General features: G+C 46.9%; 1 protein-coding gene and 1 long non-coding RNA gene across 2 annotated transcripts; one reads left to right on the top strand and one right to left on the bottom strand.

Moving 5' to 3' along the window:
* The first annotated feature begins 13,224 nt into the window (after positions 1-13,224).
* HLF (HLF transcription factor, PAR bZIP family member) lies at positions 13,225-70,112 on the top strand. The gene is made up of 5 exons (XM_069602523.1): positions 13,225-13,360; positions 13,630-13,768; positions 15,939-16,274; positions 60,276-60,496; positions 65,749-70,112. The coding sequence occupies exons 1-5, from the start codon at positions 13,340-13,342 to the stop codon at positions 65,962-65,964; spliced, it is 933 nt and encodes a 310-aa protein (XP_069458624.1). The 5' UTR covers positions 13,225-13,339; the 3' UTR covers positions 65,965-70,112.
* Positions 70,113-119,770: 49,658 nt separating this feature from the next.
* LOC138447128 (uncharacterized) lies at positions 119,771-120,815 on the bottom strand. The gene is made up of 3 exons (XR_011259684.1): positions 120,729-120,815; positions 120,164-120,368; positions 119,771-120,005 (listed from the first exon to the last, which is right to left on the bottom strand). It is a non-coding gene; the product is annotated as an uncharacterized lncRNA (long non-coding RNA).
* Between the last annotated feature and the right edge of the window lie 4,581 nt (positions 120,816-125,396).

Below are 125,396 nucleotides of genomic sequence, written 5' to 3' on the forward strand. Positions count from 1 at the left end.
ATCCAGTCCAGAACCCCCTACTCTTGGAACTTCCTCTTCCTTCCACTCCACCATTTGGTCCCAGTTGGGGTGGTCACATTCCTATCAACTACAGGACACCACTGCCCACTCCCAGAATGGGCAGCTGCTCTAAGCTGGGCCCATTTGTCTACAAAACCAAGAAAGAGAGTTAGTCCATCTCTGGTGGAGGAAAGCCAAAGATATGAAACTCCTAAATGACTGGAAGCCTCACAGTGCATGGAAGAGGCCAATTTGCGGAGAGAGAATGCAGAGACAATGAGAAGGCAAAGTGAGGCCAACCCAAACTCCCCATATTCGCCTCAGCCAGTGTGGCTTTGGCTTATGTCACCCCAAGAATTTTCATCAATAAAAAGCTATCAGTATCTATCTCCTAGTGTTGTCTTGAAGATGGTCTGTGATGATGCAAAGTACTTAGCACAGAGCCTGGCCTGGTCTGTGCTCTACATAGAGTCATTGCCATGGTTAAGATCATTGGTATCATTCTTCTTCTTGTGAGCTTGTCATTCCAGAAACTGAACAGCCTGTAGTTTCAACTGTGCTATTCTATGCCTGTGTACCTTACACCCGCCACACCTCTCCCACTCCCCTCCTCCCTCATATACTCCTATTCTGCCTACAAAACCTTCCTGAGGCCGCTCTCTAAAGCCCTTCAGTAAGAGACAGTCACCTCCCTCTTCACACTCCGTTTGTCTCTCTCAATTGTACACTGATGTATGTATCTAGCTAAGTGACTGTCTTCCCAGCTGACTGCAGGGACCCCCATGTTTCTATTTCTCTTCTTAGCTTGAATCCTCAGCATCCAGGACAGCGCTGGGTCCCAGAGTGCTCTCCTTCACCCATCAGCATTCTGTGCCTTGAGAAGAGGACCTGCGGAAACAGACAGGCGGGCCTGCTGAAAGCTCTTCAGTCCTCATGTTCCCTGCCTGATGAAGAAGGCACTAGCAGATGGGAACCAGTGTGCTTGGAGCCTAGCAAAATTAGTGTCCAAAAAGCCTGGAAGGTTGCCTCCAGCTCTGAGCAAAGACCAGCAGATTCGAAGCCTGTGAGACATAATGAGCTGGAATAAAGCGAGCCTAGAATGTGTCTGTCTGTGTGTGAGAAGACAGACCTAACGCCACCTCCAGCCAAGCAAGGCCCCTTCTCCTGCCTTTTGCTCCCAGGCTCTGAGCCCCTGTGATGGATGTGTCCACATCCTCACAGTCATGCAATGGGAGGGAAGTCTCAGCAAGATCGTGTGCACCCAGCTGGCACTGCCTGGTGTCACTAAGGCCATGCAACTCACTTGCCTAGCTCTAACTCCATGGTCAGCAAGGACGCTCCCATGGAGTGTCCCTGCAGAGCAGGAAACACACTATCCAGCTGATACAAATTTTTAAGTATTGTTAGAAGTTCAACACACCTGGCATGCCCAGTGCTTCTTTACAGAAGAAAGCTGTGCCAAGTTGATCTGTCCACACATGGCTTGGGCCACATGTTTGAGTAAAACCAGCTACCTCTAGTAATTGAATCGATTACCAATGTCCCAACAAAGACCCCCGCTTAAAGGCATCAGTTTGGCCACTTGTTATGAGATGGCCCATGTGAAACTCCACCCAGTGCAAAATCTGGATATAGAAAATGGTGGTGAGGTCTGTGGATCACATTTTGTCTTGGAGTGAAGATGTAATGAACAGAGGGAACCTGCATTCCTGTGTGATGAGATGCCCTTGTTCCTAACACATGCCCTTGAGCCTAACATGCAGCTTGGAAATTATATTTTAGAGTGTGGTTAATGGTCAATTTTGCTGAGGCTGACCGAGCCTGGATTCTAGAAAACTGAAGGCTAGATTCTGAGTCATGGCAAGTCCTTGCCTCTGTAGCTCAAACACCTCTAACTTCAGTTATACTGACTAGATTTGAAATAATTTTCACGTGCTAATTAACACCCTATATAGGGATTTCCCTACAGCTCAGATGGTAAGGAATCTGCCTGCAATGCAGGAGACCCGGGTTCAGTCCATGGGTAAGGAAGATCCCCTAGAGAAGGAAATGACGATCCCCTCCAGTATTCTTGCTTGGAGAATTCCATAGACAAGGAGCCTGGTGGACTACAGTCTATGGGGTCCCAAAGAGTAGGATATGACTTAAGTGACTAATACACAATTAACACCCAGATTTCTATTCCTCACCCTTTAGTAAGATACAGGAAATGGACATCTTTTCCCTACTCTGGTTGAAAGGCTATTAGGGATCTGCTTTATTGGATTCTTTCATTGAACTTCAAACTCATACGTCTTTTGGAGTCTGGAAGCAATAGAAGGTGGCTACCCTGGGTTTCTCACTTTCGTGAGAAAAGTGTGAAAAAAGAAAAGGACACATGTGTTTCGATTAAAAGGAGCATCTAACATTACAGGCCAAATAAACAGATATGTAGATCCACAAATGGAACACCCCTACAAAGAAACAGAAAAACAGAAAATGCAAAAATGCCCCAGTTAACAAGTTCTCAGATTTGTTTCAGTCAGTCAGTCAGTTCAGTTGCTCAGTCATGTCTGATTCTTTGTGACCTCATGGACTACAGCCTGTCCATCATCAACTTCCAGAGTTTACTCAGACTCATGTCCATTGAGTCGGTGATACCATCCAACCATCTCATCCTCTGTTGTCCCCTTCTCCTCCTGTCCTCAATCTTTCCCAGCATCAGGGTCTTTTCAAATGAGTCAGCTCTTCGCATCAGGTGGCCAAAGTATTGGAGTTTCAGCTTCAGCATCAGTTCTTCCAAAGAATATTCAGGACTGATTTCCTTTAGGATGGACTGATTGGATCTCCTAGCAGTCCAAGGGACTCTCAAGAATCTTCTTCAACACCACAGTTCAAAAGCATCAATTCTTCCCTGTTCAGCTTTATTATAGTCCAACTCTCACATCCATGCATGACTACTGGAAAAACCATAGCTTTGACTAGACGGACATTGGTTGGCAAAGTAATGTCTCTGCTTTTTAATATGCTGTCTAGGTTGGTCATAGCTTTTCTTCCAAGGAGAAGCATCTTTTAATTTCATGGCTGCAGTCAACATCTGCAGTGATTTTGGAGTCCCAAAAAATAAAGTCTCTCACTGTTTCCATTGTTTCCCCATCTATTTGCCATGAAGTGATGGGACCGGATGCCTTGATCTTAGTTTTCTGAATGTTGAGTTTTAAGCCAACTTTTTCACTCTCCTCTTTCACTTTCATCAAGAGACTCTTTAGTTCTTTCCTTTCTGTGATAAGGGTGGTGTCATCTGCGTATCTGAGGTTATTGATATTTCTCCCAGGAATCTTGTGCTTCATCCAGCCTGGCATTTCTCATGATGTACTCTGCATATAAGTTAAATAAGCAGGGTGACAATATACAGCCCTTCCAAGCACCTTCACATGCATTCTCATTTAATCCTCCTAGTGATTCTGTGAGCTTTAGTTTTTATTTCACACAGAGAAAATGGAGCTCAGAGAGGTTATCCAAGGTCACAGGACAGAAGAAGAATTTGAACCAGAGGGAAGCCCAGGGAGTTTACTGGATGGATGCCTGTCATTCTTTTACTGCATGGAGGTTAAGAGCACATGTTTTGGAGTCAAGCAGAGCTGTTTTCAACTCACAGGTTTTCCATGTCCCAACTAGGCATAGGACCAAGGCAAGTCACTACCTTCTCTAAGCTTCACTGTTCTCATCTGTAAAATGGGGGTGACAGTGCTCCACACCCTACGCTGATGTTACAAGCAAAAAATGAGATAATATATGAAAAGTGTCTAATGCCATGCCAGAACACAGTTAAGCACACAATAAATGTGACTTTTCCTCCTTCATGTTGTTCTAATTACTACTTTAGTAGGAGATACCGAGGTATGTCTCACCCCAAACTCTGTACTTATTCTACTGTAACACACTATATTTTTTTCTCTCCTTTTCAACATACTGTAGATCTGTTCTTTCCTTCTTGTCAACACAATTTTTCTTCGCTTTCCTCTGGATTGTAGTAAACCACACCTACCTGGCTTACCACATTTACTGCTTTTTGTTTGTTTGTTTTAGAAATTAATATTAAGGAATTAAAGATAGTTTAAACAAAATCCCATGTATTTGGAAATTAAACATCCACTTATCAATGATGGGTGTATCTAAGATGGCTTACCACCTCTTACAGGTATCTGTCTGTCCTAGTCCCTATCATTTCATTCAGTAAACACCCCCAGAACCCAGATCTAGGGTAGGAAGCCCAGCCCTGGTCCTTCACATGAGTCATCCTTTGGACAAGAACTTAGCCTGCTAAACATGTGTTTACTTTTGGTTTGTATCTTCCTGCACCAAGTGAATGGATTTGAGGGTCTCTAATAAGCTTCTGTTAGGTCCATACCATTTCTGTCCTTTATAGAGCCCATCTTTGCATGAAATGTTCCCTTGGTATCTCTAATTTTCTTGAAGAGATCTCTAGTCTTTCCCATTCTGTTAATTCCTCTATTTCTTTGCATTGATCGCTGAAGACAGCTTTCTTATCTCTCCGTGCTATTCTTTGGAACTCTGCATTCAGATGCTTATCTTTCCTTTTCTCCTTTGTTTTTTGCCTCTCTTCTTTTCACAGCTATTTGTACAGCCTCCCCAGACAGCCATTTTGCTTTTTTGTATTTCTTTTCCATGGGGATGGTCTTCATCCCTGTCTCCTGTACAGTGTCATGAACCTCATTCCATAGTTCATCAGGTGCTCTACCTATCAGATCTAGGCCCTTAAATCTATTTCTCATTTCCACTGTATAATCATAAGGGATTTGATTTAGGTCATACCTGAATGGTCTAGCAGTTTTCCCTACTTTCTTCAATTTAAGTCTGAATTTGGTAATAAGGAGTTCATGATCTGAGCCACAGTCAGCTCCTGGTCTTGTTTTTGTTGATTGTATAGAGCTTCTCCATCTTTGGCTGCAAAGAATATAATCAATCTGATTTCGGTGTTGACCACTGGTGATGCCCATGTGTAGAATCTTCTCTTGTGTTGTTGGAAGAGGGTGTTTGATATGACCAGTGCATTTTCTTGGCAAAACTCTATTAGTCTTTGCCCTGCTTCATTCTGCATTCCAACGCCAAATTTGCCTGTTACTCCAGGTGTTTCTTGACTTCCTACTTTTGCATTCCAGTCCCCTATAATGAAAAGGACATCTTTTTTGGGTGTTAGTTCTAAAAGGTCTTGTAGGTCTTCATAGAACCATTCAACTTCAGCTTCTTCAACATTACTGGCTGAGGCATAGACTTGGATTACTGTGATATTGAATGGTTTGCCTTGGAAACGAACACAGATCATTCTGTCGTTTTTGAGATTGCATCCAAGTACTGCATTTCGGACTCTTCTGTTGACCATGATGGCGACTCCATTTCTTCTGAGGGATTCCTGCCTGCAGTAGTAGATATAATGGTCATCTGAGTTAAATTCACCCATTCCAGTCCATTTTAGTTCTCTGATTCATAGAATGTTGACGTTCACTCTTGCCATCTCCTGTTTGACCACTTCCAATTTGCCTTGATTCATGGACCTGACATTCCAGGTTCCTATGCAATATTGCTCTTTACAGCATCGGACCTTGCTTCTATCACGTCACATCCACAGCTGGGTATTGTTTTTGCTTTGGCTCCATCCCTTCATTCTTTCTGGAGTTATTTCTCCACTGATCTCCAGTAGCATGTTGGGCACCTACTGACCTGGGGAGTTCCTCTTTCAGTATCCTATCATTTTGCCTTTTCATACTGTTCATGGGGTTCTCAAGGCAAGAATACTGAAGTGGTTTGCCAGTCCCTTCTCCAGTGGACCACATTCTGTCAGACCTCTCCACCATGACCCGCCCGTCTTGGGTGGCCCCACAGGCATGGCTTAGTTTCATTGAGTTAGACAAGGCTGTGGTCCTAGTGTGATTAGATTGACTAGTTTTCTGTGAGTATGGTTTCAGTGTGTCTGCCCTCTGATGCCCTCTTGCAACACCTACCATCTTACTTGGTTTTGGGGTATCTCTTCACGGCTGCTCCAGCAAAGCACAGCCGCTGCTCCTTACCTTGGACAAGGGGTATCTCCTCACCGCCGCCCTTCCTGACCTTCAACGTGGGATGGCTCCTGTAGGCCCTCCTGCACCCGTGAGCCACCGCTCCCTCAATCTTTCCCAGCATCAGGGTCTCCTCCAATGTCATCTCTCTGTATTGGGTGGCCAAAGTATTGGAGGGTCAGCGTCAGTCTTTCCAATGAATATTCAGGGTTGATTTCCTCTAGGATTGACTGGTTTCATGTCTATTTTTGGCAAGAGTCAAAATGTGAGGAAATGAGAGAATTTCAGTGGCTCCTCACCCTCCAGGCCATCCCAGCTCCTGGCCTCCAAATCCATGCAAAGATGGGCATGATAAAGGACAGAAATTGTCTGGACCTAACGGAAGCAGAAGATATTAAGAAGAGGTGGCAAGAATACACAGAAGAACTGTACAAAAAGGATCTTCACGACCCAGATAATCACAATGGTGTGATCACTCATCTAGAGCCAGACATCCTGGAATGTGAAGTCAAGTGGGCCTTAGAAAGCATCACAACAAACAAAGCTAGTGGAGGTGATGGCATTCCAGTTGAGCTCTTTCAAATCCTGAAAGATGATGCTGTGAAAGTGCTGCACTCAATATGCCAGCAAATTTGGAAAACTCAGCAGTGGCCACAGGACTGGAAAAGGTCAGTTTTCATTCCAGTCCCAAAGAAAGGCAATGCCAAAGAATGCTCAAACTACCACATAATTGCACCCATCTCACATGCTAGTAAAGTAATGCTCAAAATTCTCCAAGCCAGGCTTCAGCAATACGTGAACCGTGAACTCCCTGATGTTCAAGCTGGTTTTAGAAAAGGCAGAGGAACCAGAGATCAAATTGCCAACATTCACTAGATCATGGAAAAAGCAAGAGTTCCAGAAAAACATCTATTTCTGCTTTATTGACTATGCCAAAGCCTTTGACTGTGTGGATCACAATAAACTGTGGAAAACTCTGAAAGAGATGGGAATACCAGATCACCTGACCTAACTCTTGAGAAATCTGTACGCAGGTCAGGAAGCAACAGTTAGAACTGGACATGGAACAACAGACTGGTTCCAAATAGGAAAAGGAGTACGTCAAGGCTGTATATTGTCACCCTGCTTATTTAACTTATATGCAGAGTACATCATGAGAAACGCTGGGCTGGAAGAAGCACAAGCTGGAATCAAGACTGCCAGGAGAAATATCAATAACCTCAGATATGCAGATGACACCACCCTTATGGCAGAAAGTGAAGAGGAGCTAAAAAGCCTCTTGATGAAAGTGAAAGAGGAGAGTGAAAAAGTTGGCTTAAAGTGCAACATTCAGAAAACAAAGATCATGGCATCTGGTCCCATCACTTTACGGGAAATAGATGGGGAAACAGTGGAAACAGTGTCAGACTTTATTTTCTGGGGCTCCAAAATCACTGCAGATGCTGACTGCAGCCATGAAAATTAAAAGACGCTTACTCCTTGGAAGAAAAGTTATGACCAACCTAGATAGCATATTCGAAAGCAGAGACATTACTTTGCTAACTAAAGTCCATCTAGTCAAGGCTATCGTTTTTCCACTGGTCACGTATGGATGTGAGAGTTGGACTGTGAAGAAGGGTAAGCAGCGAAGAATTGATGCGTTTGAACTGTGGTGTTGAAGAAGATTCTTGAGAGTCCCTTGGACTGTAAGGAGATCCAACCAACCCATTCTAAAGGAGATCAGTCCTGGGATTTCTTTGGAAGGAATGATGCTGAAGCTGAAACTCCAGTACTTTGGCCACCTCATGCGAAGAGTTGACTCATTGGAAAAGACTCTGATGCTGGGAGGAACTGGGGGCAGGAGGAGAAGGGGATGACCGAGGATGAGATGGCTGGATGGCATCACTGACTTGATGGATGTGAATCTGAGTGAACTCCAGGAGTTGGTGATGGACAGGGAGGCCTGGTGTGCTGCAATTCATGAGGTCGCAAAGAGTCGGACACGACTGAGTGACTGAACTGAACTGAACTGAGTAGTTAAGCTAATTAAATATAATTTTCCCATCTTTGGTGTTTTAGCCAGGATAGAGGTTTCAGGAAGGAGAGAGGGAAAGCTGGGTAAGGCGTATCCAGCTCAACTCCCCTGTGATGTCATTTACTTCTGAATTAATTTCCTGGATAAAGTGCCCTTTCTGGCAACAAGATAAACAGGTTCATCTAGAGGTTTGGCTCGCTGGCACATAAAGCCTTTTATAACCTCAGTGGCTGCTTCTCAGCACCCTAGGCTTCCAGCCACTGGTAGGGTACAGTGGCAGGCATTGTGTGCTCAAAAGCTTTCACACCCACTGGGAACCTGAAACACAGATGATGCTTACTCTGCAAAGACCTTTCTGCAGACCTGCAGGGCAGTGCCACGGCGGCAGTATCAAATCTGCCCCCCACCCCCCCACCCCCCCACCTAGGCTGCAAGAAAGACTTCCTCACTCAGTCTCACCCAAGTTCTGAAATGACAGGCCAGGTGCAAACCACTGGCTGGACAGAACGCTGATTCCCACACCATCAGGGCAGAGCAGGGCTGTGCTGACAGCTTTTAAGAGGTTGTCTGAGAAACCTTTCTTCCAAGGTCATTTCTATTTTTAGGACAGTTCCATACTCCAGGAGCCTCTGCTAGCCTTCCCTACTTGAAGAGACAACTAAAGAGTTTCCACTGACCTGTTAAATGTTCTCCTTACAGAATTTATTTGATTGGATGTATGCAACAGAGGTTTAGCTTTGACCTTTTTATCCCCCAAGCACATGCGGGTTAGGACAGGAGGGCTGAAAATATTCACATTTGTAACAAAAAGCATTCAATAGACTTGATTATTTACTCTTAGACATAAAAAGCAAATTAGCCATGCCTCTGCCTCTAGGCTCTTATTTACCTTAACATGGATAGCTTTGTAGAAGGTCTTGTAACAAACCAAATGAGCCATCCAAAGTGAGCCATCCATTTTAGCCTTGAACTTGGATGAACTTTGTTCTGCTGCTTGATACGAATCAGAACCCAGGAAACTTAGAAATAGCATTATTCTGTTCTTGGAAATAAAGCATCCATTTTCCCTTGATGATCAAAGGTTTTGATCACTCACAAATATACAGTCAAATAATTTTCAATAAATCTACCAAAGCCACTCAAAGGGGAAGTAAAAGTCTTTCCAATAGTCACTGCTAGAACAATCAAATATTCCCATGAGAGAAAAAAAAAAAAAACAGAGCCTCAACCTCTATCTCAGTGCTATCCACAAAATTTAATTTGAGATGGGTCACTGACTTACAAGGAAAAGCTTAAACTATAAAAGGTTTAGAAGAAAATATCTCCAAAACTCAGGATTCTTAGTTCACCAAAAGTAATAGCCATGAAAAAATTTTTAATAAGTTGAACTTCATTAAAGTTCCGTGAGTCCATGAATTTTTGCTCATGGAAAGGCAATGTTAAGAAAATTAATAGGAAAGCCACAGAGTGGACAGAAACACATGTATCTGCCAAAGGACCTGTTATCCAAAGTATATAAAGAACTCCTAAAATTCAATCATAAAAAAGACAAACAACCCAATTTTAAATTGGGCAAGGGATTTGGGCAGTTTGCACAGAAAAATATACAAATGATTGATATGCACATAAAAAAGTGCTTAACATTGTCATCATGAAAATTCAAATTAAAAGCACAATGAGACATTCATTCTCTTTAATGGCTAAATATTTTAAAATTGACAGAGGTAAATGTCAGTAAGAATTCAAAGCAGTCAGGAGTCTCAACTGCTGCTGGAAATGCAGAATAAGACACCTACTTCAGGAAGTTGTTTGGCAGTTTCTCATGAGGTAAAACATGTACCCTTCCAATGAAACAAATTGCACTCCTATTTGTATATCCAAAAGAAATTAAAACACATTCACAAGTTGTCAATTTCCTTTCTCCATATCTTGACCAATGTCATCCCTTTCTAGAATTCCCTTTTTCCTACCCGTATCCCTGATTTCCACATGTACAAATACTATGCATTCTTTTTATTTATTTATTTATTTATTTATTTTTGATGTGGACCATTTTTAAAGTTGGGCTTTCCGGTGGCTCAGATGGTAAAGATCTCTAAGTTGGAAAGGTCCTCTGGAGGAGGGCATGGCAGCCCACTCCAGTATTCTTGCCTGGAGAATCCCATGGACAGAGGAGCCTGGTGGGCTACAGTCCATGGGGTCGCAGAGAGTTGGACACAACTGAGCAACAAAGCACAGCACAGCGCGTTTTTTTGAATTTGTTACAATATTGCTTCTGTTTCACAGTTTTGGTTTTTTTCTGCCACAAGGCATGTAGAATCTTAGCTCCCTGATTAGGGACTGAACCCACACCTCCTTGATCACCAGGGAAGTCCCCAAATACTATGCATTCTTAATGTCTTGTTTTGAGAAAGCTTGCTGCAAGTTCCCTTATCTTTATTCTCCAGACCTCTCTTGTACTGCTTCTGTGTTTCTCACATGCGTGTGTGCTAAGTTGCTTCAGTTCTGTCCGACTTTTTCTGACCCTATGGACCATAAGCCATCAGGCTCCTCTATCCATGGGATTCTCCAGGCAAGAATACTAGAGTGGGTTATTATGTCCTCCGCAAGGAGATTTTCCCAACCCAGGAGTCAAAGCCGCATCCCTTATGTCTCCTGCATTGGTAGTTGGATTCTTTACCAGTAGCGTCACCTGGGAAGCCCGTGTCTCTCACACACCATCGCTTTTCACATTGGTTACATATGGCATATCACCAGCCAGTCTCTAAACTTCCACCTGACCTGATCCCTCTGGCCTGACACCTTTGCCTAGCAACCAGAGCTTTACAAAAGTTGTTTTGAACTAGTACTGAATGAATGACTGAGTGGACATATAATCATCCAATGGACTTATGGTCAAAAGATCTTGATATAATGATGTTTGATAAGTTCTCTAATCTTAGCCTTTATTTAAGATAAAATAACTGTGGTAGACTCTTACTTTGGGGACCTCCTAATAAACTATGCCACCCAACTTCCACCCCCTTGTATAGTCCCTCCTCACTTCCTTGAGATTTGACTACAAGTCTGACTTTGACCACTGGAACATTAGCAAGCAAAATCTTAATAAGTGCTGCAGACTGAGGCTTATCTTAGATGGCTGGCTCTTGGCAGCCCTGAGCTGTCACGTAAGAAGGCAGACTACACGGCTGGAGAGACCACACAAAGGCCACGTGCCAGCAGAAAAGCCTTAACACCTCATGTAGAGGAAGAGAAGGCTGGCCATTGCAGTGCCCCAGCCGAGTCTAGGCCAGATTGCAGGATGAGGAGAAGAAACAAAAGAGCTGTTCTTTGAAGCCAGTAGATTTTTGAGGGATTGTTTGGAGATGTCATCTCTATCTACCTAGTTTTGCTCCTTTAAAACTATATTATAATGTGCATATATGCCAGGCTCTAAACTTTTTTGAGGGTTAGAACTATGTCTTATCCATCTTTTCCTCCTCAGTTCCAGTATAGGTCCCTGGCATACAGCTGGTGCTCGATACATATATGTGACATTAGCTTAAAGCCTGATGTTTTCAGAATTTGGTTGAAGTCTGAAACACTCTAGCACTGTCTCACCTACCTTTCCTCATAATTTTCAAATGAGGAAAAATGTAGAGGTCACTTGATCATATGCCCAATGAGGAGGAATCTGTGGCTCAGAGAGGGAAAGGCACTCACCAGAAGCCACCCTGCCAAGGGCCCCCTCCACCTGGTCTCCTGTCTTCCAAATGCCATCGGGGGCTCCAGGGAAGAGCCACCAAGAATTTCCACCCCCCTGAGGTAGTCTTTAAAAAAACAAAAACTTTTTATTTGGTGTTGGGGAATAGCTGATTAACAATGCTGTGATAGTTTCAGGTGACTAGTGAAGGGACTCAGCCATACACTTAGGTATGTATATCCATTCTCCAGCAAACTCCCCTCCGGTCCAGGCTGCCACATAACATTGAGGAGAGTTCCCTGTGCTGTTCAGGAGGTCCTTGTTGGTTATCCATTTTAAATATAGCAATCACTGCCCACTCTTAGCCAGAGGTAGTGTTTACAAAGGCCTTTCTGTCTTATTGTAAGATTGTATTAATTTGTGCCCATTCACTCTTGCAGACCTTTCCGGAGATGACAGTACCCTAATCTTAGTGAGGAGATATGGGAAGGGAGGGTGAGGAAGACCCAGATGTCTGTGTGTTGGAGGGGAGGGGCTCCCCAGGCCTGGATGCCAGCGATCCCAGCCAAGCCATACCCGGCTTCACCCAGTGCTCAGCTATCACCACTGGCAGCAAACTGGCCAAGCACGAACCTGCAGCTGCTGTGGTGGCCTTGAACAGTTATATTACTTTGGGGAAAATTTTACATCATTTTAAATACCATGCAGACTTTGTAACCCAGGCACAGTTATCTGCGTTCTTTTAGAGCAAATATTCCCGAAATACTATTCAGTATGTGTATCTCTCCTGCCCTCACTCAACTTTAGGCCAGAGTGTATCCCTATTAACATTGCCTTGAAAGCTCTGGAAACAGTTCGCAGCGCTCCTCTGTGGTCTCCTCTGGTTTTTATTACGTCTCATTTGAACTTCCAGCAAGTCCTTATTTTTCTGAGGTTGTGGGAGCGGGGCAAGAGGAAGGGCGCTAAACTTGGCTTGGGCCGGGGGTAATATTTATAAGAGTATCCTCGATTGGAAGCAGTCATTGCCCAACTTGGTTGCTCCCTAATCACTCTGGGAGTGATTTTTCAAATGCCCTAAATTATCCCCAGGTGGAAAACTAAAGAGATAAATTTGTCATTCATCTTCTTACTGTGAAGAAGTTCGGTCCTCAGCGCAGGCCCACGGCCCCGCGGGGACCTGGCGTCCCGACGCCCTTCGCCTCCCGCCGACACCACAAGGCTGCAGAAAGTCGGCGCGCGCGGCAACGCTACACTCGCGGCGGGGGCGGAGCCTCGGCGGGGGCGGAGCCCGGTGGGGCGGGGCCTCAGTGGGAGGAGCCGCGGCCCCGCCCCCGAACGCCGCTGGGCGCGCGGGGCGGGCACTGACGTCACTCCCGGCCGGCCGCGGCACATGGGCGGCCGGCTGCGCTGGGCCGGGCGCTGCGGGGCCGCCGGCGCGGGGGGCAGCGGCCGCGGCGCGGGAGGGGCGGGGCGGGGCGCGCGGCCTCGCGCTCGCGCTCGCGCTCGCGCCGGGGCGGTGCGGGCTCTCCGCCTTCTGCAGCGCTCTGCATGTTTTTCCTTCCTTTTTCGCAATTTTGAGCGTTGTGCATGACGAGAGGTTCGAGGCAGGTGAGAGCATCCCGCCCGCCGCGGAGGAGCCCGCGGGCACTCGGCGCGCTCCCCGGGGGTCGTCTGCGCTGGGAGCCCGAAAGTTCTTTCGGTTTTGTGTTTTTATGCAGATGTATTTATAAAGACATAAGTAATTTTTTTTTTCTTTTTCTCCTCTTGTCTCCACCGCCTTAAAAGCTAGTACTTTTGGCAAAGGACGGAGGAAAAAGCTCCGCAACATTTTGGGGGGAGGTTGGAGTTTTTTTATTTTTTTGTTTTTTTTTTTTAAGAAAAAAAAAATTGAGTGCATCGCGATGGAGAAAATGTCCCGACCGCTTCCCCTGAACCCCACCTTTATCCCGCCTCCCTACGGCGTGCTCAGGTCCTTGCTGGAGAACCCGCTGAAGCTCCCCCTTCATCACGAAGACGGTGAGCGCTGCCCTGCTGGCTGCCCCGCTGGGGGCCCCACTCCCGGGCCGGGCACCCCCGGAGCATCCCCCGCTCCCCCACTCCCGGCACCCCGGCCCCGCTTGAATGAAATTGAGGCGCTCACCTATCGCCCCACCCTTCCTCCCCCCCAAAAGGGAGGGGACGTTTCTGTCGAGGAGATATTCCGTTTTGCTAGTTGAGCGCTGGGGCCCCGGCCGGGCCTTGCGGGTCCTCTCGGGCGGCTCAGGTGGGAGACAGAAGTTGACAGGTCGGCGTCCCCGAGGTCGAGGTGCACCCACACGCGGAACGAAAGCCCCAGCGCCGGGGCGAGGGGCGCCCCGCGCGCCCGGGAGTGAACCCCAGGGCCGGGCTCCAAGCGGGCGGGGGCTTGAGTCAGGGGTCGCACCGCGGAGCCGGGGTATTTGCGATAGTGCTGATCACAGCTCTTAGTTTTAGCGTTTGGAGCTCCCGAGGCGCCGGCGGAGACGCGCGTTGTCCCGGGCTGGGTGCTTCAGACCGGGAGATGGGGGCTGGGGTGGGCTGGAGGAGTGGTCCCTGGGCGGGGTGCCGCGCACAACCCCCGCGCGGCCCCCTTCGCCGCGCACTTTCTTGGTAGGAAGGGAGAGCGGGGCAGGCTCACGTGTAACCGCACCGGAGCCTCCTCTGGCCTGAGCCCTTTCTGGGTAAGTCCCAAACCTTCCCGAGCAACCCTGGCTGGGGCAGGCCCGGAGGGGTCCTGCGTGGAGGCGCCGGATCCAGTTGGTGCCGCCAGGGATTTGTCGTTTGGGCTGGCGGGTTTCCTGCCATAGGTATCCCAGGAGCAAGTGTGAACTGTGAGGTGAGCCCTGCGGCTCAAGAGGGTAAAGTCTTAAAAGATCCTTTGGCCGCTAGCAGCCGGGGCATATTCTCATTTTTCTTTCCTAGGGCAACCTGTTGCATTGCAAGAGCTGAGGGGTTTGGTTCCCAGTCTGCAGAACAGAGCTTCCCTCTTAAATCCCCTTTAAGGAGGGGCACTGGGGAGGAAGGTGCTGCCTGCAGTCTTTTGCATCTGTGGGAGTTTTGAAGTCAGATTCTTGGGAGATGAGACTGTACAGGATTAGAAGGGATGGCATGGAGGCTGTGTTTCTGTGAGGAAGAAAGTCAGAAACCAGATTCCTTAATCACAGATTTCACCTGCACTTAAGCACTAGTAGACTTGTCCAAATCCAGAGTGCTGGTTAAAGACCTAATGGGGTGAGGGATACTTGCAGGTAGAAAATAGCTGTACATCTCCATCATAGGTGCTCAGAGGAACCACCTTTTCTGGTAACTGTGCTTTTGACAGGTCCCATACATGTATAATTTTTGAGTTCCATCATACCTAAGTGTTTGGGGAAGAGGGGGAAGAAAACACTTTTGTATTTTAAACCACAGCAAAACAAGAAACTCCTTTTGTAAAATACAGTGTACCCCAGTGGCTTTAGAAGCAAACACACGTGGGCTAGGAAGTTCTCAGCTTTCCTCTCTGCAATGTGATACGTTGGTTAAGCTCCCATAGGCCTCAGAGCCTCTATTTCTTCATTGTGAATACAAGTTGTCACTATTTGCAAGTTTATTATGAGATTTTTTGGGGGGAGAAACATATAAAAGAACCAGGTATGTTAGTAGGTGCTCAGTACATGGTATTGAAGAAGGGCAGAGAGTCCCTGCTTTACCAAAATTAGCATTACTAATGCACTGGCTTTCTAAATCTGAATGACCTCATATTGTCACTGTAATGAATTTCCTGGAAGATAAATCATGTCTAGTTATTGGCTGTTTTCTTAAAAATCACAGCAGTTGTATGTAATTGCAGGTGTTATTTTCCCACTGTAGATTTAAATTATTATTTGTCTCCTTAAATAATGCATGGAGGGCTGTGCTGTCTTGTTTATATCCTAGACCAGTCTGTAGCCCTGTCCCGAGGACTAGGGCTTTCTTTCCAAAGTAAATAGGAAGATGTCGAAAAACAGGCAGAGATCCATGTCCTGCCTGAACTTTTAACTCTAGATCCACAAGAAACAGTCGCCAGAGAACAGCCCCGGTATGTGTGGAAAGTAGTTTTGTAGCAGAAGCCAAGGAGGAGTGATAAAAAAAAGTGAGACTTTTTCACCGTCTTTTTTAAACTCCAATATTTCCCCTTGTTTTGCAGCATATAGTAAGGATAAAGACAAGGAAAAGAAGCTGGATGATGAGAGTAATAGCCCGACGGTCCCCCAATCAGCGTTCTTGGGGCCCACCTTATGGGACAAAACCCTTCCCTATGACGGAGATACCTTCCAGTTGGAATACATGGACCTGGAGGAGTTTTTGTCGGAAAATGGCATTCCCCCCAGCCCGTCTCAGCATGACCACAGCCCCCACCCTCCGGGGCTGCAGCCGACCTCCTCAGCGGCCCCTTCCGTCATGGACCTCAGCAGTCGGGCCTCCGCACCCATTCACCCTGGCATCCCACCCCCAAATTGTGTGCAGAGCCCCATGCGACCAGGTAAACTCCCAGATGGTTCTTCCTTCCCCTGGGGAGGAGGGGAGCAAAGAGGGAGGACAGCTGATGTGAACGTCTTGATCCTCAGGGGTGCATCTGAAAAGAGGAGCCTTGGATTTCAGCCACAGTAGTGGTTGTCCCATTTCAGCCGGCGCATCACCCAGAGAGTCTGCTAAAGGCCGACTCTATGGAACCTACCCCCAGAAATTCTGATGTTTCAGGTCTGGCTGAGGCCTGGAATATGCATTTTTATCCAGCCCCAGTGGGGATTCTAATGCAGCTGATCCAAGGACTGCAGTTTGAGGAATGCCAACCTGTGGTTAATGGTTCAGATAATTTAGGCCTCGACTCACCTCCGTCTCTTTTCCTCCTTCCCCAAGTACACAGATAACAGGACCTTGCTGAATGATTTGGGTGGACTGTCTGTATAATCCTGTGGTTTACCTGTATTCATTGTTTTTTTCAGCCTGAAGGGGAACAAGATGTGAGTGAGGGGTGGGGGGCAGGTATCTTTTTCATCCACTTCATCTTGTGTTGTCAGTTGAGAAACTGAGTCTTAAAGTAGCTCTCACCTTAAGCATGACTTAGCCTTCTTCAGCATCCGATCCTGTCTTTCTCTTCACTATTCCTACCAAATTGTTCCTTTTTTTTTTTTTTCATTTTCATCTGTTCACCGCACGCCACTTTTATCAAAACCTACAAGGCTGGCTTTAAATGGTGTTGAAATATTGCACAAAAATGTTACCTGAAATGACCGGTACTTCAAAACCCACCCGCAAACGCTCAGATGTAAACACAAGTGAGGGCGCTCTGTCTCTGTGTCTTTAGCCCTGTTGTACAAAACACACAGAAAGAAAAGCCGTTTCATGTGCACAGGTAACCGGGAACAAAGATGCAGCGGATAAGTCATCGGGAAGGTCACCGAGCCAGGGGCCTTAGCTGCGGGGAGGCCAGAAAGCAGGACAGTGGGAGACTTGGGCCGGAGATCATTCCCGAACTCTGTGTCCTCGGCTCATGTAGAATTTCTGTGGCACACAGAGCAAGATGAAAATGAAAGGAAGCGGTGCAGAGGAGGAAGAGAATGCCTCTGCCTCAAAATGTTAGTACTGGAGTTAAAGCTCTCCCATCCGGTCTCTCTGTGCGGCCCCTTCTTCAAAACCCACTTTGAGTTATAGCTTCTAGGGTGCTGCCTGGAACAGCATGAAATCTTAGCCCCTGCCCCCCGCCAGGGGCCACAGAAGCTTACAGAGACACTCCTTTCATGTGAGCCTGACCCCCTGTTACTTAGGACACAGGGGCGTTCTCCCAGGAACAGACTACAAAATAAATAATCGTCAGAGCGAGAAGAGAGGCAGGAGGAAGGGCACAAAGGCCCGGTGAGAGGGCTTAGCTGTGCCCCTGCCATCTGCTCACAGCAGTGGGACTTTACAAAGTACTGCAGGCTTTCTGGGCCTCGGTTTCCCTTTTGTGCAGGAGGGTGTCACTTCTGTTCGATTGGATCATTGTGAAAGTTAGAGAGAATGTGTCGAAGGGGTCAGATGACTAGCACTAGATATTTCTTAATGAGAGCAGTTATGACCATTATTCTGTTCATGTCAGCTTCCATCATTTCTTCCAATGCTTATCTTCTGAAATACCTTCATAGAGTAACTAGGTACAGTGTATACCCCTTTGTTTTATAGAGAAATGTCAGGAGATTTTGACCAATAGTTTTTGGCTTGCAGTGTTCTAAGCCTAACACTTGCACTCAGTTGGCAAGTTATTTCTCAGTCTTCTGTTCATGTATAGGATGTGTGCCATGTTAGAAATATTGCATTTTTTTTTTTCCCAAAAAAGGCATGCTGATTGTCGGGTCCCCACCCTTAGGTTCCTATTGAAAAATTAAGAATTGGGATTTTGGAGCTTGAAAGTCATTTGAATCAATATTGATCAATGACTTTCAGAAACTTGTGATGCCCTCCTCAGGCTTGCAGTCCATAGCAAAGGACTCCTGCTTTTGGTCGACTGTCATTTTGTTAGGTTGTGGAGTTCAAGATGCTTGGACCAAAGGGCGCACTGGGACCTAGAAATGAGTTCTTCACTTGTATATCTTTTTTCATAATGGAAGCACACTTCATAAATAACACTCTTCAGTTCATTTAAACTCAATGATATTCCTGACAAAAAAAGGAAAAGAAGTTAGAGCTCTTCTTGAAATACCCAGTGCAGATAAAATAACACTGCTATTCTTACAGAGGTGATAACGCAAAGTAAATTCTAGGGAATGTGGAATTGATGGATGGTATATCACAGGCAAACCTGAAAAGGGAGAGTGTCCTTCATTATTCTGTGTAATCACAGCGGTGACCCGAATAGAAATACCAAGTAAACCTTGAGGAAAACAAATCCTGAGAAGGGAAGAGCACAGAGTTAGCTGTGAACATTCTGGGAACTATAGAATCTCAGTCTGGAGCAAGATTTCTCAGCTTTGGCACTGTTACGCTTCAGGTCGGTCTTTGCTGTAGGGGCTACCCTGTGCTTTGTGGGATGTTTAAGGGCCTCCCTGCCCTCTGTTCTGTAGAAGCCAGTAAACCCTCCCCACCCCAACCTGTGTGACCAGTAAAAACGTCTGGGGTTACTGCCAAATGTCCCCAGAGGGCAAAATCACCCCCTCCCTCTCCCTACCCCCAGCCCGCCCCAGAACTACTAATCTCAACTTGCGATTTGAACGGCCACATCTGGGCTTAATTCAGGATCCTGTCACACACATGGATACCTCCTGTAATGCATTATGGCAGAACTTCTGAAGCAGTCAGGAGACCTTAAGTTGAAATATAACAAGAAGACATAACATTAATAAGAGCATAGTTATCCACTTTTAGTTAATAAAACTAAGACATCAGGCTGATCAGGAGATAATTGCAAAGCAATTTCGTTAAATATTTGTTTTCTACTCTCTGCTCAGCATGCATCTTTTGAGTTATGCTTGGTAGCATTGTACCATTAGTGTTACCTGTGTGGCTGAAGGGAAGTGAAAGAGATGATACATTACGCATTTCTGGGTTTACCCCAAGTGTGTCTTGGAATGACAAGGTGAGTGTTCCTGTGAATTCTCTTACTGTTTACTCTGACTGCCCTGCAAGCCCTCTCCTGTTTTATACACCCATCATTATTCCTCTGTTTATGTCTCTGTTCAAAGAAAGAGTTAAATATCTGAATACAGTTTTCCTTGAAGAAGTAACCCAGGGATCTGCTGAAGCCTCCTCTGGCAGTGGGGGTTATTGCTATGCTTTCTGGGCTGACATCTTAATCAGCAGCAGTGGTGGTTCCCGGATGCTGTAGGCATCGGCAGGGGCTTCTCAGGCATTTGAGGTGCAGCTTCCTGGACATTCCTGAGCCCGCAGGGATGGCAGGAGTTGTCCTGACCACTTCAATGTATGTTTGTCAGATGCTATCAGAGGCGGTGCCCGGGAGTGCTTTCCTGGAGGTATGTGCTGCATACTGGAAAAAAAAGAATCAGTTTGCCCTGAGAATTGAGTGATTGCTTTAAGGACAGCAGTCCCTTTAGGGAAAGTCATCTATAGCAGACAAAGGCAGAGTTATTTTTAAATCATATGCTTGTAAAGCCAGAATTGAGATGTTTCCTCTGGTGGTTTTTCTTTGAATAGCTTGGAGGTGTCCTACCACCGTTAGACCCATATTCAGCTGAGAATTACGAAGCCTCTCTTTCCAGTTCTGAGCACGAACTGGGTTGTGGTGAAGGCTGGTTATGGAGTAAAGTGAGAACCCTTCTGTGGGGGGGGGGGGTGTGGGAAGAGGAGGGTGGGGGGTTGGGGAGACCCCACTGGAGCTTGGCAGGGTGGAATCAGCATTGCGTGTGCTCCATTCTCCTCTTGTAGTGAGGTTCTGATGTGGAAGGGAGGTATTGCCATGGGATCCGAATCGTGATGTCAGGGAGTTCTGTTCTGGGGGCTCTGAGATTACGAGGGGTCCTGCTGAAGCAACAGAGTTCTTTGGGCTTTTCTGACACCGTGAGACGAAGCTTCGATTTCTCCCTGCAGGGAGAGAAGGGCGTGCAGTTCATGTACCTTCCCGTCCCGTGTGCTGGTCACGTCTGCAGGTTGGGAGTGCTCTAAGTTGAGGTGCACTGCGCCCCGCGTGTCTCGGGAGTGCTTTCCGTTCGTTGGGATCAAGGAGGCCTTGAGGGGAGAGTGTCAGCTTTGTCCTCGAAGCAGGCAGACGTTTTTTGGTTTCAGTTTCTTGTACGAGTTCATCTTCTCCACCACACCCTGCAGAGGACAGGCACACCTTCTGGCAGGAGGTGTTTCTGGACAGGGGTGCACGATGAGGGTGACTAGGTGCTTAAGAGCATCAGCTCTGGGCCCAGGGACTTGGGTTCACAACCTGGATGTATGCTGGCGTGCTGTGTAACTTTGGGTCCATTTCTGGACCTCTTTAAGCCTTGGTTTTCCCAGCGGGAGATGGACACTGGACATAGTCCCCCTCCCACCGGGTGTTAGCGGGCTGTGTGACACACGCCTCCGCAAGCTGGGAGCTGGAGGGATGTCGTGGCTTGCCAGCAGGGAAAGGAACGGCCTGTTCCCAACCCCGTTCTCCATTGAGGGATTTGTTTCATCTAGCACCCTTCCCTTTGCAAAACTAGGGCGTGGGGTGCTTTGTGGTCCACCCCCTAGCGGGCCCTGTACCCTGGAGGCTGCCTGACTTTTTGGCCTCCTTCTGGATTAGAACGAGCCACTTCCCTGATGTTACTCCAGCAGTTTCTGGGTTCTCACCTCATGTCCTCCAGTGTAGACATAGCCGCTTGCTGGGTGCCCAGCCCCCAGCTCCCTTCCGCGTGAGCCTGGGCGACCCTGGCTGCCTGCCCGCGCGCTCTGTGTGCCCCGGGCACGTGGCTGTGCCCTGCGGAGCTCGCCCGGCCCTGGGTGGCGAGCTGGCCGCCTGCCACCCCCCAGCCCCCACTCTCACTTCCCTTCCCAGGCACGCCGCTATAAGTGCAGCCAGCGATCGTAATCCTGACCCTGGCACGAGAAGGCCGAGCTCTGGAGGGCCGTTCCCATGCCAGGGAAGCCTGCTCTGCCCCACGTCCTAGCCAGACCCCAAGTGCCCAGCTGCCCAGAGGCGCTGTCTTCTTTGTGCCACTGCGGTGGGCAGGCTTCCTGCAGGCCGACTCCTGCCAAGGAGCTTGGCAGAGGCTTTGCAGTTCAGCCGGTGTCTACCAGACGAGAAAAATAGCAGTGTAAAGACAGAACTAGGTAGAGCAGAACAGGGTGGGGAGGTGGGAAGGAGGGGGCCGCGATAACATCCTGGTGCAGAGAGCCAGAGGGTGAGAGACAACAGTGATTTATTGGGTTTCGCAGAAGCCTCCCCGCCAACCAGCGCTAATCACTTGTACCCAGGAATCATTTTTTATGTCTCAGCAGTGAAGATGGAGGGAAGCGAGAGGGTGGCAGGGGAAGCATTAAGATGGAAAAAGCGTTGGAAAAGAATAAACGAGAGAGGGACGGGGAGGTGCAGGGCCTGCATCTGGTCCTGTAGTGGGAAGGGCCAAGAATATCGGTGCCAGGTCATATCCCACTTTATTATACTGCTTGGTGTTCCCCTAGCACGTGTCTTAACCTGAAACCACTCAACCACTGTTTTGGAATAAACTGAAATGTGTTTCCGACCTAGGTGCTTGCTAGCTCACCATTCAGATGTCCATCAGGGGGACCTGTGTTTGGTACGCGGGTCATCCAAGCAGCGTGTCACTCTTGTAGGGCACAGGATCCCACAAACAGACACACCTGGTGTAAATCCCATCCCTGCCACGTTCGCCCATGCTCTTGGAGACGTCCTTTAAATGGTGTGAGCTTTGCATTTCCCATCTGGAACTTCGGAGAAATCCCTGGACCTGCCTTCTAGGCTATTGAAGGATTGCTGAGGAATGCTTGGCACGGTGATGAGCCCGCAGCAAGTGCCCAGTCCCAGCTGCTCTGAGGGCTTCCTCCTTCCCGTCTGGTCTCATCTCTCATAGGAGGACCTCATCTCTCGCTGGGTTCCTGGGGAGTCTCCACACTTCTCCCGTCCTGGCCAGTTAAGGCCTCTGGAGTTGGCGTTTCTCCTTTGCTTCTCTGCCGAGTCTTGCTCACCCCCTTCTTCACCTCTGAGTTTTAATTAACCTTGGATCGCTAACTGTAACCTTTATTCAGTCCTCCTTGCTCATGAGATTTAAAAAAAAAAAAAATCAGACAAGCAAAATGTAGCCCAAAGAAGTTCTTGAGTAGAAGATTTCTCCGTGACATATATGGCTAGAAAATCAATCAGTCAATCAGTTGATGTTACTATTGTGAATTTTTACTAATAGGCAAGAATCCCACTTGAAGGAAATACAGTGAACTCAGGGGTAAATAAACCATACAGGCATGTTAGGGCGCTGGGAAAGGAGGAAAGTCTAGTCCATCCTCCTGCTTACCGGCAGGACTTTGCAAAAGCATTCCAGAGTAATTCCTCCTCCCCCCACAGAGGTCCTTTAATGGAGAAATCTTGACTCTTTCCACACATTTATCTTCTTATCTGCAGAGTAACATCTTTGTTGGGTTGATGTGAGGTTTCTGATGTCCATGAAGGCCAGCATGGCACCTCCCATAGTAAGCCAGCCCTGACCCCATCTGTCCCATCACTTTCCTCTTGTTAACAGTGGGAAGATGCGGAGGCAACAGAGGAAGCCGTCAGAGCTGGGGGCACGTGGGTGATCCCCAGCAATAGCATCAGCTGTGGGTTTGTGCTTTCCCCTGGGGAAGACAGATAAGGGTATGATCGGGCTGCTGGTCTCAAGGGGATGGGAGTTCAGTAGGGGAGATGGAGCATTTAGGTAAAATGATGAATGACAGGACAAGCTAGCATGTTCCAGGCTAAAGGATGAGTCCACGGAGGCCTCCAGTATCTACTGAAAGACAAGGGTGAAAGAGTCAGCCCGAAAATGAGTAAAACCCCTGAAAATTAATGCGGGGGCAGCGCTGTCAGTCAGGGCTGCCAGGTCTCGGGGAAGCAGCCGCTGCCTGGGGCGGGATGGCGTGGGGGTGATGCTTCTTGCGGGGGTCAGGCCTTCCCGGGTCTCGTGCGTGACGGAGGAGCCGGGGTGGACAGCAGCAGTGGTGTGGTGGAGCATGGAGGTGGGAACGCCCGTGGGTGTCCGGGGAGCAGGGTGTCGATCCAGTTCAGCTGGTGCAGAAAACTCACATGAAGGAGGCAGGAGCGTGAGTCTGCAGAGGCAGGTGCCAGCCAGGCTGGCAGCTTCATGAACGCCAGGCTCCTGAGCTTGAACTTGGTCCAGGCGGCAGTGGGGAGCCATTGAAGGTTTCTGAGCAGGGAAGCGGCATGTGGATGTTTCCGCTTGGGTTCAAGGTTGGATTTGAAACATTTTTAGATCCTTCACAACAGTTTCCTCTGGCAAACCGGGACTTCCTTATTTTTGTTGTTTGGAAAATAAACACTCTTCCTTGAACATCAAACAGCTTTTCAAAACACGATGTTCTAATGATCTAGAGAAAGTAATTCAAAAACACAGGGTTTAAGTTTCACTTATAAAGCCTATAATTTTGGTGATTGGGGGAAACCCTCTTTGGCAAGAAAAGAGTTTGAGGGATGTGAACGGTTCAGAATTTAAAAGTCCAAAAGCGGGCCTGATCTCACAGAAGCAGAAAGATAGAGTTTACCCAATCTATTAACATTCGTGACTTTAAAATGCCTCTATATTATAAAGCTGACTGGGTTTGCAAACAAATATGTTAAACGTCTTTCTTTGAGTGTAGGTTTTTGTTTGTGCCTTTTTGTGTGTGTATATATGATTGTGAGAGAGAGAGGGAGGGAAGGCTCCAGTGATAGAAATTTTAATCCTTGATTATAAGGATTACCTGCAGCAGTAATATCAGGCTAAAACACTTAGGCGAGTGTTTGGCCAGCTTAGTAATTTTACTCCTGAGAGACAAAGGAATCCTTATTAGAGTTGTGTATTCTTGAGTCCTGACCTTGTGTTTGTGGCTCCCTTCTTCCCTGAAAACCGGAATTAATTGCATGTCATGTAGAGATCGGGTGGCTGGGGGTGGGGTGGGGGTTGTGCTGAATTGCTGCTGGAGGAAAAGGACTTTGTGGGAGCAGACAGGCTCTGGGGGAGGGAAGGGGGCTGCTGAGCGGCACCTGCTTGAAGTAGCTCGCTCAGGTACCCCTGAAGTGTTCTCAGATTAAGCCAAGATTACAGAAAGCAGGAGCAGTTGCCATAACCCAAATCAGTTCACTTAAGGGAAAAAAAAACCAACAGTCAATGTGTGCAATTTCACCTCCAGCTATGTACAGTAGACAATTGCAGGAGTGTTGGCAGAATCAAGCATCTGTTGGGGAAAAACTATACAGTACTTGTTTCTGTTAAATTGGCTTCTGGTGGATACACACTCCATGACTTACTATGAAAAGTCCAAAAATGTTTTCCTTCCTTTCTGACTTTAACAAGTATTGTCACTGTCTCAAGTTCCTAACCATCCAGCTCATGATGGGAATCCAGTCTGTCCTGAAAAATGGCAGTTCCGTTGTCAGACAGATCTCCTAAAAGTTTCGTTTTTAGAAGTTTAATCTAGGATTTTTTTTTTCATTAATGATTTTTGGAAGACTGCTTTGGAATTTGGGGTCTTGTAATAAGAGATAGCTTGTGGCTAATTTAGCCTCTTTCTGTCTCAGATCTTGCCCGGGAGATCCTAGATTCCTAAAAACAATGAGCGCACGCTGCTGCAGAAAGATGCTCCAGGGAGCTGCAACATTAAATCATCTGTGACAAAATGTTCTCTTAGACAGTGGGATTGCATAAATGGATCAGCAGAAATAAGCGCCTTGGCAGAAGCTTCTTGAGTGGGAAACAGCAGTGCTTTCTTCTGTAACTGGCTCTGGGTAACAGTCTGCTGGGAGGTCCTTGCTGGGGAACCCACGCATGGGCCGTGGAGTAGAGAGGGAAAGCTTCACTGCCGCTCTGTAAGTGTTTTCACACTTAATGGAAAGAGTTAAGTGAGACTGGCCATTCAGGCCAGTAATGCCTCCTGAATTGAATGAGCAGAGCGAAGGTTTGTTTGGGGAGGGATGCCACCAGGCCCTGGCCAATGGGAATCGAGGCTGTAAACCAGATGAACAAGACCATCTAGACAGGCAGTAATTAGATTACCCAGAACAGATACTTCAATACCCCAAGACAGGAAGAGGTCTTCTAAGGAGAGTGGCAGAGAGTCAAACTCTGTCTGCCCAAAGGATCGATCAGAAGACTTGGTTCACTTTAGAATGGATTTATTGTGCTATGGGCTTAGTTAGAATCACGGAAGGAGATTATGGAGGCTTTTACTAGAGAGAACTTTTAAAATAGGATGGAGATCTCATATCCAGTTTGAATAACATTGCTTTTAGAGGCCAAATGCCACTGAAAGATTTATGGAAGAAAGAATAAATAATATAAAATGTAAAGATAGAAATAAAGCCTTGATAGAGTTTCTGAGGATAGGAAAAGGAAAATTTGTAGAACTGACTTCATAGGAATTTGGTAGAATTCATTTCATCACGATTGATTTCTTTTTATTAATATGCTTTCCGGGGGAGTTGTGGGTTTTTTTCTGTCATAGAATCCAAAGTATGTTTATTTCAAATGACCAGTTAACACCTGAATGATTTTTAAAATGATATTTATATTCAGGTCAAAAATATGTTTAGCATTGTAAATGAAATTAACCCAGACATATCAGGTCTCTTAGTGATATTTAGTTATTGGATTCCTTAGACGCTTAAAGGTAAAAGACAGGAAGTTTCAGTATTACAAAAATTAAGTGTAAAGAAGCAATTTGCGTTTACTTACATTCAACTTATTTCTCTTTTTACCCTCAAGCTCACTTGGCAGTGACATGGCATTGATTCACATTTTGTGATCATTTGATCTTGCATTGATCAAACTGAAACCTGTATCTTTGTATTTTTTGTAAAGATACTACCAAACACATTAATTATGCAAATAGAATTTTAGAAGGCACATTGAACTTATTTGAGTATTAAACAGGCTTTAAAGGCCTTCTCTGTGTCTATACACTGACGCTCTTAACCACAGCGTGTATCAGCCAGGAGTAAAGGAATTTCTTTCATTCAGCTGCGTCAGTACTTCAGATTAGTGTGACCACCCAGCTGTGGGAGTTTGTCTCTGTCTGCCTTCCCCCACCTTGTCCCCATCTACTAAAGTTTCATCTTTGTAAGCTTACGTTTTCATATAAGTGCATGGAACCAAAAGAGCATTTTTGTTCGTTTTCATCCCATCGGAGAGGATGTCATGCAAGGGTGGTGTTTTCCCTGAGGACTTTTCTCATGAACTCATCACCTGCTGGAGCAGACCCCCCTCCTTCTTCCCTTCCCCTCACTGATGGGCAGCACCGTGTGGTTACAATTTCTGTCTTGGTTTAGATCTTAGAGCCAAGTGGACCCGCTCTCTAGCTCTTCTGCCCTTGTTTTCTCCTCCGTAAGTGGGGATGGCCAATACCCGCTTCAGCTTCAGCGGATTCCTGGAGGAGTAAACGAGGTGCTCTGTGGAAACAGTGGTCAGTCTGACTGGTAGCTGTCACCACTTTCATTTGCTCTACAGTGACGGGTTTTCCCTTTTCCTCCTTCCATCGTCATCTGTGGACACTTACACGGGAACAGGTTTGGTGCTGCAGCAATCACGGCCAGCAGCGATTGCTGCAGCCACGCTCTCTGCCTCTTGTAGGGAGAAAAGGGTGATGGAGAGGCCGCGCTGGGGGCATCCTCTGTACTGACCTCAGTGAGCACATATCCAGCCCCCGCACCCCGAGAGCCCTGATTGTGGCTGTCACAGCACATGCTGTCTTCCTCGGGCAGCGCTGTGTCTTCCGTCTCCACCCCCCTTTGCCATCCTCTGACTCTGTGCCTGGGAGACCCGGAGAGACTAACGGGGGAAATGGGACAATTCACTTCTCTTCGTGCTCTCAAGCTTTTCCAGTGTGCTACAGGGTTGGGGACTGGGCTGCTGCTTCTTCTTTCTGGTGACGCCTTTGGGTCATGGACTGGAAGACTGGCCGTAGCCCCGCTGTGGGCAGCGGGGTGCGGAGCAGAGGACGTGGGACCATGGGCTTCCATGGTGAAAACCCCCAGCTTTCTGCTCCCCTGGTGCACATCTTGCAAGCATTTTCTTAGCCTTCCCTGCAAGATAAAAACATGGCAGAGAGTGCCTCCAAAGAGGGCAGATAGAGCCTTCTGTCAGAGTAGAATGGAAACCAAGGAAACAGAACTAAATGATTTGGAAGAAATGTGTGAAAATAGTTCTTACACAAAGGGGGGAACTAGAAGTCGATTAATTTAAGACTCAGGACTAACCTGATATGACCGTCTTTCAGCCGTATTAGAGATCTGGCCGTCGTGGCATGGGTCTTCATACAGTACAGAGTGCAGGGTACACATCAGTGTGGCAGGATGAGCCTTTTCAAGGCACAACAGTCCTGTCTTAAGGATGGCAAAGTACATCAGCATCAAACTAGGCAAGACTTCCCTCTTAGGAGGGGAGTTTGATTTCAGGGAAAGCTCCCTCAGCCTGATTTCACATCCAATCACACACCTCCGAGCTTTTATAAAAGACTAGACACCATGCTCCTAAGTTTAAATGAACTAAACGCTATGAAATCATGGCCATACTCATTATGTGTTCAGGCCAGGATGGCGCTGAGCATTTAGTGTAGGGGGTTGCAGGAAATCAAGTCACGTTAGAAATGAAACTGGTTTCTGGAATTTACTCTGCTCCCAGGAGCATTGACTCTTGTGGATCCATTGCCAAAGCACGTTTTCTCTTTCCTTCATCCATCTTTCCATTCTGATTACAAGCTGCTTAGAAATAAACGTAGGCCTATCTCACTAGCCCAAAACGGTGGAGATCAGGATTAAATAATTTTAAGGCAGAAATAACAAGCTTTGATTAAGACGTTCAGAAAAACACGGTCCTAATAGCATCTGCACATTCCTTTTGGATCCTTCAGACACTAAACTAAATAGGAGGCCGAGAAGCTGTGACACCCTGGGCAGATCACTTAAACTCTGAGCCCTGTTTTCTCATCTGGAACATTGCAGTCTTATTTCATAGGAACGCTGTGAGGGTTAAATGACATTAAATGGGCTAGTTGGTGAACAGATCTGGAGAGTTGTCCCTCAGTAAGTGTTAACTCAGAGTGAGAATCTGGTATTTAAACGCCACTTTGAGGCTCACTGTTAGATTTCTGAGTTGCTAGGCTGAGTCTTTGCAAGCTTCCTGATGCTTCTTTAGATACACTAACAAATCTAGTATCTAGTCTCAGCTGTTGCAAGACCACCCTCTCTTGGTTTATCAGCCTCTCTTGGTTTCACCTCTTCATTTGTAAGATGGGAATAATCTGTTTTTCTAACTTACAAATAATATAAGATAGCCAATTAGAAAACTGACCAAATTAAATTCAAATCAAAGTATAAGTTCTGCAAGTGTTATTGTTTCCCTTGGGTTTTAAGTGGCAAAGGGGAAAATCAGTCAGTTCAGTTCAGTTGCTCACTCCTGTCCGACTCTGCGACCCCATGAATTGCAGCACGCCAGGCCTCCCTGTCCATCACCAACTCCCAGAGTTCATTCAGACTCACGTCCATCAAGTCAGTGATGCCATCCAGCCATCTCATCCTCTGTCGTCCCCTTCTCCTCCTGCCCCTAATCCCTCCCAGCATCAGAGTCTTTCCCAATGAGTCAACTCTTCGCATGAGGTGGCCAAAGTACTAGTTTCAGCTTTAGCATCATTCCTTCCAAAGAACACCCAGGGCTGATCTTCTTTAGAATGGACCAGTTGGATCTCCTTGCAGTCCAAAGGACTCTCAAGAGTCTTCTCCAACACCACAGTTGAAAAGCATCAATTCTTCAGTGCTCAGCTTTCTTCACAGTCCAACTCTCACATCCATACATGACCACTGGAAAAACCATAGCCTTGACTAGACGGACCTTTGTTGGCAAAGTAATGTCTCTGCTTTTTAATATGCTATCTAGGTTGGTCATAACTTTCCTTCCAAGGAGTAAGTGTCTTTTATACACAGCAATAATTGCAGGGCAGGCCATTTACAAAACACTGAGTTTGGAATCAGCTAATCTAGATTCTGGCTTCCCAGGTGGCGCTCGTGGTAAAGAAGCCGCTTGCCAATGCAAGAGACATAAGAGACACAGGTTCAGTCCCTGAGTTGGGAAGATCCCCTGGAGAAGGGCACGGTGACCCACTCTAGAATTCTTGCCTGGAGGACCCCATGAACAGAGGAGCCTGGCAGGCTACAGTCCATGGGGTCGCAGAAAGTCAGACAGGACTGAGCGGGTTTGTGCACACACTCGCAATCCAGGCTCCGGGCCTGGTCTGCACCGACGGGTGGTGTGTCTGGACAGGTCACTGAATCTCTGAAGGCCTCAGTTTTCTTATCTATCAAACACAGGTGCTATTTTAAGCTCCATGACCCTGTATTATAAAGTTATTATGAACTAAAAGACTAATACTCAACTTTTGTTGCAAAAAAATGTAAATTTTCTTGGGGTGATGGTACCACTCCTAAGCTGGTCAGTAGGTTGAGAGTCTGATGTTCTGCCACTGATAAAGGATGACAGTGTTCGAAAAGTAAAACTGAAAAGCAAGAGATATTTGACCCCATTGGGGCTGGGGGCGGGGGTGGGGGGAGAGGGCGAGGCAGCAGCATTAAACTCGTTACTTCCTAAAACTTGGTCTTTATCCAGTTCTGAATGGGAACTACTGACTTCTCTCTGGTGTTCAGCATTCCAGAATAATCCTGAAAGCAAGTTTTCTGGCTGAAATCACTGCTCCAAGGGTTAGTTTTTTGTTTCTTTTTTTTAAGTGGTGTATAAAACACCAGAGAATTTTTTAAAAAGAGAAGCAGGAAAACCCCAAGGCCCACAGCTAGCTCTGATGGAACTTCTCTGGAGGGCCGTGGCCCGCGGTGCCCTGGCCTGCCCCTCTGGGTGGCCGGGTTTCGGTTTGAAGGAACTTCCCATGCAACCGTTTTCACCCCAGCCGCTTCTGATGGATTAGGAGGTGCCTGGAATGTCTTAAAAGACTGAAGCTTGGTCTGGGCTCAGTGGAAAGAGCTCTGTGATGGATTAGGGATGTCTGCCCTGAGCGCAGGTAGGACCTTACTTGTGCCGGGTCTTTGCTGCCCCGACTGAGCCAGTTGGGAGGATCGTTCAGGACTTGTCCCTCCAGTGGGAAGAAGGTTAAGGACTCAGGCCAGTGCTGTTCCTGGTGTCCTGGGAAAGTGCTTATCCAAGTCCCTGGCAGGTACTGTTCCGCTCTCAGCAGGAGTCTTCCTCCGGTTAGTGTCGCAGGATGGAAGAAGGGAAATCTGTTGATTCTGTACCATGGTCACAGGACCGGTGTTGAGCGTGGAAGGAAGCTGTCATTCCAGTGGTCGCCATCAGATTCCCGCGGAAACTTTGGCCGACCAGAGCGCTCGCCGCCCTGCAGGGGCAGCCGCGTACCGCGGGCCGCAGTGGCGGAAACCCAGCCCTCGGAAGGACCAGGAGGCTGGGCCCTCGGGATGCTGCACACTGTGATTCTTGACGTTTAAAACAGAATTTCTGTTACCTGAAGGAGCAGTGGAGAATTTACCAACCTGTGTAGGTTTGAGGATGACCCTCAGGTATCCATATTAGCAGTTCTGAAGTTTACTTCTCTTGCCTTCAGAATGTGCTGGATGTTTTTGTCTCTTGATATGCTTTCCTAGAGATGTTTAAACTCTTCAGATTTTCCTTTTTGTAAAGCACACTCAGGTGGAGAGTAGAGTGGTTTTTGCAGCTCCCCCAGTGTGCTTCCCCCAGCCAAATGTCTTGGAGGCCTCCTAACTTCCTAGCTTTAAATCCATTAGCCACACTGGTCCTGCTTGTGTGTGTGTGCTAAGTCACTTCACTTCAGTTCAGTTCAGTCACTCAGTCGTGTCCGACTCTTTGCGACCCTATGAATCACAGCACGCCAGGCCTCCCTGTCCATCACCAACTCCCGGAGTTCATTCAGACTCACGTCCATCGAGTCAGTGATGCCATCCAGCCATCTCATCCTCTGACGTCCTCTTCTCCTCCTGCCCCCATCCCTCCCAGCATCAGAGTCTTTTCCAATGAGTCAACTCTTCGCATGAGGTGGCCAAAGTACTGGAGTTTCAGCTTCAGCATCATTCCTTCCAAAGAAATCCCAGGACTGATCTCCTTCAGAATGGACTGGTTGGATCTCCCTACAGTCCAAGGGACTCTCAAGAGTCTTCTCCAACACCACAGTTCAAAAGCATCAATTCTTCAGCGCTCAGCTTTCTTCACAGTCCAACTCTCACATCCTTACATGACCAGTGGAAAAACCGTAGCTTTGACTAGACGGACATTTGTTGGCAAAGTAATATCTCTGCTTTTGAATATGCTATCTAGGTTGGTCATAACTTTTCTTCCAAGGAGTAAGCGTCTTTTAATTTCATGGCTGCAGTCACCATCTGCAGTGATTTAGGAGCCCCCAAAAATAAAGTCTGACACTATTTCCACTGTTTCCCTATCTATTTCCCATGAAGTGATGGGGCCAGATGCCATGATCTTCGTTTTCTGAATGTTGAGCTTTAAGTCAACTTTTTCACTCTCCTCTTTCACTTTCATCAAGAGGCTTTTTAGTTCCTCTTCACTTTCTGCCATAAGGGTGGTGTCATCTGCATATCTGAGGTTATTGATATTTCTCCCGGCAATCTTGATTCCAGCTTGTGCTTCTTCCAGCCCAGCGTTTCTCATGATGTACTCTGCATAGAAGTTAAATAAGCAGGGTGACAATATACAGCCTTGACGTATTCCTTTTCCTATTTGGAACCAGTCTGTTGTTCCATGTCCAGTTCTAACTGTTGCTTCCTGACCTGCATATAGGTTTCTCAAGAGGCAGGTCAGGTGATCTGGTATTCCCATCTCTTTCAGAGTTTTCCACAGTTTATTGTGATCCACACAGTCAAAGGTTTTGGCATAGTCAATAAAGGAGAAATAGCTGTTTTTCTGGAACCCTCTTGCTTTTTCCAAGATCCAGTGGATGTTGGCAATTTGACCTCTGGTTCCTCTGCCTTTTCTAAAACCAGCTTGAAGATCTGGAAGTTCATGGTTCACGTTTTGTTGAAGCCTGGCTTGGAGAATTTTGAGCATTACTTTACTAGCATGTGAGATGAGTGCAATTGTGCGGTAGTTTGAGCATTCTTTGGTATTGCCTTTCTTTGGGACTGGAATGAAAACTGACCTTTTCCAGTCCTGTGGCCACTGCTGAGTTTTCCAAATTTGCTGGCATATTGAGTGCAGCACTTTCACAGCATCATCTTTCAGGATTTGAAAGAGCTCAACTGGAATTCCACCACCTCCACTAGCTTTGTTCGTAGTGATGCTTTCTAAGGCCCACTTGACTTCACATTCCAGGATGTCTGGCTCTAGATGAGTGCTCACACCATCGTGATTATCTTGGTCATGAAGATCTTTTTGTACATTTCTTCTGTGTATTCTTGCCACCTCTTTTTAATATCTTCTGCTTCTGTTAGGTCCATACCATTTCTGTCCTTTATCGAGCCCATCTTTGCATGAAATGTTCCCTTGGTGTCTCTAATTTTCTTGAAGAGATCTCTAGTCTTCCCCCATTCTGTTGTTTTCCTCTATTTCTTTGCATTGATCGCTGAGGAAGGCTTTCTTCAGTTGTGTCCAACTCTTTGTGACCCTATGTAGCCCACCAGGCTCCTCTGTCTATGGGATTCTCCAGGCAAGAATACTGGAGTGGGTGGCCATGCCCTCCTCCAGGGGACCTTCCCTACCTGGGGATCAAACCTGCGTCTCTTGTGTCTCCTGCATTGGCAGGCAGGTTCTTTACCACTAGCACCACCTGGGACCACAGGCTGGACCACCTCAACCACACTGAAGGATTAATAATAACTGCAACTTATTGAACACTTACTGGGCGGTCCCAGGAGTCAGGGTCGCTGTGTAACAAGGGTCAGTTGCAGGAGTGAATGGGGCCGTGCATGAAGTGGGCTCAAGGTTGAACATTGTCTTTGGAGAAGCGACAGGTTCACTGAACGTGGACCTCCGCTACTGTGGTTTCCTGCTGTTTCTAGTGACTGCACTTGGGCTGTGCATACGATTAACTTTCAATTATCCTGAGGCCGATTAACCAGTGTGCAGATTAACCAAGGTGAAGGTTCACCTGGGCCTGGGAGGTGCTCATCAATTCAGCTGCCCCACAATTAGCTGGTTCTGGTTGACTGCATACCCCGTGGTCCAGGAGCCTGAGGGCTGGGCTGCTGCAGGGCAGGAGAGCTAAGTGCCAGTGTCTTCTAGGACCTTCCACTCCTTTCAACCAGAGGAGCCCACAGGCCTGGCAAGTCCTGCAACCTCCAGCACATCCCCTGAGACGTTCGGAAACTCCTGGGGCCCAGGGCTCTGCCTGTGCTCCCTGTAGCTTCCAAGTTGGGGAGATCAGTACCTTTGACACAGTACCTTTGACAGTCCTGGAGAGGAAGTCATCTAGGGTGTTGAAAGAGGCTCAGCAAGCAGGGGCCCTAATCCCCGCTTTCCTTCCTGTGAATCCCCACCCATGGCGCCCCCAAATGTGGGTTTGCAGGTTTGAGTCTGTGGGCAGTGGCTACCTCCTGTGGTCAAAGGAGGCTGAGGCCACAGTGGCAGCGAGGCAGGAGTGGCCCACAGAAGCAAGGCATGTGCCAGCCTGGAGCATACACAGTCTAACCCCAGAGCCAACCTCCTGCCACCCTGGGAGGGATCTCGGCTGTGGGGGAGGAGCCTCGAGTCCAGGGTAAACTCCACATCTTGAGAAAGTGCCCATGAACTTTGGTCTCTGGCCCGTCAAGGAGGAGCAAGCCTTTGCTCAGGACGTGCTTGCTGCGCCTCCGTGGATTATCTGATGTTTAAGCAGCTTTCGCGCAAGCGCCTGGCACGACCTTTCACCTCTGACTCGGGGCTCATCCCACACCTGCCCAGCCTGGCCGCCCTGGACGGTGCAGTCGAGGTTGCCGACCGCTGCAGCCCTCCTCAGCCTGGGCCATGGGTTTCCTCGGGTCCTTCCCTTTGGCTCACGTTTTCCCAGGGCTGCCTGTGTGTACAGTCTAGATATCACATTTTATTAACACAAAGAAATCTGCTCTGGCTGCCTGGCTATCGCAGTCACATGGAGAGGAATGTGCTGCTTCGCTTCGCCAGCCCGCAGCTCTGTGCAGAATCCAGCCGCGGGCTAGGCACCGCGCCAAGCTTACATTTCACTTTGGAACACACTTTCACATCACTCCTTGGCAGAACATCCACGGCGGCGTCTATTTGGGGAGTGAGTTAGAGAAGTGTTATTTCCCTCTTATGAGTGTCGAGAGATAGGACCTTTAAAGCATGTTGGACTGGTCCCCGTCCCTGTTGTCTTCAGGGGGTCCAGGTAATATGGTGACCCAGCGAAGCATGGCAGCGGTGGGTGGGAGAGGCCCCCTCCTAGGTTCCCCTGTTTCCTAAGTCAGTAAACATAGCCAGGACAGAGAAACTCAGGCCAAGGTAATAACATCAAAACCAAAGTCCTGGAACTCTTGAAACCAATGACCCTCCCAGATAAAACAACTTTGTTGTCTAAATCTTCCTTTCCAAAGATCTAAGATTTTTCAAATGCTGGTCCAAGGCCAGCCATTGAAAGAAAGAGCTTCAGCAAGCCTCCTGGAATGGCAAACACTGTTAAAATAAACAAACGAACCTCTTCCATTCAGTTTTCCCTTACTGGTCTATTTTTATTCTGTACCCCCCCCCCCGCCCCCCGCCCCAATCCTCGGTACTTAACATTTTGTAATCCCCTCCCTTCTGCATCCCTCCTCCCATCCTCACCTCACTTTTCTCGGAACTAAGCTCATTGTTTGGCCTTCAGTAACACATCTAATTTCAAAAACAGGAGTTGGAGGAAAGGGGTGGTGTAACCCCCTCTTTTTCGTGTTGGCTCATATACTGTTCTTACAGGTGGATACCTAAGCCTGACTCGGGTTTGAAAAGAACTGGAATTTTAAACCCTGATTAGGAAAGATCAGAATGGTTAGAACACAGAGATTCATTGGAATCATACTGACCTCTCTTTTCTCAATGAAATCGACCCCTCTTGAAACAAACAAACAAAAAATTGAAAATAAACTCTTTTTTTCCACATTGTGCCAGCCCATACATCCTTTGGGGATTTCCCAAGTGCCAAGTGTTATTCTGATCCTAGTGTTGACGACCTTGGACTGTTGCTTTTGCTGTAAGTCCCATCTAGCCAAACAGCAACTAATAAAGATTTAAAGAAACTTTTTCGTCCACAAGATGCACACGGCAGCTGCTGCTTCATTGAACAGGACGCCACGGAACCCCTCCCCCCATGAGAAGGGTGCCCAGAAACTTGGGGACCAGGATGCAGGCTCTCCTGCCAGGCATCTGGAGAAGTTTCTCCTTACTCTGCAGAAGGGAGGGGGCAGAAACCCATGCCACCTGTCTCCAAAACCTGAAGGTAATTAGCTTTAAAAATAATGCCAAGTTCTCATGGTGATGGCAGAGGCCTCGGAGCAGTGGGGGGTGGAAAGAGGGCTACTTCAGAGAGTAAAACTGTTGCAATCACATTAGTCATTTCAGGTGAGGTCAGACAAGGTTATTGGAGAGATGAAAGTTGCCCTGCAGTTTCAAAGAGATCTCCTGAAAGCATTGAGAAATGGTTGAAGTTCAGAATCTTTGTTCCCCTTCCCCTTATAAGCAAGACAGGTTTTTATTTTTTTGTCTCTTTTTCCTTTTTGATGGGCAGAAGCTCTGGTGGACAACGGGGATGGTCTGATCTGCAGTCTGGCAGGTGTGTTGTGTGGGTCACCTGCTTTCTACGTTGGCCACGGTGAATGTGTAAGCTCTTGGCTTGCTGCCATCTGCCACCCAGCAAGATGGCACCTCGAGGCAGCTACCCTCTGCCCTCGCTTGGACGAGGGTTCAGGGAATGTAACTTCGTGATATACTTAACTGATGCAACGGACACTGCTTTTCTTACTGCTTTGAATGGCAGGACACTTACCACTCAGAATTGACTGTGTTGGGACTTTGAAAATCGGTAGATTAAGGGGCTAGGCCTGAGTTTGACCTATTCTCGTGCCAGTCCTGTGGGTACCTCAGTCCCGTGAGGGTTTTGCATAAAACAGGTGGTGGTGTGTTGAACCCCGTGTTCCCCAGAGCACTTGTGTGGACTCTACCCCTGCTCGTGGGTGTCTCAGAGACAGGGATTAGGCGTTTCTCTCAGGCACCGAAGCCCATGCTTCGCCCGTAGTCGGCGTACTTGCTTCCCTAGTCAGCACTTGTTGAATGGTTGAGATCGCAAAGACATTGCTTTCACCGTAAACGGTTTTCCAGGAGCACCTGTGCTCACTTCAGTATCTTCGGTGATGCTGGCAGAATTCGGTTCAAAATGGCGAGTCTGTACGGAAGGTCCGGGGGATGTGATGAGCTCCTTTAGGGCAGCACTGAGTCAGGGTGGTCTTGGAGGAGGAGCCATGTGTACAGACCCCTGTGGACGGTGATGGGGTCAGGGCTCACCTCAGGGCTCCAGTGAGCTGCTCTTTGGGCTGTTTTCTGATAAGCTGTTGAATAGCCAAGGATGAGAGATTACAAACAAAGGTGGGTACTCAGCCCTGACTTTCCATGCCCAAGTGGCAAGCCAGCAACTCCAGCCTGTACTGTGTCCCCAGATCACCTGTAAGAGTCGTGAAACTCATCTAACAGGTACTTAACTGGAGTTTTAACTGGGCAAGTAGGAAGTCCCATGTTGGGCTGGGGGAAGGGAGGAATGGAGAGGAATGCCAGTTTTTTTGAAAAACACTAACTTATAGTTCTTCGCTTAGCAGATGCAGAGGCCTCTCAGTGACACGTTAGGATGTAACTCCCTTGAGCATATGGTTTGTTGGTTTGAGGAAGGGTGCTCTGTCCTCACCAGCCAGTGGCTGGGGCCTCTGAGATAGACAGGGCCCTGCTGGAGGGAGAGGGGCTTCAGGAGCCGACCCTGTGCTGAGGATGGGCTGGGGGCCGGAGCTGCCCTCCTGGCCCTCTGCCCCCCGCCACGGCAGGTCAAGAATTAGACTGGGTTTTGGCTGGATCTGTGATGTCCTCGATAGGCTCTGAGCAGAGTTCATTCTAAGCCCCCTGGAGGTGTGGGACCTTCCCCTCTGTTCTGGGGCTGTGTCTGTTTAGTAGAACGTTGGGGAAAAGAACCTCCCTCCTACTTGGGTGAGGTCGCAGAGGTCTCTGGAAAGAACCGAGCAGAAAATTATTCAAACAACTGAGGCATTTGAAAAATTATTTTGAGAAAGGTTTAAAATATTTTTAAAAAATTTCATAGCCAGCACCCTTCTTCCATTATCCATTGGTGAATTAACAGCTTGGCATATTTACCATGTATGTTCATATATAAATGTATGTATTGGTTTATGAGCTTAAATGTTACAGATCAAGTTGTGATTCGGGGGGAACTTTTGAAAAAGAGCCATGTATAAACTCATAAGGCGGAACGTTAATAATTCCGAATCTGCTTTCTCAGGTGCAAATCTGTCCTGGCCCTTTGGGTCCGCCGTATTAATAAATAAGCCTGGCTTGAGTCTGGTTAGGAAGGCCAGGCTGGCTCATAGGAGCACTGCGTTCCACTCAGTTAGCCTTTGTCAGAGGAGGGCAGGCGGCTCGTTGGCACAGAGTCCTGGGTGTCTCCCTTCGGAATGTGAGGGGAGTATCCCTTCACTTCAGGGGAGACTGCACCAGAGCCATCTTCTTCCCTTGGTGCTGGAGAAAAACAGACAAATGCAGAAAGCAGACGTTCAGAGAAGAGTGTGGTACAACCCAAAGCTGCGTGGTGAGCTGGGATGCCAGCTCCCCCCAGGGCACCCAGCGTCACAGGGGATCCGGGTGGTGAGCTGTGATGCCAGCTCCCCCCAGGGCACCTGGCATCCCAGGGGGGGCCTGTCAGGTGAGGCAGCCGGACGGTCACCTGTGCCTTCTTTCTTGACCGCTGAAATCCTGAGAGTCAGGCCGTCTTCAGCGTGCACCCGTTTCTCTCTGAACACAGAGCTTCCTTCAGACAGATGGGTAAAAAGGAACAGTGTGATTAACAGCTAATCCTTCTCTAGTATTTACTGTAGCCTGGGCTACAAGCTAGACTCAGTGGCTTTACATGTACAATTAAAACTCAAAGCAAGCCTCAGACGCTGCTATTATTGGTACTAGGTAGGTACTATTATTATGCTCTTTGCACAGAGGAGAAAACCAAGGGCGGGACAAGGAGCAGACGGCTAAGGGAGTCCGGTCAGTGGGCAGCCAGGCTGGCGCGGGCACCCCGAGAGCTGGCTGCTGCACCTGTGTGCGGGCCCACCGCTCCTGTTTCCCCGCAGGAGATGCTCTGGCCTCGTGGAACGTGGAGAATTCCCGGGACCTCGGAACCCCCGTGTGGATGGCATGACAGTGTCAGCATCCGGGGGACCTGGGTGTGGAGGGGATGCGAGCAAAAGGGCCCCCAAACCAAGCCACGCGTCTGTGGCGGCGCTGAGATCTCACGGCCCCGGCCTGGGGAGGCCAGCTGTCAGAGCGCAGGCTTTCCTTTCAAATCAGAGCGGATGTGACTTAAAAATGGATTCTGTGCTTTGGTACAGCTCTCAAAGCCACAGCGCCTTCCAGTCCTATTTTAAAAGTGAACCTCTGTGAAATGGTACACACAGCCATCGGGAAGTCAGGGACAGTCTAGAGGCTTGGGAGCGCGCAGTGCCTCTGTGCCGAGCTCATGGCGTGGTCCGCGGAGGGCTGAGGGCAGGGGTCGGCCCCCAGGGCCAGGCTGTGCTGATCTGCCCGGTGCAGCAGGGAGGCCTGTGGGGCCCGGGAACGCCGGTCCTCCGGGCTGAGATTTCCGTCTTCAGCCCTCCCGAGAGGCTGGCACGGAGAAGCACGCACGGCCATGTGGTCGCGCCGGACTGCAGCTCTGTGCTCCGCCATCAGCGGGTGGGTGAAGGGAGTGCGCGCCTTCACGTGCTTTTCAGAGACAAGCTTACTGAGAGCTCCTTGCAGAGACTCAAAACGTGGGGGACGGGTGTTCGCAGTCATGTAGGTGAGGCAGCTCAGAGCGTGGAGCCGGCACTTGGTAAATATTAGTTCCCTTCCCCTTCCTGCGTGAGAGGCAAGTTGTACAAGTGAAGCCTCAGCAGTTCAGATGCAAAAATAGAGCTCCATGTGAGGATGTGGCCTCTTTTCCCTGCATGTGGACCAGATGTCAGGCTGCCTGGTGAGGACTCCAGGAATGTGACGGCTTCCTTCTTCGGGGCTTCACTGCTTCTCCCCATATGGAGGAGCCTCCCTCTCGATGCACTTCTTGGATCTGAAAAACAAGAATGAAAAAGAGGATGGTATAAAAGTCTCAGGAATGAACTTTCTGTATTCTTCTTAAAAAAAGCATTTGCACGTGTGTTCTTTGGCTGTTACCTGTAGGTTTGATACGTGGTCACCACACCATTATCCCTGTTGCTTAACATGATAAAAACTAATGGAAGACCACGGCAAATGAACCTTTGTTTTCAGTGCATTTATCCTTTTCCTTACCTGACATTTACTGAGGGCCAGCCATCAGGCTTTGAACTAGATGTTGGGAATTCAGCGATCAGGAAGATGTTATCTCTTGAACTTGAGAAGTTTATGAACTACAAAGAGATAGATAAAAAAATGTGACTAAAGTGTATGGGTCTTCTCTGGCAGTCCAGTGATTAAGATGCTACACTTCCACTTCCCTGGTGGTTCAGATGGTAAAGAATCTGCCTGCAATGTAGAAGACCTGGGTTCAATCCTTGGGTTGGGAAGAGCCCCTGGAGGGGGGCATGACAACCCACTCTAGTATTCTTGCCTGGAGAATTCCATGGGCAGGGGAGCCTGATGGGCTACTGTCCTTGGGGCTGCACAGAGTCGGACACGACTGAGTGAGCAAGCTCACTTTCACTGCAGGGCGTGCAAGTTCAGTCCCTGGTTGGACTATAAGGTCTTATGAGCCATAAGATCTTATAAGCCACATGCCATGGCCAAAAATAGAGGGGGGAAAAAATGTACCACTTGGAAAGAAATGAAAGTTGTAAAGAAAGAAAGTGGAAATTTTAAAAAAAAAGGTCTTAAGGGTATGGACAAAGTGCAGTCAGGAAGGCAAGAGTGGTCAGCTCTGAATGGGGTGCAGAGAAACGATCAGAGATGAACTGTGTCTTGAAGAATGAGCACAAATTATTCAATGTGAAGCACATATTTAAATGACTCATTGAGTTTTTCTTGACTGATACTAATTTCCATTAAATACGCTCAAAAATTAATTCAGATCATAACGTTAAGGGACATGAGACTAAAATTTTAAAACCAGGGGGAAAAGAATGAAAAGAATGTATATGTGATGAATACCCAGAGAAGCGAGGCTTTGCTGTGTGGTGAGGAGCTGGGGGTCTGCACTCCAGGGCAGCTGAGGCACGTGTCTCAAACGTGGCACGTTTAAAGAAGTTGGGAGGTTAGAGGCAGCTTAACTGACGGAATTCGACAGTTGCTGTGGCAACACACCCACTTTCAGAAAAGCGTTTGGTGGGAGGGCAGGAAAAGGTGTGGTCCTTGCCCTGGGCTGCCTTACACCCCACACTGCCTGTTCTGGCCAAAGGTGAGGATGGGTTGAGAAGGAAAAACGCCCCACGTGGCTGACTGTTGTCTGCTTTCGTGGAACTGACTCTGGAACAAGATAAGGAGATGAGTAAACCAGAGCAGACAGCCGGGGACCGTGTGAGCAGGAGGGGGAGTTTTGAGCAAGCCCACTGCCTTCAGGAAAACATCTCCCAAGCACTGTATTGGAATATATTGAATGACCCATGGATTTCTGTGAAAAAATGCATATGGCACAAATGTGTGTAAACCTTCCCTATGGAAGCAGCAGCAAAGAATGCTGTTGGCATAAAAAAAGAGTCCTGAGAGGAGCAAAAAGACTTTGGTTTATGAAAAATTGGTTTTGAAAAGTTTTGGCCCAAGAGCTGGGTGATTGTCTCTGCGGCGCCACCTTCTGGCATGTCAGAGGTATGACATGGTGTGAATCTGGGTGGTGGGTTTCCTTACAGGCTTCCATGTGCTAGCTACTTACTTCCACGTGGGCTGTATCTTCAGACCTTTGGTTCAGGTCTCAGCGGTACAACATCAGCAACAAATTGGTTCTCGACCTCGGCCTCATGTGAGACTCTCCGAGGGAGCTTTCTGAAAAAAAGTTATTTAAAATAATTTAATTACAAAAGAAATGTATCAGTCAGTTCAGTCACTCAGCGTGTCCAACTCTTTGCTACCCCATGGACTGCAGCATGCCAGGCTTCCCTGTCCATCACCAACTCCTGGAGCTTGCTCAAACTCATGTCCATCAAGTCAGTGATGTCATCCAACCATCTCATCCTCTGTCATCCCCTTCTCCTCCCATCTTCAATCTTTCCCAGCGTCAGGGTCTTTTCCAGTGAGTCAGCTCTTCGCATCAGGTGACCCGAGTATTGCAGCCTCAGCTTCAGCATCAGTCCTTCCAATGAATATTTAGGACTGATTTCCTTTAGGATGGACTGGTTGGATCTCCTTGCAGTCCAAGGGATTCTCAAGAGTCTTTTCCAACACCACAAATCAAAAGCATCAATTCTTCAGCACTCAGCTTTCTTTGTAGTCCAACTCTCACATCCACACATGACTACTGGGGAAACCATAGCTTTGACTAGACGGACCTTTGTTGGCAAAGCAATGTCTCTGCTTTTTAATATACTGTCCAGACTGGTCATAGCGTCTCTTCCAAGGAGCAAGCGGCTTTTAATTTCATGGCTGTGGTCACGATCTTCAGTGATTTTGGAGCCCCCCCAAAATTAAAGTCTGTCACTGTTTCCATTGTTTCCTCATCTATTTGCCATGAAGTAGTGGGACCAGAGGCCATGGTCTTAGTTTTTTTGAATGTCTATAAGTAATATATGACCAGTGTAAAATACAACTTGAGAGTTCCTATATCTCATTCCCAGATTTAACAGTCAGCAGTTCCTTGGATACTCTTCCAGACATTTTCTTTGTGTGTATAAATACATGTGTACATATATTTATATAGAGATTGATTTTGTAGAGAAATATGGAAATATATGTATATGCATACAGTATATGAAGAATATATACTATACATAATATGCAACTTGCCTTTTTTGCATAATGTTTTTTGGATATCTTTCCATATGAGTATATGCAGCTCTCCTGGCTGAATGGAATTCCATTGTCTGGATGGGCTGTAATTTATTTAACAGGTACCTTTAGCTTGTTTTCATCCTTGGTTGCCATTCTTCATACATTCAGCATGTTTAAAGTGTAAGTCCCTAGATGTGGAATGACTTGATCAAAGTGTGTAGGCGCTAAAAGAATTGTAGTAGTTCATACTCCTATCAAAAGTGGATGTGAAGGCTATTTCTTCTTTCATTAAAAAAATAAATCAATACAACAAAGCAAAAATAGAGGGTTCCAGGCCCCGTTTTCAGAGCTTCTGACGGAGGTGGGAGAGGTGCTTGAACATCTATATATTTTAAAGCTCTGCAGGTGAATCTGGGCCATAACCAGGGTTGGGAGCGATGACCTCAGACAGAGGGGGTAAAATTAAGAGCCTGCGTCTAGGTGGTGATGCCTCGGTTATGCCCTTTAAGATCCAGATAGCAAGGCTTCGCTTACGGAGGCCAGCTGGGGGGTAATTCCTTGCTGCGTGGCCTCACATTCCATTGGAAGAGGCAGAGTTTGTGGATATGAAAGTCAGTACTTTGTTCTCTGACTTCAGCATGCAGAGCCCCTGGCCTGGCCCACTCTGGGGAGTAACAGTGTCTCCTTTCTTCTGCTTAGTTAGCTTCAGGAGATAGAGAGAAAATGGACCTCTCTTCTTCAGAGAGCCCGTCCAGCATTCTCCATCTCGGGGGATGACTCCTCCTGCACAGCGTTGTGTCAGAAGAAAGTCACCGCCTTCGTTGCCTTCGGTCGCTCTCATTCTGTCCTTTGAGGCTGTGCTCTGCCATCCCCTTCCATGCCTCTGTCTGCCGAGCTGTGCCAAGAGCAGCGTCCTTGCCCGCTGGCATCAGGACATCACGTCTTGCTTCACGCCTCCCGCCCGCTGGAAGACCTCCATCCCTGTCTGATGTGTCTGTCCTTTCCTTTTTGAGGAAATAACCCTGTCCCCGCCCATCTCTTGTTTGCCCACGTGTCTTTTCAGTCGGTTTCTCTCTCTCTCTCCCATGTTTAGGTAAGAACTGCCGTTCGTTAGCTAAGGAGTTTGTATCAATATTAGGAAATCTGAGTTGATGGGGGGGCGGGGCGGGTTGCACACTGGAATGACAAAGGTCACGGAGGCGCTGGGCCACCCTGGGTCCACCAAAAGGTCACAGACTGTGCCGGGCCCCCCGTCCCGCGCGTGGTCCTGGCAGGCCCTGGCCTGAAGCCCGGGAAGGGGTGTCGCAACACAAGGACCCGCACGAGTGTTTGATGCTGACTTAGTCCTCGTTTCTGTTTACCCAAGAGGCACGCAGACCTCACCTCGTGCCTGGGGAATAGAAAGGCAGATTTTTGTCCCATATAGATTTTTCTACATGAGGCAGGAGCCAGATGGGTTTAGCTTGGCTAATCTTAGTGCAAGCTGGAAAATTCCAATTTTTCCGAAACAACACATTTCTAAGAAATTGTCTGGTTTAGAATATGATGCTAGTATATGTAAGGGAACCACATGACTCTGGGCTGACTTACAGCAAGGCTTATAAATATGTAGGAAAATGTACCTGCATCTCCCTTGTCCCCCACCAGCATGGTGATGGCAAGGACTAGATTCTCTTAAGCCCCTCCATTTTTATTGCTTGTCAAAAAAGACCAGTGCCTGTTTGGCAAATATTCCCTTGTGTGGGATTTAAATTTATTTAAGAAAACCTGAGTGTCTGCCTTTCCCAAGTCTCGGCTCGCCTGACGCATGCTCAGTGAATGTTGATTCAGGTTTTACATCGCTGGAAACAGTGTATGTTGCTCTTTGGTCTTCCCTTTAACTCTGCCCAAATAACCGAGACCACGCTATCACTTCTGTAAAATGCAGTTCCTCCCATGATACCTCATCACCAAGGTGTATGCCCATCAGACCACAGTACCCGTGCCGGGAGCGCCTACATGAAGCAGAGTGCCCGCAGCTGCTGCAGAGGCTGGCAGTGCCCGCCTTGCCCCGATGAGGTGCTGGGTGGGGTGGGGGGCACACTGCATTTTGTTCAGGTACCAGCTGACTCCCTGGGGTTAAGCTGATTTCCCTCTCCCCGAGAATCCATACCCCCGAGTTATCAGAACCCCACCCCACACCCCCACTGTGACTCCTGTTGCCTAGCAACACTTATTTAGTCACCTTTCAGAATTATCATTAATACTGAGGAAGAGAACATCCCTGCTCCGTGTTATATACATAGCCTGCGCACTGCTGACTTCTCTGTTTGGGGCTGGAGGGGTATCTATGGGCATTTTTTAATCTGTCATCCTCTGTCCAACATGCACTCTCCAGACCAAGAGCGAATCAAAAGATGTCATGGGGGCTTTAGTGGATGCAAAGGGGCCACTCTAGGCTGGCTGCTCACCATCCCTCAGAGAGAGCTCCCCAGAGGACACGGAGCAGACACGGGCATCCTGAGGAGCAGGTCGGAACCCCAGACTCCGCTGCCCGAGGGGTCCAGGGGAGGGCTGCCTGGCAGGAGTTGTTGGCCATGGCCTGCGGCATTCCTGTTCTAGCTGGGCAGCTGTCGGTGATGGCGGGAGTGTAGAGAGGTGAGGGCTTTGGAACTGACCCGAGTCTGAATGTAAGTCTCATACCTCACTGGTTGCTCGACCTGGAGCCAGTTACCAAGCTGTAAGGCGGCGAACCCTCGCTCAGTCAGCCCGAGACACTAGCCTGTCCAGGAGTGAGTCCACTTCCTGCCTTTCTGTCCTCTCCAAGAGCTTCCCACAGACTCCTCTTCAGCTCCCATCCCTGGAACGGCAAGATTCCCCCACGGCCTTCCCTTTAATTTTTTCCTGCCCTGTATTATCTCCCAGGGGATCACAAGGCTGTGAAATCCGCATCTCTAGTTACGATTGCACTTCTGAGGCCTGGACTCTTGCCTAAAGCTGGGGTCCATGTCCTCCAGGGTCTCCATCTGGAGCCCAGAGGTGCCATGGACTTGGTGGAGCCACAGACTCTGACTTTTCCTCCGAGAGTGCTCAGGGCACTGTCTCCCGGGTCTCGGTGAGTTTTATCTCCTCCTTTCTGGCTGTCCAAGCTGGAACCTGCAAGTTGGTCCTGCTCTCTCCTGCGCTGCCTCACAGAGTAACGGAGTCTCATATTGACCCTACCTCATCAATGACTCTTGAATCCAGCCTGCCCTCTCCCAGTGCTGGGGGAGCCACTCAGCACTCCTGCCTCCCGTCTGAGGCCTCTTCTGCTGTTGCCATGGTGTCGCCTCATCACTCGCTCACCAGCCCCTTGAGGATGAGATCTGACCACCGAGGGCCCCTCTCTGTCTGGTCTCAGCTCTTCCTTCCCCTCTCCTCAACCTCTAAGCTCCAGTTATCCCCTGCTTTCAGCTCCCTGCCTGATCCAGGAGTTCTTGAACATCTTCATGGCCTCACAGATTCTGTTCCCTCTGCCTCCATCACCCCTTATCTCTTTACTTGTCCAGCTGATGTCGAGAATCCTCCAAGATGCCAACTCCCTCTGAGAAGCCTTTCCTGATGCCCTGCAACTCTCTCCGTGGATCTGGCTTAGTGATCGACCTTTGGCCTCCACCCTGTGGTTCCCTGGGCAAAGCTCTCCTGTAGCACCTAGCACCTGCTGTGAACACCTGTGTGCTTACAGTTTCCACCTCCAGACTGTGTGCTGGGTTTTATTTATGTATTTTCACAGCTTGGCTTCCCTGGTGGCTCAGGTTTGATCCCTGGGTCGGGAAGATCCCCTGGAGAAGGGAAAGGCAACCCACTCCGATATTCTTGCCTGGGAAATCCCATGAACAATGGGCTACAGTCCGTGGAGTCAAGAAGAGTCCAACACCACTGAGCGACTCTCTGTCTCTCACACACACAGACACACACACACACCAAAAGTAAATACACAACTAGGAAACTGACAGCTCTGCTGCATTAAGACCATCCAAACTTTTGGCGCTTCTCTGGTGGCTCAGACGGTAAAGAATCTGCCTGCAATGCAGGAGACCCAGGTTCACTCCCTCGGTTGGGAAGATCCCCTGGAGAAGGCAGTGGCAACCCACTCCAGGATTCTGGCCTGGGAAATCCCAGGGACAGAGGAGCCTGGCGGGTCCATGGGATCACAAAGAGTCAGACACGACTGAGCAACTAACACGCACACGCTCAGAACTTAGTCCATAGTAGGTCTTAGTAAATGTTTGTTAAATCATTGTTTTAGCCAACAAGCCTTTGTTTTACTTTATTATTATTCTTTTTAAATATTTGTTTGGCTGCACCAGGCCTCGCTTGCAGCACACAGGATCTGATTTCCTGACCAGGTTCAGATGCAGGCCCCTTGCGATGGGAGCAGAGTCTTAGCCACTGGATAGCCAGGGAAGTCCCAACAAGCCTTTGCTAATTATCTTCTGTGCAAGACATTGGCAAGGCCTTTGCCTGAAAAGATTTACAGTGTAGTTTGAGAACAGATAATTGCTTAAAAGCTATAGAGTCACTTAACCTGAGAAGCTCCCAGGCCTGCATATGCTTGCATGAGATATGATATAGATATTAAATATGAGGCATGTTGGACGTTGTCACCAATGCTAGGACAGTCAGTGGGAGGAGGGCTTGACTTAGACCTTGAGGGGCGGTCGGGCAGGTAGAGGTGGAGACGGTGAGAAGCAGGAACAGGGCCAGCCAGTGTGGCTGGACCGAGAGCGGAGCAGGGCTGAGGGCATCCTCGACCTCTGGACAGAGCTTAGACCAGGCAGCGGAGCAAGGCCGCTGGCGGCCTTGATCAGGTGGAGGTGGTGTTTGAAGAGTCGCCTGGTGGCATGCTCAGGACAAGCCTGCAGGGGGCAGGGGGCCCAGCGAGGAGGGCAATGCATCAGCCCAGGTCCTCAGGGATGGCCTGCCCTGCCTCTGACGGATCTGAACCAATGCACAGCCTCCCTGGGACTTAAGGATGGTTTATTGCTAGAGCTGGAATGACCTTTGCTCTTCTTCTGAACTCGCATCTCATTATTTAACAGGTGCTCAAATCAGAGCCCAGGGGGTCTCCCCCACGGTCTGCGTCACTGGCCCGGTCTCTGGATTCCAGTCCTGCATGAGACGGGTGTGGTCCACGCCCAAAGCCTGATGGAAGAAGGGATAGGACACGGCAGTGTCCAGGTCTTGGGAGACCCAGGGGGAGGGGCTGGTGGTCCCTGTGAGCTCAGACCTTGAGTTCAGTTCCCAGCAACGGTGAGTGACAGGCCTCAAGTGGCCACGCCCGGACCAGCGCAGGACTCTGAACCCTGGGCAGAGAATTTCAGTGCACTGGCCAGGCGCCGAGGCAGGAGGCCTTAGAAAAGCTTATTTACTTTTGGGTGCTCAGCCTGGAGACTCGCACAGGAAAGAATTTGTGTGGATCTCCTTGAGAAGCCGCAGAGCCGCAGCCACACCTGAATCCTATTCATGTTCATCCGGAAACTCAGGCTTTCAAACAATTCTGTTTCTCTTCCTATGTTTGTTTGGACAGGTTGAGGGGCTGGGAGAGGAGGAAGGGTGTCGCTCGGGGGAATGTGGGCCATTTGTTTGCAGCCGGTTCCGGGGTTCGCCGTGGACGTCAGCAAGCCCGGCGCTTACCTCGTCCCCAAATCCAAACAAAAAACTCACATGGCCCAAAGGAGAATAGTCAGTTTAATAACTCGCCCTGGCAGCACTTTGAAAACTGCAGATTTCAAATGACTAGACCTGCAGATTTTCACCAACTCGGACAATTAAAGAGGCTCCAGAGACCTCAGCGGTGCTGACTCCAGTGGTGCGTGTTGTCATTAAAAACGGAAAGAGCCTCCGAAAATAGCCTCCAGGTATGGAGAGCTTGCTTCTCTGCTTGATGAGAAGGTAGCCCCATCCCAGCGGGACCTCCGTAAACTGCTGAGTGGCTCAGTTTCTCCGCAGGTACCGTGTGCCCATTGGCCCTCGGGGCTCTGCAGGGCTGTCAGGAGGGCAGGATGAGCCCATCGACACTCCGTGTGCACTTGAACCAGGTCCAGGGGCAGCGAGTAACGCCAGGCAGGAGCCCCTCTGGTGTCTGCTGCTCCTCGGAAAGCGACATCACCACTGTGCCCATGCAGGGGGCTGAGGAGGGGCAGAGGAGGGGCCCCCAGTCTCCGCTTCATCCTCCCCAGATGGCTTGTCACTTGTCCTCTGTCCCGTGGAGATGCAGAAAGGCTTGACGCGGCCATTCTGGATAAGAGTCCCCATTCCCAGGGCGGCCTGGGGAGGATTGCAGCCACGCAGTTCTCAGAGGGCGTGTGTAACATTCAGAGTGTTCAAAGGCTGGGCAAGCAGGCAGTCAGTGGGATTCGACCTTGCACTTCCCAGGTCTTCACCCGCCATGCATTTCCTGCAAGTGCAGAGGAACCAAGAGGCCTGCTCTTGCACAGCGGCGTGCCATGACTTGGGATGGAGTGGGCGGAGACAGGAGAGTGCAGGGGAGGACCGGGCACTCTTTCCCATCTGTGGCCCTTCCGACTCACCTGTGGTTGATGGGGGGAGGGAGGCTCAGTGTTGCCAGACCTGGAATCTGGCCTGCACCCGCCGGCTTTGGTCTTCGGGGCTGTGAGTACATTTCCGGCCACCTTTTTAATTCCCTGCACCCGGCGGTGGCATGCGTGCAGCAGGGAGAGACTCTGGTCCTGGGGATAGAGGAGCTGGAGGGGGCTCTGTCACTTTGTCTCGGGAACAGTGGTGCAGTAACCGGTGGGCCCACGCGTGCCTGGACCCCCGGCTGGAGGTTTGGTGCTGCTGCGTGGCACTGAGTGCCAGCGGGGGAGGCTCTGAGCCCCTCAGCTCTCAGTCGGCTCAAGGAGGCAAGTTTCTTGCTGACTCCACTGGCAAGATTTGCGCTGATCCACACCCTTGGAATGAGAGGCCTTGCTAATCCAGCCCTGGCCTCTGCCAAATCAGGAGCTGCCAGATCAAGTCAGGGCCATTTTGGGTACTGGAGCGCGATCCCAGAGCACCGTGCTTGTCCTGGATGCGGGGTCACACTTGGTGACGTCCAGCAGGCTTTGCTCGGGTGGCAGCTGGCGGGCAGTGTGTGCTGGAGGGCAGGGGAGGTGCAGACGCTGCCGCGTGGCCACCCCACACCATGCCCAGCACAGCCAGCCCTGGGGGACTGACGAGTGAGCAGGACTCTGCGTGGTGGAGCGGCTGGCCCTGGTCACAAAGCTGTTTAGGGCAAGTGCACCCTGAGTCCAAGTCCATCTGTGCTTTCAGGCGAGCCCAGTGGTCTCCAAAGGATGGGTCAAAGGGGACGGACAGAGGCTGCAGCGGGAGCCTGAATGGTGTTTCCCCCGTCTGTGCCCAAACGCAGACCCAGAGTTAATTAGCGCACTGATTACTCAAGGGTATAGACGTAAAACATGCTCCCCCGCGATATGACCTTTGCAGCCACAGCCCGTAACAGAACAGACGAGGCCTGGCCTCCGGCCGTCCAGCGGCTCTTTAAAGGCGCCTGTGTGAGATGTAGCATTGCCAGGAGCCCCGGCCCCCTGGACCATTAATTCATTTGTCGTTGAAGGCGTGTCCTTGGCACGAGTGGCCGTTCAGGAGGACCGAAGTGGTGAAGGCGGGGAGGGAAAGGAAACGGGGCGGCTGGCTGCCCTCATTCCTGGGGCTCTGGTCCATGCCTGGGGGCATCCCTGCCCCCTTGGGGAAGCATCCACGCCCAGGAGCATGGCGCACCCTGGGAGTCGGAGCCCCACCAGTCTCCCTCCAGCTTTCCGGCTGCATGACTGTGTGTGTGTGTTGGGGTGGGGGGTGGGGGGGGGATGCGGATTTCACCTCTGACCCACCTCTTCCTAATCCGTAAATTGTGGGGCAGGCTCATGGGTCAGTGGGAAGTTGTCCATGAGGCCAGGAGACCCAGGTCCTGACACTGAGCTCAGTTGGAGAGTACAAAATCCCTTGCTTTCCTTTAAGGCATTTACATGCTTAAGAGCTTGGGCTTTAGAATCAGAAGAGTAGGGAGGTGAGATTCTGTTTCATCTACCAGTTGGGCAACTTTGGTGCATTATTTAGCATTTCTGAGTGAGTGAGTGATAGTTGCTCAGTCGTGTCCGACTCTTTGCGACCCCCTGGATATAGCCCACTAGGCTCTTCTATCTCTGGGATTCTCCAGGCAAGAATACTGGAGTAGGGTGCCATTCCCTTCTCCAGCATTTCTGAGCTTGTCTTAAACTGTCTGGAAAAAGGGAGCAGCAGCAATGATTCCGACTTACACAGATATCTTGAGGATTAAGTGAGGCGGTACGTGGTGGGGTGCCTGGGGGGGTTGCTTCCCCTGAACACTGACCTTTGCTCCTAACAGCGACTCTTCAGTGGGCAGGGGCCCGTCCACTGGCCCACAGGGCAGCGTTCCACTCGCTCTCAGTGAACGGGAGCAGACGGACCCTTCCTTATCTTCACACATAATGGCTTGGTTTGGCTTCTCAATATTGTGCTTTACCCATATTTCTGTGGACAGCCCGTTACTGTCGAGAGTGTTAGAAAAGAGCTGCTTTGATCAAAGTGATCTTTATAGGGCACCTTTCAGTATATTTGTCGTGTAATCATGGACAGCACTTACTGGGCACCTTGTCTGGATTTGGCACAAGGGAAGCCGTGTGTGTGTGTGTGTGTGTGTGTGTGTGTGTGTGTGTGTAAAACAGAGACAGAGGGATTTGTTTTTGCCTTGAAGTTAGTGTATCAGCCAAATAAGGCTCAGGACACTAGAAAGTGTCAAATGTTATGACAGATTCACAGCTGCTGGAGTTGAAAAGGACTCTTTCGAATCTAATGTTTGGTTAAGCCTTTTCTTTCTCCTCTTCTTCCTTTTCTGGGGGCTTCTCGTTGCAAAATGAAGCAAAGTCCAATTTTAAAAGCTTATTTTTATTTCTGTCTTTGAAAGTAAAAGAGGCTCATTGTAGATAATTGGTAAAATATAATAAAAAGAAAACATAGTCCCCCAAACCGTCCTCGTTACGAACCAGGGGTATTTATTTCCGGTTGTTCAGTGGTTAGTATTAAACGTCTCTTGCATGCAGGCTCCTTCTAGAAGCTGGGGATACAGCAGCAAAGAAAACAAGGTCCCCATCCCTTGGTTCTTACGTGTTTGTGGAGGGAGGTCTCTGACCAAGTCAGGCAAATACAAAAGATAATTTGGGGTGGAGATAAATTTTGCAAAGGACATGAAACAGGGTAGTTTGGTAGTTGGGGCAGAGGAAAGTCAGAGAGTGAGGGGACGTGGCATTTGCACCGGCGACTAAAGGACGCAGAAGGGTCAGGCAGGCAGTTCAGGGCAGAATGTTTAGGTTAAGGAATCCTGAGGACCCGGACCCTGGGGGTCCTGCTTGGGGCGTGAGGAGTGGAGGGAAGGCCGCATGGCAAGGCCTGCAGGGTGCAGACCCTTGAGTGGCAGTGCGAAGACTTTGGAGGGTTTCAGATGGGAGAGTGACCAGCGTAGGTCTGTATTGTTATTTTTTTATGCTTATGTTTGGCTGCACCACGTGGCATGTGGGATTGTAGTTCCCCAATCAGGGGCTGAAACCACGCTCCCTGCAGTGGCAATGCGAAGTCCTACCCACTGGAGCACCGCAGAAGTCCAGGTCCATTTTTAGAATGTTTTCCAGGCTGTGTGGACAGTCCATTGTGAGGACTCGAACGGAAGGAGGGGGAGCAGTTAGGAGGGTGAGAGAGATGACTCCCAGGTGGCTCAGTGGTAAAGAATCCCCCTGCCAATGCAGGAGATGCGGGTTTGATCCCTGGGTTGGGAAGATCCCCTGGAGAAGGAAATAGCAACCCAGCTGCCTGGGAAATCCCATGGACCAAGGAAGCTGGTGGGCTACAGTCCACTGGGTTGCAGAGAACCGAACATGACTGACCCTGCACTCACACACACACACAGAGGCTTGGTGATGAAACCATGAAGCTTAGATGAGGAGGCGTAGTCTTTTTATTCAATTTTTTTAGAGTGTCTGGGATCATAGTATTTATTTATCTATCTATATTTTTGGCTGTGCCAAGCAACTTGCAGAATCTGAGTTTCCCAGCCAGGGATCGAGCCTGTAGTGTTAATGCAGAGTCCTAACCACTTGACTACCAGGGAATTCCTCATACTCTGGATATTCGATATTTGTGTTTATATGGAGACCACTGACTACTTCCAAGGTACTGTGAATTATGTTAAGCACTTTGTCTATCACTTCAATTCAGTCACTCAATTGTGTCCGACTCTGTGACCTCATGGACTGCAGCACGCCAGGCCTCCCTGTCCATCACCAACTCCCGGAGTTTACATAGACTCATGTCCATCATGGCATCGTTGGTGATGCCATCCAACCATCTCATCCTCTGTCGTCCCCTTCTCCTCCTGCCTTCAATCCTTCCCAGTATCAGGGTCTTTTCAAATGAGTCAGCTCTTCACATCAGGTGGCCAAAGTATTGGGGAGCGTCAGCTTCAACATCAGTCCTTCCAGTGAACACCCAGGACTGATTTCCTTTAGGATGGACTAGTTGGATCTCCTTGCAGTCCAAGGGACTCTTAAGAGTCTTCTCCAACATCACAGTTCAAAAGCATTAATTCTTCGGCACTCAACTTTCTTTATAGTCCAACTCTCACATCCATACATGACTACTAGAAAAACCATAGCTTTGACTAGATGGACCATTGTTGGTAAAGTAATGTCTCTGCTTTTTAATATGCTGTATAGGTTGGTCATAGCTTTTCTTCCAAGGAGCAAGCGTCTTTTAATTTCATGGCTGCAATCACCATCTGCAATGATTTTGGAGCCCCCCAAAATAAAGTCTGTCACTGTTTTCACTGTTTCCCCATCTATTTGCCATGAAGTGATGGGACCAGATGCCATGATCTTAGTTTTCTGAATGTTGAATTTTAAGCCAACTTTTTCACTCTCCTCTTTCACTTTCATCAAGAGGCTCTTTAGTTCTTCACTTTCTGCCATAGGGTGGTGTCATCTGCATATCTGAGGTTATTGATATTTCTCTCGGCAATCTTGATTCCAGCTTGTGCTTCATCCAGCCCGGCATTTCGCGTTATGTACTCCGTATATGAGTTAAATAAGCAGGGTGACAATATACAGCCTTGATGTACTCTTTTTCCAATTAAGCGAATGAAAGAGCTCAGCTGTGATTCTAGCACCTCCACTAGCTTTGTTTGTAATAATGCTTCCTAAGGCCCACGTGACTTCGGATTCCCAGATGTCTGGCTCTAGGTGAGTGATCACACCATCGTGGTTATCTGGGTCATGAAGATCTTTTTTGTGTAGCTCTTCTGTGTATTCTTGCCACCTCTTCCTAATAGCTTCTGCTTCTGTTAGGTCCATACCATTTCTATCCTTTATTGTGCCCATCTTTTCATGAAATGTTCCCTTGGTATCTCTAATTTTCTTGAAGAGATTTCTAGGCTTTCCCATTCTGTTGTTTTCTTCTATTTCTTTACCCTGATCACTGAGGAAGGCTTTGTTATCTCTCCTTGCTATTCTTTGGTACTCTGCTTTCAAATGGGTATATCTTTCCTTTTCTCCTTTGCCTTTCGCTTCTCTTCTTTTCTCAGCTATTTGTAAGGCCTCCTCAGACAACCATTTTGCCTTTTTGCATTTCTTTTTCACATTCCTTTCTCACACAGCCCTGTGAGACAGGCATGGTAATCTGTGTTTATAGATGAAAAGACTTAAACTCAGAGAGGTAGATTTTTAAAAAGGAAAAAAATTCACCATAGTTTCTGTCCTTACTATAGACCTTACTAGGAATTTGGGACGATTTCTCTCTGGTCCTTTACTCAAACACCCAAGTTTGTAACATATAGGTGGCAGAACGAGAAATCAAACCCAAGTCTGACTCACTAGATGGCTTAACCACTACTCAGTACGTTTTAAAACCTTGTTGTAATCTTAATGTTATTGTATAAGCGTCTCCCCAACAGCTTATACAGCTCAAGTACAACAGCTTAAGTACAACAGCTCAGCCTGTAGATCAGCCGGGTTGCCATGACAGTGTTTACCAAACACTCACAAATGCTCAGTAGCATTCACAGATGGAGGCTTATTGTTCCCTTGTCTGAAGTGGCTATGAGTTGGTCAGGTGGCTCAGCTGATCTTGGCTGGACTTGCACGTCTGGGGGACAGGTGACCTGGGCTGGCCTGGACTGGCCTGCTCCCTGTCCCCCTCAGCCCCTCCCACACTGCAGGCTCGAGGGGCAGTGTGACCAGTGGGGACTGAAGTGCTGCAGAGAAGCAGCAGGACATGCAGCCCTCAAGGCCCAGCCTTGGAGCTGACGCTGTCACTTCTGTCACTTTCTGTTGGCCAGTGCTCGTCACAGGGCCAGCCCAGATGCGAAGGCCGGGGAAATAGACTCAGCCTGGACCTGCAGGGTCGCATGTAACAGAACGTGGGGAGAGGGAGGGGCAAGACCTCTGGCCTTTAGGACACTGCTGTCTTTGCAGAGTGCTTGTTAGACCGGCCAAGAGGTTCCTGCCATTGGAATGGAGACCTCAGGGCCCAGAGTCAGCCTCAGGGTCCAGAAAGCCCGTATCCTTAGGATGTGCTTGTAGGGCCTTTATTTAATCTCTGTACCTAAAATGGTCACTCATTATAGATCCTCGAATGTTACTGGAGTCTCCTAAGTTGATTGGTTCCCTGTAACGTAAGGATTCTCAGAAGCCGAGTGTTTTGCAGTGAAGTGAGCCCTGATGATGGTTTCCCTCTGAAAGCAGTGAGTGCAAAGACAGTCAAAAGTGCTATTTCATACTCAAATTATGACTGTGTGGGGTCAAAGAGGTTGCTAGATTCTTATTAAGTATGTAAGAATAAGAAACATCCTATCTTCAATTATGTTATTTGGAGGTTTAGGCATACCTACTCTGTGACAAAAGCAGAGGCCAATTTTTGGTTTCAAGATAACTTTTAATCTCTTTCCAGATTTAAGCCCTTTGTTCCACCCTTTCCACCAGAAATCCTCCTTGGCTCTCCTAGAAATGACTTTCACTGAGATGCTTTTAGAAAAAAGAAAACTATGTCCCAGCAAACTGCAGAGTCTACACCATGCGGTTGATCCTGTCCACCCAGTTCTTTCAGAGAAAGCCTTGGAAAAATACCAAGCTCAGACTTAAGAAATACAGAAAAGAGAAACAAAACACTTGATCATCTCAACAGATACTAAAAAATGCATTTGAGGAAATTTATTATCATACATGGAGAAGGCGATGGCACCCCACTCCAGTACTCTTGCCTGGAAAAATCCCATGGATGAAGGAGCCTGGAAGGCTGCAGTCCATGGGGTCGCTGAGGGTCGGACACGACAGAGTGACTTCACTTTCACTTTCATGCATTGGAGAAGGAAATGGCAACCCACTCCAGTGTTCTCGCCTGGAGAATCCCAGGGACGGGGGAGCCTGGTGGGCTGCCATCTATAGGGTCGCACAGAGTCGGACACGACTGAAGCGACTTAGCAGCAGCATTATCATACATAATTTCTGATTTTAAGAAAACAACAGTAGGGCTGGGAAGGTTGGAACTGTTTTAGCTTCTCAAAAGGTTACTAGGGGTCTAGAACAAACCTTAAGGATGTAAGGCATTAAAAGTTATTTTCATAAAAGTCTGGGACAGACTCTAGGCTCATCCCTTTTACTCAGTGGTTTTTTTTTGCAGAGCCTAGCCAATGCAGTGAGTTGTTGTTTTTTTTTTTTTTTTTAAGTAGGAATTACAAACACTGAGGCAACAACTATCTCTAGAGGCAGAAAAGATTATTTACCTTGAAAACTCTGTTAGAGCTATTAGAACCAATAAGGGAGTAAAGTGGCCTTAAAGATAAAAGAAAAAGATGAAGTAATAAAAATGCAGAGTATACTAAGGATATATTGAATATTTTAAAGTTATCAGTTGTCCCCAAACTAACCTATGGTTTCATTCAATCTTCATTCAAATTCCCATTAATAATTTAAAATATAATTTAATGTATCCAGAAATTCCTATTTCTATGAGTATAAGAATACTGAAGAAAATCTCCTGAAAAGAACCACAAAGAGGGCAGAACTTCCCCTTTCAAATATCAAATCTCACTAATATCATTATATTAATCCATTTGGAAAGTATTATGTAAAGGTTCTTGCTTGTATGTTATACAAAAATAAATCATAGGTGACTCAAAATCCTAAAATATAGTTATATCAAAGTATAGAGTAATATGCTGCTGCTGCTAAGTCGCTTCAGTCATGTCCGACTCTGTGCGACCCCATAGATGGAAGCCCACCAGGCTCCCCCGTCCCTGGGATTCTCCAGGCAGGAACACTGGAGTGGGTTGCCATTTCCTTCTCCAATGCATAAAAGTGAAAAGTGAAAGGGAAGTCGCTCAGTCGTGTCCGACTCTTAGCGACCCTATGGACGGCAGCCTACCAGGCTCCTCCATCCATGGGATTTTCCAGGCAAGAGTACTGGAGTGGGGTGCCACTGCCTTCTCCGATAGAGTAATATATATGTATATATATAGCCACACACATATGCACACATATATAGTATATATATATATATACACGTATACATGTGTGCATATAGTATGCTTTGGGGATAGAGAAGATATGAAATTAGGAGCCATAAAGAAGAAAATTTTAAGATATTATTACTATGTTATAGTGCAAGAGCTCGTCAGTAGTGCAAAACTCTAAGCAAAGTTAGAAAACAAATAGTCTGGGAGAAAATATTTTCTACAGAGAAAACAGATAAAATGATTATATCCACAGTTGATATAAAATTCTTTCTATGAAGAGTGCTTACAAATGAATGAGCAACAAAATCCACTTAAAAAGGAGCAAAAAATAAGAGAAGGGTAGTATACAGGAGAAAAAACAAATATCCAATAGACACATGAGTTGTTTAGTCTCACTACTAAGAAGGAAATGTAAATTAAACAGTAGTGATATTTGTGTAATCAGATTGGTAACATTTAAAAAATTATCATTTAGTTTGTACAAAAATGCACTCTCAGAAATGTTGGTGCAAGTATAAATAGATAAGACTTAGCAATGCTTTTAGAAATTTAAAAATACTTGCCTTTTGTAAGAGCAATCTCACTTTTAGAAATCTCTTCTATAAAAACACTCACATACCTAAAAATGCATCAGTTGGGAAATAATTAAGTAAATTGTTATACCTAAATTTTGGGAACTACTCACCCTTTAAAAAGAACAGAGTAGTTCTGTTTGTACTAACATGGGTAATTGCATATGGTATACTGGTATATAGAAAGAGTCATGTAAGACCTAGGGGTAGTATAATCCTATAGGATTGAGAAGTTCACACTAAACAGTTAAAGGTATCCTTTGGGAAGAACAGCAAGATGGATTGAGGGCAAGGGAGACACATTTCTGCATTTGTTGAAATTTTGCAGTGAACATCTATGGTAATTTAAAAGATTAATGTAATGATTCATTTTTAATTTGAAAATTCTTATTAATAAAATTTTGCAAATCCACAAAAAGTAGGATAAAATAATAAAGATCCTCCTCCCTGTTACTCAGGGATACTGTTGACATTTAGGAATAAAGGGGGAAACAAACGTGTCCAGCAGAGTTAAGGCAGTCGAAAATATAGACAAGATGATGCAAGGGTGTCTTGGGAGAAGGGAGACCTGGATGTTTCTCAGGTCCTTCGTGGGGTGCTCTGCGATGCTGGGAAGCCACTGACTCATCTGCAGTCTGGTTAGGTTTTCTCCATGCTTCAGGTAGGGCTGCCCTACTTCCGTTGGAAGAAAGGGCTGAAGAGAAAGAATGCAGATAAAGGTTCTGCCTCATGTGAAGTGTTATTGTTAGAATGTCCATGAATGAATGTCAGCGCCCGGCATTTCTGAGGGCCGCCATTAAATGAGCAGTATTCTTTGCAGAAGCGAAACTCTGAAGCAGGCACACTGGGAGAAGTGGGTGGGGATAAAATAGAGCAAAGATGAAAGACCATGTAGTCGGTAGGGGAGGAGTGTGTGTGTATGTGTGTGTGTGTAAAGCTTAACATGTATAAAGAAATAGAGTATAATCTTTAAATACAACATAAGTACTTGAAGTAACTTTGACCAATTAGATGGTAGGAGAGGGTATTTATGCCTCTGTGTGTGTGTGTTTGTATTGGGCGTGGGGGTTGGGGGGGTGGTGGGCATTGGGTAGCTTTATTATTAAGTTCAAAGAGAGTTCCTAAAGGGAAAATAAAATACCAGTTTGAGTCAGACACGGCTCATTCTCTCAGTCAGTGTCGAGAGGCACAAGATCAAATCTGGCTTGACACCATCCAGTGCAGATCTCAGCAGCCACTAGAAGCTGGAACCAAGCAGAGCTTGGCTAATGAGAATCTCTATCCTTTGCCAGTGCCTGGGGGCCCATCCCTTCCTCTCTGGCAAGCAGGATACAAAGAGAGCTCAAAGCAGAGTGAGGACCAAAAGGTCACCCAGAACATTCATTCTGAAGCTCCCCACCAGGCCTTTCTGAAAAACAGACAAGTGTGGTTTCACAGTTTAGCCAGAAAGCAAGCCAACGGCTTTGCCCTTTAGCCCAGGGTAGGTTCTAATGGCACCTACAGGATGTTCCACGTGACATCCGGCCTTCAGCAGTGAAGGCGGAGGAGGACCCGGGCCAGACCTAGCCGAGGCATATCCTCTCATGTATTCTTTGGGCGTGAAAGGGATGACTGTAAAATTCAGGTGAAACTGGAAGTTAGGATTCAGAGCTCCCCGCATAAACACTGCAGTCTGTTATCAAGTTCACATCCACCAGTAAGACACTTTGCAAAACGCAGTCAGCTTGTTGCTCTGAGGACCTTTGTGCATTTCAGCAGCTTGGTTCACAGATGCCTCAGGTGGCAGTTAGAGCATCTCCACCGTGTCTTTTCCATTTTGCTCTGTGTTTCCGGAGTGCATATGTGGGTTAGGGTGCAGCCTGCCGGCTCATCTCCCGTGTCCAGTCCTGTCCCCTTCAGCTCCCTCCTCCCGCTTTCCAAACCTCAGCTCCGCCTGTCACTTCCGTGCGCAGAACCCCTCAGTGACATTCAAGGCCTCTTGAACATCCCTACTGGCCGCCTTCCTGACCACGTCTCTTGCACTCCTGCCCCTCTCGGTCTCCTGCTGTGACAGAGCCACCCAAGACTGCTCGTGGTTCTTTCAAAACCTGGCCCTCTGTCTTGGGTCCCTGGATTACCTTTGTGGCTCATTTCTCTGTAGAGATGCAGCTATGCCGAGCATTCTCTCTGGAAAGTGTTCCTGGCCTGCTTTGTGTCCTGTTCCTCCACTCTGCAAGCACGTGTGGGTTCCTTTCACCCCTTCACTATATCTCACTGGCTGGTTTTAATCTGATTCCCCGACTCACTTGGAAAAAACCTTAAAGGTTGAAAAAAACAGAGTACCTGCCACATAGTTGGTGCTTTGGGATTATGTTATAGGAAGGGATGAACGCATGCGTTTTTTAATTTAGCTTGTGAATATGTGTACATGGGTCTTTGTTTCCCCCTATCTGACATGAATAAAGTGTTCAGCCTGCTGTGCCTCAGGGGGGATGTTGGGGTCACATTTAAGTAAGCTTAAGACCCTTCACCTCATCCTGAGCATCACCAAGTAGATGGCAGTCAATAGCCCGCTCCTGGGCTTCCACAGAATGCTCACAAACTAAAGCTCCGTATCGTTCCAGGCCAGCTGCTGCCAGCCAACCGCAATACTCCGAGCCCCATCGACCCCGACACCATCCAGGTGCCCGTGGGCTACGAGCCGGACCCGGCCGACCTCGCCCTCTCCAGCATCCCGGGCCAGGAGATGTTTGACCCTCGCAAACGCAAGTTCTCCGAGGAAGAGCTGAAGCCACAGCCCATGATTAAGAAAGCGCGCAAAGTCTTCATCCCAGACGACCTGAAGGTAAACGGGAACTGGTAACTAGGCTGTGGGCAAGTGGAGAGTGGGGTCGAGAGGCAGGCTGAAAGGGTGAGCCCAGGAAAAGCACACAAGCTTGTGAACAAAGACTGGTAATTTTCGGCCCCATTTTTCAGCATGTGACAAGGCTGGTTGCTTCCTCTCTGGATGTCTTCTGTACTGTGCCTTTCATATCTTGATAATGCACAGAAATAAGGAAAAGCAATAAAATGAAGTACTTTGCAGCCCATGAAGGAAGCAAGCCCACTGCTACCTGCAAGGAAACCCATGAAAGCCTAGTAAAGACAAATCTGGATCTTTCAAAGTTGGAAAGGAAAAAAAAAATTTATTGGGAAGGGTACCTAGACCTCAGAGTCTTCAAGGGTAACCTTTTCTTTGGGAGTTTAATGCTAATTAACTGCTACCATTTCTCTGTAGGCCTCAGGGAGTAATAGCGAGAGACAGGACCTCTCTCCACATTGCCAACCTTGGATGCCAGGGTGGGACTTTGTTGAGGAAGCTGGGGGGTTTCCTGACACTATTTATAAGTAATGTTCACTCTGCGTCTCACATAGTGATCACTTGGGTATCTCAACAAAAGGTTCATTTGAGGTTGGTTTTTCTCTACTGTGTTGAAGGGACACATTATTTATAAAGGAAAATAGATTTACCTTAGGAAATCAGATACAACTTAAACAAAATTAATCTGACACATTTATGATACCTTAGGAAGAGAATTCTAAAATTATGCCATGCGTACTGATACCAGAATAGAACCATTTTTGATTAGCCATTGCTTAGAATTGTCTGTGTTTATGCTGCTTTCCAATCATATGAACAATAGAGATGTGATTGTACACATTCAAGGCACTGGAAGCAGGCATAATTAGGTCTTTTCTAACTTCTCAAACCTAAACATGGTTCACGTGAAGAGAACTCATGTTGGGAAAATAGGGAGTTTTGGACATTATTCTGGAACCACTTTAGACCAGTCATGCCTGCTTTTCAGACCTAAAGAGCACTGGAAGAAAACATGCCTGCAGATTTGCCACTGCTGTCGTCCAGCAGCTGAAGTTACCTGCGGTGATGCAGGATCATAAAATGCCCAAGGTGAAGGGGGCCTCAGACCTCATTAGATCACAGGGGTCACTGCACCACTGAGGAAGTGGAGATGAAGGAAAGCGAAGGTGAGCCCTGGTAGGTAGAACAAGACCCAGCCAGGTCCCCAAGTCTGCTAGCTTCCAGAAACGTCACTGCGGCACGTGGCCCTGGCAGGAGCTACAACAGGGACCTCCAGTAACTGTCATCCTCAATAACTCCGACTAGAAGGAGGAAAGTGCATGGTAAACACACCAGGAGATAGAGACTAGTCAAGGAACTGATGGTTAGACAAAGAGGGGATAAGAAAGGGGCCCGCGGGATTAGGTCTTGGGCAGTTTAAGTACCTTCTTTCAACGGATGCTTTTCCTCACCTTGTGTTCTTAGTCATTCAGTCCTCTGTGTATTTTAGAACTGGCTTCTTAAACTAAATCAGGGAGCCCATTCAGCATGGATTTCCTCTTGAGTGGAGGCAAGTTTGAAGAGGTGCTGCTGTGTAGTGGATAAAACCTCTAGCCAGACTTGCACAGTCTCCAAATTTACAAGTTTAAAGCAAGGAGCAAGCTGCTTTAATTACCCAGGTAACCTTGGCAACAGAGAGGCCACGTGAACATTGCTGTGCTGGAATTATACATGTTACCACCACCATGGCTGGACGTGGCCTTTCCACGTGCCAGTGTGGGGAACAGGCAAGAACATTCTCCTGCCAGGGGTCTCTGGATTCCTTCAGTTGTGAGCAAATCCTCAGGCCCCAGACCACAAGCACGGGTGAAACAGGAAGCAGAACTCCAAGGTGTTTCTTGTGCAGCAGGAGGACTGAGCTGGGGCAGGTGGGAGCCACGTGTGTGGCCTCCAGCGCTGGGTGAGCAGAAACTGAGTGAGTGAAGCGGCCCTCGCTGCCTGCACTTCCTCTCTGGAGCCATTCATCTGGGTTAGCAGGCGTCTTGCCCCCACCCGGGAAGATGAAGGGATGGCATACAGGTTCCTAACTGAGAATCAGTTTAATCGCCTCGGTGTCTTCCAAAGACCCATTCATTCACTTGACAAATATTTTTCAAATGCTAGTGTCTGCCAAGTCAGGGCCTGGGGATTCAGAGGTGAGCCGCTACTGACATTGTTCCTACCCCCAAGTGAGAAAAAGGGAGTGCTGATATGTCAGGAGGGGCCTGCTGAGTGGAGGTGGCATCAAACGCAGACCCTCAAGAAGATAGGACTGGACTGAGGGTGGTTTGCCAGGTGGTGGTGCCTCGGGAGCCAGATGGCATCCGGCCCTGGGAGGTAGAGGGAAAGGGCACAGGTGATGTATCAGCCCTGATCAATACTTCTGCACCCCACCCCCATTCTGCGGTAACAGAGTGGGGGAGGCTGGTTTTCTTGTCGGGGACAGCCCTCCTTCCATCATTCCTGCCTCCTGTGTCCCCTGCTCCGTTTCTGCTCCCAGCTCCCCTCCTACCTGAGACTGTCCACATTTCACACCTTTGCTCACTCATCTGTTCACGTGCACAGGAGGCTGGGAAATGGAAGTACCTCAGAAGTGAGAAGAGCTCAGAAATCGGTTGTTACACTTAGGTCAGCTGGTGACTCCCCTGGTCCTTAAGACCTGATCCCAAACCTCCAAGGCCTGTGGTGGTACCCTTTCTCCATCCCTCTGAAAACACAGCTTCAACTTCCCAGGGCCTTGTTCTCCCTACTCCCTGGCCCCTATGTGCAAGTTCTGATACATCCTAAGTTAGTCCCTCTTTCAAATCATCTTGGAAGCCACACTTCTGGGAACACTGATGAGAGGGGTAGATTTCCTGATTTACCAAGGGCATGGATCTGGGGCTTACTAACATAGACAACGTCCATCAGAATTGGAGGTGTCACTGCTAATGTGCCATAGACCCTCTCACCCCACGGAGTCTTGGGCTCTCTTAGCTCCTCCCAGCTTCTTTTCCAGCCAGCTGGCCTGGCCTCTCTCCTCTTCCTCCGGCTCCCCACGCCTTTTTCCCAAGGGCAAGCAACAAATCCTGCCCCAAGGTTTCCAAAGGATAGCCTCCTAAGAAGAATTCTTCAGCGATTATGAAGATCATGTTTTTCACTTTGTTGTATATTATTATGAAATGTATAGTAAGCTGGGAGTGCTTTATAAATAAGAGAATAGTAGTAGTTTGTAAAAAGCAAACAGAAGGTGCCTGCACTGACTTTGTCTCACACCTCCTGTCTGCTGGGCAGTGTTGGCTGAGGGTAAAGGGCATGGATGGGGCAGACCACTGACCTTGCAACTTGTTTGCAGACTTTCTCTCAAGTCTGAGGTCACCATGTGACCTCCTCCAATGCCAAATGCCCCTTGGAATCCTGGGGCAGGGTTAGAACTGACCTCACTCACTTATTCTGGGTGGTACTAACTGCAGGTATTAGCATTGCTAGGATTGAGGAATTTACTATTGCAATGTGTTGAAAAAAAGGGGTGGCAAAACCCACCTGGTGGCACCATAAATGGAAGAAGACTTCCTTAGTGCTTCTAGGACGGTTTTCCCTTTTTTGGCAGAGAGAGCCGTGATGGGGGGGAAAAGGGACTGTTTTCAAGTTGACCACAATCAAACATCACTCAGGCTAAGAAGGCCTAGTTAACAAACAGTTAAACAAAAAAAGTTAGAGTAAATTATTTAAATGCTAGCCATGAATAAGAATTTATTAATCAGTGGCCAAGTGGAACATTATTGTTTGTTTTTAATTGCCAAAGTATACATGCCATTATAGAATATTCTAATAGTTCAGAAGGACATAAAAACTGAAAGATCCTACCTCCTTCAATCCTCCTTCCAAAGGCACCACTTTTAATAGCTGGGTATAAATCTTTCTGGATTTATACTATTTCTGAATATATATTATTACTTTAAAAAAAAAAAAACGAAGTGGGATGAGAACCTGTTGATCTACAAATTGCCACTGTTTCTACCCACACAGTAATATGTCTCTAGCATCTTTCTGATTCAGCAGGATCATTATTTTTAATAGTTGTGTGACTTATCATGATGTAGTTATCAAAGCTCGTACTGATGATTGGTGGGGGCGGGGGTGCCCATTTCTTTCAATTCCAGACAGTTCAGTTCAGTCACTCAGTCGTGTCTGACTCTTTGCGACACCGTGGACCACAGCACCCCAGGCCTCTCTGTCCATCACCAACTCCCAGAGTTTACCCAAACTCATGTCCATTGAGTCGGTGATGCCATCCAACCATCTCATCCTCTGTCCTCCCCTACTCCCACCTTCAATCTTTCCCAGCATCAGGGTCTTTTCCAATGAGTCAACTCTTCGCATCAGGTGGCCAAAATATTGGAGTTCCAGCTTCAGCATCAGTCCTTCCAGTGAACACCCAGGACTGGTCTACTTTAGGATGGACTGGTTGGATCTCCTTGCAGTCCAGGGGACTCTCAAGAGTCTTCTCCAACATCACAGTTCAAAAGCATCAATTCTTTGGCGCTCAGCTTTCTTCACAGTCCAACTCTCACATCCATACATGACCACTCGAAAAACCATAGCCTTGACTAGATGGACCTTTGTTGGGAAAGTAATGTCTCTCTGCTTTTCAATATGCTGTCTAGGTTGGTCATAACTTTCCTTCCAAGGAGTAAGCGTCTTTAATTTCATGGCTGCAGTCACCATCTGCGGACAACGCTTTAGTAAAAATAGGCCCTTGTGTGCGCAGGTGACTGAGGACTGCCCTAGGGAGAGAGCCCAGGCGTGAGGTGGCCCTTGACAAGACATTGCCAGGTCGTCTTCCAGCAATAAAGTACCAGCTTATCTCAGAAAGCACGCGCGCCCAGGGAAGGAAGGGGTTGAACAAAGAAGGAATTCGGCCTGTCCTTTCGGGGGTGCAGGGCCTGCACCCCACTTGGCGGGCTTGCGCGCTGCCGGGCGGGAGAGACGGCCCGACGGAGGGAGGCCCGGGCCGGGGAGGGAGGCCCGGGCCGGGGAGGGAGGCCCGGGCCGGGGAGGGAGGCCCGGGCCGGGGAGGGAGGCCCGGGCCGGGGAGGGAGGCCCGGGCCGGGGAGGGAGGCCCGGGCCGGGGAGGGAGGCCCGGGCCGGGGAGGGAGGCCCGGGCCGGGGAGGGAGGCCCGGGCCGGGGAGGGAGGCCCGGGCGGCCGCGCTCTGACGCCTCGCGTGTCTCCCGGCAGGACGACAAGTACTGGGCGCGGCGCCGGAAGAACAACATGGCGGCCAAGCGCTCGCGCGACGCGCGGCGCCTCAAGGAGAACCAGATCGCCATTCGCGCGTCCTTCCTGGAGAAGGAGAACTCGGCGCTGCGCCAGGAGGTGGCCGACCTGCGCAAGGAGCTGGGCAAGTGCAAGAACATCCTGGCCAAGTACGAGGCCCGGCACGGGCCCCTGTAGGCGGGCGGCGGGCGGCCGCGGCCCGGACAGGCCTTCACCGCAGCGACCGACCTTTCTGACATCAGCACTTTACCAGACGCAGCAACACGACGGACTCACGTTTTGGGGAGTGTGTGTGTGTGTGTGTGTGTGCGTGTGCTCCTGTGTGGTCAGCGGTGTGTGTGTGTGTGCTCCCGTGTGGTCAGCGCGGTGTGTGTGTGTGTGTGTGTGCGCGTGCGCTCCCGTGTGGTCAGAGATGTGAGTGTGTGTGTGTATGCCCCTGTGTGGTCAGCGGTGTGTGTGTGTGTGTGCGTGTGCTCCTGTGTGGTCAGCGGGTGTGTGCGCGTGCTCGTGCCTCCCTCTGCGCCCGCCATTTTGAAACGAAAGGTGCCATGTTTTTCCTGGACTGAGGAGCCGGCGCGGGCTTCCTGCTCCCCGCCCCTCACCCCCTCCCGCCCTTTCCGCGTGGCTTCAGGTGCGCTCCTGCCCACTCTTTCAGGGCCTTCTGCTCGGGGTCACTGAGAAGGGCCCTGCTGAAATAGTAGATCTCGGTTTCGCAAGACCACAGGCTCTTGTTTCTGTTTAATCTGTAAGTTACCATGCTAATAAGGTGCACAGTAATTTAGCACTACACTGCAGCTCCGTTCAGTTATAGGTTGCTTTCCTCACTTTTTAAGTTTTGGTGATAATCGTCTTCAAATTTAAAGTGCTGTTTAGATTTACTAGATCCCATATTTACTTAGTGCTCTCTACTAAGTTTCCTTTTAACTCTACCAACTCCAGCGAGTAAGAGTACTCTTATAGAACACAGAGTGTGTTTTTGCACTGTCTGTACCTAAAGCAATAATCCTATTGTACGCTAGAGCATGCTGCCTGAGTATTACTAGTGGAAGTAGGATCTTTTCCCTACCTGAGAATTTCACTGTCTTTTAAAAAGCAAAAATTACAGTAATGTATTTGCGCATGCCCAGAACATCCCCAGGACCAGGAAGCAGAGGGAAACGCCAGGTCTAAGAACAAGGGGTTAACTTATCAGTGTACAGCCAAAAAATGCATCTTGGAACAGCTTTTGACATTGATGTGTTTGCTTTTGTTTTCTCTCTTTTCCCATGCCCCCAACCTCCAATTTTCTAGTTAACTTTTTCCACATCCCTCTTGATATTCAATACAATTCAATTACTTAAGATTCAGTTTTCCCCATTTTTTTGGTAATGTATATATTTTTGTGAATTATACCTTGTTGTTTTAAAAAATCAGTTAATAAGTTGATGTTTTGTAAAACCCCTTTTTCTTAGTGGTGTCATATTTGAATGCTTCATAAATTAATGATTCTGGAGCTTATGTTTCTTATTCTCTGTTTTCTTTTGAACGTATGTGCTCTTATTAAGTGGACTTCTGAAAAATGAATGTAAAAGACACTGGTGTATCTCCGAAGGGGATGGTGTTGTCACAAACTGTGGTTAATCCAATCAATTTAAGTGTTTACTGTAGACCAAAAGGAGAGATTATTAAATTGTTTAATGTTTATACAGAGTAATTATAGGAAGTTCTTTTTGTACAGTATTTTTCAGATATAAATACTGACGATGTATTTTGGAAGACATATATTATATATAGCAAAGAGAAAAGGAAAACTATTCCATGTTTTAAAATTATATAGCAAAGATATATATTCATCAATGTTGTACAGAAAAGTGCTTGGGGGTTTTTGAAGTCTTAAATATTTTAATTTTGTCACTGACACATCAGCATGTTTTCTGCTTTAAATTAAAATTTTGCAACAGTATCGAAGCTTGCTGTGACGAATTCTGCTCTAAAATATCTAAGGAGTTTTCTTATTTCCTATTAGGTCTCAGAAAGAAAACCCAGAACCACAAAATGGATGTTAGTCAAATATTTATTGGATGATACAGTGATTTTTAGGAAAGGCATCTGCCACAGAAATGTTCACTTCAAAATTATGAGTTCCTAAAAATGAATAGCACTGCAAGCATCCCCCAAAATTCTGTTCTCCTCAGTGGGCACGTGCATCTTACACAGTATAAGGTTAATATCGGTGCTATGTGTATGATTTATAATTTGATAGCTGTCTTGACTTTAAAGGTGATTGTTCTTTTGTTTCACTAACTTGTGGTAAGAGATTTTGCCGTTGTTATAAAGAAACATTTTCTGCAAGATTAAAATACCCTTTTATCAGTGGGATTTTCTAGTTTCCTGTGTCCAGAGTATGTGATTCTTTAATGACCTTTAATAATTCTTTAATGGTGATCTTGTCAATCTGTTAGTGAAGCTTCTCTCTGACTGTCATAGTCTTGGGGAATCTGAATAGTGGAATATTCCTACAGATATCCCATTTTATCTGAAGCTACAGATTATAATGGGAGATGGACGCATATTGGAATTGAAATAACCTTGTTCAGGTAAATAATAAAATAAACAAAACCTCTATCACACTTAAGCAGAACTGAATTAGTGATATTCAGAGACACAGGTAAACATGGAGTTGGCCTTTTTATAGATAAAGAGACTAACTGCAGCAGAATTGTTAAATAGTTCAATATCTAGGAAGAAAGCTGAAGTATTGAAGGATTGTACTGAAGACAATCCAAATTCATTGAAGTTTAAAATGGTAACTGAAAAAACTGTATTTGAGTACTAGTCTTTCTGAAATTAGGTTGCTTGTATCTGATGAGCATCACAGATGTTTTCTGCAGAAGAAATTTAAAGATCATAATAAAACTTACTCTTTCGCGTGCCAGGGGTAGTTTCAGAAACCTACCTCGCTTTAAAATTTTTTAAAGCTTTGGAGTCTGTACAGGTGCCTTATATGTAGGTCATTGTCACCACACACAAGCACTCAACCCCTGAACTCACTGCCTTCTGTCCAGGGCAGTCAGCTAGTAAATAAAGCAGTCCTGCTAAATGGCATGAGAAGGCATGGCCCGATTTGGAATGACTTAGATCATCCAGGGTCAGATGAGTTCCGCAGACTGCAGCTATTAAAAGAGTCCTGTTGTCATTTTTCACCTTTTCATCATAAGCATCTTTCAAAGATTAATTACTTGGCCATTAAAAATGAATCCAAATCATATTATGCCAACATCATTTAGACATGATTTGGAATGAGCAGCCTAGGACTTCCTGACAAGGTCACATCCTCCTTTCTACTGGACTTGCAAAGAAAGGCGAAAATTGGTCAGCCTGTGGTACTGCTTGTGCCACCTGGAGGACATAGGAATGGGAGGGCTGTAAGTGATCACTTCCTCCTCTTGAGAAAGTGGACGCTTTGACCATTCCAAAACCCACAGTGAGCAGGATAGTGACAGGCCTTTCATCTTCACATATGACAGGCCGATGTGAAACCATCGTTTGAAGCAGAAGGACCGTTTGCTTGATGAGCATGCAGATGGAATTCTAGCACTGGGTGGAGAGGAAGCAGTGCTGGAAAGCCCAGAGGTTCCTTCCAACTTAGCGGTTTTGTGAGGGAACTCAATTCTAAATGTATGTTTGAAAGGTCTTGGGTCTGTTTGCAGAAGAGTCAATAAGAATTTTAAGTAGAGTCACTCCCACCCCCACCCCAAATTAAAACAGAGGTCATTCTGTAAAATGCAAAGGAGTTTGCCTCCCTTCTTCCTAAAGTTCCTTTTTGGAAAACTTAATTCGTGTTAATCAGAGCAGTTCCAGAAGGTGATAGACATCTGCTCTCAGTCTGCCAGCTTCCTGCTAAAGGCTCCTAGGCCCCCACGGGGGAGGCTAAGATCTCCTCTAGGTTTTCTCTACAATTAATGTCATTTTTTAAATGAGCAAAGCCATGGTTTTAATCATGATGCATTGGATTCGGCAACTAAAGGCAGTATATTTTGCTGAGGGCTAAGTGTATGTAGAGGAGGATGTGTGTGTGTGTGTCTGTGTGTGTGTGTGAGAGAGAGAGAGAGAGAGAGAGAGTAGTTAAGGCATAAAATCTTTCATGTGGAGCACCTTACCAAACGTAACAATAATCACCATTATCCTTTTGGCAACACCACACAGATTGCATCTGTTAAACAGGTACAAGTTCACTTGAGGTCAGTGTGTTTGTACACCATGGTTTTGGTTGCTGTTTATGCTGTTAAGTCCAAAACTTTGTCTGTTACTCTTCATGTTTAATAAAATTTGAATTGTTTCCTGTCTTTCATGTATTTTTGTTGACAGTCTGCTGGAAATCGGATTCTATTCCCAATTCTATCACCAAGAAGCCATTGACAGATTAATTACATAGATGATAAAGTAATAACATAATTAGTGAGAAATTAACATTTATTGGGTACTTACATGTCAGATCCAGTACTAAACACTTGCAAGGAATATTTAATCCCACATTAACCTCATGAGGTAGGGACAATTGTAATCTCCGTTTATGGAAAAGAAGATAGAAGCTTGGAGAGGTTATGTAGTTGGTAGAAGTGACAGAAATGAGTTCTGGTTCATTAGATGGGCATCATTTAGAGTGGTGTTTCCCTCAAACCAATCCAAAGGCTGTTTTCTGGTCATGTATATGAGAATCATCTGGAGACATATTACTAGACTACAGACTCAGTAATTCTGAATCCATACATCTGGGATAGAGCCTGGAAATCTGAACTGCTTAAAGACTCCCAGCTGACTTGCATGTGTGGCCAAGTAACTGGAGCCCAAGGATTTACAGACTTGACCTTCATCTGAGTCCATGACCTTGGGGGAATCCATGTAGAAGCTTCAAAACTGTAATTACCTGGAATTCCATGCAACTTTTTGTACGTAAACAGTTTTCTGTAGAGGGGATCCATGGCTTCCCACCCCACACGGGAATCTATGATGCAAGATGGAATAAAAATCCCTGATTTACAGGAGAGGTGATGTAGTGTGGTGGTTTCCAGCCCAGGCAACCCATTAGAGTCACCTGGGAAGCTCAGAACACTGCTGCTGTGTGGGCCACAGCCTCAGCCAAGGAGCTCAGCATCTCTGGCAGAAGAGAAAGGGCTCCAGTGAGGAGCCCAGTGATTCAGATCTGTCACTTAGCAGGTGTGTGACCTTGAACAGCCATGGAGCATTTTTAATCTCCTCCTCTGTGAGCTGAAGTTCCACTCACCATCCCTGGGGGTCATGGGGAGAACTAATGACATAACAAATGCATAGTCTGGCTCGTCGTCAGCCCTCAATAAATAACTGCCGTGGGGACCCGAGGAGTCCAATGTGTGCCTGGAGCACTTTTTCCAGTTCAGTATTTCAGACCATTCGTTCTTCCAAAGAAGGCAGAAAACAATTCTGTGCAGAAGAAGGGGCAGGTGGCTGGTGGCGAGGGAAATGGTGACGCCCCAGCATGGGTGTGGTTCGTGTTCCAATGCCCCTAGTAGATCCGAGCTTTGGCCAAACTTGGGGGACATCCATCAGGTGGTCCCTTCCAGTTTAAGCAGTCGCAATTTAGAGTTAGCTCTATTTCACCATCAAATCGGTTTCTCCTTCCTCAGAGGAATAGGCACAATGACCTTCAGATTCTCTTTGAGTAGGTGATTCTGTGTTTTCGCATTTTCAGATCTTAGATGGAATGACTACTTCTCCACGCCTGGAGAGACTTTTGAGTCTCAGATGGCAGGAACTGGTGAGAAGCCCCGCTGCAGATGCCCCCGTCACTTACAGTCACTCAGTCCCCAGGCCAGTCACATGCTGCCTTGGGGGTGGCTTTTCCATTCACATTTAAACATCAACACACCATCAGCCCCCAAGCCCTTTCTCTTCAAAGCACAGGAATTCCATTCCTTCTTCGAAAATCACTGGCTTCGAAGTCTCTTTGTGCGTCTTTAGCGGGGATCTGGGTGGAAATTATGGAAATCTTGCCTTTGTGGTTGGGAGATGGCTCCTTGGTAATAAAGGTAAGGGAACTACTGAAGGAGAAAGTCCCAAGTGAGGAAAGTGGTGAGTGTCTTCTGGTCCTTTGGGCTTTGAGTCAGTGAAGACTTGGGCGCAAAGGCCCCTCTCTGACTTTTCTTTGTGCAAAGCCTGGCACAATAGGAAAAGCCAAAAGTTACTGAGTCCTAAGCCTTGTACCTGCCACATCTCACTTAATTTTTATGCTATGACATTGCTGCCAGTATTTTTCCTGTTTTACAGGTAAAGAAACAGGTTCATGGAAATGAAGGAAGCAGAATGTAAACCCAGACAGGATGTCCGATTCCAGAGTTTGTGTTCTGTGCTGCTCTTCTCCATGACTTAAATGAATGACTCAGCTAAGGCAAAAGGCAATTGCTGTGATTAGGAAGGTGAGCCCAGGGCAGGCAAACCTGGACTTAAATCCCCCCTCTGTTATTTACTGTGTGAACATAGAAAATTCACCAGAGCGCCCTGAGTTTTATTTGCAAAACGGACATACTACTACTCTCCATAGGGTTGTTGTAGGATTAAGTGAGAACATGCATTTCAAACACTTGGATCAATGTCCAAAGTATAATAGGAATTCAACAGATATTTGCTTTTTATGGTAATAATAGCAATTATTAATAAGCATTGCTTGGTTTGATTTCACTAGCAATGTGCTACAATGGAGTCAGACTCTACACTGTGTATTTTAGTGGGCGCATTTTTATTTTGCAAATCCTTGACTATGTTTAGGTGACATCCCTCTTTTGGATGAGTAAATGGGAGAGCTGTGATCACTTTATGGGCCTAGCTGTGTTTCTGAGATTGATCTTATAAAATCCATGAGGCATCACCAATTTTAAGTCAACTCTGTTGCCTCTGATATTATTGAGAACCTGGAGATCTTTGCTTTAACGAATGTACTAAGTGGTGCTGAAAGGCTGACCCTTGCGGTGTGAGGGCAGGCTCAGGCTCACAGAGACGAGAAGTCACGAGTGGCTCTCAAGGGTCTTTCATTTGCTTCTGCCTCCAGGCCTGCCCCAGTCTCCACACTGTACATCTACATTCATATATCCATCTGTATACCTCTATCAATCCTTGTTAGCTCCTGCTAATCACATGGAGAGAGAGGCTGGGCCCCCGTGCTCTATGACGAGAGTAAGAAATATGCCAGCAGTTTACTAAACCCATTGCTTTCTCAGGATATCCCTGGCTATCCAGTGGTTAAGAATCTGCCTTGCAATCCTGGGAACGTGGGTTCAACCCCTGGCTGGGGAACTATGATGCCCCACGCCACAGAGCAGCTAAGCCCACGCGCCACAACTCAGTCCACGTGCGCTAGAGCCTGAGCCACGGCTAGAGAGAAGCCTGCACACCACGTGGGGCCCGTGGGGCCTGCATGTCACAACAGGACTCAGTGAGGCCACAAAACCCCATTGCTTTTCTAGACATTCACTGAGACCACCTTTTCCAGCCCCTCTTGCACTTCGTGTGTCCAGACAACTGGATTGTGGCCCATGGCATATGGGCGGGAGTGAGCCAGGTATTGCTTCACAACTAGCCCACAAATATCTCCTTTCTCTTCTGGCTCCAGCAGATGCCTCAAGAAGATGCAGACTCCAGGAGGAAGGGACTGAGGTCTCTGAATCACTGGGCTGTCACGTGAGGGACAAAAACCCTGCTCTGGACTAAACCTTTGAGATCCTGGGGTTGGTTGTTACAGGGGTCAGTCCGCCATAACTTGAGAACCTTTTTCTGCAGTTCGATGTCCTTATTCAAGGTCTTCGCATCTTTGCCAGTCTCCTTCCCAGGCTGGGGAGTGGGGCTGGCTCCTTGGAACCCAGCTTGTCACCTCTCACATACAGGACTTTGTGGTCTACGTGCCTCCTGGACAGACCTCCCACCCAGTTTTGGCCAAACCTGTTGGGCTGGACCTTCAGAATATCACTGCCTTCCTGTGGCCTCAGTTTTTCCTGGATTGAACAGTATCCACAGCTGTCTAGCCTCCCTCAGGAGAAGCAGCCTCTACCTCCAGGTCAGCTCTTCCAGCCTTATCCGCCCCTCTAGCCCAGACTCTTTCCCTGGCTCCTTGGTCCTGCCTCCCTCCCCAACCCAAGACATTCAGATACTTCCCTAGAAATGAGGCCTAACGTTTCTCAGAGCACTGATCTTCCCAGTTTTTGACTCATATACTCCCTAAAATTCTTTGTAAACCATGAACCCACATTGCACATTATAAAGCTAACGTCTAAAATTTCTCATCACAAGTATGTGGTACCATGCTGTGCTAAGTCGCTTCAGTCGTGTCCAACTCTATGCAGCCCTATGGACTGTAGCCCACCAGGCTCCTCCATCCATGGGATTTCCCAGGCAAGAATACTGGAGTGGGTTGCCATGCCCTCCTTCAGAGGATCTTCCTGACCCAGGGATCGAACCTGCATCTCTTCAGTCTCCTGCATTGGCAGGCAGGTTCTTTACCACTGATGCCACTTGGGAAGCCCCATCACAAGTATTAATAGTTGCAAATAGAGCAATAGCTGCTCTAAACATCAGCATTTTAGTGAAGCACAGCATACCTCTTCCTAAAGTAGCCAATGAGGTACAAAACCCCAAGTGACTGGATGCCTGCCAACATCCACTTGAAAAATGCAGCTGGAATTTGTACGTCACTTCTTTTTCCCTTGAAATCATTATTTTAATGGTATTGTCTCTTACTGAATTTGTTTCTAATGTATATATTTGGGGGTTTATAAGTCTTGTATTGCTCCTCCATATTTTTCAGCTGTAAAACCATATCTATAGACTGAGATTATTTTTATTTTCTGTGAAAATAAGGCCCCCATTAAAAACATTTCTTTAGGTGTGATTTACTTTTATTGCCACTTTTATTTACTTTTATTACCACTATGCAATTGATCAAAACCACATATATATGTTAAATTTTTGGAATTTTTTGGAGATTTGTTTTTATTACATATATATAATAAAATTCTTGCCATGGTCAGAGGAGCCTGATGGGCTACAGTCCATAGTCGCACAGAATTGGACACAAGTGAAGCGACTTAGCACACACACACACACACACACACACATATAGATATATATATGGTTCCTTGAATTTGACGATTATGCTAGCTCAAATCAGGGTGTTGGAGATGGATGGGGGTAGGAAGCAGGAAGTTCATTTGGGCAAGTCTTACATTTTTGAAGTGTTTGGGATGCTTAAGTAGGATGCTTGAGTTGTCATCAAATGAATATACATTTACAGAGATAGAATGGCAGCTTTTCTTGGAACTTTCTCTGGGCACTTCATCTTTTGGAATATACCTTAAAGTCCATAAACAGAAGTGGTCCTAAGCCTCCCTCCCTCTCCATTGTGGGGGCAGGATGGCCTCCAGGTCTGGAAGGGCTCTATAGGGAGGGTGATGATTGAGCTGAGTGAGGGAAAGCAGGTTTGTCAGGAAACAATGGGCAGGGATATTCCAGGTAGCAGCACAGCGGGGAGAGAGACCAGAACCCTCCTAGACTATTAGAGAATCATAAAACCAGAAACACAAACAGGAAGTAGAGCAACAACATTTTTATGCGTTGAAAGTGAAAGTGAAGTCGGTCAGTAGTGTTTTACTCTATGCGACCCCATGAACTATAGCCTGGCAAGCTTCTCCACCCGTGGGATTTTCCAGGCAAGAATACTGGAGTGGGTTGCCATTTTTCTCTCCAGGGGATCTTCCCCTGGAGAACTCGTGTCTCCCTCATTGCAGGCAGACTCTTTACTGTCTGAGCCACCAGGGAATCCCTCCTTGGGGCGACAGCACTGTTGGATCCTAGGGTCTGAGGGGCAACATGATGGGAAACGAGATGTGGCAAGACCGTAAAAGTCCTTGCATGTCACTCCAAGGCCTTTGGAATTCATCCTAATCAGGAGAATGACAAAAGCAGACTCCTTCTTAGAAAAGATTAGCCTGGCAGCTATATGGAAGAGGGATTGCAAAGAATTAGGAAGAGTGGAGGGCTGAGGATGGTTCTCATGTTCAGTTCAGTCACTCAGTTGTGTCCGACTCTGTGACCCCATGGACTGCAGCACGCCAGGCCTCTCTGTCCATCACCAACTCCCAGAGTTTACCCAAACTCATGTCCATAGAGTCAGTGATGCCATCCAACCATCTCATCCTCTGTCATTCCCTTCTCCTCCCGCCCTCAAGCTTTCCCAGCATCAGGGTCTTCAATGAGTTAGCTCTTTGCATCAGATGGCCAAAGTATTGGAGCTTCAGCTTCAGCCTCAGTCCTTCCAATGAACACCCAGGACTGATTTCCTTTAGGATGGACTGGATCTCCTTGCAGTCCAAGGGACTCTCAAGAGTCTTCTCCAGCACCACAGTTCAAAAGCATCAATTCTTTGGCGCTCAGCTTTCTTCACAGTCCAACTCTCACATCCATCCATGACCACTGGAAAAACCATAGCCTTGACTAGACGGACCTTTGTTGGCAAAGTAATGTCTCTGCTTTTGAATATGCTGTCTAGTTTGGTCATAAGTTTCCTTCCAAAGAGTAAGTGTCTAATTTCATGGCTGCAGTCATCATCTGGATAAAGTTCTAGGGATGCGATGGGTGGATGGATTCAGGGCCTGGTCCACAGGGTTTGGTAGGAGGACCGCTCCAAGGTTTCACTCCCGTGACTTCTGGTGATCAGTGATTCACAGCCGGCAGTGCAGAGAGGGACCGTCTGGGGAATTTGTAAAGAAACCTGTGCTGCACCCCCTGGAGACATGCAGCCTCTGGTGTGGAAGACCAGCCTGCTTCCCTAGAGAACTCCCCTAGCTGCGTCTCCTCTGTGCACCCTTGGTTGACCAGCACTGGCTCTCTGAGAGAGATGGGGATCCCTGACCGGCAACTTCGGCAAGCTTCAAAGAGGGAGGGAGGCCGGAGCCCACTTCTCTTTCACGGATGTGAAGGTGTATTTTAAAAGATGAAGAGGTGCCCCAAAGGGAAACATTACAAAAAATGTTGTCAGTCTATCTCTGTGAATATGTATTTGTTTGGTGACAAATAAAACATCCTCTTTTGATACCATTCACCTTTCACTTAAAGAAGCCAAGGCTCAGACTTCCCTGGTGGTCCAGTGGCTAAGACTTCTGAGCTCCCAACGCAGGGAGCCCAGGTTTGATCCCTGGTCAGGGAACCAACTAGATCCCACGAGCCGCAAGTAAAGTCTTCGGCGGCCACAACAGATGGACGATCCCATGTGCTGCAACTGAGACCTGGTGCAAAAATAAGCAAATATTTAAAAAGAAAGAAACCAAGGCTCAAAGAGTTCTGCAGTCAGAGTCTGGAGCAGAGCTTACACCCAGGAAAAGGTGATGCCAGGATTTTGCACCAGGCTTTTGGGCTCCCGAGCCCTCTGCTGTCCAGACGTGCTGATCCTTGCCACCCCCCTTGCCCTGCACAGTCCAGTAGGGCTGGGGTGTTTATACCTTGTGAGCCCGCACTTTACCCATGGCTGCCTGAACTCCGAGGAACACGTAACCCCAGAGAAGCCACTTCCTTGAGTCAGCTGGGCATTTGGCCTAAAACAGAGGCTCTTAAACCTTGCTGCTCATCTGAATCACCTGAGGGAAATTTTAAACATCCTGGTTCCTAGGTCATATTTCAAACCAGTTGTTATCAGAATATCTGCTGGGGTTGGTGGAACCCAGACATCACTATTTTTAAAAATTTCCCAGGTGATTCCAATTGCAGCTTGTGGATTAGCACACTAAGGCTTTGAAGTTGAATTACCCTTGAATTCAAACCCTGTCTCTGATATCCATTTATTTAATAAACAAATATGCATTGAGCATTCATGATGGAGAAGCTCTTTTAGACTAGTAACACTGTACTTAATTTTTCTGAGCCTCAGAGTCATTTAATGCCATCTTAATATTGTTTGCATTAAGCAACATATATAAAGCACCTAGCAACTTGAAATATTAGACATTCAACAGGTATTAGTTCCTTCTCTCACTCTTCCCGACTCCTCCTTTCCTTGACCCTGCAGGAGGTAAATAAGAAACTCCAGGAAGGAGGAGCCCAGGGTTGGAGTCCTCATTCTGGCCTTTGAAATTCAAGAGTAACACAGGACAAAAAACAAGGAGGCCTTTTCGAACTTTTGCCCCTTAGGCTAGATTTACTTATTAGATTCCTATACTAGCATACTCTGTGTTAGTCACTCAGTTGTGTCTGACTCTGCGAGCCCATGGACTGTAGCCCTCCAGGCTCCTCTGTCCATGGAATTTTCCAGGCAAAAATACTGGAGCGGGTTGCCATGTCCTTCTCCAGGGGTCTTCCCGACCCAGGGATCGAACCCAGGTCTAACATACTATAGGAGAGCAAATGGATTAAAAAATCTTGGAGAGCCTTCCCTGGTGGTCAAATGGTTAAGAATCTGCCTTCCAATGCAGAGAACTTGGGTTCAATCCCTGGTTGAGGTATTAAGATCCCACACGCCCTGGAGCAACTACTGAGCCCACACACATAATTAGAGATCCCCTGCATGCTACAACTAAGACCAGATGCAGCCAAATAAATAATTTAGAAAAAAAAAAGGAAAAGGAGTTTTGGAGAATCTTTCATCCTGATTTTAAAATGAGAAATCAAACATTTGCTGGTGGAGACTAGATTCCATCCTAAGTTTGCAAACTTCCGGTGTAATGCTCATTCTAAAACATCAAACTTGCCCCCTAAAAACTGAAACGGAGCAGGGACCTGTGGGGCTCCTGGGCATAGAAGCCTTTCTATGTCCCCCATTTCTTGTTTGCAGGGTATAGACTCCAGTCCCCATGACTTTCCCTGAGTTCTAAAGGGCAGATTCCAACAGCTGCTAATCAGGGAAAGGAGGAGATGCACAGAGGAGGGAGCAGCAGTCAGGAAACAAGAGTGCAACTTGGGGGCCGGGGCCTGACTCCATCTCAAGGATTACACAGAGCAATGCCTTTGAGCTCTTGACAGAACTAAAACCCCCAACACACGGAAGCAGGTAGCATTCTTCATTCCAGACTGAAGAACCAGAGAAGCTCATCAAGACTAGGAGACCATCTGAGCCTGCACACACTTCGATCCTTATCAGAAATCCTGCCCCTGCACCCCTGTTATAACACTCACCAAATCCCTCTGGGTTGGGGCACACAGTTTTTGAGGGGCACAAGCCTGTTGGTTCCCCTTTGCCTGGCAAAACAGTAAATATTCTTTTCTACTTTAGTCAAAACTCTTGTCTCTGAGATTCCATTCAGCCCCAGTGCACAGAGGCTGTTTTCAGCATCAGAGCCATAGTTGCATCTTTAATTTTTTACTCTAATATAAACTGGTGGCGGAGCAGCATGGAATTTTTAACCCCAAGGTCAGCACTGACTTCTGAAAGCATCCCCGAATTAGCATGTAAAACCAGAATGCTCGGTTTACTAACGCTGCTGCACCCCCACTCCCCAAATAGATGGCAGCCCCTAAGCTACTTCTTCCTAGAAAGTCTGAAGCCATCTCCGAAAATGAGTCCCAGGAGGTAAAGAATCAGAGATCTGTGCCCTGCAGTGTGGACCTACAGGCCCCAGTCAGATGGGAATTGCGCAGCTTTCCGGGGTAGCAGGTGGCTTCCAGTATGACTCACAAGGTTCAGCCAGAAGCCAGGTTTCTACTCCAATTCTGTTCTTTCCCCGGGCAGCCTCCTGTGACTTGAGAACCCGGTGAAAGGAGGGAGAGAGAAGGGCGGGTCTCCTCGTGCACCTCTCACAGGGGAAGACACACTCAGGGAAGGAGAGTGTGTGCAGCGCTGCCCTGAGTGCAGGCCCCCGACGTGTCTGAACACCACTGCGCCGCAGAAGGACGCCTCACCCGCGTCTCACTGGCCCTGTCAGCAACCCCGGGAAGGGCCCAGGAAACAGGGCTGGCGGCCGCACGCCTGCTGCAAGGCCAGCGAGGAGCGCGACCTGAGCTGCGCAGTGACTCCGACTTCCCTGCGCTCCCTGAGGGGGTGTGCGGATCCTAGCCCAGCCTGACTCTCCTCAGTGCCCTGGGAACGCTCCAGCAGTAATTAATGACCTGTGACTCAATTGTTAGAGATGCTTCTGACGGGGTGAGGACTCCCCACCCACCGCCTCTGAGGTCCGATTAATATCTGAAGCCAGAAACCAGGGCTGGTTGATTTCCTTTGAGATGGGACTGCCTTTCTTAAACGTGCGTCTTCCCACCTCGATCCTACTGCTTGCCCTCTCCCTAACTTTTCTGCTCACAGCTGAAGGCCAGAGCAGGGCCCTTTCATGGGCTTCTCCGACAGCACAGGGCCCCCTCCCAGTCTCGGGGCACCCCCTCCTCCCGGGCAGCAGGCAGAATGCGGGTCCCCCTTCCTGCAGGTGCCTTGCCACCTGCTGCCTCCCTGGAACTACAGAGGCAGGCAGACACGCACAGAGGCCTCGTGAAACGGTACTTTAAAAGACCAAAGGGCCTTTCTTTCTTTTGACAGACGATGAATCTCAGAAATAGAAGAGTGATTTTAGAAGGCGGTGGGGGCGGGTGAGCAGAAAGGGGGAGCTGGGGTCCGCGCGTCTGCGCCCTGGGCCCTTCCCCTCCTCGGCCCTTCCCCTGCTCCCCCGCGGTCTCTCCTCCCTCCCTCCCTGACCCTCTGCCCTCCCCACTCTCTCCGTCTCTGCCGCGTTTCTCCCTTGCCACCCCCTTCTGTCCTCCCCGCTGCTGTGCTGGGTCGAGAGGGGACGTGAATGAGCAGAGGGGATGGCTACAGGGAAGCGGGGCCAGAGACTCAGGCCCCCAGCAGACGGACTCCCCGACCCCCCTCTGCAACCCCGTAGACCCCGCAGCTGGTGCTCTGGAGCCAGACCCGTCCGCCACAGCCATGCTCAGAAAGCCTCCCCAAGGCGCTTTCAGGACGGCCCAGGAAGCTCTGGGTCAGAGGATGCCTTTGAGACGTTTCCTGGGGTAAGCTCTTTGTGGCCTAGAGAGGGAAAGCGACTCTGAATGTCACACGCAGTTGAGGACAATTACGATGACACCCCCCCCCCCCCACTGGCCGGGCTCTGTTCCAAAGAGCACCCTGTCTTCTCTTGGGTTCGTTTCCCTGTGGACCCAAGGGGCAGAAAGGACGGCGAAATGGAGGCACTGGTCCCTAGGCCCTAGCAGAGTCATTAAGTCCCGAATGCTGTTCATTCTTCAGGACACATGGAAATGCCGTTTTTTCCCGTGAAATCTCCTCTTGAGAGAGTCAGTTCTTAGGCGGGTTGCTAAGAAGTCCAAGAGTCCCAGAAGAGAGATGGGTCTAGGGTTCTCAAGGAGGAGGAAAGGGCAGACCTTTTTTTTCCCCTCTACAATCCTTAGTCTTACTCACATAAAACAGTGTTTTTCTTTAAGCCCAGAACTGATGACTACACAAAAAACCAATTCTGTTTAAACCCTGTACTAGGGATTATATGACAACAGTGTATCCTGCTTGAGGACAGTTTCTCCTTCCTGAAAACCTTCCGACTAATCCTGATATTTTAGAATGTAAATTATGGCAGTGGGTCTGGTAGGATCTTTCTATTCTAGTGGGTCTTTCTGGATCTTTCTGGTAGGATCTATCTTTCTAAGTTCTAATCGTGTTGTCCTGAAACATAAATTGTGGGAGTGACTCTGGCAAAATTTTCACAAACTTGAGACATTCTTTTGACTTATTGTAATAACTAATTTAAAAAGCACATAATTCCCTTGCTAAAGACTAGCAAGAGGGCACTCTCCACCCCCTTCTGATGTCTATGTCAGAAGTTACCTCTGTCCCTTCTCACTGTGATAAACTTCTGCCACACGAGAGCCCTGACTGGTCAAGCCTGGTCCCTGGTCCCAAAGCTAAAACTATTTCTTCTTCGATCACAAATCCGATATCCTTCAGTGTAAGCTACCACTCTGATCTCGTGGTTGGATGCAGTTACTCCCTCCCCTGAACCTCATCCCTTTTCCAACGCAGCTCCCCACCTGTCCCTCTCTTGTGATGGCTAACTTCCTACAGTCCAGAAAACAGCCCCTCCACAAAGACACCAGCATCTTTGAGGGCAGGTTTGGAAAACCAAACATAACCCTAACTAATAAATGTGTCACTTTTATTTTTTCATTTGTTTCTGTATTTGCATATTTGTATGCCAAGAGTGAAAAAATGTGGGGGTGGGGGGAGGGTGGAATCTCGTGGTGGAACACTGATTCCTTGAACCCTAACTGACCACATAGACCTTTCCCTAACAACATAAAAATGGAACTTACCTCCTCCAGGAAGTGTTCACCCAGAGCTGGTGGGGCCAGAAGGCAGGACGGGTCAGCCCAGGGTGTAGGCAGTAAGGGGCTTCATTGTCAGAAGTAATTTTTAAAATGATAATATCAATGTTCTGTTAATCAGCCATTTTCTCTTTTTGTGGAAGAAAAATTTTCCAAGTTTTAACCAAATACAATTAAATTAAGTGGACTTTCTGTTGAAAGTATTTTAGTGGGAATCTTCAACTGTAGAGACTTTGGAAAGCTTTAGAATAAATCCTGAAGAGAAACAGGACACAGAAAGTATTACAATTTTGGAATTGACTGAAAAATGGGATGTCTTCTGTATCTTAGCTGAACTTACTCTTAGATAGGTATGAAAATTTCTACTTGTACACCTGTTTCTTTATGTGAAAGAAAATTTCAAAATTAAGACTAATAAAAAATTCTTTGATCAACTATGAGTGAAGATAGTTTGACAAATCTGACTGCATTGTCTATCAAATAGGAATATGCAAAGACTAATTTTGACAGAGAAGGCTAATTTTAACTAAAATCATTGACAAATTTGTAGAACTCAAGGCATGAATATAGAACCTGTAATATCATTATTCATTATTTCAACATATCAATATACAGGTATAGTTTTTCCTTTGAAAGAAAATACACTCATATAATTTAAAAGTATTAATACAGTACTCTTCCTTTTTCACTACATGTATATTTATCTTTTTATTACTGACATGATTTTGTATACGACATAAAAAATTCAGTTTTCTGGTTGTCATTATTTATTTTAATTTGATTATCACTGAAAGCAATCATGTACAGAGGAAAGGAAGTTAAAAATGATCTGTTTTGGGTACGCCCCAAGCACCAGCCTGCCCAGGGTGCACACAGTTTCTTGTTGATCTGACAAAGCCTTTGACTTATCCATTTGACACAGCATTTTAGAAATGAAGCCCCAGTGGGGTTATGTCTCTAGAGAAATTAAGGTTTATCAGTTATGTCTTCCTTACTAAGTAGTAATCACCTTGGCTATGGGTTCCTAGTCCATTTCCACAAGTATGAAAGGAGGGATACAACTTCCCCCCTTGGACTCAATCCCCCATAATATATATGTGAGAGAGTTGCTCCATCTTGGCGCTAGACATTTGGAGCCAAGTCATTCTTTACTGAGACTGTTCTCTGCAGCACAGTATATCCACCAGCATCCTGGCCTCTACCTCTGGGTAGAGTGTGACGACCAAAATTGTCTCTAGAAATGGCCCCAGCTGAGAACCACTATATTAGACAGAGATTCAGTAGCTTGTTTTCAAATGGGCCTGGAAGAAGCCTTTTTCTAGGTTGGTGAACTTGAACAAGGCTCTGACCATCACTGAGCCTCTGTTTTCTGCATCTGTAAAGTTGGAATAAAGCATCTACTTTGATTTGCCGTCAAGTTCAAAATGATAATGTATGTGAAGATGACTCAGAAACTCTAAATCTATTTGTGGATTTGTAAAGCAATCGTTATAGAGAGGTCAAAATTTTTACACTGCAATTCAGTTGTGCAAAAAAAAAAAAAAAGTAGCTCTAAAAAGTATAATTGATTTCATCAATTTCTTTGAGTCCCCAAAAAACTTAATTGGCCAATTAAAAGTAATTTCTTCTTTTCCAATTTAAAACAGGCTCTTTCATTGAACTTGACACGTTCAGGTTAAGAATCCAATCAATTTAGGGCTTTCCTGATGGTCCCGTGGTTAAGACTCTGTGCTTCCATTGCAGAGGGCACAGGTTCCATCCCTGGTTGGGGAACTAACATCTCACATGCCATGCTGCATGGTCAAAAAAAAAAAGAAAATAAATAAATAAGTAAATTCAAAATATAAAGGTCCAGGAAAGTTTCTCTCAAGATATCTCTCAACCTTTCTCTCTTTCTCCAGGTTGTGTCTGTGTAGAGGCCATGAGGTAGGATAGATGGGCCCCTGAGCTGAACAGCTGGAGATTGTCAAGTAGAGTAAATTGGATCTTTGTTTTCCCTAGACACTTCAAGGATCAACTCAAGGGCAGGAGCTGAGCTCTGCTGGAATAGAAAGATAAGATGACCACATCTATCCAGTATGCAAGACAGCAAAAAAGACACAGATGTGTATAGCGGACTTTTGGACTCAGAGGGAGAGGGAGAGGGTGGGATGATTTGGGAGAATGGCATTGAAACATGTATACTATCATGTAAGAATCAAATCGCCAGTCTATGTCCGATGAAGGATACAGCATGCTTGGGGCTGGTGCACGGGGATGACCCAGAGAGATGTTATGGGGAGGGAGGTGGGAGGGGGGTTCGTGTTTGGGAACGCATGTACACCCGTGGTGGATTGATGTCAATGTATGGCAAAACCAATACAGTATTATAAAGTAAAATAAAGTAAAAATTAAAAAATAAAAAAAGATGACCACATCTATGACTCCTGAGGTCAAGGAGCCCTCCCCGACTGCACATGAATAGGAAGACTTCTCAGAGGTCAACAAGGGAGGGGACGCTGCTTCATAATAGGTGCTGTGAAGCTCCCATAGGTCTCTGCACTGGAATCTATCTTGGCAAAAAGATGTGCACAGATATAAGGGAAGGCCCTGGGACAGAACAGATGTGGGAAAAGAAATGAGATAATTGGCCAGATGAGGACAAAGACCCGGCGGAACTGTCCTTATATAAGTGATTTAACCACCTCTTTACTGTACTTCTCCTCATTGGGAAGGATGCCCACATTCTTTCTCTCCAGGTATGTATTCCTGTTTGTTTCTGCCCAAATAAATTATTTCTGTGTGAGCTCTCGCATGTGTTGTGCTATGCCAATAATAATAATACTCACTGCCCAACAGCCATTGACAGGAGAATGTTGGATCCCACCAAGAAAAGATACCCCGCATCCAAGGGCAAAGGAGAAGCCAATTAGGATGGTAGGAAGGGCTTTGTTTAGATTCAAAGCCCATAATTGCCAGAGATGCTCGGAGGGCTCAAACAACGCCTGTGTGCACCAGGACCCAGTGACCCCAGAGAGACAGGGCCAGGCAGCTTTGCATCTGAGTGTCTCCTGCGGAGGCAGTCAGCAGTGGCCTGCATAGGGACAGGGGCTCTGGCTGCAGCAGACCTGGGAGGCACAGTCTGTGGCCTAAGTTCTCTTAGAGGAGGTTGCCATTAGCCCCACCATAGAGCCACTGAGCAGATGACCCACAAACTGGAGAACAATTATACAAAAGATGTTCTCGCATTATTACAAAAATTCTAAGATGCACAACAGATTTTCCAACGTGGGGATCTGGCAAAGAGACTGAGAACCGGCAGGGAATTTGACTTTGGAGGCCAGTGGGATTTGATTACAGAACTGCCACAGGACTGGGGAAACAGACTCTTGGAGGGCACAAACAAAACCTTGTCTGCACCAGGACCAGGAGAAAGGAGCAATGACCCCACAAGAGACTGAACGAGAGTTGCCTATGAGTATCCAGGAGTGTCCGGCAGAGGCATGAGTTGACAGTGGCCTGCTGTGGGGTCAGGAACACTGACAGCAACAGTCCTTGGAGCAACAATGGCAGACTGGTGTAAGTCCTTTTGAAGGAGGTTGCCATTACCTTATCCCTACAATAGTTTGGCCTTATGCCAAGCAACATGGAAGGAACACAATTCTGACCATCAACAGAAAATTGGATTAAAGATTTACTGAGCATGACCCAGCTGAACAAGACCCAGATTCCCCCACAACCAGTCCCTCCCATCAGGAAGCTTCCACAAGCCTCTTATCCTTATCCATCAGAGGGCAGACAGAATGAAAAACGCAATCGCAGAAAACTAACCAAACTGATCACGTGGTTCATAGCCTTGTCTAACTCAGTAAAACTATGAGCCATGCCGTGTAGAGCCACCCAAGACGGATGGGTCATGGTGGAGAGTTCGTGGTCCACTGGAGAAGGGAATGGCAAACCACTTCAGTGTTCTTGCCTTGAGAGCCCCATGGACAGTAGAAAAGGCAAAAAGATGGGACACTGAAAGAGGAACTCCCCAGGTCTGTAGGTGCCCAATAGGCTACTGGAGATCAGTGGAGAAATAACTCCAGAAAGAGTGAAGAGATGGAGGCAAAGTGAAAACAACCCCAGGCTGTGGATGTGACTGGTGATGGAAGGAAAGTGAGATGCTGTAAAGCGCAACATTGCATAGGAACATGGGATGTTAGGTCCATGAATCAAGGTAAATTGGAAGTGGTGTAACAGGAGACGGCAAGAGTGAACATTGACATTTTAGGACTCAGCAAACTAAAATGGACGGGAATGGGTGAATTTAACTCAGATGACCATTATATCTACTACTGCGGGCAAGAATCCCTTAGAGGAAATGGAGTAGCCATCATAGCCAACAAAAGAGTCCAAAATGCAGTACTTGGATGCAATCTCAAAAACCACAGAGTGATTTCTGTTCATTTCCAAGGCAAACCATTCAGTATCACAGTAATCCAAGTCTATGCCCCAACCAGTAATGCTGAAGAAGCTGAAGTTGAATGGTCCTATGAAGACCTACAAGACCTTCTAGAACTAACACCCCAAATTATGTCTTTTTCATCACAGGGGACTGGAATGCAAAACTAGGAAGTCCAGAGATGCCTGGAGTAACAGGCAAGTTTACCCTTGGAATACAGAAGGAAACAGGGCAAAGGCTACCAGAGTTTTGCCAAGAGAACACACGGGTCATAGCAAACACCCTCTTCCAACAACACAAGAGACAACTCTACACAGGGACATCAGCAAATGGTCAATACTGAAATCAGATTAGTTATATTCTTTGTGGCCAAAGATGGACAAACTCTATACAGTCAGCAAAAACAATATCGGAAGCTGACTGTGGCTCAGATCATGAACTCCTCATTGCCAATTTCAGACTTAAATAGAAGAGAGTGGGGAAAATTATTAGACCATTCAGGTATGACCTAAATCAAATCCCTTATGATTATACAGTGGAAGTGAGAAATAGATTCAAGGGATTAGATCTGATAGACAGAATGCCTGAAGAACTATGGACAGAGGTCTGTGACATTGCACAGGAGACAGGGATCAAGACCATCCCCAAAAAAAGAAATGCAAAAAGGCAAAATGGTTGTCTGAGGAGAACTTACAAATAGCTGAGAAAAGAAGGGAAGTGAAAAGCAAAGGAGAAAGGGAAAATATACCCATTTGAATGCAGAGTTCCAAAGAATAGCAAGAGATAAGAAAACCTTCCTCAGTGATCAATGCAAAGAAATAGAGGAAAACAATAGAATGGGAAAGACTAGAAATCTCTTCATGAAAATTAGAGATACCAAGGGAATATTTCATGCAAAGACAGATACAATATAGGACAGAAATAGTGTGGACCTAACAGAAGCAGAAGATATTAAGAAGAGGTGTCAAGAATACACAGAAGAACTGTACAAAAAAGATCTTCATGACCCAGATAACCATGATGGTGTGATCACTCACCTAGAGCCAGACATTCTGGAGTGTGAATTCAAGTGGGCCTTAGGAAGCATCACTATGAACAAAGCTAGTGGAGGTGATGGAATTATAGCTGAACTATTTCAAATCCTAAAAGTTGATATTAAAATGTTGCACTCAGTATGCCAGCAAATTTGGAAAACTCAGCAGTGGCCACAGGACTGGAAAAGGTTAGTTTTCATTCCAATCCCAAAGAAAGGCAGTGCCTAACAATGTGCAAACTACCACACAATTGCCCTCATCTCACATGCTAGAAAAGTAATACTCAAAATTCTCTAAGTGAGGCTTCAACAGTATGTGAACTGAGGAGTTCCAGATGTTCAAGCTGGATTTAGGAAAGGCAGAGGAACCAGAGATCAAATTGCCAACATCCATTGGATCATAGAAAAAGCAGAAAAACATCTACTTCTTCTTTATTGATTATGCTAAAGCCTTTGACTGGGTGGATCACAACAAACTGGAAAATTCGTCAAGAGACGGCAATACCAGACCACATTACCTACCTCCTAAGAAACCTGTATGCAGGTCAATAAACAACAGTTAGAACCAGACATGGAGCAATGGACTGGCTCCAAATTGGGAAAGGAGTGCATCAGCATCAAGGCTGTTATATTGTCACCCTGCTTATTTAGCGTATATGCAGAGCACACCATGAGAAATGCCGGGCTGGATGAATCACAAGCTGGAATCAGTATTCCCCCTGGTGGTCTAGTGGTTAAAAATCCTGGTTTTCACCCAGGTTTAATTTCTGGGCAGGGAACTAAGATCTTGCTTCAAACCACTGCTCACTGCTCTGTCTCCAAGATCAGCAGAAGTTAAAAGTCTACGGCAGCAGGGGGTAGTCACAGTTCCATATGCTAGTCTTAGGTATGTGCTGACCCATGAGCCATTCTTGTCTGGTTCCTGGGTATCTACCTTGGTAGGGAATCCTGCCTTGTCCTTTGGAGCTTTGTTGGGGCCTCTACCCTGGCATTCAGAGGTGAGTCCCTGCTCCCTGCAGCCATCTTATTTACCACCCCGATCATTTATTTCAGCCTCTGCATCCCCCTGGGGGTCCAGGAACTCTCAGATGTGGGCCCTGCATCAAACTGGAGTCCACAGGTCTCCACAAGTCGGACCTCCTGGAAACCCTCCTGAGCCCTGGTTCCGGCTACCCAGGGGCCAGGCTTACAGGAGCTCTGGGCCCACCTGGGCTAAGATATTTGCATTTCTCCAGGGGTGAGTCATCCTATATTCCCTAACTGGGTGTTTCTAACCCCTGCTAAATATCTTTGGTTCCATCCCACCCTCAACAACTGAGGTGTGACCTGGAGCTGACGAGCAGACACCCACACCTCATACTCCCTGCCCTGTTTTTTCTGTCTCTAAGCTCCCTTCTCAGACCTGCAAATCCATCTCCTCCCCTTCCTTCTGGGTGTGGCTTTCCCTTTACGTCCTGTCTTCTTTCTTTGCTACTCTGTAGTTTTCCTCTCCATCTCAGGGGCTATATAGCCAAAGGGATTTTGGGAAAGAGACACATTTATCAATATGAAAATACATTGAGATGTATTTCAAAAATATTACAGTGAGGGCTTAGGGCTTGGTGGTGGGAGAGAGGAATCCTCTGAACATGAAAAGCATGCTCCAAACTCTCTTCACCCTTCAGCTTCCTGTTCGCTCCCATGGAGACCAACTCCTGCCCTGGCAAAGCAAAATCTGTCCTAAGAGAGAATGTCTCCTAAACCTTTCCCTCCTCCTTGCCCTTGCAAGCTTTCCTTTCTTCTCATCCTCCTTGTTTTTCTGTCATCTCCTCTCTATCTGGATTTGGTTTCCTGTATCGTTTGCTCTTGGGAGCTATCCCCTGGAAAGAGGCCCCTGAGTTAGCAGAGGGAGGTCTGCTTACTTTCTCCTCTTTGCTGAGGAAGCTGGCCTGATCCAGCTGCTCTGGCAACCACTTTTCCAAGGAGAGCCGCCAAGCACGTGGAGCCTCAGCACAGGGAGCTGGGACAGCATCTCCTGATGGAAAAGTTATTCCAGTGGCTTCCTTCAGAACCACCTAGAAGGGCCAAGGCAGACCCCAGAGTTGCTCAACAGCCTGAGGTGCTCAGCAAGCAATCCCCAGTGGCCCCATCAACAGATCCCTTTGAATTTCAAAGGGAATTCATATCCTACAACCTATTCAGGGTCAGCGTCGCATTCTTGATAGCACTCCAAACACACTACATGCACACACATGGACACATCTCCCCTCCAGCTCTGTTGAAAAGCCTGGATTAATATAATGAAACTTCTTCTGCCTCATGAACTAAAATAACTCTGGCATCCCCTTCTGGATGGATTTTAATTAGGAAAGACACAGCATTTAAATTATGCTTATTACTTGCAGTTGCTTGTACAGGCTGTGCGCTTAGGAAAAGGCAATGGAAGTCATGTGAGCTGGAGTTTTTAATGGGATGGCTCTGGAAGGGGAAAAACAGGCCAAGAGCATTTTAAATCTTTTCTTCCCTTGTAGTCAGCCTGGCTGAGAAAAGAAGTCCAGGTTTGGATATCACCATCGTCATCACTAATATTCCTTGAGTGCCTCCTCCATGTCAGAATCCCAGCTAATAAGAATTTTATATGCATTATCTTATTTAGTCAAAAGAATTAGAATTTGACCAACAGAATTGATTAGAAGCCGTTTCCAGGGGAAACCAGGGACAAACCCTTAGCATGAATCAGGGATTCCTTTCCTCCCTGGAGCTGCCAGGTGCCTGTCACAGTATCTACTAAGAGGACATGTGTGATGAATCAATCAGCAATAAATACATGACTGAATGTGGATGTGCTCAGGATGAATCAGATGCAGAAGAACCATGTGTGGGAATAGAGTTTATCATTCCCTGGGGCTGAGGCCTGGCCACAGACCTTGTTTTTGTGTAGACCAGAGAGGCAGTGTTTTATTCCATTAACTCCTCAGTGGATGGATAATGTGATGGTGGAGTTTAAAATTTGGAAGAACAGATAGAATTTCTCTCCCCTGCCTCTTTCCCCAAAAGATCTATTGGTATCTCACAGGGGATAAGCTTCCAGGCCACAATTATGATTTTAGGCAAATTGTTAATCTCACTTGATCCATTTCCTCAACTATAACGTGGCTGTCTGTGATGCTAACATCTACCTCAGGGAATTTTCTGAAGATAACGAAAGATCAGATGTGTCGCTGAGGAATGGGGGCACCAATATATTAAATGGTGTTACCATCATTACTTATTCAATCACCCAAAAAATATTTGATTATCTATTATGCATCCCCTATTCTAGATGCCTCTTCCTTTTTTCTTTCATTCTTCATGTATAAATGTGACAACTGGACCATAAAGAAGACTGAGCACCTAAGAATTGACGCTTTTGAACTATGGTGCTGGAGAAGACTCTTGACAGTTCCCTGGACTGCAAGGAGCTCCAACCAGTCAACCCTAAAGGAAATCAGCCCTGAATATTCATTGAAAAGACTGATGTTGAAGTTGAAGCTCCAATATTTTGAGCACCTGATGCAAAGAGCCAACTCATTGGTAAAGACCTTGATGCTGGGAAAGATTGAGGGCAGGAGGAGAAGGGGATGACAGACGATAAGATAGCTGGATGGCATTACCTACTCAATGGACATGAGTCTGAAGAAACTCCAGGAAATGGTGAAGGACAGGGAAGCCTGGCGAGCTGTGGTTCAGGGGTTGCAAAGAGTCAGTCATGACTTACCGAGTCAACAATTCTATATGCTGGGGGCACAGCAGTGTATGGGATAGACAAGACTCATTAGTGGGGCAGGGGAGACAGACAATAAACAAATAAAGTAGGTAATTTCAGATTATAGCAAACATGAGAATAAAAGAAAACAGTGAAAAGGCTGTGATGGAGTAGGGTAGGGAAACTTTAGTCAAAATCCTCAGGGAAGAACTCTAACAAAAATCGCCTGTTAAGCTGGGATCTGAATCAGAAGAGGAAGAAACCAGTATATATATGCCTGACTCCTCCACTGTTCACCTGAAACCATCACAACATTTTTAATCAGCTATACCCCAATACAAAATAAGATAAATTTTAAAATAAAGAGGAGGAAGAAACCATGTGACTGGTGAAGAGCAATTCAGTCGACAAAAACAGCACATGCAAAGGCCCTGAGGCAGAAAGGACACTACAGCAATGCAGAGACAGGAGGTCAATGAGCTTGGTGAGTAAGAAGCAGGGATTCCAGGAGAGAGCTGGACAGACAGACAGATGCCAGATCATGGGAGGACTGGGTAGAGAGTTTGGATTGTTTTCTAAGTGCAGTGAAAATATTTGGAAAATTTTAGTAGAGGAGAGGTGTGTTCTGATTTACATTTTAAAAGATCCCTCTGGCTGCCACATGGAGAATGAATTAGAACAAGACAGATGTGGAAGTTAAGTGGAAGAGTCGAGGGCAGAAGTGATGGTAGCTGGACTGGGGGGCAGCAACACGATGGAAAAGCTTGGCTCCAGGCAGTAAGGACACTGAGGCTAGAGCCCAGCCTGCTACAGCACCTGCCCCTCTGGCCCACTGTGTGCCAATAGAAAAGTCCTGCTTTTCTTTGGTTTTAAGCAGATTTCCCATTTAATAGAGATTCCTGCAGAGCCAGGAGGTCCCTGGGAACTGCTAAGGTCTATACCTGAGGGAGATCTATGTGCCAATCGTGATAGGGATTGCTAAGCGTCTCTGCAGTTCACCCTCCTACAGTGCTGAAAGGGCTGGGACGCCCTGGGAAGGGTAGGAAAAGAGGGGCAAATGGGATCTTGGGGCTCCTGCAGAGTAGGGGGCTTCTCATCAAGAAAGCGCAGGTCTGAGGTTACAACCTGTTCCCATATAAGGGCAGCTAGTTTACTGGCAGCATGACAGAGACCATGTGGGGGTTGTTGGGGGGACAGCTGTGGGCGACGGTGGCCTCCGGTGCCGGCTGGGAGCACACCCTTCACTGAAGGGCTCTTCCTTTGCAGCACTTCACATCCTCCTGAGATGAGGAGGAGCAGCTGCAATACTCTGGGGGGCCGTGTCTCTCAGTGCCCTGGGTTAAACGCCACCCTGAGTTTTAGACAGCGTAATTCTTTGTTCACGGGCCCTTCTCGCTCATGGGAGAGTAATCTCTCTGAAAGGTATCTTATTGACTTTTGTATCCTTGGACCATGGCGAAGGAACTGGTAGGCCACCAGCAAAAATGGCTGAAGAGTTACTCCTGGAAGCACAGAGCTGTCATTGTCTCAAGCTGGATGGTAAGAATTTGTAAATCTTAAGTCCAGGGATTCTCAGCCATTGTCTGTCACAGACTCTTGAGAAAACAATGACATCCATGGACCCTTTCCCCCCCAAATTTATGTATAAAATTTTTTTAATATGCAATTTTTAAAAACAGATGGGGAATATGGAGGGCCAGAAAACAGAAATGACTTATCCAAAGCCACCAAACTTTTCTGTGCCGGTCATACCCAGAAGCCCAGATGTCTTGATCACCTACCCTGTGCACTCTGCCACACGTGGACTCTGCCACCGATGCCACCGGGAGGGTACAAAGATAACAATCAGAGCCATTCCAAGAACTGGCCCTGGGCAGAGTTCTCAGAATGCAGTTGATGCAGAGATAGGCTGCCTGGGGCTGCCTGATCACCTGGGCCTGTCCCGGGCAGGCCGGAGGAGCCCAGAGTCCAGAAAACAAGTGACTGCTCATTTGTCTCTGAAAGCAAGGCAACGATACCAGCTGTGTGTTCAGGAACCCAAACCTAATCATAACCCCCGATGAGCTCATTTCAACCTCGGGGCACAAACACCTAGGAGCCCCAAAGCTCCACCCTTGCCTACAGGCTCATTTAAGAGGGAGTGGCCGAGCACAGCGGGGCTGGGGTGCCCCTCAGAGCCTGCCCCCTGCGTGGCTGAAGCGGGAAACACACGTCTGCCGGGCGTACCCCAACTCCCGCTTCCTGAGAAGGAGAAACAGCACGTGCTGGAAGCAATGAAGCCAGAAGAGAAGCGGCGGGGACGTGGGAAGACGAAGAGGGGACGGCTTCCCTTCCCTGGGGCTTTACAGCCTAAAAGCGCTGTCTTAAGGCCATGTCACAGACCCCCCAGCACAGGGTGTAATGACTGAGGAGACCTGGAGGGGGGGGAAAAAAAAAGACAGCTAGCTTCCCTCTGAGGACAGTCATTAAGCATCAGAGGTCCGGTCAAGCAGGACCCCACACCGAAGCCACCCCGGCCTCCCCGGCTGCACGCCCTGTGCCTCCCCGCGGAGGGCAGCTCGCCCGCGCAGGCCCTGCGGGCGGAGGAGGCCCCAGGCTGCAGCCCTCCCCTCCTGGAGCGGCTCCTCTGCCTCACCTTTCGCCAGCCCGCCAGGCTCCTGACAAACCCCATTCTGCCTTGTTCAGCTCAGATGTTACCCTTTCCATGTTGCTTTTATTCTTGGACCCACTCTTTCCTCTGCGGAAGATGAGGACGCCTAACATTTATGCGCCTATTGTGTAGCCACCATGTGCGACATACAGTCGCTTGAGTCTCAGATCTAGGAATAGCTGGGCTTCTTCAGAACTCCTCTGCGTTTAGCTCGGCGCTCTGAGTCATAACTAACCATATTTCCTTTCTTTACCGCTTTGGATGCTGAGAATCTTAAAGCCGAATTTGTGCCCCCATCACTAGCAATTATATAGACTCTTAAGATGGGATCCAAAATTCTAAACTTGTCTCCTGTTTTACCTATCCTTGATTTTAAAATGTGTTATAAAAGAAAAGGTCATTATGTTAATTTTTATTTTGAGTAGGTAAATCCAAATCCTATCTGAAATGGGTCATGATACAAATAAAAAGTTAGAAGTATTATATATACGTTGTGTGTGTGTGTGTGTGTGTGTGTGTGGTTTGCATGATAATCTTGCAAGTTGCAAGGCAAGTGGAGCTCAAAGAATTTACATCACTTATTCAAGATAAAAGCTAGGTGTCAGATCAACATCTGACTGATTTCAGATTTCAAGCCTTTGACAGTCAAAATTGCCTATACAGGCGGACTTGCTTATTTTGTATCAGGCTTTGTGCTGCTTATCCTCAGAATATTATCTCATTTATCCTGACAACCATCCTACAAAACAGCCACAATGATTACAGACGTTTAAGAGATGAAGAAATTGAGGCTCAGAGAGATCAAATGTTTGTCCGAAGGTTCTCCGCATGCTAAGATTCAAATCCAAACGCCTGAGCTTGGAATCTCTGCACTTTTTTCAGGTTCTTTAACTTACAATAGAGATAAACATATAAAAGGGCTTCCCAGGGGGCGCTAATGGTAAAGAACCTGCCTGCCAGTGCAGGAGACACAAGAGACGCAGATTCGATCCCTGGGTCGGGAAGATCCCCTGGAGGAGGGCTTGGCAACCTTCCTGCCTAGAGAATCCCATGGACAGAGGAGCCTGGAGGGCTACAGTCCATAAGGTCACAAACAGTCGGGCACGACTGAAGCGACTTAGCACGCACGCAAACATATAAAACGCCAGACTCCTAATTGTTTGACTTATTTGGAATGCCCAACTGCCTGATTAAATCACAAAGGCTTATCCGCCGACAAATCCTAGTGGAGAAATGGGTGTCTGGGTAGAAGTAGGTATTTCTGAGTTTCACAGTTCTTCATGGAGCAGATGGATCAGAAACACAAAGTCTGTGTGCGATACTGGATTTTAAATACCAGCCTGAGCACTGACAGAGGAAGATACCTCGCACCCAAGGGGTGGAAATGAAAGCCTTTGGAAAGGGCAGTGCTGCTCACAGGCGCCATCTGGCAGTCGAGGTGAGAAATTGCTCCCAGAAAGAAACCCACACACAAAATGGAATTGCCCCAAAGTATGAAGTAGTCATGTATGGACCTGAGAGTTCGACCAGAAAGAAGGCTGAGTGCTGAAGAACTGATGTTATTGAACTGTGGTGCTGGAAAAGAGTCTAGAGAGTCCCTTGGATAGCAAGGAAATCCAACCAGTCAATCCTAGAGGAAATCAGTCCGGAATATTCATTGGAAGGACTGATGTTGAAGCTGAAACTCCAATACTTTGGCCACCTGATGGGAAGAACGGACTCATTGGGAAAAGACCCTGATGCTGGGAAAGATTGAAGGCAGGAGGAGAAGGGGACGACAGAGGATGAGACGGTTGGATGGCATCACCAACTCCATGGACATGAGTTTGAGCAAATTCTGGGACATAGTGAAGGACAGGGAGGCCTGGCATGATGCACTCCACGGGGTTGCAAAGAGTCGGACACGCCTGAGTAACTGAACAATGAAGTATAATGCCTTGGGCCTCTTATGTTCTGAGCACATAATGTACATATTTTTCTATGTACATAATGTACATATTTTCTACATACCCATCCTTAGGGAGATATGATTACCTTTATTTTATAAATGAGCATTTTGAAACTCAAAGATACTAAGTATCTTGCCTTAAGAAGCTTGACCACAGTTTGCAGAGCCTCCCTCAACCTCTATTTCCGCTAGACCAGGCAAACTCTCAGAAGTTCCTCAGGCCTCCTGCCTTCTCTAGTCCTTCTCAGCTGGAATTACAGGTGGTCTACACTCCACCTTAAGCCGTTTGTCCAGGCAGGAACCACATTAGCAGAAAGATCAATAGGGCTGGTGTTCCCCTTGCCTACAGTTGCCTGATTCACAGCATAGAACTCCTGCCCCGGGGACTATGTCAGACGCTCCACCCTGAACTGCAGGGCGCTGTTACCCCATGCTACCCTCAACAGCTCCCCTCCCAGGGAGTGGGCGATGCTGGATTCTCCTCTCTTTGTCCACTAATCATTGACGAGGTGCTCTCTGGGTTACAGAATAAAAGAAAAAAATGTCCTCATCCTCTCCTTTCTCCTTCTATCCCGAACTATCCACCACAGCTCTGAGTGCGGCTGGGAACTCTGGTCTCGTTGACCCCCACGACACCACCCCAGGAGCTGTTGAGCAGGGGGCCCAGGCGAGGCCACAGGGGAACCAGCCTCTGCAGCGAGACCACTTCCCCAGACCACCCCTCCCGGCCCCGCCTCACCCGGGAACTGCTGAGGCTGCAGATGAATTCTTCCTCATCATTGTCCTCTGGAGAATATGCGCAGAGATGAGAAAAAGGCTAGAAACTTGAGGGCAGACCTATGCTGCCTCAATTTTCGAAAAGAGACAGTGATGCCTCCTTGATAGTCCACTAAGTATAACATCCTTTAGAAACAAAGGATGTGTGAACAGTAAAGAAACAGTGAAGCATGAGAGCCGGAAACATTTACTATGAATAAATCATGTGAAATTAGCCAACTTACCTTTTGAGAAAGAAGTTTTCTTACTGGGAGATTTTGTCATGCCAGTGGCACAGTTTGGAAGCACAAGGATTCCAAAAATTTTAATGCAGGACAAGTGCCCCTGGAGGGGTACCCAGTGAAATACAAAAAGGCTGGTCTCTGCTATGACTTGGCCAGTGAATTAAACGAAACCACGAGGCATCCTTACTGATGCAGGATTCACAGTTATTTGACATATTGGAACAACCACAATAAAGAAAAATGGAATTTAATTAGTGGAAATGAAAAGTCTTAGGCCTCCTTAAAAACAACTAAGGGAAACTGTTCCTGGCTACTACAGGAAGGAGAAGCCAGAAGCTCAAGACAAAAGATCAAGGCTTTTGACCACCACAAGCCAAGTGTGAGACTGTGATGCCATCGCTTAGAAAGTCCTGCAGCCGGGCTTCCAGTTTGCACAACGGCAGAATGGAGCCTTGCGAAAATCTGCTCTTCCACAAAGCAGGAGGAACACTGAATCAGTGTTTTTAGAACTATGGAAATGAACAAACGTCTTACAACAATCCAAGGAATATTTATTCAGGAAAAATGTCTGGCTCTCATCAAAAACATTGTGCTTTGTGCATTTAAACTTGTCCTATTCCCGTTTCCCTCATATTTATACGAATATATATGTATATGTTTCCCCGGAGGAGGAAATGGCAACCCACTGCAGTATTCTTGCCTGGAGAAATCCATGGACAGAGGGGCCTGGCGGACTACAGTCCATGGGGTCGGACACGACTGAGCGAGTCTCAGTCATATGTACATATCTAGATATATATACATGTATATGATCTTAGCAATGCCCCGGTACATAACCACCACTTAATAAATATTAGCCTAAAGATAATGCTTCCTTCTTCTTCCCCTTGCTGTAGTTGTTGTGCCTCCAAATACGTATGCATATCTGTATATGCATATACACAGTATATAATACCATACATAGCATATATGTATATTCACAGTACATCCAGAGTATAGTAGTTTTGCCTCCATATATGATCAATTGCTAGATCCCCTTCATTTTTCTTTCCTAGTTTTCATAGGAGCTAGAAAATCCTGGCAGAAGTAGTGGCCTCCTAGTCCATGCTAGGGCTCCCATGTACAGGGCTGGGGCAGGCTAGGTTGTCTCCGGGAAGTGAGACAAGTGTGAATTATAACTTAGGATAAGAAGCAAGATTAACACATAAGTGTGGCTTAGACCCTGAACCTGTGCTGGCGTAAGAAGAGGGCAGAACACGACGGGCAGGAGAAGCAGGGCAAGCGGGAGGAGGGTGAGGGGCCCAGGCTGCAGGGAGCTCAGGAAGCCTGCAGGCTGCACCCCTCTGCCCCCCTCCGCGTCCTCACCGGCATCCTTCACCCTGAATCTCCATCCACCCACTGTGCTCTCTGGATCACTGAAGGGGCTTGCAAACTGTGCTACCCAGAGGTACACCCAAGGGTCTCCCAACATTTAATTATAAAAATTGTGGCCAGTTTACCGTTTGGAGCTGCAAGAAGGTAATAAAGAGGCACAGTAGGTGAAGACCTGGGTCCCACACTCGTGTTTCAGCCAGAACAACAGCTTCATTTTCACTTCTCTTAACTACTGGAGTTTCTCTTAAAATTTAGCTTTGTTAAGAGTTTTCACTGCAAGTGTTTGGCCTCACATTGGTCTCCTGCAACACTGCCTGGTCGTCTCTGACTTTTGCCACTCTTTTCCCCTGCACTCTGCTCTAAATAAATCATGCCAACTGCTTCTTCATTAAGGTACCTACTTCCTGCTCCAGAATATCTGTTGACTTTTTATTATTCTCTGAACAAGTCAAACCCCCAGCTGAGCCCCTGGGCCCTCTTCAATCAGAATGAAAGGAATGGGGTAATACCTGATGCTATTGAGAACCCTTAGTGCTTGGCAGGCACTCAATACGTAGATACCAACTTATGATATTTGATTGTAATTCAAGAGAACTTTGCATCCTCCCAACTTCTAGAATACCAACCACCTTGCACACAGGGCCTTCACAGCATACTTCATTGTACACAGCTCAGTTTCCATGGGGAAGCAACTGGGCGATGTTTAGGAAGACTCTGAATTTCTACCTTCTGCAGAAAATGACGTGGTAATGTTTAGAAAGTGCCTTCAACTGCCACCTTCTGTTGTCTGGAAAAATACCTACTTCTGGCTGGTCCTCGATGGAACTGTTGGAATGATCCAACTGAATCCCTGGAGTGGCTCATCACTACACCTGGCTCTTGGTGCCCCCTTGTGGCGATCTGTTGCTATGCAGCGTCCAACCAGAGAAGGGAGAGCTATTTAGCGGGTGTTGACTCGGAGACGAACATCACGGGGGAATTAGCTCCTTTATCCTCACCGAGCTCCTCTGAGGTTGCTGCCGTTAGTTTCATAACTTATTCTAAGTACCATAACTAACAAGCGGCAGAATAGAAACTTGGACCCAAGCTGTTAGACCAGGGCTTGTGCTCCTGACAGCTATGCTAACATGCCAAGAGACATTAGAGGAGGCATATAAGGATGAATTAAGAGATAGACATTCTGGAATAATGGAGTAGAAAGCTTGGCATGCTTTCTCCCAAGTAAAATAACGACTGAACTCAGGTTATTGTTTAAAACAGTCATCATTGAAAGCCTCTGGAAAGATGCCCAATGGGGATATAGCAAAAGAGAAACATTTATTCAAGAAAATCTAAAGTCTCTCAATAAAAACAGTGAAAACCCGTGGTATGTGAGCCCCACTCTGTTCCACTGCCCTCCCCACTAGCTCGAAGTTTTGGAAGTTCAGCCCAGAGCACGTGTAGCCAAACGCTGCATTTCTCCTGAGACGTGGGTCTAGGGCTGCGGTTTGACCCCAGAGGAGGCAGGAGGCTGCTGTTTCTCAGCTTTCAGCCCCATTTTGCAGAAGCTGCATTCCAGAAAGTCATGCCAAGAGGACTAGGTCTTCCTCTTCTCATCCAGCCCCACCTGTGGGGCAGAAGCTCTTCCCCAGGCAAGTTGAGGGTCCCAGGGCCCTGGTTGCCCACACTTGCAGGGCAGAGATGATACGGGTGTCCACACCGCCTCCCACAGAACACACTTGTTAAGCAAGGACATCCCTTTGGGAAGAGCGGCTCTCTGGCCCAGCTTCAGTGCACTGCTACCACTCATCTGAACCTCGTGGGAAAGGCAGGCCGCAAGAAGGAACAGCTCCATAGTTCTGACTTTATTTGGAATAAAGAGTGGAGAGCTTCCTTCCTAAAAGCATAGCTGAAAATACCCGTGATCTTCATGGAGAACAAGGGAAGAGACTGTTATCTGCAGGATACAGGCAAAATGGTGGACCAGCCAGAAGCCTAATCGAGAGAACCAGGGAGAGAGAAGCCCAGCAGAGCATCCCACTGGTCACAGCCGGCTCTGGGGGTCACTCTGCTCGCCTCGGGAAGCGTCAGAGCAGGGCGAGGACAGGGGCGTCACTGGGACGTGGAGAGGAGACGGTCCGGAGTGGGGAGTGTGGCGGGCGGGCCGGAGGGGAAGCCCGCACGTGGAAAGGAGGCCTGGAGACCGACTGCTCCTCTGAGCTAAGCACGAGGGGAGAAGAGAAGGGGGCGGAGCTCGGGGGCGAAGTGTCACTAGTTTGTAAGGTTTTTAAAGTGGGGGCTCTTCCATCCTTTGTGTGTGGACAGGATTGTGTGTGACCCGGGTAAGAAGGGGTAATTCATGACGTATGATGTAGAAGGGGTGTGGCCTTGGAGTGGGGAAACCCAGGCACATGGAGAGGACGGCCTTGCAGAGGATGAAGAGCAGGAGGAGGAGGAGGAGGGGGGAGAGGAGGAGGGGGAGGGGGAGGGGGAGGAGGAGGGGGGGGAGGGGGAGGAGGAGGAGGGTGCCTGCTCTCCTGGACCAGACAGGAAAGAAGCTGGATGCAGACACAGGACGATGTCCTGCATGGTCAAGGAAAGACGGGCGCACTCCCACGTGATGCCCTGGGTTTTAACGAGGAAAACATAGAGATACGCCTGGGAAATCTGAGGAGTGAACCAAAGGGGTGGGGTCAAGCTGATCGACAGAGAGCGTGGGAATCCCCGGCAGCATAGTGTACCCAGCTGAAGTCAATTACTCAGCTCTTCATTTAAAGTGACAACAATTGGCTTCAACTCGTGGCTTTCTGTGGCTATTCCTGGAAAAGTTGGTATATAGAAACTGCTCCACCTATGAGGTGCGTGTGATGAGAGGAAAGAAGGGTAAGAGACACAGTGGAGGGGGGTGGTGGGCGGTGGTGATGGAACGATCCATGAACCGTAAGTGAGGGAGATTGACGTGATATCAAGAAAAGGCAGATGAACAAAAGAAAAAATAAGTCAGCTCAATTCAGTTCAGTCGCTCAGTCGTCTCTAACTCTTTGCAACACCATGGACCACAGCACACCAGGCTTTCCTGTCCATCACCAACTCCCAGAGTTTACTCAAACTCATGTCCATCGAGTCGGTGATGCCATCCAACCATCTCATCTTCTGTTGTCCCCTTCTTCTCCTGCCCTCAGTCTTTCCCAGCATCAGGGTCTTTTCAAATGAGTCCGTTCTTCCCATCAAGTAGCCAAAGTATTAGAGCTTCAGCTTTAGCATCAGTCCTTCCAGTGAATATTCAGGACTGATCTCCTTTAGGATGGACTGGTTGTATCTCCTTGCTCTCCAAGGGACTCTCAAGAGTCTTCTCCAACACCACAGTTCAAAAGCATCAATTCTTCAGAGCTCAGTTTTCTTTATGGTCCAAATCTCACATCCATACATGACCTCTGGAAAAACCATCGCCTTGACTAGACGGACCTTTGTTGGCAAAGTAATGTCTCTGCTTTTTAATATGCTGTCTAGGTTGGTCATAGCTTTTCTTCCAAGGAGTAAGCATCTTTTAATTTCATGGGCTGCAGTCACCATCTGCAGTGATTTTGGAGCCCAAGAAAATTAAGTATCACTGTTTCCCCATCCATTTGCCATGAAGTGATGGGACTGGATGCCATGATCTTTGTTGTTTGAATGTTGAGTTTTAAGCCAACTTTTTCACTTTCCTCTTTCACTTTCATCAAGAGGCCCTTTAGTTCTTCTTCACTTTCTGCCATAAGGGTGGTGTCATCTGCGTATCTGAGGTTGTTGATATTTCTCCCAGGAATCTTGATTCCAGCTTGTGCTTCATCTAGCCCAGCATTTCGCATGATATACTCTGCATATACGTTAAATAAGTAGGGTGATAATATACAGCCTTGACGTACTCTTTGTCTAACTTAATGAAACTATGAGCCATGCTGTGTTAGTTCAGATCAGTTCATTTCAGTCACTCAGTCATGTCTGACTCTTGGCGATCCCATGAATCGCAGCAAGCCAGGCCTCCCTGTCCATCACCAACTCCCAGAGTTCACTCAAACCCACGTCCATCGAGTCGGTGATGCCATCCAGCCATCTCATCCTCTGTCGTCCCCTTTTCCTCTTGTCCCTTATCCCTCTCAGCATCAGAGTCTTTTCCAATGAGTCAACTCTTTGCATGAGGTGGCCGAAGTCCTGGAGCTTCATCTTTAGCCTCATTCCCTCCAAAGAAATCCCAGGGCTGATCTTCAGAATGGGCTGGCTGGATCTCCTTGCAGTCCAAGGGACTCTCAGGAAGTGTAGGGCCCCCCAAAATGGACGGATGGGTCATGCTGGAGAGTTTTGACAAAATGTGGTCCCCTGGAGAAGGGAATAGCAAACCACTTCATACTGTTCAGTATGAACAGTATGAAAAGGCAAAACATAAAGGTTGGAAGAATAGATTAGAGGTCTCCATGAGGCTGAAGAATTCCTGGCAAGAGAGGAAGATGTGGTCCATAAATCAGATCATCACGTACTTGGAGACAAAGTCCGTGGTGGAATCTCAGGCTCCCAGGCTGCAGCGCTGCTAAGGAAGGTCGGTGAGTGGATGGGTGGGGCGCTGGGCGAGCTGCTTGCCTGCCTGCAGAAGGGAAGTCCCTGAGCTGAGTCCCTGGACCAGGAGACAAAGCCCGCAGATCACAGGCTAGAGTCTGGAGGTAACGTGACCACAGAGCAAGAGGAAAGAAGGCAACAGAGGGCAGCACGTGCCCCAAGGGAGCTGGGTTTGCTGTTGCTATTGTATGTTTTTTTGTTGTTTGTTTAACACCAAGGTAGGGGAATAACTGTAGGAAGCAGCAAGGACCCACGTGGAGGACCGTTCTCCCATCAGACCCCGAGCTGCGGGAGAGTGAGGGCCACACACTGGCTGGGGTCTCAACTCTGGCAGAGAGGTGAGGGAATTCTCAGAGGAGTATCTGAGGATGGATGAGTCTGCTGATCACTCAGTGGAAGTTCTTGGGGGGAGAGTTAAGAGGTAGAGGGAGAGGAGGAGTTAAGGGTTGGCTGGATGGGGTGGGGGCTGCGTAAAGACAGGCTTTTATTTTTCAAAACAGCATTAACTTTGCTGATTGTTTGGTAGATGACTTATATAATTTGTTAGTGACATACGTTTGTGGTCAGTCATCTCTGACTCTTTGTGACCCCATGGACTGTAGCCTGCCAGGCTCATGTCCATGGAGTTTTCCAGACAAGAATACTGGAGTGGGCTGCCATTTCCTCCTCCAGGGGAATCTTGCCCACCCAGGGACTGCATCTGCATCTCCTCCATTGGCAGGAGGATTCTTTACCTCTGAGCTGCCTGGGAAGCCAGCAACATTTATATGTATATAAAAATTATCTCCTCCTACTCAAAAAACTGACTACAGAAAATTCCATTGGCCTCCAACTTTATTTTATTTTTCTAGCATATTTTAATGGCTTCCTCTGCTCTTTTAGACATTGTGGGCCCTCAGTGGTAGTTGTAGTTTTGACTAGATTCAGCCCATTTGGAAAACAAACCATTAAGAAGTGCATTTGGGCTTCGTTTTGTGAAAGAAACAAAAAACCCCCTACAGTATCTATTTCATTAGCACATCAGGCCCTGGGGAGAGGTGAGAATACTCTGGAAAGAAAAGAACAGCAGGACTAGGGAAGAGATCAGCCAAGCCCCAAAATTCAATTTTGCTCTTTCCAGACCACACCTCAGTCAGAGCAGCTGGACTAGATAAGGCTCTCTGGTTAAGATGCTGAGATTGATATTCAGATGAAAGGTAATGTGAGGAGGACTTTCTCTCTCAGGTTGAGAAGTGTTTTCTTTAGGGAAAAATAGCAGGCACAACAAAGGAAGTGCTGAGGCTTTCAAAGAAAATGAGAACAGCAGAGGATGATGGAGAAAATAGTTTAAATGTCCCAAAGAAAGGCTGTGCTTGTCTGCACAGGTCAGGTCTGCCTGACAGTCAAGTCAGAAATGTGTCCAGCCGTCTGCAGCTCTGAATTCATGATAACAAATCCCCTGCAATGGTTCAGCTTTTGATTGCCTCAGCAATGGCATTGTGTGTGACCACAGAGACCCAGCTACTCTTCCTCTTGCTAAGAAACGCTTAGAGCCATTCACTGGGGCCTGAAATAAAGATATTACATTGATAAATTAAATGGAATAATATATCCAGCTTGCCTAGCACATGGGAAGGCTACTTTCTTTCCACTTCCGTTATTATACAAGCACAGTGAAACAATGGAGACACACATTGCTCTGAAGAATTGCTTTTCCCTCTGAATTTTAAAATTGCAGTCACTGTAATACTGAGACTATCATTGCTCTCGTTGACTCTACATCAGCCTCTTGGCACTGGCTGGAATTCGGTGTGAAGTGAGTCTTTTCTTGGCCTCGCCCCAGCAGGCTTGGTGATGCAGCCTGGTCTAGAAAGTGGTCTTACAGCAATTGTGGTAATTACCATCCGGATTGAGATGCTCCTGCACGTCAGTTAGGTGCTGTACTGGGCAGGCGTTCTCCCCATTTCCCAGAACCTCTGTTGAGTGAGGTAGCAGCATCCTGGTCTAATGGGTGAAGAAGCTGAAGCTTAGGAGAGTCTTGGCCAAGACTGTTTTATTCATGATGAAATTCATAAATAAAAGGTTTTATTACTTCCCTGGTAGTTCAGACGGTAAAGCGTCTGTCTACAATGCGGGAGACCTGGGTTTGATCCCTGGGTCGGGAAGATTCCCTGGAGAAGGCAATGGCAACCCACTCCAGTACTCTTGCCTAGAAAATCCCATGGATGGAGGAGCTTGGTGCAGGCTCCTGTCCATGGGGTCGCAGAGTCCGGCACGACTGAGCTACTTCACTTCACTATGTCAGTGGTGAAGCATAGCTAAGCCTTGATTAGAATCTTCTGAAGAATTTTAAACTCTTTTCAAACTATTTTTTAAGCTTGGGTCACTGTGATCCAACACCAAAGGCATACCGTTGAAAATGGCAGGTGGGAATTCTTGCCCATCTTACCTTTTTTCTTTTTTTGGCGGTGCCGGGTCTTCGTGATGCACTGGGCTTTTTCCCAGCTGTGGCTAGCAGGGGCTTCCCTTGCTTGCGGTGCCTGGGCTGCGTGCCGCCGAGGCTTCTCTTGCGGAGGAGCACCGGCTCCGGCCTATGATTTCAGTAGTGATGGCTCGAGGGCTCTGAAGGGCTCAGTAGCTGCATTGCTCTGGCTCAGTCACTCCGAGGCATGTGGGATCTTCCTGGATCCCAGACCACGGATCAAACCCATGTCCACTGCACTGGCAGGCAGATTCTTAACCACTAGACCACCGGGGAAGTCCAGGAGGCAGATTTAATATATATTTAAAAATATTTTTAAAAATATATTTAAAAATATTTTTAAAAAATATATTTTTTTATTCTGGTTATGCCGGGTATTTGTTGCTGCGTGGAAGCTTCTTCTAGTTGGTGTGGGCGGGGGCTCCCACCAGAAGCCTGGTGGTCACGGGCGTCTCATCGGGGTGGCTTTTCTTGCCGTGAAGCATAGGCTCCAGGAACACTTCAGTGGTTGCACTGCGTGGGTTCAGTAGCTGTGGCTCGCAGGCGCTAGGGCACGGGCTCAGTTGTTGTGGCGAAAAGCTTTAGCTGCTCCGGCCAAGTGGGATCTTCCCGGACCAGGGCGCCAACCCGTGTTCCCCGCACTGGCAGGCAGATCGCTATCCACAGCACCACCAGGGAAGTCCCTATCTTCTCTTTCTTGGACACTGCTGATTTTGATCAAAACATAGCTTCAACTCTAGGGGTCTGCCCTTGGGTTTTCCCTTGTCCTTTGCCACTGTCTCTGGGCAACCTCACTTATGCTTAGGGCTTTAAATGCCAACTCCATTCTGATGACTTCCAAGTCTTTAATTACAGTTCAATCTCTTCCCTGAGTGCCAACCCATTTAGTCTTATAAAACTTAATTTTTGTTGGTTAACATGTACATTTTACACTTAGCAACAGGTGTAAACTCTGAAACATCCATCGGAAAAGAATGTCCTTGAGGCGCTTGCACAAGAGGATATCAATACACATTCACACAGTGACATTTCAGACAGATAAGTGCCGTTATAGCAGGTCACCAAATAGGAAAGATAGAAAGCATGAGCAGAGAGCATGCGAAATGAAATACAAATGTAGAGACTGACCGTCATTTGAAGCCAACCCATTTATATCCAGCTACTCATGAGATGTTTCCTCCTGGGTATTCCTAAGGGACCTCAAGCTGAATATACCCCAAACCAAACCCATACCATTCTCCCAAGCAAGTGTCCCCTCTTCCAGTTTCCATATACCTGGACAGTCATGGCTGGGACCAGCAGGTCACAGAATTCTCCCATTCCGTCTCTTTTCCTGTATCTTGTTGGTGGCCCAGTCCTGCAGAGGAGAGATTCTTGGAATAAGGTCTCCAAACCACTGCAGCAACTCCGTCTGGAAACAAGTTAGAAATAACGATGCTTGGGCTCCATCCTTGTTCAGAATGAGCATCTTTGGGGCTGGGACCAGTAATCTGTGGTGTAACAAACCATCCATGTATTCTGGTGATGCTCTAAACTGACCTTGTTTATTAGCCCTCTAATTACTCCATTCCGGAAGCTCCTAAGTCAGGTCCTCCTCTTCTCGCACCTGAATGAGTACAATCATTTCCTAACCATGTACCTTTCTCCAGCTTCAGACCCCTATGAACTTCCTCTCCTTTCTTGCCAGCATGCTCCCTCCAAATGAAAATTTGATCATGTCTCTACCACACATATTAGGTTGGTGCAAAAGTAATTCCATTTTGCAATGTTCCAAATAGGAAAATAAGTACGTCAAGGCTGTATATTGTCACCCTGCTTACTTAACGTATATGCAGAGTACATCATGAGAAACGCTGGTCTGGAAGAAGCACAAGCTGGAATCAAGATTGCCTGGGGAAATATCAATAACCTCAGATATGCAGATGACACCACCTTTATGGCAGAAAGTGAAGAACTAAAGAGCCTCTTGATGAAAGTGAAAGAGGAGAGTGAAAAAGTTGGCTTAAAACTCAACATTCAGAAACTAAGATCATGGCATCTGGTCCCATCACTTCTGGCAAATAGATGAGGAAATAGTGGAAACAGTGGCTGACTTTATTTTTCCGGGCTCCAAAATCACTGCAGATTGCAGTGATTTTGTGATTGCAGCAATGAAATTAAAAGACGGTTACTCCTTGGAAGGAAAGTCATGAACAACCTAGACAGCATATTAAAAAGCAAAGACATTACTTTGCCAACAAAGGTCCGTCTAGTCAAGGCTATGGTTTTTCGAGTGGTCATATATGGATGTGAGAGTTGGACTATAAAGAAAGCTGAATGCTGAAGAATTGATGCTTTTGAACTGTGGTGTTGGCGAAGACTCTTGAGAGTCCCTTGGACTTCAAGGAGATCCAAGCAGTCCATCCGAAAGGAGATCACTCTTGGGTGTTCATCGGAAGGACTGATGTTGAAGCTGAAACTCCAATACTTTGGCGACCTGATGTGAAGAGCTGACTCATTTGAAAAGACCCTGATGCTGGGAAAGATTGAGGACAGGAGGAGAAGGGGACAACAGAGGATGAGATGGTTGGATGGCATCACCGACTCAATGGACATGAGTTTGGGTGGACTCTGGGAGTTGGTGATGGACAGGGAGGCCTGGCATGCTGCGATTCATGGGGTCACAAAGAGTTGGACACAACTGAGCGACTGAACTGAACTGAATGTTGAACTTTGCCATTTGATATTGGAATACATTCATAAATAAATGTGTTTATGCTATACATCATTTTAATGCACATTTCTCGCTTTTTTTTTTTGCCAATGACTTATTACTTGCTGTGTATTTTATATTTATTTTAGACTATGGAAGTGATGTTAGACAAAAAGCAAATTTGAGTAATTTTCTTATTCGAGTTCAAAATGGATTGTAAAGCAGCAGAGACCAGCTTGCAACACCAGTAACACGTTTGGCCCAGGAACTGCTATTGAATGTACAGTGCAGTGGTGGTTCAAGAAGCAACCTTTGCAAAGAAGGTTCAAGAAGCAACTTCTTTGCAAAGAAGACAAGAGCCTTGAAGATGAGGGTGTGGTGGCTGACCACTGGATGTTGACAGTGACCAACTGAGAGCTATCATTGAAACGGATCCTCTTACGACTACATGAGAAGCTGCTGAAGAACTCAACGTCGACTGTTTCACAGTCATTTGACATTTGAAGCAAATTGGAAAGGTGGAAAGATTCAATAAGTGGGTGCCTCATGAGCTGACTGAAAGTAAAAAAAAACAACAACATAGTTTTGAAGTGTTGCTTTCTCTTTTCCTATGCAGCCACTGTGAACAGTTTCTCAATTGGATTGTGACATGTGATGAAAAGTGGATTTTATACAACAACTAGTGATGACCAGCTCAGTGGCTGGACCGAGAAGAAGCTCCAAAGCACTTCCCCAAGTCAAACTTGCACCACAAAAAGGTCATAGACATTCTTTGATGGTCTGCTGCCCATCTGATCCACTACAGCTTTCTGAATCCTGGCAAAACCATTACATCTGAGAAGTATGCTCAGCAAACCAGTAAGATGCATTGAAAATTGCAATGCCTGCAGCCAGCACTGGTTAACAGAAAGGGCCCAATTCTTCTCCAGGACAACACCCGACTGTAGGTCACCCAGCCAATACTTCAAAAGTTGAACAAATTGGGCTATGAAGTTTTGCCTCATCTGCCATATTCACCTAACCTCTTGCCAACTGACTACCACTTCTTCAAGCATCCAAAAACTTTTTGCAGGAAAAATGCTTCCACAACCAATAGGAGGCAGAAAATGCTTTCCAAGAGTTTGTCAAACCCTGAAGCACAGACTTTCACATTACAGAAGTAAACAAATTTATTTCTCATTGGCAAAAATGTATTGATTGTAATGGGTCCTATTTTGATTAATAAAGATGTGTTTGAACCTAGTTATAATGATTTAAAATTAATAATCCAAAACTGCAATTACGTTTGCACCAACCTAATAACTTTCTTCAAAGTTTCCCCAGTGCCTAAGGGGCACTCTTCCCAAGAAAATATAATGTAGGCTCATAGAATTATTTAATGTGGCTACTAGAAAATTTTTTAAGTTGAAAAAGAAACTGGACTTCCCCAGTGGGGCAGTGGATGAGAATCCACCTGCCAGGGCAGGGGACGTGGGCTCACTCAGTCCCTGGTCCAGGAAGATCCCACCTGCCTCGGAGCAGCTAAGCCCATGTGCCAGAACTGCTGAGCCCACGTGCTGCGACTCTCGAAGCCCAAGTGCCTCTAGGCGTCTGTGTTCCGCAAGGGAAGGCCCTGCAATGAGCCACAGGGAAGAGTAACCCCCAACTAGAGGAAGCCCTCACGCGTCAGTGAAGACCCAGTGAAACTAAAGCTAATTAATTAAAAAAGAAAAAGAAAGAAAGAAACCGAAAGATCCCACACGCCACAAGTAATGATCCCGAGTGCTGCAACTAAGATCCAGCACAGCCAAATAAATAAATAAATATTATACAAATAAATGAATTTAAATCATGGTGATTAAAATCCTATATATCTAAATATTATTTCAACAAGCAATTAATATAACTAATAAGGTACTTTACTTTTTTCCCAAGTCATTGAAATCTGGTCGATATCTTCATGCTTACTGTGTATCTCATTTCAGATGTTTTCTTGGAAAGTATTCGGCTTATATTTAGATTTCATAAAATTTGCAAGTTGAAAGAGTAGATGTACTTATCCAAGGTGCTCCAAATGTACTTACGGGCTTTTTGATAGCTGAATTGAATACCACTTTTAAAATTTAAATGAATTAAAAATGAACTTCTCAGTCAAGCGACCACATTTCTAATGCTCTCTAGTTGCACCCGGCAACTATCTCAGTGCCCCCGCTCCCCGCCCCGCTTCCCTGAATGGCTCATCACAAGGAAGTGCATTTCCTGAGATACTTCAGTCGTTTCGTGCCTCAGGACACTCCCCCCATGACACCTCCTTCCCTTCAGTTCTCTCTCCCTCATCTCCTTCTTGATGTGACAAAACCCACTTATTTTTTAAAGTCAGCCCAAGAGACACCTCCTCCGTTAAGCCTCCATCTCTGCTCCCCAGGACTGACCAATCCTTCTCTGAGCTGAACTGTATCAGCTTCTAAGACTCATATAAATACTGAATTTTATTTGCTTGCTCATATTTCTTTTTTTAATTAAAAGTGTTTATTTTATATTGGCATATAGTTGAGTAACAATGTTGTGTTACTTTCAGGCGTACAACAAAGTGAATCAGTTATACATACACATGCTTACATATCTCTTGTTGCTAGTTAGTAAACTCCTGAAATCTTGTTATTCAAGAACACCACCTCCACATACTCTCCTCCACGGACCTGAAGGGCAGTGGTTCACTATCACTGAAGAATTAGTAAAAATTGTAGCTATGGGAGATGATGGCTCTGTTACTTAATGTGATTGTATTAATCCTTTCACAGTGTATACATGTATCAGAACATCACACTGTATATCTTAAATCATATTGTACAACCTAAATATATACACATTTTTAAAAAAATATGTATTTTATTGAGGTATAGTTGACTTACAATGTTTCAGGTGCACAGCAAGGTGATTCAGTTATACAAATACATACATATTATTTTTGAAATTATTTTCCATCATCGGTTGTTACAAGGTGTTGACTCTGGTTCTCTATGCTATACGGTAAACCTTTGTGGCTTGTTGCATATTTATTTTTTAATTAGAAATCTAGCATTCTATTCACACTAAGTCAAACAAATGGAATCAAAATGTCATAATTTTTAAATTAGGCAAAAACTCATAAGTTTTCTAAAATATATATATTGTATTTATTTTTATATATGTATACCAAAGCTTTTCTATTACACTTGATAAAGGCTTGAGGAAGATTAAAAACAAAGAAGAGATGGAGACATTGGAGAACAAAAACTAAATGAAATGGGAGCACCAAATATGAAATAGAAAAAGTGAGATAAACTAGGTAAAAGTAAAAGATCATCATACAGTACTGTTTTTTTTTTTTAAACATGACTGCTCATTAGAAACATATCTGGAGCTCTGGAGGAAAAAAGCAATACCTGAGCATTTGTATGTTTCAAAAAATTTCAATATAATTCTGATATGCACCTTGATTTTATTTTTTTAATTTTATTTTTAATTAGAGGATAATTACAATATTTTGACGGTTTCTGCCATACATCAACAAGAATCGGCCATAGGTTTACATATGTCTCCTCTCTCTTGAACCTCCCTCCCCATCCCTTCCCTCTAGGTTGTAACAAAGGACTGGGCAGCAAAAAGATACAGATAGAAAGAAGAGACATTTGGACACAGTGGGGGGAGGAAAGGGTGGGCTGATTTGCGAGAGTAGCTCTGGAACATAGACATTACCAGATGTAAAACAGATCACCAGTGGGAATTTGCTGTATGACACAGGGCACTCCCTACTTTTTGTTTTAGGATAAGGTCCTATAATGTGATTCCTGGAGTAGTCACAGCCTTCTTGAGACTATGAGGACACAAGCCTGAGGCACCTTGATTTTAAAAAGCAATCACAGGTTTTTCTATTATATCCTAGTTTTGGTGCTATGGAGTTCTATTATTTTTCTGTTGACCAATCATGACACAATGATATTAAGTGAGTAATAAGAGTCATAATCACAATAGTAAAAGAAGTTTGTCAGTTTTCACAATCGTCAGTCAAAAAATAAATGATTAATTACAATTGCAAGCCATAATGGGACCATGATTAATTTAACAATATGAAATAATTACAGTAATTACATACAAGTTGGCGGCGGAGGGGAGCGTCAAGCGGAGCGATGTGGTAAGTGGAAATGCATACGTGCACGTGTTTTCATCCACCCAGCTAGTCTGTGACTTTTGGTTGGTGCATTTAACCCATTGACATTCAAGGTAATTATCAATATGTAGGATACTATTTGGAGAAGGCAATGGCACCCCACTCCAGTACTCTTGCCTGGAAAATCCCATGGATGGTGGAACCTGGTAGGCTCCAGACCATGGGGTTGCAGAGTCGGACACGACTGAGCAACTTCACTTTCACATTTCATGATACTATTACTGTTTTCTTAATTGTTTGGGGTTTGTTTTCTTTACGTCTTTTCCTTCTGCCGTGTTTCCTGCCTAGAGAAGTTCCTTTAGCGTTTGTTGTAAAGCTGGTTTGGTGGTGCTGAATTCTCTTAATGTTTGCTTGTCTGGAAAACCTTCAGTTTCTTCATCAAATCTGAAGGAGAGTCTTGCTGGGTATTCTTGGTAGTAGGTTCTTTGCTTTCATTACCTTAAATACATCATGCCATTCCCTTCTGGCTTGTAGAGTTTCTATTGAGAAATCAGCTGATAACCTGGTGAGGCTCCCTGGTATGTTATTTATTGTTTTCCCTTTTTGCTTTTAATAGTTTATCTTTAATTTTTGTCAGTTTGGTTACTATGTATCTTGGTGTGTTCCTCCTGGGACTCTTTCGGGGACTCTCTGTGCTTCCTGGACTTGATTGATTGTTTCCTCTTCCATGTTCAGGAAGTTTTCAGCTATTACCTCTTCAAATATTTTCTCAGGTCCTTTCTCTCTTTCTCTGTCTGGGACCCGTATAATATGAATGTTGGCATGTTTAGTGTTGTTCCAGAGGTCTGTTAGGTTGTCTTCATTTCTTTCCATTCTTTTTTTCTTCTGTGGCAGTGATTTACACCATTTTTTTCATCCAGACCATTTATCCATTCTTCTGCCTCAGTTATTCTGCTATTGATTCCTTCTAGTGTATTATTCATCTGTTTGTTCTTTAATTTTTCTAGGTCTTTGGTAAACAGTTTTTGCATCTGCTCAATCTTTGCTTCCATTCTTTCCCAGAGATCCTGGATCATCTTCACTATCATTAATCTGAATTATTTTTCTGGAAGTTTGCTTACCTCCACTTTATTTAGTTGTTTTTCTGGGACTTTATCTTGTCCCTTCATCTGGGACATAACTTGCTGCTTTGGCATCATGAGTAACTTTCTGTAGTGTTTTTTTTTGTTTTAGCTGCTGTGAGACAGTGCTTTTTCTTGCTTCTTCTGTTTGCCCTCTGATGCATGAAGCTGAAGCTTGTGTAAGCTTCTTGATGGGAGGGACTGGTGGTGGGAGAAACTCGATCTTGCTCTGGTGGGCAGGGCTCTGCTCAGTAAAGCTTTAATCCAAATACCTGCTGATGGCGGGGTTGCACTTCTTCTCTTGTAGTTGTTTGGCCTGAGGCGACCCAGCCCTGGGGTCTTTGGGCTCTATGCTAGGGTTAATGGCGACCTCCAAGAGGGTTTCCACCAAGACCTTCCAGTGTCCCCTTCCCTTGGGGCCCCTCCTGACCCATGCCTCCACAGGAGGCACCACACTAGCAGGTAGTGGTGGTTCAGTCTCCTGTGGGTCCCTGCTCCTCTCCTCTGGGTCTTGGTGTGTGCACAACTTTGTTTGTGCCTTCCAAGGCTGGAGTATCTGTTTCCCTCAGTCCTCTGGAAGGCCTATAACCAGATCCCACTGGCCCTCAAGGCCCAATTCTCTGGGGATTCCCAGTCCCTTTGTCGGATCCCCAGGCAGGGACGCCTGAAGCGGGCTTCAGAACCTTCACAAGAGTGCGAGAACTTCTTTGATATTATTGTTCTCCAGTCTGTGGGTATGCGATTTGAGTTGATCGTGACTGTGCCCCTCCCACTGTCTCACTGCAGCTTCTTTGTCTTTGGAAGTGGGGTATCCTTTTTTTTGATGGACCTCCTGCCAATGGTTGTTTTGCTAGTTGCAATTTCGGTGCTCTTGCAGGAGATGAGCGGACTTCCTTCAACTCCACCATCTTGCTACAATTCTCATTTGAAAAATCATACTTCCACAAAACTGGAAAGGAAAATAAATAAAAATTTGAAAAAAAAAATAGTATTTGAGCTCTTGCAATGGTCATGTTATGGCAATGTTCCTAAAGTTGAAGGACAAGAGATGGGCTTTCTGCCTTGCCATTGGTTCTTTCTCCAAAGGTGATAGGCACACTGCTGAGTGTTCCCGTCACAACGGAATTAGAAAGAGAAGACTGTAAGCTCTGGTGATTGTTATCTTTCTCTGGTTTTCCTGGACTCAGTGCTTTAACTTCTCTGAGTCTTGGTGTCCTCCCCTGTAAAATGGTGATGAGTACGTGCTCAGTCACTTCAGTCATATCTGACTCTTCGTAACCCTACGGACTGTAGCCCGCCAGCCCCTCTGTCCATGGGATTCTCCAGGCAAAAATATTGTAGTGGGCTGCCATGCCCTCCTCTAGGGGATCTTCCCGAACCTGCATCTCCGGCATTGCAGGCCGATTCTTTACCCACTGAGCCACTTGGGAAGCCCTAAAATGCATGATAACCTAATGCACTAAAGAATATTAAATGTGCCATAAACTGGAGTTAAGCAAACGTAAGGTCCTATTATCATTTACTCTCACAAGGTGAGAAGACAAAGGTGAGAAGAGAGGAAACGCCTCCTTTATGCAGGAGGCTGTACTGCCTGTGGAGGCAGGTAGGAAGCGAGGTGCGTGGATGAGGCGTGGATGAAGTCACGGCTGTCTCATCCTGCTTCTTCATCACATTTTGTCTCTAGAGGGAGGAGATGCCGCTTTGCACTCTCATTGGTTCTGAGAGTTACCAATTCCTACGTCTGGCTTTTTCCCCTCCAAACCTTCTTTTACTGTCCTGAGATCTTTCTATATACAGGCCGCTACATAAAAGATTTCTGAAGTTCAAGATAGGACTGAAAAGCAAGAATGACATTGTCAAATTATTGGGAGTTAAGATTGTCAGGTGTAAGCTGTAATGATTTAGCTCAGGATACTTGCTGAGCTGGGGACTTCCCTGGTGGTTCAGCAGTAAAGAATCCACCTGCCAATGCCGAAAATGTGGGTTTGATCCCTGGGTCAGGAAGATCCCCTGGGGAAGGAACTGGCAACCCACTCCAGTATTCTTGCCTGGGAAATCCCATGGCAGAGGAGCCTGGTGGGCCACAGTCCATGGGGTCACAAAGAGTTGGACACAACTTAGCAACTCAACAACAAAACGACTACGACAGCTTGCTGAGCTGGATTCCCTCTGCCCGCCTTCATCTCCCAAGGGGAAGAACGTGACAGGGTTGGAAGGAAAATAAGACAGCCTGTGGCGAGTGTACCGGAGAAGGGGCGCTTCTCCCGAGTCAGCTTCAAAGGGGGTGGGACGGGTGGCCCTGGAAGAGTGTGAGTTCCAGCAGTGGGGGGCTCTGCCCTAGGCCTGCGCCCCAGTGGCTCCTTACACGCCTGTGGCTTGACAGCAGAAAGGAGATATCATAATGCCAGAGGCTGAGAGCAGAGAGAGTCCAAAGCAGCCAGTGTCTCAGTTTCCTAAGCTCCAGGGAGCCTTCCTAGGGAGACCTCTCATTTCCCGGTGTGTCCAAAGATGCGTATGAGAGAACTGGTAGACCCGACGGTGTCTGCGTCATGATGGGGGAGCTGGTCCGCCAGCCAGACTGGAGGTCAGGCAGAGGCCAGCACAGCGCTGACAGGTGCCCCCCCCCGTGTCTGATGCCTCCCCCACCGCTAATGCCCACTCATTGTGTGATGCTCAGAACTCAGAGGTAGTCCTCACAACTGCTTGGAAGGAAAGGTAGAAGACATGGGACTAACCAGGACAGCCTGGAACTGGCTTGGCTAAGAATTCAGTCAGGAGCGGGTAAGGCAGGGAATGGAGACTTTTATAGAGATGAAGTCAAGTTACACAAAATAAAGTAAGGATGCATTAGAAAAAGCCTGTGCACAGCAATAAAGACCAAGTGCAACCAAAAATTAAATGCGTGTGATAGCCTTTCAGTCATGTCCCACTCTGCGGCCCCATGGACTGTAGCCCGCCAGGCTTCACTGTCCTTGGGATTTCCCAGGCAAGAATACAGGAGTGGGTTGCCATTTCCTTCTCCAGGGCATTTTTCCAACCCAGGGATTGAACCTGGCTCTCCTGTATTGAAGGCAGATTCTTTACTGTCTGAGCCACCATGGAAGCACCAAAACATAAATAAATAAAAATTAAAAAAAAAAAAAGTGGGGGAGAATAACCAATTTACCCTGTAGAAGAATTCCAGATAATTGATGTCGATATTCTGCCCTCAAGAGGGGCAGCCAACTCCCCGCTCCCTAGTGTGGGTCGTGCGTGTGCATGGTGACTTTTGAATTTGGACGTGCCACACAGCATGCAGAATCCTAGTCCCTGACTGGAGATCACACCCAGGGCACTGGGTTCTAGGAGTGCCCTAGAGTGCAGAGTATTAACCACTGGATCACCAGGGAAGTCCTGGCATGGTGACTTTCTTCCCAAGAGTGTAGGGTGGGAAAAGAGGGAAAAGGGTAACCTGCCAGCGGAGAAAGCCAACAAGCGACGGCTCAGCCAGGTGGACCCAGGTCAACGTCAGCAGTGGTAGGTCGTGTTGATAGTAGGCGCTCCTGGGATGACATGATGAGAATGGCACTTTGCATCTGCCGATTCCCCTCTCCAGACCCACAACCCTGTCTTATCATGTGATAAACATCAGACACATCCCAGACGAGGAACATTGTACGGCTACCTGATTCATCCTCCTCGAAACCATCAAGGTCGTGACAAACAAGGGAAGACTGAGAAGCTCACAGCTGCGAGGAGCCTGCAGAGACATGATGACTCAGTGTATCTTGGATGGGATCCTGGACCAGATAAAGGGCATTAGACAAAAACTAGGGCAATCTGGATCAAGTATAGACTTAGTTAATCGTGATTAAGCAGTTTTGATTCATTAATTATGGCTAATACACCATTCTAGTGGAAGATGTTAATAAGAGGGAAAGCTGGGTGAGGGGGTATATGGGAACTCAATACTATTGCGAGGTTTTGCAAACCTCAAATGATTCTAAATTTTAAGGTCTATGGGAAATATATGAATCTTTTAAAAAAAGATTAATTGGGACTTCCCTGGTGGTCCAGTGGCTAATACTCTGTGCTTCCATTGCAGAGGGCACAGATTTGATCCCTGCCCATGAAAGTTCCACCTGTTGTACAGTGCAGCCAAATAAATAAATATATCAATTACACAGTGAAAAACACTGCTGGGCATTTATTGCTGGCGTTATAAGGGTAGGGGTGAGAGGAAGGCACTATACAAGAATTTATCCTATTTTCCTGTGAGTCAAGTGGAAGTCAGTCAGTTTTGGTTGAAGTAACACAGAAAAGAGCTTTTCTATTCCTGTCACAAATATGTGGCCCCTCCAGTGCCTGGCTGATTCTGGATGAACACTTTTTCTGCACCATCGTCTCCACAATCTTTGCTCTCTGATGTTAATAACTCTGCTAGGAGCTCTTTGGCTGTTCCTTGAGCCAGAATATCTACTACATCAGCTAGCTGCTTTTCAGAATCCAGAAAAGAGTGGAAGATTGGAAGTCAGAGTACCTTTGAGTGTCACCTGATCGCCATGCTCTTTGACTTGACCTTTCTCATTCCTTACTTTAGCCGTGAACTGATGATAATGATGGTCCCGGGGTAGTACAGACTTAAATGGTGGAAGGTATGTGAAAGCATTCTGTGACCTAGAAAGGGCTGTGGTATTTTATTTTAGAACGTGCTTCTCTTCTGGGAGACTAGGACTTCCTGTGTCTCATCCTCTTTTAAGCAGCGCTCTGGCTTATTCACTCAATTTAGCTCTACAGACATTTGTCAAGGATCATTAACACGTCAGGCACACGAAGTGCCTCACCTGGGTAATGGTGTCCCTGAAAAAGTAAGAAATGGAGAAACTCAGGTTTGTCAGAATCTCCATGGCTTGGAAGAGTTGCATGTGGTTGGATGGACAAGCTGCTTGGGTGGGGATTATAAACTCACAAGAGGCATTTGTGACTCTTGATGCCTTTGGTTGCTGGACATCGAAAACCTGAATCAAAATGGCCTAGATAAGCTGTTGGTTCACCTAACTGGGAGGTCCAGTGTTAGGAGGTCTTCAGGGTTCCATGATACAGTGGTTTAACCACAGCATCAAGGGTATAGTTTTTCCTTTTTCTGTTATCTGTAGTGATGGCTTCATCCTGTAACTAGCTCCTTTCAGGGTATGGGATGGCTGCCAGCAGCAAGTGGAGTTCTTAGCTTCCTTGTTCGTGATAAAGCAGGATGGGGAGGGCACTCACACCTCATGACCTTGACCATCCTATCTTAATTAGCCACCCCCACCTCCTGTCTCTTTCTCTAACCTCTCTGCATTCTTCCTTTCATAGTTTGAACTATTATTTACTTTGCTATTTTGCCTATTATTTATTTATATGTTTACTCATTTATAGTCAGCTCCCTGTCTGGAATATCAGCTTCACGGGGTCATGGATTTCATCTTGTTCACAACGGTCCTTGACCCACCTTCTAAGCAGAGTGGGGATCCTCCTTGACCTACAAGAGAGAGGCTGAGCCTGCAAGGGGGGGTTCCCCTTTCCTGCCTCCTTCCTAAGTCCACAGTGCTTGCCTGGGTCCTGACCGCTCGGTGGACGTCGAGATGTTACTGGAATTAAGACGATCACAGGTGCCACTTTGAAGAGGTCTTTCCCAATAAAGCATCTTGAGTTGGTTTAGTTTGGTTAGAAAAACAGAACTGTTGACCAGAGAAATCTGGGAAAGCTGGGAAGACAAGGTTGATGGACAAATTGTCCCTCAAGGGAGAAGGGCAGCAAGGTCAAGTGGGTGAAAAATCAAAGAGGCATAAGATGAACAGTTTAGGACAAAGTCAGAGCAGAGGGGGGGCCATGGTAGGGCTTCTCTCCCACAAACCTCTGTCTACATTCCTGAGCATACTAATTGCACTTTTTCATGGCGATGCTCCAAGGATCCTATGAAAGATTAATAATAGTTCTTCACAGTTTTAGAGCATTTCAGAACTTATAAGACATATTCCCAGACATTATCTCACTTCATTGTCACAGCCATTCTGTGCGGTTGGCTTGATCACTCCTCTTTTGCAAGCAAAGAAACCAAACCTCAGAGCGACTTTCCAAAAGCCATGAAGTTCAGAAGAGGAAAAAACTGGGTACAGACATTTTCCTTCAAGTCTTGAGTTCATGCTGCCTCAGTGCAGTTGAAGAAAAATGGGCTAATGATTTCCTACTGAAAACACATCCTTAGGCCTAGGCTTTTTTATTTTGCATTATTTATCATTCCATTTAGTAATGAGTTGCTCTGTACTTTTATATACATATGTAATTTTCCATAACAGAAGAGTTAAAAAATTAAAAGGATGGGGTTGAGTGGCTTGGTGCGCCCCCAGCAGAGAGAACCACGGGAAGGTCAGGCCCCAAGGAAGTCGGGTGCTGAAGGGTTTGGGCTTCAGTGCGTTAAGATTTGACTTTAAAAAAGAAGTGAGAAGAGAACATTTGGGAATAAGAAATAAGAAAAATCACGTGCATGCACAAGCAGCTAAAAAAAAAACACACACACACAAAGGGATGAGTTGTTCCCTCTGGGTTTTATATTCTGTTGCCAGATCATTTAATTATGTTTCTATTCTTTTTTTCCCAAATTTAATTTTCCCCCAGACTTAAATAAGGAGCAGCTGATGCTTCATAGAAGACTTTGTGGAGCAGCCTTTCAGGAGGTGTTATTTGCAGGTCCTGGCTTGATGTCCATTTCACTGTGTGATCTTGGGTTATTATTTCCCTCCTAAGAGGTTCACTTTCTTTGACTGTAACATAGAAATAATACTGTTTACCCACCAAATGACCTCCCAAGAAAACTGAGAAAGAAGGCAGGGTGATAGCCATGAAGGCAATTGGAAATTTTCCAAAGTAGAATGTCTTAAGCTGGGAGATGTTTATTATTAAGAGTATTCCTTGGATTCACCTGAGTTTGTGGGTTGCTACAGTCCAGGCCTCTGGCAGCCACTGCTGCCCTGGAATTAAAGTTGAAAGGACTTAAGTGGTCAACCTGCCTGGGATCTCAGAGTTTCTGAAGCTGGATGTCTTCTGGTTGATTTGGTTGGTTGGACATAGATTTCATCCCAGGATGTATTATTGATTTGCACAGATGAGTCGGGAAGCAGAGTGTCCTGAGAAAGAGATGTGGTCAGTCCTTGATTATACATGCTAAGGGGCAGATCATAATCTCAAAGAACAGATCATCTCAAGGAGTGGGATTATTTATCTATTGGCGATACCTTGGAATTCAGGATCTTAGTTCCTGGAGTATGGATGAAAGCCATGCCCCTTGCATTGGAAGTCTTACTCACTGGACCACCAGGGAAGTTCTAAGGAGTGGGATCATTTTAATTCAACATTGCAATAATACAATTTTTTTTTTTTTTACCTCCTTAACTTTGTTGCTCAGGCTTGACTTTGTAAAATGGAAGAGGGTTGACCAAGATAGATTTTGGGTCACGTGGGGTTACTAAGCCTGGCTCAAGACTCACCTTTCTTTGCTTTCACTTTCAAAGGCTTCAGCACAGGTGCTGTCGGCTTATCTTGTAACAGGAGGGAAAGGGGCAGGGCAAAACTTCTGAAAGAATGACATAGCCCAAGGACAAAACATAAAGTGATTAGAATCAAATGGGTCCAAGATGGCAGACAGGTTGACTTTGATTAGACCTTGATCCTCAGTCAGCAAGCTAAATACACACCCAGAGGTGCCATGATAATTTCAAGCCACTGTCAAAAGACCAAGGAGTGGCCCAATTCCTGGAAATCTCCACCCCTTCTCCAAAATAGATGGAATAATCCTCCTACTCATTCAGTTCAGTCGCTCAGTCCTGTCCAACTCTTTGTGACCCCATGAATCGCAGCACACCAGGTCTCCCTGTCCATCACCAACTCCTAGAGTTTACTCTAACCCATGTCCATTGAGTCAGTGATGCCATCCAACCATCTCATCCTCTCTTGTCCCCTTCTCTTCCTGCCTTCAATCTTTCCCAGCATCAGGGTCTTTTCCATCAGCTCTACGCATCAGGTGGCCAAAATACTGGAGTTTCAGCTTCAGCATCAGTATTTCCAATGAAAAATCAGGACTGATTTCCTTTAAGATGGACTGGTTGGATCTCCTTGCAGTCCAAGGGACTCTCAAGTGTCTTCTCCAACACCACAGTTCAAAAGCATCAATTCTTCAGTGCTCAGCTTTCTTCACAGTCCAACTCTCACATCCATACATGACCACTGGAAAAACCATAGCCTTGACTAGACGGACCTTTGCTGGCAAAGTAATGTCTCTGCTTTTGAATATGCTATGTAGGTTGGTCATAACTTTCCTTCCAAGGAGTAAGCGTCGTTTAATTTGATGGCTGCAATCACCATCTGCAGTGATTTGGGAGCTCAAAAAAATAAAGTCTGACACTATCCCACTCATTAAGTTCAGTTCAGTTTAGTCATTCAGTCGTGTCTGACTCTTTGCGACCGCATGAATCACAGCATGCCAGGCCTCCCTGTCCATCACCAACTCCTGGAGTTCACTCAGACTCATGTCCGTCGAGTCAGTGATGCCATCCAGCCATCTCATCCTCTGTCGTCCCCTTCTCCTCCTGCCCCCAATCCCTCCCAGCATCAGAGTCTTTTCCAATGAGTCAACTCTTCGCATGAGGTGGCCAAAGTACTGGAGTTTCAGCTTTAGCATCATTCCTTCCAAAGAAATCCCAGGGCTGATTTTCTTCAGAATGGACTGGTTGGATCTCCTTGCAGTCCAAGGGACTCTCAAGAGTCTTCTCCAACACCACACTTCAAAAGCATCAATTCTTCAGCGCTCTGCCTTCCTCACAGTCCAACTCTCACATCCATACATGACTACTGGAAAAACCATAGCCTTGACTAGACAGACCTTAGTCGGCAAAGTAATGTCTCTGCTTTTGAATATACTATCTAGGTTGGTCATAACTTTCCTTCCAAGCAGTAAGCGTCTTTTAATTTCATGGCTGCAGTCACTATCTGCAGTGATTTGGGAGCCCCCCAAAATAAAGTCTGACACTGTTTCCCCATCTATTTCCCATGAAGTGATGGGACCGGATGCCATGATCTTCGTTTTCTGAATGTTGAGCTTTAGGCCAACTTTTTCACTCTCCACTTTCACTTTCATCAAGAGGCTTTTTAGTTCCTCTTCACTTTTTGCCATAAGGGTGGTGTCATCTGCATATCTGAGGTTATTGATATTTCTCCCGGCAATCTTGATTCCAGCTTGTTTCTTCCTGCCCAGCATTTTTCATGATGTACTCTGCATATAAGTTAAATAAGCAGGCTGACAATATACAGCCTTGACGTACTCCTTTTCCTATTTGGTCCCACTCATTAGCATAAGAAATTACCCAGCGTATAAAAACTAACCATGCCACATTTCACTCACTGTCTGTGATTGCCCACAGTCCGTCTGTGGAGTGTGCTTCTCTCTGAATCTGAATATGTACATTTCTTACCTCACTTTGTCTCTCACTGAATTCTTTCTATGATTGAGACATCAAGGATCTGAGCTTCATTAGGTCCTGAAACCATGCACCGTGGGTTTTGACCAGGTTTGAGTCCCAGCCACATGGGTTCAAGTCCCAGACTGGGTTTTGGCTGGGTTTGAGTCCAGCACATGGGTCCCAATCATGGGTCCCAATGGTTTCAATCTGACAACCTGGTTTCTAAGTTTCTTCTTAAGAAGATGTTCTTTCAACAAATGCTCCCTTCAGTGCCATTAACCATCAATACTTCATTTAATCATTCATTCATTTGCTTATTCAATGTATGCTCCAAGTAGCTCCTATGTGTTGAGTACTTCTTAGGGATCAGGTGTACAAAGATTAGAAACCTTCCTTTACCTTGGGGTCTGTTGTGGGAAACAGATGAGTCTCATATGGTGTGATTAATAGCTGTCATAGTGGAATGCCTTTGGTGACTGTGAAGGAGGAGCCCTTTCTAAACCTAGCGGAGACTTCCAGGAGGAGTTAACACTTGGACTTGAAGCCTCAGTAGGAATTTTTCCTGTGGGTGGATAAAAGTGATGGTGGAGTGAGGGAAAGCATTCCAAGAGGAGGGCACAGCATGTACAAAGGCATGCAGGCATGAAACAGCAGTGGTATATTTGAGGAACAGCTAGTATTCTGATTGGCCAGAGGGTACCTGCGGATTGCCAGTAGAGGAGTCTAGGTAAGTAGGTGCCAGATCCAGCACCAGGCTTATCCTGAAGGACATGGGAAACCACTTCCAGGAGTCAAGTCATTCTCATTTTAGAAAGAATGCTCTGGCAGGAATGTAGAGACTAGGATAGAGACATGTGAGATTGAAGGAATGGGGTGGATGCTCTGTTGGAGCTTTTGAAACAGGAGGGAAGGGGACAGGGCAAGTCTGTAAAAGAATGACATAGCCCGAAGACATGACATAAACTAATTAGAACCAGATAGGTCCAAGATGGTGGATAAGGCTACTTCGGCTAGGCCTTGAGCCTCAGTGTATGCTCGTTGTAATACATCAACAAGCTAAATGACACACTCACGGGCACCATGACAGTTCCAAGGCTAAGTGTAAAGACAAAAAGTGGTGGTGGCCCAGTTCCTGGAAGTCTCTGCCCCTTTCCTGTGACTCAGATGGTAAAGAATTGCCCGTGATGAAGAAGACCCAGGTTTGATCCCTGATGCAGGAAGATCCCCTGGAGGAGGGCATGGCAACCCACTCCAGTATTCTTGCTCAGAAAATTCCATGGACAGAGGAGCCTGGTGGGCTACAGTCCTTGGGGTCACGAAGAGTTGGGTTTGACTGAGCCACTAACACTTTCACACTTTCCCCCAAATAGTGGGAATAATCCTCCCAGTCTTTAACCTGTGAAATTACCCAGCCTATAAAAACTGGCAACCCCACACCCTGGTGCTGCTCTCGTTTTCTGAGATGGCCCGCACCCTGTCTCTGGAGTGTGTTTCACTCCAAATAAATCCACTTCTTACCTATCACTTTCTCTCACTGGATTCTTTCTGTGATGAGACATCAACAACCTGAGCTTCATTAAGGTCCAAGACTGGGTGTGATCTCAGTTAAAAGACTGTGGGTTCAAGTCCCAGTGTGGGTTTTGGCTGGATTCAAGCCGTTTCACTTTTATGGTAAACAAGCTGAGAATGGATAAAGGCCTCTACTCAGCAGGTGTGGATGGAGGAGGGGAGAGTGGAGAGAGAGATCTGAGTGGAGGGTATGAGACTAAGGAGCTGGTGGAAGGTGGGGGAGAGACGTGAGGGAGGGGAGTCTAGACTGACTGCCCAGTTCCTGGCTTAGGTGACTGTGATGACCAGCCTGCCGGCTTACATAGGAAACACAGGGGGAGAATCAGGCTTGGGAGGACGTTGATTTATTTCGCTTTGAAAAGACTGAGGTGAGTATGGGACATCCACGTGGAAATAGCCAGTATGCAAGACACGAGAGTGTTTAGGGCTAGACACCCTCATGTGGGCATCAGTGAGGTCACCCAGGGTGAGCAGGGAGGGAGAGGGAGCAGGAAGGCCACAGAGGACCCCAGGTATCTGATGGTCGTTCAGTCGCTAAACTGTGTCCAACTCTTTGTGACCCCATGGACGGCAGCACGCTAGGCTCCTCTGTGGTCTACTATCTACTGGAGTTTGTTTCAATTCAGGTCCTTTGAGTTGGTGATGCCATCTAACCATCTTCTCAGGAAATGGATGTTTCAGGTGAAGTAGAGCAAGACAATCCAGGAAAGAAGGCTGAGTAAGAGAAGTCAGAAGTGCACGGGGAACCGGGAGGCAGCATGTTAGGGAGGCCAGGGTGGATTTCAGAAGAGACAGTGGACAGAGCTGTCAGGTTCCTAGGGAGGGTAAGTCTGATAAAAGCCAAAAATAAGGGGCCTGGTTGGCAGAGCAAGGCCTGTAACATCACTGACGGGCTTGAGGAACAGCCTTAGCGAGGAGGAGGGCTGCCCTTCACTGACAGGGGAGATGGAAAGAGCTGGGAAGGAGAACCTCCTTGTTCTAGTTCCTCAGGTCATTTTAGTCCAGTCACTTGGTCATGTCTGACTCTTTGCGACCCCATGAACCACAGCATGCCAGGTCTCCCTGTCCCTCACCAACTCCCAGAGTTTACTCAAACCAATGTCCATCGAGTCAGTGATGTCATCCAACCAT

This window comes from Ovis canadensis, chromosome 11 (assembly GCF_042477335.2).
Source record: "Ovis canadensis isolate MfBH-ARS-UI-01 breed Bighorn chromosome 11, ARS-UI_OviCan_v2, whole genome shotgun sequence".
Taxonomy (NCBI): Eukaryota; Metazoa; Chordata; class Mammalia; order Artiodactyla; family Bovidae; genus Ovis; species Ovis canadensis.

Bases quoted from the DNA above. Each gene is read 5' to 3' on its own strand.
- HLF (XM_069602523.1), top strand. From the start codon at position 13,340: ATGACGAGAGGTTCGAGGCAG. The intron at 13,769-15,938 runs GTGAGCGCTGCC...CTTGTTTTGCAG, and splicing joins CCCCCTTCATCACGAAGACG to CATATAGTAAGGATAAAGAC. The intron at 16,275-60,275 runs GTAAACTCCCAG...GTATCGTTCCAG, and splicing joins GCAGAGCCCCATGCGACCAG to GCCAGCTGCTGCCAGCCAAC.